This window comes from Cherax quadricarinatus, chromosome 37 (assembly GCF_038502225.1).
Source record: "Cherax quadricarinatus isolate ZL_2023a chromosome 37, ASM3850222v1, whole genome shotgun sequence".
Classification (NCBI taxonomy): domain Eukaryota; kingdom Metazoa; phylum Arthropoda; class Malacostraca; order Decapoda; family Parastacidae; genus Cherax; species Cherax quadricarinatus.
The window spans coordinates 10911558-11055736 of NC_091328.1; the positions used below are offsets into that span (position 1 = coordinate 10911558).

Sequence of the window (144179 nt, forward strand, 5' to 3'; positions counted from 1 at the left end):
CTAAGACTGCTTCATACGCGGGGGAGGAGTAGCAGGATACGCAAGACACATGAACATACACAGTGCGAAGGTTAAGGTTATGTAAGACAGGAACACACACACACATACAGAGCGTAGGTTGAGGTTACGCAAGACACTCCTGCTGCTTGAGGTCAACGGGTTTACTCACCAACACCAGCAGAGCAGCAGCCATAACCTCCATTGGAGGTGATGCGGGTTTCACGTACGATAATGTTGCACCTTCTGTAACGCCTTTTGCATCTTCTCTCACGTGCCTAGGAGTTATACTGTCTTCTACAGACTTTTACCCTAAGCTTCCACAACTTGTTAGGAATTACACTGTTTTCTACAGCGCCTTATCCAAAGTTCCCATAGATTCCTGGGAATTACACCTTTTTTTGTAGCATCTTATCTCAAATTCTCTCACCTACCTAGGAACTATATATCCTTCTGAAGTACCTTTTCTAAGTTCCTTCGCCTGAATAAGGATTATCCTACCTACTACAAATTCCTATCGTAAACTTTCACTCTCACCTGAGAGTTATACCGCTTTCTGCAGCACCTTTCCCTAAGCTTCTTAGCTAGTCGATGGCTTCTTATGTTACCACAATGTATCAACAATGATAATCTCACATGCATTTCTCTCAGAACATAAGTTAGCCAAGAAAGTACACTGAAGGAAAATATAGAATATAATTTTTTTTGTATGTCTGTGTCTAGCTGTTGAGAATTTTGGCCTTACCAGCTAAGATATAATTTATAACTATATATAATGAACACTTAGCTGATAAATGACAGCAAATCGTCTACACAGCCGCCCCTGCAGACGAGGTCTAGAAGCTGTCGAAACCATCACAACATTGGGCTGTCAAGAGATACAATTTGTAAGTATAAATTACCCCTAGGGGGTGTTATGTCAGCATATTTCATTCGATGATGGCTGACGAAATACCTACTTGTTTGGACTCAAAAGTCCACACCTTACTGCCGATTATAGGTTGATTACAAACTCCTTGTGACTCAAGAATTGCGCAATCCCCCGATCTACAAGAAATTCGTAACATACCTTGCTCTTTGTAACGTGAGCTATGGTGTTCTCAACACCTTCGACAGGTATCGGTGACTTGATAGAAGCTGAAGTGTCCTTGGATGTCCACGTCTTCCATTGTCTAGGAAATGCACACTGGTACACTATGTTCCACAAGATTTGTCTTTATTGTTCACAATGTATCACAAGAGAAGCTGATCACACTTCTCTTAAGTATTTGTGTTTGAGACACTTTGTTCACACTAACGCACAGATCAGTATCCTGGCGTCAGTGTCACTCGTAGTAGAGTCAAAGTTAATCTTGCGTCGCCACACCGCCCCAAGCCGTCACTGCCCTAGCACAAAAAAAAAAAAACGCTGACCTAGTACCTTGCATCCTTGTCACCTCCTCGATGAAACAAAGCAGAATGTTTGTTTCTTGCTGTCTTAAGCATAGACAACAATATTTTTACTATGGTAATAAAGTGGGAGCAGGATTTTCCTTAATTGTCCTGCTAAGTAAGAGATGTACTGTCTCTTATAAAAATACACTTTGCAACACCTCTGCAAGGAGCAGAGGTCACTTGACTACGTGGCATAGCATCTGTGATCAATTACTCACTCTAGCAGTAAACAAGACGCTCGCCCCTTCTGAGGGCTTGGCCACTCAGGGCTGAAAGGGGCTGAAGGGGCTGAAAGGGCTGAAGGGGGCTGATACCCCCCTCCTGGAGAAAATTTCTCCACACTGGGGGGCGGCGGCGGAGGTTCGCTGCAGGTGAACTATTCATCACTTAACATTAATTTAATTTTCTCACTCGCCACCACTGCTGCTTGTCTTTTCTGAGCAGCTTTAGTCTGTGTGGTTTCTGGAGAATCACTAATTTTGTTTTCAACACTGTGTAATTCTAACGGCACTAGTTTATTTATTGTCCGCTTATTCACTACACCTTTGCTCAAAACATCAACTGTCCTGATGATTCCATTTGCATCAGGATATATGGTCACAATTTTTCCAAGTGGCCATTGGGACCTCGGACCATCATTGTCGATAATCACTATGTCACCAGGTCTTAAGGACTTATGATTTTCAGGAACACCAGCTCCATAGAAGTGTTCTCTCAATGAGGTGAGATAGTCTTCTCGCCAAATTTTCTCCCAACGTTCAATCACTTTATTAAGGTGTTTGAATTTACGTCTGAGTTGCTCAGGTTCGAAATAAGTAGGATCCTCTATGATTTCTTTATCATTCATGGGAGGAACAGGTTCGAGCCTTCTGCTATGGAGTAAATGAGATGGACTTAACACTTCTAAATTGTCCAGATCATCGGTAACATAAGTTAGAGGTCTGTTGTTGACTCTATTTTCTATTTCAGTCACAACTGTACGGAATTCTTCTAAGTCTATTCTCTGACGATGAAGAGTCTTCCTTAAACAACCCTTTACAATGCCGATCATTCTTTCATAAAATCCGCCGTGCCATGGAGATTTAGGAGGAATGTATCTCCAACGACATCTGCGTTGATTCAGCATCTGTTGTACTTCTGGTTGATCAAAGATCTTGCTTATATAAGCAGCACCAGCAACAAAGTTCGTTGCATTATCTGAAATCATCAGTCTGGGACATGCCCTTCTGGCTGCAAACCTTCTGAATAATTTGATAAAGGTTTCAGCAGACATGTCAGTGGCTACTTCTAGATGTACTGCTCTAGTTGTAGCACAAGTGAACAAACAGATGTACACCTTGATGGGAACTTTGTCAACTGTTTTGGTTAAAATTATTGGTCCAGTGTAATCTACACCTGTCACCTCAAATGGAGTGATATGACGAACTCTTTCAGAGGGATATGGAGGTGGACCTGGATACTGACATACTCGCATATCGTAGTGACGACAAGTAATGCAGTCCTTTATTTGTTTTTTCACACTTTGTCGACCTTGAGGTATCCAGTAGGATTGTCGTATATGACAAAGTGTGTCAGCTACCCCACCATGTAACACGTTACTGTGGGCGTTCTGCACAATCAGTTTTGTCAGCCAATGATTCTTGGGGATCAATATTGGATGTATGGCTTCTTTAGGTAGTGAAGAATTATGAATTCTTCCTCGACATCTCATAATCTTTTCTGAGTCGAGATAAAGTCCTAAAGAATTAATCATAACAGGTTTCTTTGGGGATTTATCTTGTGTTTCTAGAAATTTATATTCTGTAGAGAAAACATCTTTCTGTATTAGTTTCACCCAGTATTTAATGGGTTCAAGACATTCATAATCAGGTTTAATTCCTTTATTGAATTTAAAGACAAGAGCTGTAACTCTTAAGAGTTTACCCAAAGATGAGTAATTAGATCCATCAATGACTATTTCTGTTGTGTCTGCAGTATTTACACAACTTATTTCTGCTGTGTTCAAGCAGACTGTTTCTTCTGGCATAATGTGAGCTTTTTGCTGAGGCCAGTTATTTTCATCAGAGAGCCAGTTCGGTCCGTGGAGCCATAATTTATTATCCACAAATTTCTTGAGTGGGACACCACGTGACAACATGTCAGCTGGATTCTCTTGGGTAGAGACGTGAAGAAAGAGATAATCTCTCTGCATCTCTTTTATTTCTGCTACTCTGTTCTGTACATAGACCAACTTACTCTTATTATTTCTTAACCACTGGAGAACTGCCTCATTATCACTCCAGATCACGGTTTTCTCAATAGTGAGATGATCAAGTACTTTGTTGAGATAGACAGCTAATTTTGTACCTACATAGAGTGCTGTCAGTTCCAATTGTGGTACTGTTCTGACCTTCAAGGGTGCTACCCTGGCCTTTGAAGTAATTAGTGTACTTCCTTCAGCATTACTCATGTAAGCTACAGCGCCATAACCTCTGGTTGACGCATCACAGAACACATGTAATGTGTAATTGTTTCCCTCTTGACCTATTTGTCTGGGAAATTTAATTTGATGAAGTTGTTTAAACTCCCTGGATATTTCATCCCATGCTTGACTCATTTCTAGAGGCAAGTTCTCATCCCACCCAATTTTGAGTTTCCATGCATCTTGCATAAGCATTTTACCTTTTATGGTAATTGGTGAGACGAGTCCTAGAGGATCAAAACATTGTGATACCTCTGACAGTAAACTACGTTTAGTGAGTGGACTGCATGATTTATTGTTTATCTTTTTGAGACTCAGAGTATCTTCCTGTGTGTTCCAATTAAGTCCCAGCATATTGTTGCAATCAGGAATTTCAGTTTCAGGGAAATCTTCTTTGATAAGTTCCCTTAATTGCTTTGAATTTGTATTCCACATCCTTAGAGGCATATTTGCTTCTTTCATCTCCTAGTTAGCTTCTCTGTATAAGGATTTCAAATCCTCCTCTTTATTCACAGTACCTTGAAGATTGTCCACATAGAAACTTTTCTTTAAGATTTCTTTGAAGGGACTTTCAGATTTCTTCAAATGTGTATTTAGAGTAGCTTCTAGTAAGAATGGAGAGGATGTTGCACCAAACAATACTGATTTGAAACGATAAGTTTTCACAGGACTTTGAGGATCATGTGGATTTTCAGGCCACAAGAATCGAGTATAATCTCTATCTATTTCTTGTAGTCCTACTCTTAAGAAAGCTTTGAAAATATCAGCCGTGTAGGCATATGGGTTTGTGCGAAATTTCATAAGCACGTCTCCAAGCTTCTCAGTTAGTGAAGGTCCGGTCATCAGACAGTCATTAAGACTTGCTACATCTTTATTTGCACGTGCGCTGCAATTATATACAACACGTAGTGGAATGGTTTCAGAATCTTTTCTGACTCCATGGTGCGGGAGATAATGAGCGTTTGTCTTCAACTTATCTTCGACTATTTCCTCAATGAATTTATTGTCCAACTGTTCTTGTATGATATTATCATAGACAGTCAGTAACTCTGGATTCTTCCTGAGCTCATGTATTTGTGCTTTCATCTGTCCGAAAGCCATGCGATAATTGCTAGGTAGATGTGGTGGATTTAATTTCCATGGTAACCTAACCCAATACTGTCCATCTTTATATTTGACAGTGTCCAAATATTGGTTATAAGTCTGAGACTCTTGTGGGCTTGGTTTATTTACATCGATACCTATCGCATCTAAAACCCACAACTTATCAACTGGTTCATTCATTTCTTCCAGTAATGATAATTTTTGCTGTGGTACATGATCAGCGGTTATTCTCGTAACTAGTACATTTTCCACTGAATCAATATCAGCTTCTTTCCCACTTTGAGAGGGAATGGGACCACATATCATGTGGCCTCCTGCTGTTTTCAGCAAGTGAACATCATGTTTACTTACTATATTTTGCACAAAACAGTGATAATAATCACTTCCAATGATTAAATCAATTGGACTAATTGTGTCCGTCTGTATGTCAGGACAGGCTAACTTGACCTTAGCTGCTTTCAGTGCTGCAACTGTTTCTTTTAATCCCTGGATCTGCACAGACTTAGGCAAATCATCTACTACCACAGCTTCTACTGTCCTTTTCCTGTTTCCTAGACCAACAGTGATTTTGGCTAGGTCATATGTCTGTTTACCAGAATTATGGAAAAAAACAGCTATATCTAACTGTATTTTGGCATAGGGTTGTTTATTCAGTTTCTGCAACACTGTTCTTCTTATGAAGGACCTTTGTGAGCCTTGATCAAATAGTGTTAGCACATTGGTTTTGTGTAATTTATTAGATAACTCAACTCGAGCTATCGGGAGAGCAGTTGCTTTAAACTTATCTCTCACATTTAATGCTGTTGCTTGTTGACTTCCTGATTCTGTGGAAGTCTGCTGCTGTTCAGCAAAAGTATTTGGGCATAATGCTGTATGATGCATACCCTTGCATTTAAAACACTTCTTCAGTGAGCATTTTCCTCCCTTGTGTTCACCTAAACACTTGATGCATCTTTTCAGCTGATGAACACGTTGTTTACGTGCCTCCATTGATGTGTATTGAATACAATCCTGTGTCCAATGTGTTCCATCACAAAGTACACATTTTGGAGTACGTTTATGTATGACAGTCTTTTTACTGTCTGTTGTATTCACAGCTTGATAAATGCCTATATGGGATTTCCCATTATGTGGTTTAGTGGGAGTAGGTATACTCTTTTTATACTGAGTTGAAGGTTTATTATCCACTGGATTTGTGGATTTTTCATCTTGTCTCGTTGCTTGCATGCATGAAACTATTGTTTGTAAACCATTGCTAATTTCTTCACAAGTGAAATAGCGTTTATTGAACATAATATTTAATCTTTCAATAGTTTGTGGTGACAGCTTATCCTGTACAATACCACTGATAAACCAATCACATTGTCTTAGGTCATATTTAGCACCTAGAGATCTGAGACTATTGTCTAATGTGATTCTAAATGCCTGTAAGTCTGAATAACAATGTTTGGGTGGCTTCAAGCTTGATATTAAGACTGCATGTCTAACTCTAGCCTTGTCAGCATCGAAGTAATTGTCTGCTAAGACACGTAAGGCTATTTGATAATTACCTTTAACCACCGGAAATGACTTAATCAGTTCATAGGGTTCTCCCTTCACAAGACATTTAAGATAATTGAACTTAGCAATCTCATCTATGTCAGTTCGTGAATTTACTATGGATTGAAAACCACTAATGAATTCTTCATAATTATGACCTTGGAAAATAGGTAATGACAATGTAGATAAGCTTGGTAATGGGACACTTGTTGTTACAGGTGTAACAGGTGTTTGACCACTAGTTACAGTAGGTCTCTGTGACAGAGTTTTACGGCAGATAGCCTGTACTCCTGTCCACCTTAACTGTTGATCACTAAAAGTATCCAAAACATTTTTAATTTCATCCTCAGATGGATCTGATTCAAGAAATTTATTTTCATAATGTGTATAGTCTGAATTAATTATTTCCATACGTTGTGTAAATAATTCAAACTTGACCTCAAGATCATCAAAATCTATGTTTGTATCTTGAGTTAATCCTATACAGACTGAAATTAGATTTTCTAATTGTGTAATCTTAGTCTGTAAAGACTGAAACTGAGTTTTCAAACAAGCCATTTTAATGGTATACTGAAAATTTCAGCACCACACTTAGAGTGTTTAAAAAACACTGTACTGCTATAAACAGCTGAGTTTTTGTTATGCTTAAGTCAGCAATAATCGAGTCAGACACTACTGACCCACTAAGCTTAACCTCAGGGTCAATGACCATGAAGGGTACAGGGTACATGTGTCTGGTGTTTATGGCTTGTTTGCTGTGTCAGCCTGACCATGATGATTAATCGTAAATAACGATGTTATACACTTCATTCACTATACACTATAAATGTCACTGTATAACTGTAAATCACACATGAATATTACTTTCACATATATAAATTTCACTGTTAATATATATTTGAAAGCTTACACTTTATATATAAGTTCCTTTAATATAACAGGTAGATCTATAAGAAACAAACTTTAACACAATCTTGTCTCTTAATTTCTGTCTATAAACATTATAAACACTGTGTATATATATACACTCAGACAAACAACATCACTTGGGTTGTTGTTGTCTTAATCAGCATTTTCTCGAGATTGGAGCAGTGGGTGCAGGATGTGGGTGAGTCACCCAGCTCCCGTTTTCTTTGGGTGTCCGCTGGGTGAGCGCCCGTTTTCTTTTGGGTGAACGCTGGGTGAGCGCCCGTTTTCTTTTGGCTGCCCATTCTCTGTGATTGAGTCTGGAGGGACTCATTTATACTGATTTATATTGTAAAACACTAGTTTTACAGCTTTTTTCGAAGGACCTTGGCTCATAGGTTATTTGTACACTGTAGTATAACATATTTGGACCACAGTGTGGTCTTTATCCGGTTCGAGCACGACCAAACTCTGTTGAGAATTTTGGCCTTACCAGCTAAGATATAATTTATAACTATATATAATGAACACTTAGCTGATAAATGACAGCAAATTGTCTACACAGCCACCCCTGCAGACGAGGTCTAGAAGCTGTCGAAACCATCACAACATTGGGCTGTCAAGAGATACAATTTGTAAGTATAAATTACCCCTAGGGGGTGTTATGTCAGCATATTTCATTCGATGATGGCTGACGAAATACCTACTTGTTTGGACTCAAAAGTCCACACCTTACTGCCGATTATAGGTTGATTACAAACTCCTTGTGACTCAAGAATTGCGCAATCCTCCGATCTACAAGAAATTCGTAACATACCTTGCTCTTTGTAACGTGAGCTATGGTGTTCTCAACACCTTCGACAGGTATCGGTGACTTGATAGAAGCTGAAGTGTCCTTGGATGTCCACGTCTTCCATTGTCTAGGAAACGCACACTGGTACACTATGTTCCACAAGATTTGTCTTTATTGTTCACAATGTATCACAAGAGAAGCTGATCACACTTCTCTTAAGTATTTGTGTTTGAGACACTTTGTTCACACTAACGCACAGATCAGTATCCTGGCGTCAGTGTCACTCGTAGTAGAGTCAAAGTTAATCTTGCGTCGCCACACCGCCCCAAGCCGTCACTGCCCTAGCACAAAAAAAAAAACGCTGACCTAGTACCTTGCATCCTTGTCACCTCCTCGATGAAACAAAGCAGAATGTTTGTTTCTTGCTGTCTTAAGCATAGACAACAATATTTTTACTATGGTAATAAAGTGGGAGCAGGATTTTCCTTAATTGTCCTGCTAAGTAAGAGATGTACTGTCTCTTATAAAAATACACTTTGCAACACCTCTGCAAGGAGCAGAGGTCACTTGACTACGTGGCATAGCATCTGTGATCAATTACTCACTCTAGCAGTAAACAAGACGCTCGCCCCTTCTGAGGGCTTGGCCACTCAGGGCTGAAAAGGGCTGAAGGGGCTGAAAGGGCTGAAGGGGGCTGATACCCCCCTCCTGGAGAAAATTTCTCCACACTAGCTTTAGGAATAATAATATCAGAAGAGAGGCAAAAAAATGAAACTGAATGTTACAGGAATGCAGTTAGAAGCCTGAGTAGATCAATCACTCATTATGATAAAATGAGCATACTAACTTATATTGTACTAGCCAACCTCAGGCTTGGTTGCAAGTACTTCTGGCAGTTTGGCAGACACACAGCACTATGGTCACTATTTTGAACTCTGTGTGCTAAATTGTCCACTTATTGCGGAATATAGGGATAGACAGAAGATGATCTTATGTGATATGTCAAATTATGTTATTAATGAGAACTAAATTTCAGACATGCTAAGGAAATTGCTTGCAAAAAAGATGAGTCAGTTGTAGATGTCAATGCTGATATACTCCTGGTAACACTTTTGAAGCCATAGTTTCTAGGCCTTATGTGTATCCATACGCTCTTGTGCTCCCTCCACAGGATGGACATGGGGTGAACAATAAACTAGCTACTACCCTCCACAGGATGGACATGGGGTGAACAATAAACTAGCCACTACCCTCCACAGGATGGACATGGGGTGAACAATAAACTAGCCACTACCCTCCACAGGATGGACATGGGGTGAACAATAAACTAGCCACTACCCTCCACAGGATGGACATGGGGTGAACAATAAACTAGCCACTACCCTCCACAGGATGGACATGGGGTGAACAAGTGTAGTAGTAGCAGCAGCAACACGCATAGCAAGAGGTATTCTTGAGCTTCCCCAGCGCTCTGGCTTAATGCCTAAAGCTGGGGTGTGCCTCCAAAAGGACCCTGTAGTGCTTGCTGCCTTTGCACCTCATGACATCTTTTGCTGCTATGCAGCTACCACATCCTTCAAGCCCAGTGTGGGTGGGGCTTGTGGTAGCCCACGGTGCCTAGCTTCTTCCTCCGAGCCCAGCTGGGGCGGGGAATGGGGCTATGCCTGGGGACAGCTGGTCCCAGAAGACGAGGAGGTACTTGTACCTCCTCCCATGGCAGACATTGGTTGAGACACTCCCTCGACAGGAAGCCAAGACCGGGCCGCCTCTTGGAAAAAGGCCCGCCGCCGGCCGGTTATACTGGCGAATCTACAACAGAATAGATATTGTTTTATATGTTATTCATGGAGAAAATCGCTAAACCCGTAAGGCCCATACGGTACCTGGGAAAATAGGAAGGAAGGAGTGGGGTAGAACATAACTCTAGCTCCTCGTATCAAGAGCCTGCACCAACGGCATCGGGACAATACTACCTTGAGGGGTACAAGCCAAGAAAAAATCAGATGGAAGTAAACAAAGTACAATTAGCATATTCATGATAGGCGTTCTTTAATTATTATCTTTTATCATTATTATTATTATGGTATATTATTATTAGGTATTATTGTATTTTGTTATTATTAGTTATTATTGTATTATATTATCAATGATTATTATTATTGTATATTATTATCAATGATTATTATCGTTATTACTATTATTATTGTATTATTATTTGATCTAATGGAGTAGAGAAAGAAGCCCAATTCCTTGCATTAAGAGCATCCCTCTGGCCAGGATTAAGGAACCTCCCTTTATGGGGTGAGGAAGGGTGTTTGGAGATGGGTGGTAACACAGCACTAGCGTGTCCTTGACGCCACTCCCACTGGTTCGGTCCATGGATACAACACCCTGTGTCTCACACAAGATACCAGTGTGTATCTCTCATCTGAGTAATTCTGCATAGGTACACTTGCAATGCGTTGTTACACTTTTTTTTTTTAGATGAACGATAGATTAAGGAATTATGTTGTTTTATTCATGCACATTAGATTATAATATAGAGTTAATGTAACATGTGTGAGGTGCAAGTCACCTAGCGAGACAATGGAAGCTCTGTGGAGGTGGCTGGCTTTCATATCCTACCTTTATTTGAACATATATCTAAAATTTACGTATGTGTATATATATATATATATATATATATATATATATATATATATATATATATATATATATATATATATATATATATATATATATATATATATATATATGCAAAACAACCACTCTGGAAGAATAGAGAAATTCCAAGCACTTTCGTAACTACTCACATTATCAAGGAACTATGAAAGTAAAGCATCCAAGGAAGCTATATAAGGGGTCTGGCCAGCACCTCACTATCAGATCCCACAACGGTTAAACACCTGACGCGCGCCGACCCAACTTGGATAGGTCCTTTGCACAACTCACCCACAAACTATTCTACCCAAGAAAATTTAAAAAATATTATTTGTCCAGTGTACTATTAAATTCTTCCCAAATTCTATTAATTATAAATGGATCTAATTTATATAAACCAAAGGAAATATCCATATTATTGTCAAAACTGCTTTTTATGAAACAAGATTCAATTATATTCCTGTCGACCATGGACATGCTTGATACTACTTTCTCAACTTTTTGAAAATCAATTGGATGGTTAAAATCTCTTACATGAATAAATAGAGCATTGGAATCTTGTCCGGTTTTAATGCTATATTTATGTTGTTTTAATCTTAGTTCGAGATTTTTACCAGTTTGACCGTAATAAACTTTATCGCAAATTTTACAAGGAATCTTATAGACACATCCATCAGCATTTTGGGGGAATTCTTTATCAAAAGTTTTTTTACTGTATCAAGATTTTTGAATACAACTTAGTAAAGAATCATTCAAGACACTGTACACCGTGTACGTCAGGCCAATACTGGAATATGCAGCACCTGTTTGGAACCCGCACTTGATCAATCACGTCAAGAAATTAGAGAAAGTGCAAAGGTTTGCGACAAGGTTAGTTCCAGAGCTAAGGGGAATGTCCTACGAAGAAAGGTTAAGGGAAATCGGCCTGACGACACTGGAGGACAGGAGGGTTAGGGGAGACATGATAGCGACATACAAAATACTGCGCGGAATAGACAAGGTGGACAGAAACAGGATGTTCTAGAGAGGGGACACAGAAACAAGGGGTCACAATTGGAAGTTGAAGACCCAAATGAGTCAAAGCGATGTTAGGAAGTATTTCTTCAGTCATAGAGTAGTCAGGAAGTGGAATAGCCTAGCAAGATGAGGTACGATAAAGCTCATGGAGCAGGGAGAGAGAGGACCTAGTAGCACTCAGTGAAGAGGCGGGGCCAGGAGCTGAGTCTCGACTTTGCAACCACGATTAGGTGAGTACACACACGCACAAACAAACAAATATGTAGGTCCCTCCATGTAACTATTTCAGGCTTGTGTTTCACAACAGATTATCTCACTGTCAATCTAGGTCTCATCACTGACATGTAGCTGCCGTAGGCCGTAGTCTCTCCAGAAGGAGTCTTTCCGGAATAGACCTACATTCAGGATATAGGCTGCCTCTCCCTCACCTTTCCTTGCTTCCTGCTCACATAGGTAAAGGCTCGCCTTACAGCCACCACAGGTCCTGTATCCTTGTGAATAAAGACAATACATCCAAAAGTCTATCTGGGTCTACCTTTCCCTGCACAGTATATGTTGTGGTATTTTTCAACATTTGGCGGCAGCGGTGTGTATGCGTTTGAATGCAAGAAAAGGCTATCCTCGGAAGATTAAACTCAAATCTATAGATATAAATAAAATGTATAGTGTAGAAGGCTAATTTTCTTTGAAGTCGAGCCCATATATTTATACCATATATTTATACCATATATATATACCATATATTTATACCATATAAAATCGTGTTAGTATGATATGAAAACAAGTTGTGTCGAGCATAGGATGAGTTGTGCTCATGTTGTCTTAGGTGAAGTTAGAAGGATAAACAGCCTCTTTTGGTTATTAACGTCTCGTTACAGGAAGAGTAATTTAAGTCTTGTCCGAGGTGAAGCACGAACAGCATTTCGGTCAGTCTTATTTCGTTCTTTCCTGCCTTTGGACCATTCCCCTTCTTTCGGGGAAAACTGGATGTTTGAACTTCGCCTTTAGCCAGTAAAGGATGAAGATATGTGAGAATGAAAAACAAAGGTAGAAGAAGAGGAAGGGAAAATATGGCTGATGTTTAGGTGAGTATGGGTGAATATCTACATAATCACCAATAACTACTATTGTGAATGACTGGCAAAGAGAAGAAAAGAGAGTTTGTACTCACCTAGTTGTGGTTCCAGGGGTCGATTCACAGCTCCTGTGACACAAATTAGAAGACGCCAAAGTGTAAGAAAAGAATAAAAGTACCCGTATGAGGGAAATATACAAAAAATTTCATAAAGGTCACAGTTTAAAATAAAACATGGTCGAGGAAGAAGAGCTTCACTGACTCTGACGATAACAACAGCTACGAGTTATAGGCTAGTAATACAGTGCACTTCCTCCCTGTTCAGAATCTTGATATTGACTGTTTAAATATAAGTTTGGAGAAAAGTTGGAAGGTATCCAGTTCAAAACTCAAAGAGGTAAAAGTGTAACCAGTTATGAACATGGCCAAGTTGTATTTTATTGAAGGGCAAATAAAGAACTAATAATAAACTCGGAGACACTAAAGTATGAAAAAAACACATGGATACATAGATATATATGAAAAATGCCATAGCGTGTACATGGAGAAATTTAAAGGATATGTGTTAATTATATTATTTATGGATATATAATACAAGTTATCCTTTAGGGGTTCAACTAGAAGACTTAGGATATCAAAAACTGATAAATACAATGATTACATAATAATACAAGGAATACAGCAGCACAAATATTACAGACAAAAAAGTTACAGCCGCAGAACCTCCTTTTCACTACAGAGAATTGATAATCCCACATACATTTTAAAAGCATAACATTCAAAGGAACATTTGAAAAAAAAAACATTATATATATTTTCCTATGGACTACACAAATTGATTTAAATTCATTTGACACCAAACCCATCTATTTTCCCTCACTAGTTCTCAATAACCAGTATGGAAGTGGTTCTAACAGACCACATCTTGGATCAACAGGTAGTAACCCTGTACTTCATTTAGCATACTGTTCCCACAACATATCCACCATCCTGTTAGAGAGTTATCCTGGTGTGGTGTTTTTTCTGGCGAAGGCAGAGATAAGTGGCTTCTTAATTTCATGTACCTCGCTGTGTATTCCGTATTTTTCTGATCTTTTCAGAATGAAAGTGAAAGAATGACTAAACTCGAACAGTTTTGCCACATCAGTTCTGAGGTCATTGTAAAAATATATATCTACATGTGCAGTCATGAAACTTGTATTATAAAATTAACAGGTGATACTCATATTAAATTTACAGCCCCTGCCAATCCAATCAACACGAAGTAAACATTGAGGCGAAGTCTGCCTACGGGGATTTAATTTTTATTTACCAACTAGTAAACGGAGTATCGAGCCTCTGTCACTTTGTTGCTGAATGCCCCACGTTGGTTTAGTTCTTAATGTAAATATTATAATAATAATAAAGATAAATATTGATTAAAGAAGTATCAGAGATGTAACATAAAAGTGAATTAACGACAAATAAATTTACTTCCATAATTAGGAATTCTCTAAATGGCACTCGCATATTTAAAAAAAATGAATAATTTAATCAACCTTTTCCAAAACTATAAGGGTGTTAATTAATTTGTTTGCAAACACTGGGAAAATATTATTCTTTTTGGCATGTCTTATGAATGAATCGTAATTAAACCATACGATTACACGATCATTTAAAAATATTTTAGTCTGTGAATTTCAAAGAAAAGTCTGCTCACAGATTTATAGTTTACCATGGAGTCATCTGAATCTTTGATACCACTTGCTCTCAAGGAGTAATTTACCTCGGGTATGAAGAATACCAGTGTCATTCTTGCCTGGTGAATGGTCCGAGTCTCGTCAAGGAGATTGAGCCGGGAAACCAGAGGCGAGGAGACTGGGATCGAGAGAACCGGGGTCGTCAGGATCGGATTCGTTAAGGTCGGGTTTTAGAAGATCAGTTTCAATGCACCGCGAAGCACCGGATGTCTCTCTCTTCCAACTGTGTGTTCTAAGAAAGTGTGTGTTGCAGTGGGCGAAGTTCTCTCCCAGAAAAGATAAGAAAGCAATGGTGATGCCCAACAGCCAGATATAGAAAGCGCCTTGGAGGTGATCCATCCCCAAAACAACCAACTCCTCGTTATCCATCTGTGAAAGGATAACGTGTGTGTGTAGTAATATTTAAATGCACAGCGGTACCTAGTTATACATGTGACGTGTATGATGCTACAATACCTACATTGTAACGACATGTGTGTACCGACAAACTGCAACAAATATGATACCTATATGCAGCATGGAAAACTTGATAAATGACAACGTTTAGGTTGGTTGAAACGTTTTCTCAAAAAACTGTGGCTAGAAGCTTGCAAACCAAGCGAAATGTCTCTAAAATGTTTTCCAGCTATATCGTGTCTAATTTATCAAATATCTAACTTGAATCTAATGTTAAAAAGTCATCAAGCGTGTTATACCACAAATATGAGTATCTCTAATAACGTCTCATTTAAATTATACAGCACATTTCTGACCTCCTTATCACTTAATGAATGTAATACACTAAAGACATACAAAGAAATGACATAGAATTTCAGACTGTCTTCAAAGACAGTATGTCTTGCGACAGGATTTAAATGTGTGAATGAATACAATGGATCTAAATACGTTAATGGAAAAATATTTCATCAAACTCATAACGATGGATTACGACTGGCCAAATGTACAGTAGACTTAGAAATGATCCATGAAGACATTGGTCTGACAATACAGTCGTTGATGAATAGAAGAGTCTATAAAGGCTGTTGATGAATAGAACAGTGTAACGACTGTTGATGAACTGTCTATAAAGACTGTTCTATTCATCAGCAGTCATTGAAGCAAATAATGTACGGCGATTTAAATTGAGGTTAGGTCCACGAATAAAAATAATGGAGTTTGTTACTGAATTAATAAAAAAAATATCTTGCGGGAATATAAAAATACTGACATGTAAATATAATGCTAGCTATATCATATTCACTATCCACACATCTTTACTGACGACATTGTACTTTATATCAATTATAATGCATATTTAATATCTTCCAATAGACATAGGGGTGCAAAATAGAGACATTTTTGTCGATTTCTGGATCTGTCCTCTTCAGGTAAAAGAAAGTACACTTTTTCAGAAAGAAACTTTTGCTGTACATGTACTCCTTGTGTCTTACCTTAGTAAACAATGTTGTCTTCATTCCTAGAGCTTCTCTGATGCGTTTGGTCTCTGCTTTAAATAGGTCGTCCAGCCAGTGGTCTATGAGACCAGTCTCTATCATTCTCTGCTTCATTCTGCTGACGAGGCCGATAATCGGGGCTCCCTTTCTGCGAAGCATATTTGGTTGAGGAATTTTAAATAATAATGAAATTAAACTTTTTTTCATTACTAAGTATTTTCAGTCTGTGGGTAATTAAGAGGTAAATATACAAGTTGAGTACAGTACGCAAGGACAAGAACCCCCAACAAACATGTTCACACAAACAAGTTAGATATGGTAAGAATTCATTGTATTTATAAAGCTGGTTTTTCAGCATCACTAAGAGTTCATCAGTTTATTTTTGTAGTACCAGAGCTATAATGGATCACCAACGGACCGAGATGTGGTTCAGGTTTCGTTGTAAATATGAAATTTGCTATATATTTTAACATAACAGAAGAGCGCTATTTTACAATAAGGAATACTTACTGCGACTACTACAAATATGTTTGGATGAAATATTTAGCCTCCATCACTCCATTCATAGAGTGGTACAAACAGGCTTATCGCAAAAATATAAATTATATATTAGCCCTGAGATTACTTGCCTGAAGCCCCAGGTGTTCCAGCTGACGGCTGGGTACTTTGTTGTACTGATGTAGAAAGGTGAATAACCGTGGTTATCAACGTGCAGAGGAAAGATTATGCATCGGATCTCACTCTCGAATGCAATATATGAGAAGCGACCAGCTAAGACTCTCTTCGCCCCTTCCCCGGTGACATTACATTTCTGAAAGATCATTTACAGATGTTAATGAATAGGCACTTTCTACTTTTTTAGCTAACAGATACTTTCTCAAACATGAAAAATACTTCGATCAGATTTGGCGTCTGTTGCAGTTTCTGTACACTATATATATATATATATATATATATATATATATATATATATATATATATATATATATATATATATATATATATATATATATATATATATATATATATATCCTGAGGATGGTAAAATGCCTAGAAACTAATATGTATATATTGTGATGTAGTTCAGCTGGGCTTGTGAGGTCTCTGGGGAGACCTAATTTAACCAATTATATGGTCACACCTTGCCTTGGCAAACGTCTGTCAGCCACGCCTTTTCGGCTTAAGACTGAGGTCTTTTGTTCTGGACGGCGTCAGACCTCGGCGTCAGATCAACACCACGTGTGCACACCTCATTGTGGGGGGTGCTCTCGGGACAATATAAGCCCAAGGAACAGCTGAGTAGGGAGATTCCTGCAGAGCTCTGGCCTGGGTGCAGAGCTCCTGAGCAGAGAGACTTCGAGCGGAGCTGCTGCTGGGGTGCAGGGCTCGGGAGAAGGCTGCTGAAGTCTCTGGAGGAGACTGTTGGAGGCATTGGGCAGAGTACTGGCTTGGCGCAGTACTCGTGCTGTGTAGGTCTTGGGACATGTGGCTTAGTTCCTGTGATAAACTGTCCTCTGAACCATATTGTAAGTTATATTCATTTTCAAGTTGATTGTATTCCCTGTCTCACTGCTTATGTGTACCACCCCATTTGTCTAAACCATAATAATGTTCTCCTGTTCCCAAATATATTATTGTACAAGGACTTAATAATAAACTGTGTTTGAGTAGAATAGTAATATTCACTGTCCCCATTATTTACTCATTTCTCCATTTATTTATGTTTAGTTAAAGTAGTGAGAGGGTGAGTAGTGTGGTGGGTAGAGTATGAGAGGTGAAGGTGTAGTTACCAGTGACCTCACATTACCTACCTCCACTAATCATCTCTCCTACCACCTCGCCTGCCTGTCCCCTGCCTACTGACTCCCTTACTCCCATATTCCCCAATTATCTATTCATTCCATTACCCCCCTACATGACATGTCAAGCCAGTACTCTGCCCAATGCCTCCAACAGTCTCCTTCAGAGACTTCAGCAGCCTTCTCCCGAGCCCTGCACCCAAGCAGCAGTTCCGCTCGAAGTCTCTCTGCTCAGGAGCTCTGCACCCAGACCAGAGCTCTGCAGGAATCTCCCTACTCAGCTGTTCCTTGGGCTTATATTGTCCCGAGAGCACCCCCCACAATGAGGTGTGCACACATGGTGTTGATCTGACGCCGAGGTCTGACGCCGTCCAGAACAAAAAACCTCAGTCTTAAGCCAAAAAGGCATGGCTGACAGACGTTTGCCAAGGCAAGGTGTGACTATATAATTGGTTAAATTAGGTCTCCCCAGAGACCTCACAAGCCCAGCTGAACTACATCACATCCCCCTTTCTCCCCCAATTTAAAATATCTGAGAACTAGGACAATTTGTCCTAAGTTATTAGACTATTTTAATCCTAACCCCTTAAATCTATTACAGTACAAAGACAAAATTATACATAATACAAAATTATTCAATTACATATATTTCCCTCAACCTCCTCATCTACCACAAGGCAGCGTAATCAGTACACCTCTCAGTTGGCCAGAATAACAGTTGCTCTGGTGCAAAGCCTCCTTACCCATCATTTCTCCTTAAAAACTAAATATCAGGCTCCAGTGCCTTCCCTACTTCTACTAGAAATGCACTAGCCAATGCTAGTCACCCTCGCACATTAACCATTGGGCCAAATCTCTCTAGGCTTCTATGGCGTGGAAAACTGCTCCAACGGGTTGCATTCTTTCAAATAACTGCAACTGGACCACTTCACGACCACCAAGGTCGCATTTTCGGCACACTTCACATGCACACTACAACATCTGAAAATCGAGACAGGGCAGACATCGCAGCTAAGACCCTCCATTATCCTATGCCGCTACTAGGATTCACTGGCCTCATAAAACAAGGCGGCCATAATCACTGGACCGTATTCAAGGTCACCTTATTTCACACAGGTAACACTAACACTTCTGGCAAGTCAAAGTAGGCTGGGGACATCTCACACTCTCAATTGTCTCTCATGGCTGGCAGGACATCCCCGCATACCGGTCGTACAGGTCGACCAGCAAGGCAGGATACACCTCCATACCACCCTTGATAGTGGGCTGGTCCCAGCAGCTGGAGTCCATCTCTGCGGCTCGCGTCCTTCCACATCTCCGAGGATGGCAGCTCCATCATAGTAGACTCTCTTATCCTGGCACACCAGCCAGAATCCCTCATACACCACTGCAGCATCACCGCCATCATCTCCTCTTGAGCTAGGCAGCATTGCAGCATGGTCCCAGCATCTCAGCATCACAGCACGGCCGGATCACAGCAGCACACAGCACGGCCACATCATCGCAGCACGACTACAGCATCGGAGCACAGCTACAGCATCTCGGCATCACAGCACGGCCACAGCATCTCAACATCACAGCTCGGCCGCAGCATCTCAACATCACAGCATGGCCACAGCATCTCAGCACGGCCAAAGCATCACCTCACGGCTACAGCATCGCCGACAGCATCACAGCAGCCGACATCAGCAGTAGCAGGCTATGGTCAGTTGCTCGAGGTGAGGTGAGGTCACTTCAGGTCATCAACGGCAGGTGCGGTCACCCATCCCTGGCAACTGCGGGTAACTGGCGGTCTGTGGGTGATGGTCACAGAGTCTGGGTGATGCAGACAGACACCCACTACATTGGATGACAGACCAGGGCAGCAATACATCTACTGGGGCACGTCAACTGGGTGACTGGGCACATCAGGTGGATAATAATCATAGGCAGCTCTTCAGTGGGTGACAGTTGTGGGCTAGTCTTCCAAGGTGGGCTGGGTCTCGTTCCTCTGTAAATATTCAATTTCGGCCAGTAATTGCTTCCCCCAAAAGTCTCACGCAAACCTTCACACCTTCCACCATATATCTCAAACCAACACACAACTCCACCAAATATAATAATACAACCACACAATTACTCAGACCCACCGTCAAAAAAGGTCAGTTAAGGTCACTAGAATTATCTCACACAGATATTTACTTTAGCTTTACACACACAAGAAAAAAAAATGGTAGCAAATAGTAGCATAGCATAAGTATAACCGAGCAGCCAAAAGGACACATGGGACTGATTCCTATTATAAAAATAATAAGAATTACCACTGCTTAGACACCATGTCATGTAGGGGGGTAATGATTAGGGGAATATGGGGGTAAGGGAGTCAGTAAGCAGGGGACAGGCAGGCGAGGTGGTAGGAGAGATGATTAGCGGGGGTAGGTAATGTGAGGTCACTGGTGACTACACCTTCACCTCTCATACTCTACCCACCACACTACTCACCCTCTCACTACTTTAACTAAACATAAATAAATGGAGAAATGAGTAAATAACGGGGACAGTGAATATTACTATTCTACTCAAACACAGTTTATTATTAAGTCCTTGTACAATAATATATTTGGGAACAGGAGAACATTATTGTGGTTTAGACAAATGGGGTGGTACACATAAGCAGTGAGACAGGGAATACAATCAACTTAAAATGAATATAACTTACAATATGGTTCAAAGGACAGTTCATCACAAGAACTAAGCCACAGGTCCCAAGACCTACACAGCACGAGTACTGCGCCAAGCCAGTACTCTTGCCCATTGCCTCCGACAGTCTCCTCCAGAGACTTCAGCAGCCTTCTCCCGAGCCCTGCACCCAAGCAGCAGCTCCACTCGAAGTCTCTCTGCTCAGGAGCTCTGCACCCAGGCCAGAGCCCTGCAGGAATCTCCCTATTCAGCTGTTCCTTGGGCTTATATTGTCCCGAGAGCACCCCCCACAATGAGGTGTGCACACGTGGTGTTGATCTGACGCTGAGGTCTGACGCCGTCCAGAACAAAAGACCTCAGTCTTAAGTCATACCTCAGCAACAGAAGCCAATATGTATACGCAAATGGGGCAAGCTCTTCCGCTCAACCAATTACAGTTGGTGTCCCACAGGGAAGTGTCCTTGGCCCTCTTCTCTTTCTCCTATACATAAATGACCTACCAAATGCTTCGCAATTACTCAAACCCACACTTTTTGCAGGTGACACTACATACGTCTTCTCTCACCCGAGCCCAGTCACGCTAGCCAATACTGTAAACACCAAATTACAGAAAATATCTACCTGGATGAGGACTAACAAACTTACACTAAACATTGACAAAACCTACTTCATTCAGTTTGGTAACAGAGCTACAGATCTACCTCTTAACATAACGATAAACAGATCACCTATCACAAAGCTAACAGAGGGAAAATTCTTAGGAATCCACCTTGATAATAGACTCAAATTTCATACACATATACAACAAATTTCTAAGAAAATTTCCAAGACTGTAGGCATACTATCGAAGATACGGTACTATGTTCCACAGTCAGCCCTCCTTGCCCTTTATCACTCTCTTATTTACCCCTATCTCACATATGGAATTTGTGCATGGGGCTCAACAACAATTAACCATCTCAGACCACTAATTACCCAACAAAAGGCTGCAGTTAGAATGATAACAAATTCTCACTACAAGCAGCACACTCCACCAATATTCAACACTCAACCTACTCACCATACAAAACATTCATACTTATTCCTGCACCTATTACATACACAGAACACTTAACTCTGATATTAACCCTCCCCTCAAACATCTCCTTACCAACCTCAACAGAACACATGACCATAACACAAGGCACAGATCACTCTTTGATGTTCCTCGTGTCCATCTCACGCTATGCAAAAACTCAATGCACATAAAAGGCCCTAAAATCTGGAATTCATTACCTGTAAATATAAAAGAAACACTACCTGTTTATAAATTCAAGTCTCTTCTCAAAGATCACTTACTCACTCAAAACCAAATAAATACTGAATAACTGAACCTTATAAATTGTATATCCTATATGTTACTCACAATTATATCACACAAATGTTAAATCCAGGACCTAATCTAACTTTGTTATTTTTTTTAAATACACTACCTAACAGAATACTCCATTCGACTGAATGTACAGCAATGCATGCAACCATATGACCTGTCTTTGTAATACTCATTTGTGCTTTATAGTTATCTGTTTATAATAATGTTTTATCACTGATTTCATCATTGCTTAGTTAATCTTAAGTTAATTTTAAGCCAGCCCGTAATGCTATGCATATAAGTGGCTTTGGCATGCTGCTCTTACCTGTATTTTTTTGTACCTCTGTATATATGCTAAAATTACTAAATAAATAAATAAATATGTAACGTGGGTAAGGGTGAGAAATGTACCCTTTGAGGCCTCGGAATATGATGTGGCGGTATTCCATAGATATGGCGGAACTGGGAGTGTGGAAGGATGGGCCTTATATGGGGCTGCCAGAGGGATCCTTCACCCTGAAGATGACATTGAGACAGCCTATACCGTCGTACGTTTTGATGGAAGAGTTCAGAACCCAGGTTTATGTATACTATGCAGGACAATGCAAGACATACACAAATAACCCGCACATAAAAGAGAGAAGTTTACGACGACGTTTCGGTCCGACTTGGGCCATTTACAAAGTCACACTAACCAGAAGTGGAGCAAGACGGCTATATATAGGCAGGAAGAGGTGGTGGTGGTAGTAGTAGTAGTAGTACAAGAATGGTATATAATACCGACAAGATGAAATTAAGACACATGCACAACACCCGGGCATCTCCGTCGTAGACGCTTTGCCATCCAGCCAGACAGCAGGACATGTAGGCTGTGCGGTTCTTACGACCATATGGCGGCCCAATGTCATCGACAGCAGGGACAGAGGGAACAGGCACCAACAACGGTGGAACAACAGCTGGGCGCTTTGGTACTTAGGACAGGTGAAGCTGAAAGGTAGGCATCTGGAAGTTGGAGTGAGGAAGTCGACAGAGCAGAGTCGGAGATGGGATCGTGCGCCACGTTACCTGTGGGAACGGTGCCTGAGCAGACATCTATGGAGGCGATTGTTGGCAGGAGTGACTTGCAAAAGGATGGACTGATGGACGAGGTCTTGAAAGACTTCCTGGGTGAGGTGGAAGACAGTCAAGAAGGGGAGAAGGACGGGAGGGCATTGGTGGGGCAGCAGCTGCCCCGGAGTGTGAGGAGACCCTGTGCAACGAGGGTAAGCAGCACACGGTGGTGGTTGAGGTGCACCAGGAGGACATGGATGCTGAGGCACCGTGTGGAGATGGAGGCTCACGTAAACGAGCAGCTGGGACATCGGATATGGATGACGTCTTAACGCCTGGGCAGAGATCTGGAAAGAAATCTTGGAAGAACATGCTAGATCTCCCGGAGAATGGTGGTAATGGTACTGTGGTGCTGAAAGGGTCAAAGGAAAAGGGGGGGATTGGGGGTCTGGATAGACTGGGTGCCAAACGTGGCTATAGTCAGCAGCCAAGTCTTTCGAGTAACCTTCCAAGGCAGCGGGGGAAGCCGCCTTTACTATAATAATTCAAGGTGGTCACTATTAGTGTTAACGGCCTGAGAGCTGAGGTTAAGAGGGTGTGGATGGAATGGTTTTTGAGGAGATTTGATGTGGATATTTGTTTCATACAGGAGCATAATTACAAGGTTAGATGTGAGTTGCGTTTGAAGGGATATAAGTTGTATGTGAGTGGATCAGCGAGGTTAAAAGGGGGGTAGCTGTGGCAGTGAAGGAAACCAGTCCCTTGCGTGTGTTGGGGTGGGAGGGTGGTGTGGGTAGAGGGAGAGTGGGGTGAGACAAGGGTTTGTTTTATAGGAGTATACATGCCGGCGGACGGCAATGCAAAAGTTAAGGAATCTTTCGTGAGGGATGTTTTGCTTTTTTATTTGAGGGGATTGCCTTTAGTCATTGTGATAGGAGGGGATTGGAATTGTGTCATACGACAGGGTGATGTGGAACCGAGGGGGGCAGGGTGTGTGTTGGGCTTTTTACGCAATGTGTTGGGAGATGTGGGAGTTTTAGATGTAGTGGGGAGGGATGGTTGGAGGGTTGAGTATATGTTTCTACGAAGGGGTTATGCTGCACGACTGGATAGGCTCTGCATCTGAAGCATTATGCGTTCTGGGAGTTAGGACTTTTGAAATGGGGTTTTCTGACCATAGGGCGGTTATTGCAGATCTTGACTGGGAGGGTATGGTTAGGATATACACTGGTTATTGGAAATTAAATGCGAGACTCGTGATGGGGGACGGGGTGTGTGGTGCTTTTGGGGAATGGTGGCACTGTTTTTGGGGATCAAGGGAAGTGGGGCCGTGTGTCTTGGAATGGTGGGAGAAGAGAGCTAAGCCGGGTATTGCTGGATTCTTTAAAAATAGGGAACGGGAAGAGGCCAGGTGGAGGTATGGGTTACAGAATTATTTGGAATGTCAGCTGAACGAGTGTTATGAGGAGGGAGGGGGGCGCAGCATGGGACCGTGGAGCAACTTAGAGGTAGATTGGTGAAAAAACATAATGACAGATTTGATTCCCTGCGTGTGAGGGCGGGATTGGAAGCTCTATTGTGGGGGGATAAACCTTCAGGAAGTGTTTTGAGACGTTTTAGGGTCAGGCAGAAGGAGTCAACTATTTTGCAATTGGAGGTGAGTGAGGATGTGGGTGGATATCATAAGGGTCAGGTGCTTACTACTACAGAAGGCATGAGTAATTATGCTGATTTCTGGTTTCGAGAGAAATGGAGACAGGGTGAAGTGGGCGATGCTTTTGAGGAAATGTTGAGGGTGGGGAGTGGGTTAGGGCAGAAAGGGGAGGAGGGGATGGAGATGGAAGGAGAGATTACCGTGGGGAAAGTTGAGGAGGCAGTGTTCAACATGAGTACTGGCAAAGCGCTGGGCATAGATGGTGTTTCAAATGATTTTTATAGAGTCCACTGGGAGCATATTAATACTTGTCTGGTGGGGGTTATGAACTGCATGCTACAGGAGGGCAAGCTAGGTCAGACACAAAGTATGGGAGTGGTTGTATTGGTTCGCAAAAAGCAAGCGGGGAGAGACTTAAGTGCGTATACAGCTATTTCACTAATGTGTTCTGACTACAAGATTTTTGCAAAGATATTAGGTAATAGGATGAAGAAGGTGATAGGTGAGGTTATACATAGGGGTCAGATGGGTATACCAGGAAGAAGTATGAGAGTTGGGCATGGGCCCATAAGGGACTTTTTGGAGGGTTGCGAGGGGGAGGACTTTTGGGTATTGATTGGGAGAATGCGTATGACTGTGTGGATAGAAAATTTTTCAGGGCTTGTTTGTTGCGTCTGGGGTTTGGAATGGGGGTGGCGCGGTGGGTCGATACGCTATACTCCTCGGCTATGGTAAGGGCTCATGTTAGTGGCAGATTGGGAAGGCAGGTTAAAATGGAGAGGGGATTGAGGCAGGGGTGCCCTCTTTCTCAAATTCTGTTTGTGTGCATGCAGCATCCATTCTATGGGCTCGTTGAGGGGGTGGGGACGATAAATGGGGAGAGGGATGGGTGCTTAGGTATTGTGGGGTATGTGGATGACACCAGTATCCTGATAGAAGGGGTGGAGGGATTACGTACGGTGGGGAGGGTGTTGGAACTATTTGGGGAGGCGTCTTGCATGAGAGTAAATAGGGCGAAATCGTGGTTTACTGGAGGTAGGTTCTTGGGTGGGGGGGGCTTGGGGTTGGAGTTTGGATGGGCAGTGGTGGATAGGCTAAAGATTTGTGGAGTTTTATACAAGGTAGATGCACAGGAGTCTAGACAGGTAAACTCAGAGTGGGTGGTGGAGAAAGCAGTGAGTAAGTTACAAGGTTTAAGGCAGGAGATGTCACATTACAGCAGAGGGCGGTAATATTTAATTCATTGGTTTATAGTAAGGTTTGGGGTATAACGGAAGTGTATCCTTTGAGGGCACAGGACGTACAGGAAATACAGAGACGGGCTTTACGTTATGTTTGGGGTTTTGGGAGGGTATGGCTGAGCAAGGTGGTGGTGATGTCGAATGTGTGCAGAGGGGGAGTGGGCCTTTTAGCTTTGGGGGCCGAGGGTGAAAGCCCTATATGTAAAACAGAGATTCGTCAGGGCTGGAGGAGAAAGAGGAGTTAGAGTGGGGATGGCGATGGGGGATGTGCGGAGATGGTGGGGAGGTAAAGAGTTAATCGAACGAGAAGATATGCTGAGGGTTTTGTTATTGGTTAAAGAGGTGGTGCGACTTTAAGTGGGGCATTTGGTATTGTTGAGTAGGACGGAAATCCTGCAGGGAGTATCGGTCTATCCATTGTATGATTGGGGGACGATATGAGAAGACTTCCAAAGGCTTAGGTTAATGCCTAGTGTAAGAGAGTTAGTATACAGATTCATGATGGGGATCCTAGCTTCGAAATCAGTTTTGAGTTTAATGGGTTTGGTGCAGTAACCGTCCTGCAGCCAGTGTGGTGAGCTGGAAACAGCATTTCATGCGGTTTATTTTTGTGAAGCATTGAGGGAGGTACGGTTGTGGTTGGCGAGGGTTTTTTGTCTGCTGGGTGGGGGTAATGTAGCGACCCTGAGAGCTTTAACATTAGAGGTGAAAGGGGTATCAAGGGAGGTAAAAAGTGCAATCATGTATGTGGTAGCTGATTTTCTGTATATTTCCTGGGGAATGAGAGAGGCTGAGGGTAGGATTCGAATTAAGGCAATTGCGGTGCGAATATATAGGACTGCTGGTAGGAACAAACTTATTTATCGGGGTCAGTGGGGAGTTTGTTTTCCTGAGAACTACCGTGAGCTTACGGTCAGTCGTCTCCTGCAATTTGCGCAGTGATAACCACGTAGGGGACTGGTTTCCTTTGGTAGTCAGTTTTTCAAGGGTTTTAGGTGGTGTTGGTGTGTATGGGGACGTTTTTAGCATATGAGAGGGTAGGTGGTATGGAGTGTATGGGATTATGGTAGGGTGATAACTTGCCTGATTCCAGTGTAAAAGGTTTTTTTTTTTGTTTAAGAATGTATAATTCAAGGCATTGTTAAAAATTTAGGAGGTTTATCATGCTAAGTTACATACGGTATACAAGTCTAGAGATTGGTTGATACCAATGTTATAGTGTGTATGTTAACATCAGCGAGACTGCGTTATTGGTGGTCCTTTGGTGGCCATTGTTTAGGCCTACTGTATAATGTTTTTTTGTATAATTACGACTAAAAAGTGTTGTGTTGTTTCTGTGTTCAAGGTTTATAGATAATATTTAAATTTGTATTTACATAGCTTGTTTTTTAACACTTTGTGTAATAGTACAACTTTTAGTTGTTGTTGCAGGAATGGCACAAGAACACGTGTGTTCAAGTGTGAAAGGCTTTGGTTATGGAGGTGCATGTGTGTAAATGGTAGTGTGTGGTGTGAAAGTAATATTCTCAAAGATAAGAAAGCTCCCTGTGTTTGGCATTATTATGAGGAAATCAAGATAAGATGTAAAGTAAAATGGTGCCTAGGGTTAAATTATCTTTATGGCTTAGTTCATAATATACCAGATGAACAATTTAGTGGTGATTCTATTCTATTCTATTCTATTTGATTCGCCGGTATGGTATCCCAGCGCGGGTCTCTTCCATTGGCTCCCCGGGTAGGGAAGTGTCGTTTATCTTTTCTTGCACATACGTGGCAGTTCTTCAGCGGGAAGGGGTGGGTACCTCACCGGCTCTATGGCCAGATGACGTACCAAACGTTAGTGTGCACTAACGGCAGCTGGTGTGCAGTGCAATGGAGGCCCAAAGCAGGCCCTCACAGCGACTTCAGCAGGGGGGGGATGACGTGCAATGACTGGAAGTAAAGTATCCAAGTCCCTGATGGCTAAGTACACAAGATGTGCTGCCTCATCCTCTTGGGCCTGCCCCACTGGGGTCATTGGGAAGTGTCTACGGCGAAGGGGCATCGTAGCCGGGTAGTCTAACAGGTAGTGCACCAAGGGCTTCGGAACCATTTGGTCACAATGGGCACAGAGCTCCTCTCGTGCCCATTCAACAATCCGCGAAGTGGTGGGATACCCTAAGCATAGGCGGTAGATATGCACCCTCAGTTCTCTGGACTGTGTCCGAATACTTGGAGGGGGCGCCCTGTGGGTCGCCCTGACATACCAGTGGAGGCTCCGTGAGTCCCCTGGGTCAGGGAGTGGGCGCCTGGCCGCACCGGCAGCCCACAGCGCAATCTGGCTGAGGCTGATGGAGATTGCAGCACGTGGCTGTGCCTCGAGGGTTTCAGTCCTAGCAACCTCATCTGCAGCATCATTACCAGGGATACCCACATGGCTCGGGATCCAGTTGATGGTGGCCCTGCGACCCTGGGCCATGAGAGTCTGCAGGTCACCCCGGATGGATGTGATTAAGTGTATGTTGTCCTTTGGCTCTCTGTGCATAATTGCTTGGATCGCTGCCTTGGAATCAATGTGGATGACGGGGGGCTGCTGATGGACTGCAGGAGCATGCTGCAGAGCTTGTTGGATGGCAAAGAGTTCAGCCTGGAGGATGGTGCAATGGTCTGGGAGGCGCCAACCTGCTGTCAGATTGCTGTGGAATATCCCAGCAGCTGTGTGGCCTGCCACTGGGTCTCTGGAGCCATCAGTGTAATATGGCATACACCCTGGGCCTTCCGCACCCACAATGCTAGCCGAGGCAAATCGTTGCAGAATGTCCTGGGTGCAATGCCTCTTGCTGTCTGGTAGGGTCGTCCAGTGCACTGCCAACAGCTCTGGTGCCCAAGGGGGTGGCACCATGTAGTTCGCTGCCAGTCTGTCGCAGCCTCCCACCTGGAGCAATGTCATGGGCAGGAGCTTCCGTGTGGCAACTGCTACCGACCAAATTCATCAGCGGCCGGGATGCACTGGAATGACCTGTCCCTGGCGGACCCGTAAATCCCTCATCAGTTTGTCAGCCCCTGGGAGTCGGAGATACTTTGCGATCCTCTTGGCAGCTACCAGTTGGATCCTGTCTTCAAGGGGGTGCAGCTGTGCCTCAAGGTTCAGAGCCACTGCATTGGCCCACCTAGGAGCCCCCAGCATGGCCCGTACAGCTGTGTTCTGGATCACACAGAGGGATTTGATGTTTGTGGGTCTGGCGTGAACTAGAGCAAGTGCCCCATAGTCAATGAGGGAGCGTATTGCCTGGATGTAGAACAACCTCATGACCTCGAGGCTGGCCCCAACCCTAGGGATGGCCATGGCACTCAATGCCCTGACCCTCTGCAGAGCCCTCTCTTTAATGTGGTGTACATGTTTCTGGAAGGTGAGGCGCCTGTCAATGTAGATGCCAAGGTACCTATAACTGTGAACCCACTCCAGGTCGATGCCCAGGACCCACAGCCTCTGACTGGGTACCCTGGTGTGAAGGATCATGGCTTTGGATTTTGCCGCAGATATCTTGAACCCCAAGTGACAGCAAGTGGAAGCCAGCAGATCGAGGTCCTTCTGGGCATGCTGCAAAAGCCGGCGCTTCCTAGGTACGACAAGTGGCAGGTCATTGGCATAGCTAAGGAGGAAGGTGCCTCTGGAGAAAGGCAGGTGCACCAGCTGGTGCATCAGTACATTGAACAGGGTGGGACTCAGCACCCCGCCTTGTGGAGTGCTGTTGTCCAGGGTCTTGAGAGAAGAGGCATGCCCCTGGAAGCATACCTAGGCCCGCCTGTCCTGGAGATAGGAACGAAGCCATGAAAGCAGCCTGCCTTTAATCCCCCTGCGGGCCAAGAGTGAGAGGATGGCAGGTGTACTGGCTAGTTCAAAAGCTTTCTCGAGGTCAAGAAAGGCAACAATGTGGGCTTGGGCGTCTGACCCAATGCCAGCCAGTAGAGTGGTAAGGCTTTCGAAAGTGCCCACTCCTCTGGTGAAGCCATAGAGGTGTTTATGAGGAGGGCCAAGCTTCCACCTCAGGTGCTCCAAAACCGTCCTTTCAGACACCTTCGAGATGCAACTGGTGAGGGAGATAGGTCGCACACTGCCAGGATCCCCAAGCTTAGGAATCGGTATGATGTCAGCCTCCTTCCATACGACAGGGAGTTTGCCAGCTCGCCAAGTCCGGTTGACGACCCCTAGGACAGCTGCATGTCCAGAATGGCCAGACTGAGTGATCATGCCATAGGTGATACCATTATGCCCCGGTGCAGTGTCCCAATGAGATGTGAAGGCTGCCTGGAGCTCCTGGTCGGTGAAGTCTTCATCCGTGACGTCCTTAGCCTGGCATGCCGCTTGGATCACCATCATCCTTCTAGGAAGGAGGGTGGCTTGGAGGTCCCGGAGATCTGGAGGCAGTTGAGCCATGGCCGCTCTGGAGGTGAAAAGGTCCACCAGACGCTCTGCCTCCGTTGCAGGGTCTGGGTGCAACCGAGCCACACTGCGACACTGCCCAGTGGCCAATCGTAACTTGGTCCAAATCTCAGATAAAGCAGAGGAGTAGCTGAGGGAGGCACACCACTCGAACCATTTAGCCTGCCGGACCCTGTGTGAGACATGGCGTGCATGCCGCACCAGTGGTGATTAAAAAACTCTCATGTATAGTAAAATTTCTGTTTTCTTTTTTTTAGGGAAATGTAATGGAACGTAAATACTTTTTGGGGTGGTAAAATACTTCATTTTCAAAACAGTAATGTAACATCTGATGAACGTTAGTAAAAGTTTGTATATATGCCAATCTGTTGGTGATACTAGCTGGACTCCAAGGCATTGGTCCAGTGTGGGTAGATTGGTAAAGCACTGCATACCTTGTTCCAAGGTGCGTAGGTTCGAGTCTCCTTCAGCCAGAGATCAGTGTTTGTGTATATTTCGCCTGCTCTTGCGAATTCCTTTTATTATTAATATCTCTAGTAAGGCTGATGCATGCAGGGGATGAGATGAAAAACTGTAAGCCTTCTCCCTGAAAGCTGGCTGCCTTGGATCAAAGTCTAGCGCAAGCTGGACTCCAAGGTATTGGTCCAGTGTAGGTAGATTGGTAAAGCACTGCATACCTTGTTCCAACGTTCGAGTCTCCTTCAGCCAGAGATCAGTGTTTATATATATACATTTATGTATAGGAGAAAGAGAAGAGGGCCAAGGACACTTCCCTGTGGGACACCAACTGTAATTGGTTGAACGGAAGAGCTTGCCCCATTTGCGTATACATATTGGCTTCTGTTGCTGAGGTATGACTTGAGGTAGTTGAGGGAGTGCCCTCTAATACCATAGTGTGACAATTTTACGTGGAGCAAGTCATGGTCAACTGTATCAAAAGCTTTACGTAAGTCAATGAAGATCCCCAGTGGGACTTCTTTTTCTCTATTGCAGTGTATATATGTTCTAGCATGTGTATAATAGCATCATTAGTATTTTTATTAGGCCTGAATCCAAATTGGCAGGGGTTGAGAATGTTTTGGGAGACGAGGTAGGAGTAGATTCGTTTATGAATTAATTTTTCGAAGATTTTTGAGAGAGGGTGTAAATTGGATATTGGCCTATAGTTATTCAACTCTGTTTGGTCTCCTCCTTTATGGATCGGGGTGACCCTTGCTATTTTGAGAGCTGTAGGGAAGGTGGAGGATTCAATGGATTTGTTAAAGAGTGTTGCAGTGATTGGTGATAGTACTTGTGACACTTTTTTGTATATAAAGGGTGGTAAGGTATTTAAATCTCCTGCCTTGTTTTTTAGTGCGTTGATAATAAGGGAGACTTCGTATGGGTTAGTCGGAGCTAGGAACAGTGTGTTCGGGTAGTTGCCAGTGAGGTAGTCATTTGGTGGGGTATCTGAGCTTGGGATTTTATTGGCAAGGTTTTGTCCTATAGTGGAGAAGAAATCATTGAGTCTGTTTGCTGTTTCTGTTGGTGGGAGTTGGGGTTCATCTGCTAATTTTATTTCGCTATTTCGTGATATCTTTTTTGTTCCCAGAATTTCTGATAGGGTCTTCCAGGTCTTTTTTATATCACCTCGTAAGTTGGATAATCTGTTCTCATAATACAGTTTTTTTGCCCTTCTTATCAGGCTGGTTAGGATTGACGAGTAACGTTTTGTTTGGTCTCTGGTTATGTGACCCATTCTGTACTGTTTTTCATATCGGTGTTTTGTATTTATGGATTTGAGAATGCTGGGTGTTAGCCAGGGACTGTTCAGTCTCTTAGCTGTCATCTGTTTAGTTTTTTTAGGGCAGTGCTTGTTATAGAGGTATTGGGTCTTTTTTAGAAAATTATTAAAACATTCGTCAATATCTGTATAGATTTCTAGCTCAGTGTGCCAGTCAATGTTTGTTACTGCTGTTGTGAAGTTATTAATGGCTGCCTCATTGTGAAGTCTGAAGGTGACTTCAGTAGTGTCTTGGGGTATTTTACCAAGAGTTGTTATGAGGAAAGTAGGGTAGTGGTCTGTGGTATTATCTGTAATTATGCCTGATTTTAAAGGGGATATGGTGTTGGTCCAGATGTGGTCAAGTAGGGAAACACTAGTCTCTGTAACTCTTGTAGGTTTTGTTACTGTTGGTAGCAACATACAGTTACTCATTGTGTTTGTGAATTCAGTAACGTGTGGGTCCTGGTCTTGCAGGAGATTTATATTGAAGTCACCTGAGAGTAGTAAGTGATCTTTGTTCATGCGTGCATCAGTTATCATACTTCCTAGGTTTTGACTAAATTGGCTAATGTTTGATTGTGGAACTCTGTAGATGTTTATCACTGTGAGAGGTTTTTGTAGGTATTTGGATTTGAATTTAGCTGTTATATATTCCCCATGTTCATCCCTTGTGCAAGTATTAGTGATACATTCTAGTTGGTCTGAGTAGTATATAGCTGTGCCACCCCCTTGTTGGTTTGGCCTACAGTTGTGTATGGCTGTGTAAACAGGAATGGCATAGACATCTGTAGTATCAGGCTTTGGCCAGGTTTCAGTTAGTGTAATGATGGACATATTGGCATGCAAGGAATTTAGTAATGCTAGGAGGTCATCGTAATGCTTGCTTAAAGATCTGATATTGTAGTTAAAGATAGTTATGTTGTTGTTGGCTCTGAGAAGTGCCTTTGATTGTTCTGCTGTGTAGTAATTACAGTAACTGTTTGAATCATTTAAGTCATTAAATAAGAGGTTGGTATCAGGATCAATGCTTGTAATCATAAGATTTGTAGTGAATCTATAGTTAGAATTAAGTATAAAACAAAGTAAATATTCTAAAGCTAAAAAAATAGCACCTGAATTATTTAACAAATGTAAAAATAATGAGCTAAGGTAGTTTTTTAAAGCTAAAATAAAGGAGACAATATAAAAGGGACTAAAATAATTTGTGGTGAACAAATAAAGTGATGATCAAATAATGGAGCTTGGGAATATGATAGTAGGTAGTACTTTAAAGGTAATTCTTTAAAGTTAGAATTATAATATAAAATTATAATATAAAAGGGACTAATATAAGTTGTGGTGAACAATAAAGTGGTAATCAAATAATTGCACTAAGGTCTAATATAATGACTTTTGTGGAGTCTATGTTTAGAGCTAGAATGAGCTATAGTACAACTAGATTTAATCTAATAATATAACAATACAAATTAAAAATAGCACCAGTCTCTCACTAGTAATTGCAATATGGCCTAATATAATGAATTTGGTATTGACTATAGTACAACTGAGTTTAATCTAATAATATAAAAAAGGCACAAGACTCTCAATTGTAATTGCACTAAGGTCTTATATAAGTTGTTTACAAGAATTAGAGTATAACTAGATTTAAATTGACACGATAAAATATACAAGTTAAGGTAGCAAAAGAATAAAAAAAGTAGAAAAAAAATATATGAGGCAGTTGGTACTAGTTAGCAAAAGATAGTTAAGGGCCTTAAACAATAATATAATTGAAATATACACTAATTGCACACACAATATAGTCACTAAGATATGAAAACAATCTTAGAGTAGGAATTATAATATAAACTTATAATATAAAAATACAAATTGAAATGGTACTTGCAATTGCACTAGAGTCTGGTATAGGTTGTTGACAAGATCAAGAGTATAACTAGATTTAAATTGACAAAATATAATTCACAATTAAAGTACCAAAAGAATAATAGTAAAAAATAACAAGGGTTATAATATGATAGTAAGATGGTAGACAGGTAGACAGGTACACAGGTACACAGGTACAAAGGATAATATAAAGGTTGGAGTTGAATATACAAACTTGAAAATTTGGCAACAAAATGTTATGGAAAGTATAAAATAATGTTTAATGTACAAAAGTAAAATTGACTGGTAGTAAATATGGTGTTTAATAAAATTTTAGTAAGTAATAATGATTACAAAAAAGTGAAAAAGTAATGTTTATTTCATTCAATATTGCACTGGTAGTTATACTAGAGGTTATATGGCAGTACAAGGTAATTAAGAGCTCTCTAAGATAGTAAATGTGGTATTAAAACAGGTAAAGGTAATTAGACAAGCAATGGTTATTAAATGTCAAAAATGTTAAGAGTAAATTGAAATTATAGTAAAAAATGATAATTATTAATTTTAGTAAGTAATATCAATTGATAGTATTTAAAAAAAATATGAGGTAGTAATATGGACAGAGAAAGTATCAATTCAGCTAATGTTTAAGCAAACAATAGTAAATAAGAAAATTACATAAGGTGACTTATGCTTACTAGTAAAATCACAAAATGAGGTAGTTGATTATTTAATTACTAAGAGATTGTACAATGAAATTTGAACAATAATGGAGCAAAACATACACTACACTACGTAGGCTTTTAGGTTGGACATTGTTTAGTTATTCTCTGTAAGATTAGTATCCCTGAGAAATCGTGATAGATCATTCTCGTTCGTTATTGTGTACAGTTGATCTACATTTGTTTTCCTAACAAGAATTTTCCCATCTCGTGTGAAGCATTGGTGTATTGTGTCATTATTCTCCCGCTTAAGTTTTCTGACTATACAGGAGGTTCTGACGTTTTTTGGTAAGACACTCGTTTATGTATACCTCTTTCTTTACTTTAATAGATGCAATAATTAAGTCTTTTTTCCTGTCATGTGAGTGGAATCTAAGCACAACACTTTTTCTACCATGGGTCCTAGTAACCTGGCTTCTTTTATTTTTGACTCTGGTACAATAACACTTGTTTGGTCCTTTATGATCAGCAGAGTAATTTCTTTACTGTTTGTTTGGTTCATATCACTGGGAAAAAGTGGACTGTTAACTATTACTGCGTCCGATAGTTTATCTTGCTCTGTTTTATCTTCTTGGAGAGCAAAGTAGTCACTGAACTGGTTATCTAAGTTGTTCTTCCATTCTTTTACTGCTTCTTCAACCTTTGTATTAAGAGATATTATTTATTGGGTATGGCTATCTATGACTATTTGGATGGTCTTGTCACAGTTAGTCATTCCTGGTGTTGATAACTTTTGTTCAAGACTGAGGATTTTGTTCTCGAGTTGTGTCATCCTGGTGTCTTGTTTTGTTAGCGTCTCTCGAAGATTCATATTTTCAATAACTAAGTTGGAGATGCATGTTTTTAGGGTATCTGGATCGTTGGTCATACCTGAGAGACTACTTGGTAGGTTGAATCCGGGGAAGAGAGGGGAGGATGGGCTGGTGGCAGCCATGTTTGTTGTTATTGTTGTGGTGTCGCCTTGAGCGGTGGTGAGTGGGGTGGTTGCTGGGCCGGCGCCCTCCTGGCTACACTTGTTGAATAGTTGATTTTTCGGTGTTTTCTTGCTGGCCTTGGTGCTTTTTCCTCTTAGATTGCGCCTCATAATACTACAGGAATTGTTGTAGTTAAGAAGAAGTTGTAGTTATACAAAGCTTAGGGTTACGTTGTTCGGCAGTCTTCCTTTGATCTCTATTATTTTCGATTTGTAGGTTTCACTGTTGGTAATCTTTGGTCATTCTGGGTGCTACGTTGGGTAGTGCAGTTTTGCTTGAAACTAGGTCATCATTAGGAGCATTGGTAGCTCTGATAGTTGGAGAAAAGTACGGAGCTTGGAAGTCGCTGCTGCCGCTGCCGCTGAAAGTTAAGACACCTTGACATAGCTTGATACCTCATGTAGGCAGACCTCCGCTGCAGAATTAACGGTCATTCGGTCATTCTCTTCTCTTGAAACGCGTCGACTATGCTGGAGTAAAACCCAGCACTCGTGAACTTGATGAATATCCTCGTCACTCCTTTCACTGCAACACCATACAGCTCCTCATTTGGTATGCCATACACATCGCGGATGATACTAGGCAGAAGCACCTGCATTGTAGAACTGCTAAGTGTTCTGCGGACCAGCTCCACACGACCGTGTTTACACGGCGTCCATGTCTGTCCGCCATAATGGGCACTAAGGTACACCAACCGCCACCAGGGGACAACAGTGGCAAGCTCAGAATGCGTCCTCTCTCCCCAGAGGTCGAGAGACGAATGGATTAATATTAATGAAAAAATATATCTTTAAACGTATAAGAGAAAATTTCAGAATGAGTTCTTGCTAATTGACCAGTTTTACATATTCGGCACGACATATATATATATATATATATATATATATATATATATATATATATATATATATATATATATATATATATATATATATATATATATATATATATATATATATGCAGTAAGATCACAGTAAACAGGTGATTTTAGAATATGCAAAACAACCACTGTGAAAGAATAGAGAAATTCCAAGCGCTTTCGTGACTACTCACATTATCAAGGAACAATGAAAGTAAAGCATCAAAGGAGAGTATATAAAGGGGTAGCCCACACCTCACTATCAGATCCCACAACACCTGATGCAAGACAGCAGGCCCACCGGCTGAACTAGACAGGTCCTTCACACAACCCACCAACAAACTATTCTACCCAAGAAATAAGAATTTTAAAAAAATATTATTTGTCTAATGTATTATTAAATTCTTTCCAAATTCTATTAATTATAAATGAAACTAATTTATATAAACCAAAGGAAATATTCATATTATTGTCAAAACTGCTTTTTATGAAACAAGATTCAATTATATTCCTGTCGACCATGGACTTGCTTGATACTACTTTCTCAACTTTTTGAAAATCAATTGGATGGTTAGAATCTCTTACATGAATAAATAGAGCATTGGAATCTTGTCCAGTTCTAATGCTATATTTATGTTGTTTTAATCTTAGTTCGAGATTTTTACCAGTTTACCGTAATAAACTTTATTGCAAATTTTACAAGGAATCTTATAGACACATCCATCAGCATTTTGGGGGGAATTCTTTACCAAAAGTTTTTTTTACTGTATCAAGATTTTTAATTACAACTTTAATATTAAAAGTCTTAAGAAGAGAAGGCATATCAACCAAGTTTTCATGGTAAGGGAGAACCAACATATTTTTAGTTGAATAAGGCTGGTTGTTCCTTTTTGGATTGTAAAAAGTATTTCTAGCAACTTGAAAAGATTTATCAATTACATTTCTTGGGTATTTCAAATCATTACCTATTTCATAAATTTTGGATATTTCCTCATCTATGAACTCTGGACTACAAATACGTAAAGCTCTCAAAAACATTGATGAGAAAACAGACAGTTTAAATCTATCTTGATGGGAAGAATAATAGTGGACATAGGAACAGTTATTTGTAGGTTTTCTGTAAATTTTAAATTTGAATTCATTATTACCCTTAATATATATATATATATATATATATATATATATATATATATATATATATATATATATATATATATATATATATATATATATATATATATATATATATATATATATATATATATATATATATATATATATATATATATATATATATAATGTGTGTGTGCGGCTACTCGAAGAAAATGCATCGACAGCAATATTTATTTCAAACTACACATTAGAGAGACATGTTTAGATATCAGGTGATGGAAATATGTACTTATGAACTATACTTCTTCTTTCTTGACAAATATCCAGTTTTAGAGTTAGATATCGTCAGTGTTTGTCCGTTTCTTTGAATTCTGTCTCGTATTAAATGATTTGAAATTAAGTGGAGGCAGTGAATTTTCTTACCTTCTAGTATCCACTCTATTTTAAACTAGACATAGTTAAACGCCCTCCTTTTTATAAGAACATAAGAAAGAAGGAACACTGCAGCAGGCCTACTGGCCCATTCGAGGCAGGTTCAATTCTCCTACCGGCTTAATCCAATGCCTAATTGGAAAAAATTACTCCAGCAAAATCTATCAAAATAAATCGCGTTTATTTTGATACATTTTGCTTAATAACCCATTAACAAAATGTAAGACAGTCCCAAAAGTTCAGACAAGGATGAACTAAACTGCTCACCTTACTATCTTTAAATATTTTTAAATAGACAGGATCGGTATTTTGTTCGAAAAATTGGCGTGATGCTCCTTGTACACGTTTAAAGCCCCACGACCAGTTATTTCGCTTCAGAATGTCTTCAAATGAGTTGATGAGTTCTGTCTTGCCCTGGACGGAAAGATGCGCTATGAGGGAAGATCTGTATGCTGTGCCCAAGACCAGGCATGATAACAGCCACCAACCCACCAACATCTGTACGTAATTAGAGAAAAAAAATTTAGTTTGTCGTCTTAATTATTTACTCAGATACACCGCACTACTGTAATCTGTTTTCTATATTTTCATCCGATGACAAACTGTTATTCACAGATTCATCAGCACTGTTGAAACTTCCTTTTCCTCATCTGCTCTTTGATTTATTTCATCCTTCAAGGATCCAACTGGCGATATATCTGCCCCAGGTATCTCTATAACCCACTTCCTTCATACTTCTCCCTTCCAGGTTCATCTTTAACCGTTTGTTCCCTTACACATTTTCCTCACCACTTTGCTCTTGTTTTTTATACAACACCAATTTTTTAACCTGTTTTTCTTTTCTGTTTAGAGTCATCCACCAACTGAGACTCAGTGAAAGTTTTTACACAGCTCTCATCTCATTCCAGTGAGATTAAGAGATTATAGTTCTTGTCACCCTAATGCGTATTTACCTGGGAGCTAATGTTGGTAGGAGGACAGGAGGGAGTATTTTCCAGGAGTAAGCCCCAGACACTAAACAAGGCGGAGTAGAAATCGTAAGTCCGTGTTGACGACACCCACGACCAAACCTTCTGCAGCGCCCACAGGCTGACACCAGTCAGCAGGGTAAACACCACTATCAGAGTCCAGATTTTTCCTGCAGATAAGTGAAGAATAAGATGATACACCGTAGAGACGCACATAATAAGTATATAAAATGTTATTCAAGGAAACAAGTTCTTACTAGTTTATATCAAGGTGGATATACCTTGATATAACCTCCAATTTTAGGAATTAACTTCTGACTGTTGATGTGCATGTTACATGCAGTAATTACCCGCATGTATTTGATAAGCTTTATACCCAATTAACCATGTACATTCACGACTAAAAGTATTAAATCGATTTATGAATCATAAAAAAGTGAAATTACTATTATAGTGGTAGATAATAGCCTAGCATTTTCTCTTACGAAACACTGATGAAATTGACACTCACTTGTTATTAGTATACCAAATATTTTAAATTAAAAATATGCAAAAACTATAAAAAATTTAATTAGCCCTTCTGAACTAGTAAAAATGTAATGATGTGGATAAAAATGATACATTAAATAAATTCAAATATAACGAATACATATGCTATACTCTTAAACCTAGTTTTCCAAAACACAAGCAGTTTGTCCACCTATCTTCCTCGTTGAAGGAAATTACGACTTACTAGTCTTTGGAGAGTTAGGCACTCGAGCCAAAGAAGCTGGCACCATATTCTATTGTACCTGTGAAGGGTCTTATGAGAGCCAGATGCCGAGGCAGAAGTTTTGGCTGGAGTGACACAATGCGATACGGATCGTAAAAATAGATTATGGAGTACGCCATAGCCTCCTCTCTAGAAGGTGAGAGTGTAATGTCTAGGGAGAAGTCTGCCCTTTCGTGCTGGAGGGTTCCAACGATTCCTGACCAGTTGTTTCCGGTAGTGAGTGAACCCCATTCCCCGTCCAGTGGTTCCCGCAACTCATAACTATAAATTACAGGAAATCATCAGCTGAAAATCAGTATTTCATGCGGTATATGGTTTGCCGGGAGAAATGTGATAAGCACCTTAGTTTTCAGCCACCACTTGCATACCACTTCTAAGGATCAAACTCATTAAAAAAATCCGTCGCTCAAATTGTCCTATTCCACAACTGAGTATATAGTTATAAATGCTTGTTTTTTGATTCTTGCATGTGAATATTAGGAAATCTCTTCAAAAAGTATATAATTTATATAAATTACGTTTATAATAATGTCATGATGAAAATAAAAGTGGAAATTAGACACAAGTTATGGAAAGAATTAAAGACACACGTGAAATTGAAGCGAGCTGCAATGGCGTCCAGGATACGAATATCGAGGGAGTCCAAGGGTACCACAGGAATACCAGGATCCTCCGACACCTTCCTGTACTCTAGCACTGGGCAAAAACTTCGTGATACCACCTTAAATCTGTGTCCCATCATATTTTGCAGAGTCTCTGAAAATATTGGGAAAGATATAAAGCAATGTGTGTTGAAAAACAGGGTGAAAATATCATAGACGGGCTGGAGTTTTGAGACTCTATGACCGCGGGTTCAATCCCGGCCGGGGGTATGGTTTATTTGCAATCGTGTCATTACGATTTCTTAAGTCAGTTACAATGTTCATTTTTCTTACACATTCACATTCCCAAGTTTCCGAATGACTTCAAGGAATGTACCTTGATGCTGGTGAAGGGTTCTTGATGCAAGGATATGGCGGTATCCTCCCCTTCCTCAAATCACACCTGATTACCTCTGTGCGTGTTGAATGAGCCCCAGTGGGTTAAGCGCTTCCCCGCGATAACTTTAATAACAAACCTGGAAAGAGATTTCCTTTACTCAGGAGCTGGATGCCAGCCTCCCCGTTGTCGCAGTAGAGGCACCGTCTATAGTTCCTCATAACGTTGGCTCCTGCTGCTGCGTAGTTCTTCACTACTTTGGCTCCTTCTGTTGGATAGTTCCTAACTACGTTGGTTCCTCCTGCTGGGTAGTTCCTTTCTACGCTGATTTCTCCTGCTGGGAAGTTCCTCTCTACGTTGGTTCCTCCTGCTGGGTAAATATACGTAAAAAAGGCATGGGACGTCACTGATTTATCAATTCTTAAGTGTTTCGTGTCAACAACCACACATCTTCAGAAGCATAGGTCACTTGTTTCTGTAGAAGTGTGGTTGGCCACACGAAAATGCATACTTTGTATCCACCTTTGCATCTTTCTAGGTGGGCCTCTGCATCCTCATAGGGACCATACGTGAGTACAGCTAGGAAACTGTCCTTGTCGCAATTAAATAACGGAGGTTCAAGCCGTCACCCCAAACCGGTTTAGCGCTTAACACAAATATATAATAATGCATCCTTCCTCCCATGGAAAATGTACTTAGGTAAAATGAGAGTATCTGCCCACATAAGATTATGTATACTGAGAGGGGTGCACAAAATCCCTTGGATTTCAACCCAATTGGCCGAATAATGTTTATTGTAGTGAGTTATAGATCTACCAAGGGTTCTAACCCCATTTCCTATTCTAATTCTTTATCCAAGTCTTTCCCCCGAATATTTAAAATACACATATTCTACTTCGTCTTTGAAAAAAAATAGGAAGAAGCTAATGTGAGATGAAATCAATGTGAAGAAAACATTAATACCTTCCTCTGTTATTTTTAATCTATATCTAAATCTGCCTTTTTAATGCCATATTTTGCCTATCCAATATTCCCCACCTTTTCCGAACTTTTCCTAACAATTAATATTAAATTGCTGAAATTAAAGGTATTACGAGGCTCTAATTATTACTGAGATACTTTCAAAAGTTGTATTTTTCTTACTGGATAAGACACATCTATGGAGGGGAAAAATTTCACTGTTTTTAGACTATAAAAGAAAAGCAAACAGGGAGTGAAAACTGCTTTTATTGTTTCATAAAAACAGTAAAATATGAAAATGAAGTTCAAGAAAGCCTTGATGTATCTGGATACCAGAATATCATCTTTAATCATTAGTTTGGTGGAGAGCGCTAAATTTTTTATTTTAAAAATGGGATTGTTAGATTGTTAGTCCCTTGGATTGTTAGTCCCTTGGATTGTTAGTCCCTATCTCAGTTTCTTCACCAAAATGTTCCATCAGTAAATGAGACTGGAAAGAGCAAGGATATATACTTTTGTTGTATTGATTTAGCGAGTTTGAGAGGCATGACGCATCATAGAGATACCGTAAATAATCTTGTCTTAAAATTTGAACCTGCTATAAAGGCGTTAGTTAATGAAGCGCTGGTTAATTATGGCAAAGTATTTTTGAAAAAAAATATGAAGTTTCTATCTTCAGATTCGTTATTAATGATATATCTGTGAAGGCAAGTGGTTACAATGAGTATTTCTTGGTGTCTTAGAAAAGTTCTAATGTTGTCTTATAGATTGTGTCTCCATTATGAAAGTTTTAAAAAGGACAATCACCAGCTGTGTTATCTTTATTAACAGCTTCTCTCTTTAACCAAATGTTAACTGATGTCCTCGAATGGTTACTCCAGTCGACGGCCATGTAGAGTGTGTGGATGGAGTTCCGTAGACTAGGGTGATGGAGGAGAGCCTCCATCCTATCTTGCTCTCCCACCAACACCACCACTGTCTGTGGATGAAGCCACAACCTGGACTCTTCAAGAAACCTGTTGAATAGTGTCATGTAAGTTCTTATATCACTGCAGTTATTACAATTTGTAAAATTATAGCTGACGAAAAATAAAGAATTCATTACTAAAAATAATACCTGAATGCGATATTGGTGTTTGCGTCATTCAGGTAGAGAATGAGAGTTTGACAGGTGAAGGTAGAGCTTCTCCAAAGCCCCTGCAAGAGATACTCTTGTGCAAGATGATTCTCAGAGAAGAGCGCCTCGGCTACCACCACCACGATTCCTTCATCAGCAAGTCGCCTGGAAGCACAAGTAGGTACCAATCTGTCTCTCACTATGCGGACGAGGAACAGAAGTCAATTGAACTAGTGTGATCTATCAACGCATTCTCATGTGTAAAACAAGGTACCTCGATCATGAATTTCCTGTGAATTAATCTATGTAATTTTTGCCCCTTTGGCAAGCCTGTTTGAGGCGGGTTGAGGTTAAAGCTGTTGAATTGTTGAGTTTGTATTTTGCTTGTGATGGTTCGTAATTACAAACTCCCAGTTATTCTATATAATATTTAATTGTTTTGTTAAAATAAATAACAAATATGTGTTTCTAAGCTTTGTGTAAATAGGTATTACTTACCAATAGTCTGGCAGCTTAATTAGAACTTAAAAAAAAATGTTTATGTGTGCCTGTTAAAAAATAATTTTTCAGATTATTTATTTCCCTTAATTCAATACATTATTTACCTTGCATTTATTAATTTTAATTTCCATGTTTCTGTTATGAAGATAATCATGGAAAATAAGAATAATGATTAAGATTAATGATATTAAAAATAATAAAGGTAATATTTATGTATATTAAAAGTAGAAGTCTTAGTTATCTTACCTGAGGATCCAGAAGAAGGACGGATTGAGTTGTGTGATGGTGGCCAAGACCAAGTGACACCCAGAAAAGTGCTGCTCCACCACCTCCTGCACCTTCACCATCATCTGTTCTAACCAGCCACTCACTTCCTCAAGCTGCAAGCTACCCACTTGTTTAAAGGGGCTCAATTTATCCGAGATGCCAGTATGCTCCTTCAGGTCTTCTACGCGAGTCTCACAGTCTTCAGTCTGTTTCAAGTCACCCACATGTTTTTTTAGGCAGTCTATTTTGTTCTTCAAGCCGTCGGATTCCTTTTTCAAGCCACCTGTCTTCTCAAAGCCTCCCACTATTTCAAGAAAATTACTCGTCCCTGCCCTCTCAAAGCGCTCACTGCCCATTGCATACTGCAAAGCCCTGGTGCTCAACGACAACCAAAAGACTAACGACAGAGCTGAGCAAACCATCATTCCCTTTGCGATATGAGGTAGACCCTCAGCACCATGTACTTTACTCTTCACAACATACCTAGTAACTATACATCATTAACCTTAATAAATTGTTGGGGTTCTCCTCATCTTTCTCAACAGATCTTGGAACTATAACTCAACCCTCCTAAATGATGCTTACGGTGTGGACTGTGTTAAAGCATAAACATATTTACACTGGAGTGAGATTCAGTGTTAAGCTACAAGTTCTAGAATCTAGACATAGTAGTATATTGAGTATATTGCATAGTTCTTACTTTATTACTGCATAAATATTTTCATTGCTGGAAAGGAGTGAGTTCAGGTTCCTAGCCCTCTTAAGTGGGCTGATGACAATACCTATTCCTTCTGAGGGTGTCGAGTTATAAATGCTCAAGTTTTCATGTGTTGAGCTAAAGCTCCTGGAAAGCGTTGAGCCATATTTCCGAGGTCACTTGAGGGAGCTAAACTTCAGCTCCTCTGCCCCATGATTGGTTTGGAAATTTAATTACAATGATTCTTGCGCACACTGAGGTACAGAGGGCTATGGTTTGTATAGGAAAATACCTCGGATCGTTCAACTACTGAAACACACCTAGTTGTGGTGGGCGACAGCGGAAGCAGCGTCTTCACTGCCAGGAAGCTAATCCGTAACTGTCCAGACTCTCTCCCATCCTTCCTCCCAGCTATTGCATTGATCACCGGAAGCCATGACAAATTTTTCTCTAATATGTTATTGTTTATATATATATATATATATATATATATATATATATATATATATATATATATATATATATCTAGATATATAATATGATGGGGTCCACCTCTGGTGTAAATTGTAGGACCCACAGCCTCGGAAAAGTGGATAAAAAGGCTTCAAGGATGAATATTTGGATTTCTTCCTGAAGCCGTTTGAATATTCCACTTTCCCTACCACCCCATCTTTTCATATATTTTTTTTTACCAGTAGGAATATTTTATTACATAATATGGTACAAAAGATTTAAGAGATACATTGTTGATAAAAAGGTGGCATATACGGTACATGTTGTTACGTGTGTATCACCGATTATAGGGCCAAAATCTCATCCAGCTCCTCATAGCTGAGGCGTGTGCCCAAAATACAGCAGGCATTACCCCTTTGAACAGCCGCACTGAGCCGCTGGAACAGAAAACTAGCTGCTCTGGGATCCCTAGTTACCCTGATGAGTCTTTTTCCCAGCTCCTTAAGGAATTTAGATGCATTCATTCCCCATGAGCCAAGGGTCTCTGAGCCTATGGGAACAAACATATAATGATGGGCAAGTTCTCCATATTTTCTAGGCTTTTGGGACTCCCTGAAGCTGGCAGCTGCCCCTCCTTCCTCCCTGGTGTATTGGAGATAGGTATCAGCCAAGGTAAATGCACATGTATAGTCCCACACCACCTGCTTCCCATCTGTCTAGGCTTGAAGGGTGATACCATCTGGACGCTTCTGGCTGCCATCAAATCTGCATAGCTGGGGTGGCTCCCTTACTGCTGGGCATCCAGTTGTTGTGAGGCTCCTCTTGATAATGTTATTAACCTCCTCATGTCTTGCAGTCTTTCCCTCGGATTTACGGCACACATGACCATGGTACCCGAATCGGTCTGCTGCTTCACTGCCGCAAATACACCTGTGTTCGGCGAGAATAGGGGCGGCAAGTCGAAGGGCAACACCAATGCGGATGGTCTGTGGGTCGAGGCGTGTGCCAAGGCTGGAGTTAGGAACAGCCAACAGAAAATCCCCTGCATGATGTGCTCTCACTGCCAGGAGGCGGGCTCTATCCTTCCCTGACACACTCTGAAGCATTGTTGAGGCCATATTTTCCACTAATGGACCATCCCAGTGCGATTGTTTGTAGTTGTTGGGGGGAGCAGGTCTGGTTTCAGAGCCCGTTAGATTATCCCAGATCATGGCTCTGTCAATGAACTTTTGGTCCTGGACTCCAATCTTGTCCCTAAGATGTTCAGGGAGAATCGCTGCTACAAGCCCTCTGGATGCAATACATGAGGACAGAAAAGCAGGTAGCGCAATATGTGATGACTTGCAGACACCAATATAAAATGCCTCCTAGTGTGACTGGAAGTGTAGCTTGGTTCCACTTCCCGTCTTCGTAAAAATCTGCCTCAGGATACTGTCATATTCGTGCAGTATAGGGTTATCATATGAAGGTGCACATCTTAGGAAATATGTCAACCTGGGCAGACTCAAGCACTTTGTGAGAAGGTACAAGGCATCGTGGGTGTCCAGATTGCCTATTCGTTGTTCCATTATCCTTAACTCTTCCAATTTCTTCCTGAGAATTGTGTCAATGGCATTGCTTCCCAGAGGTGCTCCTAGCAAGACACTGTTTGTGGGGGCAATGACTGATGCTCCTGGTAGTTTTGATCTCACTGCATTTATCACTTGTTGACTGACCGAGATGATTTCACATTTGAATGGATTCAGGATGAGACCCATTTCCTGTCCCCGTGTCATTACCTGTGTAAGATCGTGTAGGAGAGACTCCTTTGTACCTGTTAGTGTGCCATCATCTAGGAACCAGATGTTTAGCTCGCTGGTCAGTCTGACTGTGATTTCCCTAACTGCTATACAGAAGAAAAATGGTGCAAGAGGATCTCCTTGTTGGACACCCTCCGATGATGTGATTTCATGCTCTCCAAAGAGAAGCATTGATTCCTTGCTATACCCAGCTGCAACAATAGGGAAGAGACCAGGGAAATGTTCTTGTACTGCTGCTAATACCACGTCTCTTTTCAGGAGATTGAATGCATTCTTGAAATCTAATTTTACCACTGCATTGTCCTCAGGCAGGTTGTTGATATACGCCCTTGTTGCATGAACCGCTGCTTCACTTCCTTGAGAGACCCCAAAGCCAAGCTGGTTTGGTTGAAGCATCATGGCTGCCTGTGCACGAATACTTCGGACAGCAGCTTTGGATACGAGGCGGCGTAACGTGTTGCCTACTGCAATTGGCCAAATTCCTTCACATTATATATATATATGTATATATCTATATATATATATATATATATATATTTATATATATATATATATATATATATATATATATATATATGTATATATATATATATGTATATATATGTATATATATATATATATATAATGTATATATATATATAATGTATATATATATATATATATATATATATATATATATATATATATATATGTATATATATAAATCAGAGAAAACAGGTGATATCACAATATGCAAAACAACAACTGAAAAAAATAGAAGAATTCCAAGCGCATTCGTGATTTCTCACATTGTCAAGGAAGCATAAAAAATAAAAGATTAACAGGAAGGTATACAAGGACGAAACTACATCTCGCGGCCACCTCGCAACACCTGACTTTTTATGATGACATAAGTAGGTAGGTTCCTATGTACACTGTTATTCTTCTCATCAAGATACAGTTAAACTGCTTGTATTTTCATCAATGTTTTTGAGAGCTTTGCGTATTTGTAACCCAGAGTTCATAGATGAAGAACTCTCGAAAATTTATTAAATAGTTAATGATCTAAAATACCCAAGAAACTTAATTGATAAATCTTTTAAAAGGGACAAAGAACTTTATTCAACTAAAAACATGTTGGTTCTCCCTAACCATGAAAACTTGGCTGATATGCCTTCTTTACTTAAGAATTTTAATATCAAAGTTGCATTTAAAAATCTTGTTACAGTATAAATTCCCCCAGAAATCTTGACGGCTGTCTACAAGATTCCCTGTAAAACATATGATAAAGTCTATTACGGTCAGACTGGTAAAAGTCTTGAACTAAGAGGACAAGCTTCTAATACTCTGTTTATTCATGTGAGAGATTTTAACCACCCAGTTGATTTTCAAAAGCCTGAGAAGGTTGTATGTAGCAAGACCATGGTCGTCAGGAATAAAATAGAATCGAGACTCATAAAAAATAATTTTGAAAATATGAATATTGCTTTTTGGGTTATACAAACTGGATTCATTTATAATTAATAAAATTTGGGACATTAAATTTTTGGGTAGAATACAAGCTGTTTCATGGATCACTGACTTCCTACAATAATCATCAAAAGTCAGGTGTTGAGGTGCCTCCAGGTATAGTGTCGTCCTTATAGTGTCTTGATAATATATGTGTGTGTATGTGAATTCTTTTTCTTAAGGTGAATTAATTAAAAGTTCGTCGTTTCGGGGATCATTAACCATCATAATTTCATTGCTATACCAAAAAAAAAAAAACTTAAAGTATAATAATAAAATTAGTTACAACAACTTAAAATAAACAAAAAAAAAATACTGAAGATATGACTGGCCAGTTGTGTTTCTACAGCCTTATGACTTACTGGAATATGATCACACAGGAAAGAATTCTGTCAACAGTTTTATGTTAAGAATAAAAGAGCAAAAGATACCTGTTTATAGGAATCAATAAAGCAACAGGCGTCTAGCCAGTTCCCCGAAAATTCTGAGCGGCTGGGCAGTAATTTGTCAAGGAGTTGCTCAGCTGACCTGCGAACAAACGTTACATCATCGATAAATCAACATTAACGATTCCACTGTGTTGAAAGTTGCTAGCAACACACAACGTTCTACTCATATTGTTGTGCTAAGATTATCCGTGCAACATAAATTATAGTGATAAATATTTTGTAATGCATCTCTTCGACTTATACCTTGTTGCAACAGTTAATATATAATTTAGAGGACAGTAAAAGAGAATAATATATGATCATAATTTTACAAGGATAATATTTCAAAGGTTCCACATCAGAAGGCTATATGAGCCTGTACAAAAATTATAAGCAGAGGCACATGCGTACACGTACACTCGCGCACAGACAGATTAGAAACACACATATATATTTAGAACCCTCCTTTTAGGCATTTCCAACTGTCAGCAAAAGCTAATATCACTAAAGCTAGGTCTCTACAATGTAATTTGGTGGCCGCATTCAGACCAGCTGGAGCGTGTGTGCTATAAGCCGCCCTAATTTGCCTCAACTATCACCAGGTACTCCATGGACAACATAAGAGAAGTCGGGATATAAATACATGAAGAAAATACAAAAGAAAATATAAATATTTTTAAGTTTCAAGGTTAGATATGGAAAGAAGACCCTGTTATACTGTCTCTGAGGATTGTAACAGCCTCACTAAGGAAAACTGTCTAGGAACAGTGTGGCTCCTCCCTGTTGGGATTCTAGACGTTAAAAGTATGATTTAAGAAAACGAGGATATGGGTAAAACACAAACGTCAAGAATTTAATGTATTCTCAAATATTGCCATGGACAAATACAAAATTATCTGGTGATAAGTTGCAAGTAATTTTTAACTAACAGTCACACACAATATATATATATATATATATATATATATATATATATATATATATATATATATATATATATATATATATATATATATATATATATATTATATATTATTGTAACCAGGAACAAGTGGTATTTAATCAACAGCACTGCGACTAGCCGGGGGATCGAACCCGTGTTGTTTTAGCCCGCCTCATATTGAGCGAAAATTCCACGACTAACCCACGGGACAATACAATCCTACAAGAATCACGCACCCAGCAGAGCTAAGTGTTGTACCGTGATCCGAGGACATACGATGGTGTGGGTGCCTCAGAGCTAATTTCATTCTAGTCCCTGTTTGGTGTACTAGCCTCCACAAGCGGCTAGTCGAAGAGTAGTTATTGATTAAATACCACTCGTTCGTGGTTACAATAATATGTGTGTGTGTGTGTGTGTGTGTGTGTGTGTGTGTGTGTGTGTGTGTGTGTGTGTGTGTGTGTGTGTGTGTGTGTGTGTGCGTGTGTGTGTGTGTAAATGACAAATGAATATACTTTATAATAAGATAAATTTAAAGACGTATTAAATTACATTACACTGGTGTGTTGAATATCTTTGTGAATAAATACTATAAAATTAAAAGTATTAAGATAATATAATGACCACATAATACGATCAATACATCAGTAACGAAAGTACCAAAATAAAATTATTCTAACTCTGCACGAGTGTCTGTTTTAAGCTCTCGTCAGTGTTATACAACTTGCGCGATACAGAAAAATACAGATAAATGGTCGTAGGAATAGTGCTTCTTGTAGACTACACAGGTGTAATGTAAACTGGCCAGTTTATGATAAATCCTCATAAATTAGAGTATTTTTAAAAACATTCATATGGACATACAGAAAAAATGTTATGTGAACTAAACAGATCAATTTTAATTCCCTTAAGATAACACAGCAGGAGGACAACCATGCTCTTCTTTTTCATTATTCACCTTACGACCAATCCCTTCCGCTTTTCTTCCACTAGTTTATATATGAAATAATCATAAAAAGGTTAAACATCGATTACAGAAGTATCAGTGATGCCACATACAGCGACACAGGAGTTAGAATGTTTACTCCCATATTTATATATTTTTTCAACCGAAGACGACTAATATACACAACTACTTAGCAAAACTATGAGGGTCAGTTAATCACTACAGTTTCTCATTAATACATGAATGTTATACTTGCTGAATTCCATTAGAAAATTTCCTCAAACACTCTGAGTCTTTGGTATCACTTATTCCCAAAGGAAAAATTATTCTCAGAGTGCGTCATTGGCAGACGAGATGTGATGAAGGATGTCTGTGTCATGTAGCAATTCTGAACCTCGCCTGGAAGTGGCTATAATACATTCTGTTATAGGCCTCCCGTAAAGCTGTCGAAGATACCAAGGTCTTGCTTGATGAATGGTCCCCATCTCTTCAAGGAAACTGTGTAGAGAGAAAATCGGGATTCAGAAGGCCGGGTTCGAGAGGGCCGGGGTCGTTAAGATCAAATTCGATAAGGTCGTGTTTGAGAAGACCAGTTTCGAGGCAACGCGAAGCACCGGATATGTCTTTATCCGAATTGTGTGTTCTAAGAAAACGTGTGTGGCAGTGGGCAAAGTTCTCTCCCAGAAAAGAAAAGAAAGCAATGGTGATGCCCAACAGCCAGATATAGAAGGCGCCCTGAAGGTGATCCATCCCCAACACAACGACCTCCTTATTCTCCACCTGTGATAAGATAATGTGCATGTAATGATAACAAGTTATTTAATTAACTCTTGTGAATCTGTAACAGTACTTAATACTACCTATGAAGTGCGTGCTGGGATACTAGTCTTATATATGATATGAATGTTAGGGTATTAGTCACACATATGACGTGAATGTTAGGGTATCCGTTATATATATGGCGTGAATACTAGGGTATTAGTAACTCTAATAACTGAATTCTAGGTAAGCAGTTAGTCTCATAACTGACGTGTATGCAACGGTACCCAGACTAGAATGATATGGAAGTACGGACAAACTGAAACAAATAGTAAACTTTTATGGTGTATGGAATACTTTATAAATGACAGTGCTACGCTGGCTTACAAGTTTTTTAAAATCAGTGATTTGAAAACTTGTAAACCACGTGAAACGTTGCCATTTACAAAATTTTCGATATTGCAATAAATTTCTTATTTTCCACGCATGACTAGACTTGTATATAATGGGCAAAAAATCATCTTTCGTGTTAATCAGTCCCTCAGCCTAGAAGCAGGTGATGAGCACAGTAGTCTTCAAGAATCTGAAGCAAACATGTATCTAATTTATCATCTTGTTGGTGATGTATACCCTTCATATTTAACTTGTCAGACAGCAATATTATGCAGTCTTGAGCATGACTCACTTGTACTAGGAAATCCCGCCTACCAGTGATAATGCCTTCGTCTGCCACATCTTATCTGACACCAGAATATAAGCGCCGCTCTTACTGCCTGTGCTTCAGATTCTTCATACTACGGTGCTCATCACCTGCTCTTAGGCAGAGGGACTGATTACCTCACCTTTCACTGTCTTCTGCATTTATAAGGTTATTCCACAACTCTGCCTTTCCCTTACATAACCTCTTAGATTATGCCCTTCAGTTCCGATCTCCATACTAAAGAATGGATGCAACTTCACTGAATACATACAAAGACAAACTCTTTTCTTGTGATATGACTGAAATGTACAAATGGATGAAGGGTTAAAATAAAAGAGATGTAAATAAGCTGCTGAAAATATTTAATCATATTCGCTACGGTGGATGCGAACTGGACAAATATAAACTACGGAGCGGGTGGAGTTTGAACCCAGCCGTAAAACCAGTGTATATTGATCAAATTACATGCATATATATTGATCATATATTACATGTATATGTACAAGAATGGTATACAATACCGACAAGATGAAATTGAGACACATGTGCAACATCTGGGTATCTTTTATTGTAGACGTTTCGCCATCCAGTGGCTTTATTTATACAAATTCCAGTATCTCCACGACTATGGTGCTCTTCGCACCTACTGCTAGGTTGAGGGACTGATTACCTCATCTTCTGTACATAGTTCTTCTGTCTTCAAGTTATGTCCTGGAATTTGTATTGATAAAGCCACTGGATGGCGAAACGTCTACAATAAAAGATACCCAGATGTTGCACATGTGTCTCAATTTCATCATTACATGTATATGCTGATTAAAACGTATGTAAAACGTCTTCCCATTAACAAACTTGTGTTTCAGTATCTAGACAATATTTTATCAGTCTGAAAAGAGTAATGTCTGCAATTACGCAAAAGTTAATATAATTATTTTTAAGAGAAACTGTCGTACATAGCACCTCGTGTCTTACATTAGTAAACAATGTCGTTTTCAGGCCTTGTGCTTCTCTGATACGTTTGGCCTCTACTTTAAATAATTCGTCCAGCCAGTGATCTATGTGACCCGTTTCTATCATTCTCTGCTTCATTCTGCTGACGAGGCCAACAATCGGGGCTCCCTTTCTGTGAAGCATGTTTGGTTGTGGAATCTTTAATAATTTGAAATTTACAAAAAAAATATTTTAGTTTATAGATTAAATAAATTTTAATTACGATATATTGTCAAACTGACTGCAAGTTACCTACGGTACACGTAAACTAAAACGCACTAAACATGTTCACACAAACTGGTTAAACATGGTAAGAATTCATTATATTCATTGAACTGCTTTCGCAGCTTCACTAATAGTTCATAGATTTATTTTTACAGTACAACATCGCTATAATAGATGAGCAAGGACAGATGTGGTTCAGTTTTCATTCTAAATATTGGGGACAGCTGTGAACATGAAATTAATTATATCTTTTAGTATAACAGAATAAAGTTGCTGTTTTACAATGAGGAAATCTTCCCGAGACTACTTTAAATCTGTTTGGATGAAGGACTGAGCCTCTGTCACTCCTGCCACTGAATGATACAAACACACTAACTTCACATAAATGTAAAATATATAGAAGCCCTGAGATGACTTGCCTGAATCCCCAGGCGTTCCAGCTGATGATTGTGTACTCTGTGGTGCTGAAGTGGAGAGGTGAATTACCGTGTTTATCAATGTACAGAGGAGCGATCATGCATTGAATCTCACTTCTGAATGCAATATAGGAGAAGCGACCAGCTAAAACTCGCTCTATCCCCTCCCTGGTGATACTACTGTTCTGAAAGATTATGTATACATGTTAATATGTATAAATATCTATTTTTAAAGAGAAAAGATACTTTTTGGCACACGAAAAATTATTCATTTAGAGTTTGCCTCTGAAGAGGCTAGTTGGTGTATTCCACAAACTTGCTGTGGACCGTAGGATAAAATTATATCGATAAACAAAATGTTTGGGAACCAGATCGCAAAATGGTACACAAAAATACATATATATTACACAATTTATAATTCCTTTGTCAATTTGAGGATATATGATATGTTTAAAATATCTGGTATCTTATTTTACTGATAAGACATTTAGTATTTAACAAAAATACATCGACAACAATAATGTGTTATTTATTTTAAACTGCAGCCTAAAGAGACGTTCAGATATCCACTGATGGAAATATGAACAAATAAATTTAAGTTCCGGAGAAGCATCCAGTTTTTAAGTTCAGTCTCGTCTATGTTAGTCTATTTCTTTAATTCCTGTTTTATAACTATGTAACTGACTGTATTTAAGTTCCGGCACTGGATATTTTCTTACAGTCTACTATCCACTCCATCTACAACGCTATGATAAAATTAGACATACGACTGTTGTTGCACTGTTAGTATTAAACATAAGTGAACCTTCTCCCGCAAATGTCTAATTTTGGAGTTTCATTGAAATCGGTTGAATTTATTTTCACATTTTACAACAGGCACAGAAATAGAAAAATAAGTGAAAATCTAAATCTAATAGAAAGTTCAGACTAGGCTCGTCTGAAATGCTCACCTTATTACCCTTGAATATTTTTATGTACATGGGATCAGTATTCCGTTTGAAATACTCATATGCTGATCCTTGCGTATATAGAGAGCCCCACGACCAGTCATTCCGGTTCAGAATGTCTTCAAATGAGTTGATGGGTTCTGTCTTGCTCTGGACGGAGAGATGCGCTATGAGGGAGGATTTGTATCCTGTGCCCAAGACCAGGCATGATAACAGCCACCAGCCCACCAACATCTGTATGTAATTAGAAAAGAAATCTAGTTTGTCCTCTTAGTTATCACTTAGATTCTCTGCACCACCGTAATCTAATATATACTCTAGTTTTATCCGATGACAAACTCTTGTTAACAGATTTATCAGCACTCTTGAAACTTTCCTTCCCGGTTACTGAGAAGACCTGGGCCAAGACCCTTCCTGGCAAACCTACCGGAAACTGAACTTAAAATAGAGATTAAAGTAAACTCAGTATATATACGCTGAGAAATGCACCTCTTGGTGTGTATATCGAGTGTGATCCCTCTCTTTTCTGAAAAGAAAAGAAAATTTGTGTACAGAAATCAGCGAAAATTAGTCTGAACATAGAAAAAAATATATATATCACTGAAATTAATAAATATACAATAAAACTGAAATGATCTACAATATGTTTAATTGGAGTAGGCTAAAATCAAGTGCATTCTTTATAACAAAGTTTCTTGAGGTCTCCATATTTTGATGGAAAGCATTAAATATCCACACCATTTTCCATTTTTTTATATTAATCCGTAACAGAAAATTTGGAAAAGATCTCTACTTTTAGAAGAGTACGCCTCAACTAACACGCTGCCATGCCAGCTGGTCTTCCGCTGCACGGCGAGGATCCCTCGAAATATGATCCACTCTTTGCCACAAACTGCGAACCTTGATACGTTAGTTCAGCCATTATCTGTAACTCTGTGAGAGGCTTCACACAACTCATCGCACTCCCAAGACACTGACAGTATAACTTCTGATCCCTTGATATTTGGGGTTATTTACCTTAGCACTAATGCTAGCAGGAAATCCAAAGGGATTACTTTCCAGCAGTAAGCTGCAGACATAAAATAAGGCATAGAAGAGGTCAGGAGACTGCTTTGACGACACCCACGACCAAGCCTTCAACACCGCCCATAGACTGACACCAGTGACCAAAGTGAACACTGTAATCAGTCCCCAGATTTTTCCTGAAGATAAATGAAGAAATTATACACATATAAATAATTTTCTTGTATATCATTGACCGATTAAAGGTAGCAGTAAAAATAAAGGTCATATGAGTGGCAGAAATCGTAAGATTTCACTGTTCATACAGAAGCTGTTTGCTGAGAAAAACCAGTTATATTCTATCTGCTTCTGATTTTGTTTAGATAGTGAAGCTGTGGATAACATAACATCACTTTAATGTTCTTTAAAATTACTGTTTCATGAACGTCTCTAAAATAATAAGAAATTGTTGTGAATCTGATAAATTATTGTATAAGAATTTTAAGTTTTACATATAGCTGGAACACTAAATCACTGCAAGTATAATAAATATTCACACGTAAACAAGTTCTAACAAGTTTATATACATTGAGAGGTGCATCTACCATTGCACGTATAATGACAGGTTAGGTTAGGAAAATTGGTCTGGAAACAAGGTAAGTGCTTCCTGACGTGGGTCTGCAGTCACAGGATGACCCGCCACTGGAGCTTTTGGTCATCTGACAGATGTCTTCTGCTGGCTTATGGGTTCATGACATTAAAAATTCATATTTTATTTTCAGTATGCTTATGCTGAGAATTTAGGAAAATCTATATTTCAACTGCTGGTGAAAAGTTAACTCGCAGCCTTAATGACTCGTGTAGTCGATAGGCTTTAAATTCAATTAAACGTTTAATTTTTAGTTTCATATCTAGAAGACTTGACAAAAAAACTAAAATATGAAGTTAAACTAAGTGATCACACTGACTAACCCGGTGTACAGATTCTTCCTAGAGCTGTAACATGACAGATGCCAAACAAAGAACATACGTCTCTTAGACATACCACTTGTTCGGCTTAACCTGTTTAGGAGCTGCTTAAAAATTAATAACTTCAAAATATAGAACTTCTTACCTGAGGATAATTAAAAAGTTCCATACTTGCCAATTGTTTTAAAACTCTCGTTAAAAATACATATACTTCTTCAACCTCGTGTAATTTATGTCTTCACTGATTGTAAATAATTCAGGTCTATTTTGCCTATTATAATCTCTTACCTATTGTAATGTGATACTGCCAACACCTATTTTACCCACTGTAATGTTCTATAATAATAGCAATAATAATATTTAGCATAAGTGTCTTTATTCAAACATTTTAAATAGAAATTCATTAAAATGTAATGAATATATAATACTGATATCATAAACTAATTCATATATTATAACTCCATATGCCTAAATTAACAAATATATCTAGACCCTATTATCCTCCTTGCAAGAAATTACAAGACTTTGTAGCTCTTGGTGGTCTAGGTACTTTGAGGATAGTTGTATACACAATATTCTATGCTACCTGTAAATGGCCTCATAAGAGCCAGATGCCGAGGAAGAGGTTTGGGCTGAAGCGACACGATGAGAAAGGGGTTGTAATAATAGATCCTGGAGTAGTCTATAACCTCAGTTCTAGATGCTGTGACAGTCAGGTCCAGGGACATGTCTGCCTTGTCATGTTGGAGGGTTCCCACGATTCCCGACCAGTTGTTTCCAGTAATGAGGGTACCAAAATGACCGTCCAGCGGTTCCCGCATCTCGTAACTGTAAATTAAATGTTTTAGTATTTGGGTTGTCGGGAGAAATGGCAAGCAGCCGCTGCCATACAAGTGATAGGGATCCAGCTTAGAAAAAAAAATTAACGGATCACATTGTCCTATTTCTACACATCTAGCTTCAATGAATGCAAATCAAATAAGCTATTTGGCCATTAATTAAAAATAGCGTTAAAAAATTTAGGCAAATGCAGAATTAATTTTTTTAAAAAGATATATATGCTTTTTATAAAAAAAATATATTAAACATTCACGGTAAAAATATATGTGGAAAATAGACAAACTAGGAAAATGCTGGAAGACTTAAGACACACGTGAAGTTGAAGTGAGCAGCGATGGTGTCCAGGATACGCACATCGACAGAGTCCTGCGGTACCACAAGAGCACCAGGTTCCTGCGTCATCTTCCTGAATGATACCACTGGGCATTCAGATTTTGTTACTACCTTAAATTTGTGCCCCATCATGTTTCTTAGAGTCTCTGGAAATTTTGAGGGAGAATATTGAACAATATAGATTAATAAAGAGCACTCACTGTTTTATAATAAGAAATCAAGAGCAAACCTATAATGATTTTTTAGGAATTTTATTTTCTTTTTCCTCTTTCTCTGCAAGGTTTTTCATCCATGACTTGAGAATGCCTTTTAGAATCTCTTTCAAACTTTCATAGCTAGTAAGTATATTGTACTAGAAGATTTGGATTGTTGTTGAACTATATATGGGAAAATTTGTTAGATTTTTTTAAGTTACACGGTATTTTTCCATATATAAACATGAGGCTACCTCTCCAGAACATTTTTCTAATTTTAAAACATGATGCATTAACCAAAAGTTAGATGTAAAATAATTTCAGGCTGAACAGTCTAATTTTCCGATTTACTGACAAACAATTGGAAAATTATTGGTTTCCGTGCAAAAACTGGAGAATGTTTCTTCTGATCAGCTTCAAACCTTAAACGTTGGTGTGCCTTACTTACGGAAAGGTTTATATTGACTTTGATCTGCTCATGTGACATTTTTTAGATTTTTTGGAAAAATTGGTAAAATTTTAATAGTCATACCCCCGCCTGTGACGTGAACCGTTTTGTTTATGTAAACCGGACATAATGCCTTAAAAATGTTTTAAAATGACGACAAACATCATAAAAATGGCATAAATAACTCGCGAAAGAATATAACTATTGCTAAACCTTAATGAACACTAAAATCACATTTTAATCATGTTTTTTAAGGAATAATGAACACAAAAATATGACGGTGGTGACGCTGATGAGTGAAATAAAGTCAGACGTAATGACGTTCGTTGAATTGAAATTTAATCATAGAAAAGTGACGTAATGACTAATATGACGTAGGTCGAAATGACGTAAAGCGGGGTATGACTGTACTAATTTTTATACGAAAATTTGTTAAGGCCTGATCGGCTTAAAACCTTGAAATCTGATGTATCTTAGTTTGAGGAAGCCTTCGATCGGTTTTGGACTGATACTCCAAAATTTTTTCTGCAGTCCCTCCTGGTAGCTTACAGAAGGTATACATATTACAGTAAAATACAAAAAAAATTGTCTAAGGATTGTAATGATTTTGAAACAATATAACTGAAAAAAACCCTGAAAATTCGCTGGTTGATGAAGCCTTTCATGAATTTAGCGAGGGCTTAAATGATATATTTTTTCGTGGAATTATTGAAAAGCAGGATACACACTCACGATGGAAATAGAACATAGCAATATTTGTACCTCTCTCGGTGTTTATACACCGAGAGTTTAATCCTTATTTTAGGGATTGAAGTGTTCTTGACTGGCGGTGAACACGTTACATGCGGCTTAGTCAGCCTTGTGTAACAGAGAGACTTAAAATTCATTTAACCAACTAATACTCAAAGATGCATGTCTCTCAGAGTATGTATATGTATATATACTGGGTTACAGTATTACTGACTAGTGATTATGTTACAAGCCTTACTGAGCCTCATGTTGTCAACAGACTTTCAATTCAATTAAGCAGCCTATACTCAGTTTTCTTGCACTTAGGTTTCCGTTCATAATTTGAGAAGAGCTCGTTCGATAGACTTCAATTTCTTAACGCTAATGAACTATAACTAGTGGGAGGCCCATGGCACTGTTGGATTGGCAAGTGCTCTTTTCTCAATTTGTCTCAGTTTAGGTTTCCATACGATAACATAAAGAAACATTTTCTGATCAGCTTCAGACTTTTAACACTGTTACTGATCTTCAGCTCTGAACCTCTTGGAAAAGTGGAGATTATACTTTGACTATGGCAAGTGGTCACTGATTCAAGGCACTGGACTTGACCTTCCCTTCCTTGACTCGAGCTTGATTGAGCCCCAGAAACTGTAGTTCCTATGCGTATACCTCTTCCCCCCCTCATGAATATAGTTAAAAAAAAGAAAGTAATGAAGCAAGTGAAAGGCTTTTGATGCAAGGAAGTGGAGCTATCCTCCCCTTTCATGAATCAAAGCTGATGACATCCCATTAACTCTGAGCTACGGATTTAGCGCTTCCCCATGAAAATTGCAATAAACCGTGAACCTGGAAAGAGCTTGTCTGTACGCAGGAGCTGGATGCCCGCCTTCCTTTGGTCGCAGTAAAGACATCGTCTATAGGTTCTCACTCCTGCGGTTTCTCCTGCTGCGTAGGTCCTCATTCCGTTGGTGTCACCTGCTGGGTAAACATACAGTACCAGAGTCATGGAACACCAGAGTGAATTAAAGAGGATTAACATTTTCAGGTGTTCAAACTCGTCTTCAGAAGCATGTGCAACTTACTTCTGAAGAGGTGGGGCTCGTTACATGCAGTTTACATTTCAATCTATATTCATTTATTCGTATCATTCAAATGCATTGCGATTTATATCCCAGTTTCTCCTAGGAGACTGCTACTTCTTCCTAGGGGACCCCTGCATCCTCCTAGGAGACGCCTGCGTTTCCTAGGGGAGCAATGAATCTTATTAAGGAAACTCTGCATTCTCCAAAGGAACTGCTACATCCTTCTAGGGAACTCGTGTCCTCCTAGGATTCCCCTGCATTCTCCTAGGTTACTCTGGTATTGTTATGATGTGTAATGGGAAGCGCATCATCCACCACACCTTAATGTTTAATGATCTACACGGGATTTACCATTTCACACAAACAAGTCATCCACCCTCTCATGGAAAGAATTGCTATAACGATAAGAACCTGTGAAAAGAAGATCGCTGTGATCCCAATGTGCCAGTCTATAACGTACGCTTAGGGAGACTTCTTAAAATAAAAAGCGCATGAGGCGTGCATACGCTCAGAGTTTACTTTAATCCCTATTTTATACAATAAAGTAGAACACGCAGCCTTAATGAATCTGTAGTCGTTAAGCTTCAAATCCAATTAGGTAATCAATACTTGTTCTGCATGTCTGTGATATTCTAATTATTTTTAAATCTTTCCTTTTAATATTTAAAGTGTTATACATATTCAGACTTTTTCTTTAAAAGAAAGGATTAGCCAGTGTGAGATGGAATAAAAAAAATGAAGAAAAAATAATTCTCTTACATGTATATTTGTAAATCTATATCGTATCTTTCCTCTAACGCCAACTTTCGCCCATTCAAGAACCAGGACATCCCCTTCCATCCGATGCCCTTTTCCTATACGTATCATACAATATTAAACTGGATATTGGCTGGTATTACAAGGCCCTAAATTTGTTGAGTTGCAGGTTTCAATCGTAGTAGGTTAAACCGCAGCAAGAAAAAGTTTCACTGAATTTATTCTATAAATTTAAAACGAAGAAAGAGTGAAAGTTAGTCTCATCTACGAAGTTTGTCAGTCTTCAGTTATTCTTATTAAAGCGGCATAACTGTAGAAGGGCGAGGTAGGAAGATAATGAACAAGTTATGACAGATCTGGAAACCAATATGGAAGCTTTGATCAATGGTGAAGACTGTTATTTCCTATTCCAGTAGCTGCTGCACAATAGGCTATCAGAACATTAGCAGGAAACCTGGGAAGAAAGGAAATTTTCAGGTTTGAAAAATAAATTTCACCAGAGAAACTACAAAATAGCTCGTCTTAAAACTTGACTCTGGGACTAAATTTCAAGAATAAATAATTACGTTTATGATAGGAAAGAAATTATGAAAGGAAACACCTTTCTAGAGATCTATAACTAGTTGTGTATCGGCGATGGTAAACAGTTAAGGTAAGCAGTAGTTCTTGGTGTTTTAACACAAGCGTTATCATTGTCTTGTAGACAATATGGCCATATAAAAGTTTTAAAAAGAATAATCGGCAGCTGTTACCTTTATTGACAGCTCCTTTCTTGAGCCATTTGTTAACTGGTAGCCTGGTGCTGTTACTCCAGTCGATGGCGATGTAGAGTGTGTGAATGGAGTTGCGAAGACTAGAGTGGTGGAGGAGAGCTTCCATCTTATCTTCCCCTCCCACAAACACCACAACTGTCTGTGGACGATGCCACAACCTGGACTCTTCAAGGAACCTGTTGAGGTGTGTCGTATAATTTTTTTTATCATTTAAACTATTGCAACTTGTGATATCTGAGTAAATAGAAAACTCTTATAACTCAAAATAATACCTGATAATGATATCGATGTTTGCTTCGTCTACGTAAAAAATGAGAGCTTGGCAGGTGAGCGTAGAGCCTCCCCAGAGCCCCTGGAAGACATGCTCTTGTGCAAGTTTCTCCCCCGAGAAGAGATTTTCGGCTGCCACAACTACGCTACCTCGTGCTCCTCCCTCAGCAAGTCGCCTAGGAGCAAATAACCTTTTTATATTGACATGCGAGTACAGTTAGGTTGCGTGTGTCTATAGTTTAATGCATAAATTCAGTCAAGCTCTAAATTACTGAGAATGTTTGAATTCCCTCGATCTGTGCTCCTTGGAATACAGGCGAGAAACAAATCATAATTTACACCTGGAAGATTCAAGCGGACTGGTCCTGAATCTGCACACAGAAATCCTTCCCTACTAAAGGAAAAAGTTTGGCAAGCAGGGCCAAATACACATATTGAGAAGCAGGGGGTACCGTTAGTACAATAAGATAGTATAGTAAGTGTAAGGGGATAAAGACTTTAAAAACCTCCCATCATACATAAGAGGGATTAACAACAGTCCCTTGGCTGTCATCAAGAGGGAATTTAATAAGTTTCTCAATTAGGTTCCTGATCAGCGGGGTTAAAGTTCGTAAGTCAGACTTCCTGTGGTCAGCAGTTCCAGCTTAGTTGATCCAGCAGAACGTCTGGACCGTCACGCGTCAACGACTTCTTGTTGAGAGTGATCCACAAAAATTTGTATGTCACCAGTTTTTCTCAGCGAAAACTTAAAATTTTATTTATCATGAAAATAACAGAAGGAAAATAATATTGTGGGACTGAGCTCAGTCCTTAAAGTATTAATTAGCACACGAGTTGGTACTGGGAAGTATAACTTATCCTTGGTATTATTAATTGCGCTAAAATTATCATGTTTCCATATTTCTGCTTATAATTAAGAGTATTATCAATATCATAAAAAAGTTAACACTGAGAAGAAAGCTGTTAACCTCACCTGAGAATAGAGGTGAAGGTTGGACCGAGTTGGGTGGTGGTGGTGGCGGCGGCCAAGACCAGGTGACACCCAGAAAGGTGCTGCTCTACCACTTCCTGCACCTTCACAGCGACCTCTTTCCTCATTTCCTTGAGTTTCAGACGGCCCACATGCTTAAAGCGGCTCATATAATCCCAGCTGTCAAAATGTTTCTTCAGGTCTCCTTCCTCACTCTTCCAGTCTTCACTTTGTTCTAAATCACCCACATGCTCGTGTGGATTGTCCTTGTTCTTCAAACTATGGAATTCCTTCTTTAAACCGGTCACTACTTCAAGAAGGCTACTCGTCTTTGTTCTCTCCCATCTCTCGCTGCAGTTGGCATACTGCAGAGCCATAGTGCTCAATGAAATTATGAAGAAGAATACCAGAGCCGAGCAAACCATTACTGTCCCTGAGATTAAAACACCAAGACTGACATGAATTAGGCTTGTTTCAGTTGCTGCTTGGTCTGACAGTATTATTCTTTAAATTATAAAACCTTAGCCTCCTGTGCCCCAATCCACGCAAGAGACAATGTACCTCTGCTTCAAAACTCTGAATAGTAGAGCTTCAGCTCAACTCTTTCAACAGTGCCATGGGCTATAACAGCTCGAAGACGCTGATCAGAAGAGGCATTCTGTAGTTATCGCACAAAGTAATATTCTAATTATTTAAATAAACTGGGGATTACACAGCACAATAACATTGGATTTTTTTCTTAAAGAATATGAAACACTATGAACATTGTCCTATTTTTTTTTAACTTTGTCTTTGGGAAAGTGTCACTTTTTAACTGTTCACACGATTGTTTCTTTTATCACTAATTATGAAGTTCAGTTATATGCTTGACATTTCACGTGTTTGAAAATCTGCTGATTTATCAAACTAATGCACAATGTTTACTTTTTTTACTGCATGAATATTTTCAGTGCTGGACTAATTTCCATCTCCTGGTCTACTTAAGATTTTATCTCCAGCTTTAATGAATTTTGCGGGTGTTAAATTACAGAAGCAAGATTTCTTTAATTTGTTGAACTAATTTTTCCTTGCCTCTTCAAGTATTAGAGTTCCTAAATCTGCTGGAATTTTTAGATATGGGAGGAGGGCAAATACCTTCTTCGGATCATGGAGTGACTGAAACAGAGTTAATTTTAGTGGGACAGCGGAGGTTAGGTCTTCACTGTCTGGACACAGACACGTAACTAACTATTCTTCTACTCTTGCTCCCAGTGTTGCATTGATCATGGGAAACCAAGACATGAAGTCTGATTTATATATGTATATATATCAACCTTTCTTATAAATCGTTAAACATTTGTGTGATACGGTCAACAACAAGTTGCATTTACTAGTACTTTTCTTGAAGTCTTCTTTAAATATTAGTTGTCAATGATAATTCCATCTTCATTTATCTTTGTACGTTGTCGTCTTCTTCATCCATCTTTGTACACTGAGGAGTCACTTTAAACAGAAATGGTTTGTTTAAATAAAAAAAAACTAGTTTGCCTAAAGTCTCAAAAACAGTGAAAACCTCTAGACCCGTATGATTTCTAAACTTTTACTGATGCAACTCTTAATTATATATATATATATATATATATATATATATATATATATATATATATATATATATATATATATATATATATATATATATATATATATAAATATATATATATAAATATATATATATATATATATATATATATATATATATATATATATATATATATATATATATATATATATATATATATATATATATATATATATATATATATATATATATATATATATATATATATATATATATATATATATATATATATATATATATATATATATATATATATATATATATATATATATATATATATATATATATATATATATATATATATATATATATATATATATATATATATATATATATATATATATATATATATATATATATATATATATATATATATATATATATATATATATATATATTATTGTCAATAGCTCCAGACAGTATGCTCCGAATCGGTTATTAAAGACACTTGGGTGTAGTTGGTTCTGGGTATTCCTCTGGTGTAGAAACCAAGAATATTTTTAATTTTATTTAAAAACATTGTGTGCAACATACATAGCATCACATACATATTGTCCATCAACATTAAACAATACAAAGAAACGTGCACATTCTACCCATACAGTATGACGCCATCTGTCCAATACTACCATGTTATGACAGAGGTCTTAACATAAATTATCATATATTGAAAATGACAATAAACATGGTCAAACTTTACAACGTCAATATCAACATAACTATCACATGTGCACAAAGTGTGAAATATGGAAGTCAAATACAAATACAAACAATATTAGGGTATATCCTATAAACAACCACCTAAGATGGACCATTGCTCAACCTATACATTCGTGAACGACTGCAGTAATATAACATGCTCCCAACATCAGCCACAAAACACAAAAATCATGTCCTAGGAGAGCACATAGCAAACATCAAAATGCCATCTCTAATCGGCGATCCACACTGACGTGCATACACCCCACCTACGTCAGACAAGACTTAGTCACAGTGTAAGGCACAAGTACCAATTATGAATGCTATGGGGCAATCCATGCCCTACCCCTACAAGAAACATCCACACAAAACACATTAAACCCCCATACCCCCTTGTTGTACCTGGCCAGGATACCAGCAGGTCACAGCAGATGCCTCACACACAAATCAAAATCATGAACAAAACTCCAAGCAAAAGGGTGCCCACCCCCCAGCAATGGGCCCCAGTACACATCGGAACATACGTTAATTTGTCGTACCCGATGCAACATAATACAGCATACGCCAGCGCTCCGAGGAGCAGCCACGTACCGGAAACAACGTCATCCCCGAGAATACCACAGAAGACCAGCATCTACCACACATAATAAGTGCTCACCTGTACCTCATCAACCATCCTCCCACCTGGCATACGAGATCTATACACACACACACCAACCCCCGCCCCCCCTCCTGGAGAGAATAGCTCACCACATCCCCTGAACCCCCCTTCCCTGTGTGACTTTGTAAATGGTCCAAGTCGGACCAAAACGTCGTCGTAAACTCCTCTCTTCTATGTGCGGGTAATTTGTGTATAATGCCCAATAAAACCCCCACTGTTAAACTACGATAGCCTACAGGGAAATCCCACTCCCACCATATGACAAAGAGCCAGATTTCAAGACAGCATAAGATTAAAGGTCGGCGCCAACATCTTTCTGTGCACCCCCTCTCAGCCTTACCCCTCATCGCCCACGACACAAACACAAAATCCACGATGAGGCAAGCCACAGCTCGCTGCACAGGGCCACCCACATCTCCCACATCCAGACTCAATGCCTGCAAAACCGAAATCCCACCCCTCACCTGTCTCACCACCCTCCCCATCCAGTCCCTTACTTCGCCCAACCGTTCGCAAAAATACACTGCATGAAAAGCAGTGTCCTCCCCCAAACCCCACACACACCCTCTTCCTGTATCCTCTGGTCTCTGAAAACCACCCCTGACTGTAGGATACTGTAGAGGAATCTGAACCTAACCTCCCTCTCCCGCAGCCGTATGCATAGCCTACACAACCTATCTCAAATATCCCCTCCATGCGCATACATAGGATACACTCCTTCCACTATCACCACCTCCCACTCACCCACCGCTTTGTCGATAACCCCCACCCACATATGTGCAGCATCCCTTGCATGCAAAGGCACCCGCAACCTGTCCTCACACCCACGCAGGTCCTTCCCCCCACCATCTCCTGATGTCCTCATGCAAAAGGTGCAGCCCACCTCCCTTACACCCCCCACTCGGAGGAACCCCCTCTTCACATATACACTCATAATCCTATCCTTCAAATTAATTAACCCCAGCCCGCCTCTGTGCACCAGGAGAGTAACAACCCCCCTCCACAACCAATCACACCCCGACCTCGAAATAAACCTAAAGACTCTCCTCAACAATGTGCCGATATCAGACTGCAACAATGGGTACATTGCAGCCACGTGCCAAATTTTACTATACAGTTAAATGTTGACTACAATAACCTGCTGATGAAGTGTTAAATGACCTAGCCTCAACCTGTCCAACCTGCCAAGCACTCGTGCCACTACACTCCCTGAATTAACCATCCTGGCTTGCCGCACATCCCTCATATATTCAACCCCACAAATCTTAACATGATCCACGACACAACACCGCTCACCTCCTCCCACCCTCCCTGCCAAACCCCCAACCCCATTCACCTGCATGCCTGTAGCCTCTCCAAACAGATCTACAATCCCCCACCTCATCTAAGCCTTTCCCCTCACGCACGAGAATCGTCGTGTCATCTACATTACCAATAATCTCCAGCACACCTCACCCCACCCACATCTCCATCCCCCTCACACACGACTCACTGCCCTATAAAACGGATCCTGCAAACACACAAAAAGTAATTGGGACAAAGGACATCCCTGCTGTAGACCTCTACCCATCAGGATCTGCTACCCCACCCTCCCATTCACCTGCACCCAGACACCCACCCCACAATATCATCCCCAAACCCATGCCTCCCCATGATCTGCCATAACATCTCCCTCTCAACACTATCATATGCCGCCCTCAAGTCCAAGGCCAACACAACTCCCCCCCACACACCCATAACTAACTCCCAAATCACCCCATGCCCCTCATACATCGTCCTCCCCGGTCCCTCACAACTACCCTATCTATCACACATTTCAACCAGTTCCCTAATATTTTAGCAAATAACTTACAATCAGTGCATAGCAAAGAAATAACCTTATAGTCTCTCACCGTGCATGGACTGGCCACCTTTGGGACCAAGACCACCACTGTGGTCGCCTGCAATACCCCTAACTCACCCTTCTCCTTAATTCTATTCAACAGCTTCACTAAGAGCTCATTGAGTATTCCCCAATTCTGTAAATAGAACTCACATGGCAAACCGTCGACACCCGGCACCTTGCCCCTACTCGTGCCCGATAACGCTAGCCACACCTCCCCCTCTTCGATGTCCCCTCCCAGTACCAGACGATCCCCCCTACCCAGAACACTGGCCACCTGCTCCAACTGCTCTAATGCCCCCTCAGTCACACCTATACTCCTCAAATAAGACCCAAATCATTCATCTGTGTAACGACCCATCCCTTCTGTCATATGGAGCACCTGTGCCACATGATACCCTCCTACCTCCACATGCACTAACAAACTTTCCATCTCCATGGCCGCCTGGCATTGCTGCTGCCCCCGCAGGACACACGCCGATGGTCTGTCACCCCACAACACCTCCTCCAATCCACCCTTCACCTGCATCGCATCAAACCTCACATTCTGCAATTTCTTGATGCTTTGCTTCAGCCCCTCTATTTTCTCCACAGGATAGCCTCCACCCCCTACCACCCCTCTAAATACTGTATAAACCCAAAAGACATCTGAGCCTCTCCCTTGCCCTGATGAACATAATAATCCCAAATCCTTCCCTTCGCCACTTCATCCCATCTCAACCCTTGTCCCTGACCATAACCTTTTCCACATTCCTGCAAACCCCTCCAATTCTTCAAGGAGCCTAACACTCAGTTTCCAATAACTCGATGCCTCCTCGGCAACCTGTCCCACCCCAATTCCACTAATACTGCCCAATGATGTGAATATGCCACGTCCACCACTCACACCCTCTCTACCCGTGCAGTCCGTGTTACGTACAGTAGGCCTAATCAAGCAGCATACCCTCCCAGCACAAATGCGTGCTCCACCTCCCACGCTTCACCCCTAGCCACACCCCTACACCCCACCCCCAGCAAAAGGTCCCCTAGTACTACTGAGCAAAACCCAGCCCCTCGCGGCTCCACATCTTTCTTGTGCAGCATACAATTCCAGTTACCCCCATGACTGCCACAGGTGAAGTGACCGGAGGTGATACACCAACACATAATTCACAAAAGCATTCTTGACATCCCCATCCCCCTCCACTGACCCATAGACGCACACTAGCGCCCCTCTCCCCTATTCACAACTCGTCTACTCGCACAACACGCCCCTCCCCCCTCACCTCACTGTGGTATACAACAAACGGGCTGGTCTCTCGCAGCAGGATGGCGACTTCCCCCTTTCAAGCATGTTGGTGCGCCACAAACACCTGGAAACCATTCATTACCAACTCTCACCCGGCTTTGCAATTGTGCTCTTGCACAAAAGCTACATCCACCCCATACCTACGTAGAAAATCTGAACCACATACACTTCACTCGATCTCACAACCCATTTACATTCACTGACATACACTTCAAGCCGGCTGTACCTTGTTCCTCTTCAGCACTGACACGCCACTAGATGCCTGCTGGTGTATGCCACCATGCTCACTACCCAACACATGAAGACCTCCTTTAGCCGCCACAGGGCCCCTGGGCCCACGAGGGCTGCCCCGTGCCACCCCCGCCCACACCTTCTTGCCAGGCCTCTGCGCCGGGGTGAGGACATCATCAGAGTCTGACAGCATCACTGCCCTTTGGCGTGACCCACCCTCCACTTCTATAGCCACCTCCAGAGGGCCTTCACTATGAACCACTGCCTCCACGATGAATACAGCCACCCTGGCATCCTGCCCCTCAACCAGCTCCACCACATCCTGTGACCTTCTCATTTGCCAAACCAGGCATGTCCAACAAACTCTGCAGCAGTCACTAACGTGTCCTCCACCACTCTCTCCTCCTCGGGCGTCCTGCCCTCCACACCCTCCATAACCGGGCATGCTGAGGAAGACTCCCCAGATAGTCACACATGTCCCCTCAAGCAGCTCGTCCCGCTCCACCTCTGCAATGTGGTCGTAGTCCCCACAAAGGTGACAAGTGCGGCGCTGCCCCACAAACCATCACTTGCGTACGAAAATCATCCAAAACCACGTACAATGGTATAAGGTGCTTCAATGTCATCTTCAGCATGAAAGTACCTTCAGGGAGGTCAGCATATGCACCCTCCATCCACTTCCCAGCAGTCGCCACATGAACAGTTCCATATCTGTCAAAGACGTCTCGTAAATCAGTCTCATCGGCCTCAAAAGGCACATTACGTACCTTAACCCAAATGAAGTAACGAGACACAACAATCAGCCGTACTGTGAAAGCCGGGTTAACAACCACACAACCATCTTGATATTTGTCCACTAGCAACTCGTAGCCACCTGGCGATCGGAGCTTAACAAAAACCCGATGTACCCCATTAAGTGCTACTCCATAGAGTTCCTCATCAGCCACTCCATAAGTATCCCTGATGATGGCTGGCAGTAGAACAGAAGCTGTTTGGGCCGTCACAGCCCCCCTCCCCGCACCAGCTCTATACAGACGATGTTAATCCTCCTCCTTCCCTGCTGCACCATGTTGAGAAAATCACAGCTTGCTCCAACGGCCAGCAGAGGGCAGTCAAACGCACCTCCGTTCTCCAGAGAGGTCGAGTGACGAATATAGACCAAGAATTTTGTTATTTTTTCTCACACTTCTCGCTCCCCTTCCTAATGAATCATGGGCGTCTAGTGCGGTGTAACACAAGGAAAGAAGACCCTTCTTCACTGACTGAGAAAAGTAACAGCCTAGGCTAGGAACAATGTGATTTCTTCCTTGCTGGAATTTTAGAAAAATCTCTGGTTAAAAATATGATTAAAAAAAAAAAACGAGGGTTGGCATAAAAAACACAAGCTTCAAGATTTTAATGTATTGTCAAATATTAACATGGGCAAATACAGCCAACAAAAATCAATTTGTTTTTATCTGGTGATGAGTTACAAGGAATATTTTTATGCATAGACAACATGCCCAGCTCTTCTAGGGCAGGGTAGGTGCCTGAACCAGAGCTTGCCGCTCACGAGACTGCCATTCCCATTAGCCCCCTTGGGGCGGGGACGGCAGACCAGAGAGGCCTAGCTTCACCCTACGAGCCCCGTGAGGGAGGGGAATGTGGCTTGGCCTGGGGACAGTTGGTCCCAACGATGAGGAGGTACTTGTACCTCCTCCCATGGCAGACATTAGTCTGAGATACTCCCGAGAAAGGGAGCCAAGGCCGGGCCACCACTTGAAGAGGCACAGGCCGGGAGAGTACCGGCGAATCAAGAACATATTTTTATGAATAAATTCTCAAAAACTTGAGTATGGAGGAAAACAAATTTACATATATATATATATATATATATATATATATATATATATATATATATATATATATATATATATATATATATATATATATATATATATGTCGTGCCGAATATGTAAAACTGGTCAATTAGCAAGAACTCATTTAAAATTAAGTCTTTTCTAAAATTTTCTCTTATAAGTTTAAAGATATACTTTTTTGATTAATGTTAATGTAAAAATTTTTAATTTTGCACCAAAAGGAACTTAGAAAACTTACCTAACCTTATTATAACAAGAACAATTTATTTTAGCCTAACCAAACTAAATATATTTTAGATTTGTTTACAATAATTTAATACTAAACAAAAACAGTGAAATATATTTTTTTTCGTTAGGTTCAGAATGATTTTGGCGAAATTATTGCATACACAAATTTTCACTTGTCCTATATGGCAAGATGAGAGTTGCTATTTAAGCCAAGATCGCAAGTTCTGCCTATTCGGCACGACATATATATATATATAAATATACATATATATATATATATATATATATATATATATATATATATATATATATATATATATATATATATATATATATATATATATATATATATATATATATATATATATACTTTATAATAAGATCAATTAAAATAATTGTAAGAAATTACATGGGGATTACACTGGTGTATTGAGTATCTTTGAGAACAAATACTATGAAATTTAAAGTATTAAAATCAGTTAATACAATTATCACATAATACAATGAATACATCAACAACAAAAGCATCCTAATAAAAGTATTCTAACCTTGCACGAGTGTCTGCTTGAAGCTTTCGTCAGTGTTATACATCTTTGTGATACACAAACATTACAGATAAATGGTTCCAGGAATAGCACTTCCTGTAGACATAATAGAAATTGGCCAATTTATGATAATTTCTCATAAATTACAGCATTTTTAAAATATATTCATGTGGACAAATGGAAATCATATTATGTTGACTACATAGATTAATCTTAAATCCTTCAATATGATATTTCATAAGGAAAACATGCTCCCGTTTTTCACTAGTCACCTTAACAATCCTTTCCACTTGTTGTCTTTAACGTGTAAGAAAGACTTCTTAAACCCAGACTTTTTATCCACATATTTAAAGACAGTAAACTTTTAGTTCGTGAAGTATACTTTACCAGTTACGTACCAACACCATAACTACCAGTATTCGAATTAAATTTATAGCTCCTGGTTAGATGAACTCAGGAAAAGTAAACAATGGCATCCTGCCTGTTACGGAAGATTAGTTTTTATCTAACTCTTATAGACTGAGGCTCAAGGTTCCACATCTTGCAATGCATGACCCAACATGGATTTACCAAGTCATTTAAATGTAATATTCCTAACAAAAGTAAGCATTGATTACAGAAGTATAGTTATTCAACATATAGTGACTTAAAAAGCTAACAAACTTACTCTTATATTGAGGAGTAAATTTATTTAGGAATTCACTAAATGGCACTCGCATCTTTTTCAGCTGAAGTCGACTAATATAAACTCTTTGGGAAAATTATGAGTTTTAATAATTTTGTTAAGCACTACATAAATATTTGTTTTCCCGTATCACGTGAATTAATCACTGTAATCTCTTTAATACACGAATAGTCATATTTGCTGAATTTCAGTAAAAAATTCTTCAGTCATAATTTACCACGGTGTCACCCGAGTCTTTGGTATTAATTGCTCCCATAGGAAAATTTAATCTAGGAATGCGTCAAGGTCAGATAATATGGGATGAAGGATACCTGTGCCATGTAACATTTCTGAGCCTCGTGTGGAAGTGGCTGAGATACTTTCTATTTGAGGAGTCCAGTTAAGTAGTCGAGGACTTCAATTTTATTTTAATAGTGCGAAGAGTCCAAGGTCTTACTGGGTGAATGGTTAGCATCTCTTGAAGGAAATTCGGCCTAGAGAAAATCGGGATCGATAAGGCTTGGTTCGAGAGGGCCGGGATCGTTAAGTTCTAATTCAGTAAGGTCGGATTTGAGAAGACAAGTTTCAAGGCAACGAGAAGCACCCGATATCTTTTTCTTCCATTTATGTGTTCTAAGAAACCGTGTGTGGCAGTGGGCAAAGTTCTCCCCCAAAAAAGAAACTAAAGCAACGGCGATGCCCAACAGCCAGATATAGAAGGCGCCCTGAAGGTGATCCATCCCCAACACAACGACCTCCTTGTTCTCCACCTGTCATAAGATAACGTGTATGTAATGATAATACGTTATTTAACTCTTATGAATCTGTAACAGTACTTAATACAACATATGAAATGCATGCTAGGGTATTAGTCATACATACGACACAAATGCTTGGGTATTAGTCACACAACTGACTAGTAAGCCAGGGAACCAGTCAGTCTCGTATCTGACGCGTATGCTACGGTATCTAGACTGGAATTTTACGTAAATACCTCCAAACTGGAACAAATATTACACATTAATTGTGTATGGAATACTTTATAAATAACAATGCTAAGCTTGGCTTTCAAGTTATATTTTTAAATCAGTGACTTTCAAAAGCTTATAAATCAAGTGAAACTTTACTCTTTACAAAGCTTTCGATATAGAAATAAATGCTTAATTTGTCATACATATGACTTGTATGTAATGATCAAAATTAATCTGTCGTAATGAGCACCGTAGTCTTCAAGAATCTGAAGAATATGCAAGAAAAATGGCGCTTATGTTTTTTTCTAGTCTTTAGATTATGTCCATGAATTGTACTGATAAATCCACTAGACGGAGAAACGTCTACAAAATGAAGATAAACAGATGTTGCACATGTTTCTAATTCATCATCTTGTTGATGTCAGAGTAACATAGAATCTTGGTAGAGAGGACATCTCCACAACCTACTTGCCCACTCCTGGCTAACTTCTACTTCCACTGGGAAATCTCCCCTACCAGTGGCAATGTCATCGTCTGCTGCATCTCATCTGACTACAGAATTTAGGCAGAAAATCTTCCTGCTTGTGCCTCCCCTATCCATTTTAAAGAATGAATGCAAATGCACAGAATACTAAGAAACAACATAGTATACAAATAAAAAATATTATATATGCATGGCAGGCTACGGGGGATGGATATCTTTATGTCAAGTTCTTTCCTACTTCTCAGTGCGTCATCAGGAGCCGTGCAATGTTGCAAAAGTAGCAATGGGAGAAATGAGAAGATTTCTCAGAGTATGGTTGCGTGAGTGACATCTGCTACAGATTCTCTCAGACTATGAGAGGCATTCCTCCTGTTGCTACTTTTGCGACATTGCACGGATCTTTATGACGCACTGAGAAGTGTGAAAGTAATTGAGCTAAACATTTCCAAACCACGTTGCTTGTCATGCATTGTTAAGATCGCCTGTCTATGATTGTTTATATATATGTCGTGCCGAATGTGTAAAACTGGTGAATTAGGAAGAACTCATTTGAAATTAAATCCTTTTTAAAGTTTTCTCTTATGTTAATGTAAAAATTTATAATTTTGTACCAAAAGAACCTTAGAAAACTTACCTAACCTTATTATAACAAGCGCAAATTAATTTAGCCTAATCCAACTAAATATATTTTAGATAAGTTTACAATATAATAATAAACAAACACAATGAAATATATTTTTTTCGTTAGATTCGGAATGATTTTTGGAAAATTATGGCATACACAAATTTTCGTTTGCCTTATTTGCAAGAAGAGCGTTGCTATTTAAGCCAAAATCTCTAGTTTGGAGGGATATGTTGTGTATCTTTATACGTATATGCTTCTAAACTGTTTTATTCTGAGCACCTCTGCAAAAACAGTGATTATATGTGAGTGAGGTGAAAGTGTTGAATGATGATGAAAGTATTTTCTTTTTGGGGATTTTCTTTCTTTTTGGGTCACCCTGCCTCGGTGGGAGACGGCCGAAATATATATATATATATATATATATATATATATATATATATATATATATATATATATATATATATATATATATATATATATATATATATATATATATATTCTTGTTATACTAAAAGATGGGGTGGTAGGGGAAGTGGAATATTCAAACGGCTTCAGGAAGAAATCCAAATATTCTTCCTTGAAGTCTTTTTATGCACTTCTCCGAGGCAATGGGTCCCACAATACACCAGAGGTGGATATATATATATATATATATATATATATATATATATATATATATATATATATATATATATATATATATATATATATATATATATATATATATATATATATATATATATATATATAACTCTGTCGTTTACATAATAATCACTATCCACACATTTGTACCTTCGTCAAATTACATGTAAAGCGCCTCCCCATAAAAATAAGCCTTTGTTTCAATATTTAGATACGTTATCTTCAGCCAGGAATTAGTTAACTAGTTAATATAATTTTTCAAGGAGAAAAATTTGTCGTATTTTACCTTAGTAAACATTATCGTCTTCAGTCCTTGCGCTTCTCTGGTGCTTTGGGCCTCTGCTTTAAATAGGTCGTCCAGCCAGTGGTCTATGAGACCAGTCTCGATCATTCTCTGCTTCATTCCGCTGACGAGGCCGACAATCGGGGCTCCCTTTCTGTGAAGCATATTTGGTTGTGTGTTTTTTTTTATTAGTTTGAGTTTACAAAAAATATTTTAGCCAGCTTATAGATTAAATAAATTATACTTTTAATTACGATATATTGTCAAATTGAATGTGGGTAATTTAAGAGATATATGTGTAAGTTACGTACAATACAAGTAGACTAAAACACACCAACAAACTTAAACACAAATTGGTTAAACACGGTAAGAATTCATTATATTCATTGAGTTGGTTTTGTGGCTTCACTAATAGCTCACCAATCACTTTTTACAGAACAACTTCGCTATAATAGGATTTAGTTCAATTTTCTTTCTAAATATTGAGGACAGTTGTGAATATGAAATTGTATTTTTTAATAAAACAGAAGAGCTCTGTTTTACAATGAGGAACTTTTCCTGAGATTGCTTTAAACATGTTTGGAAGAAGGATTGAGCCTCTGTCATTCCTGCCACTGAATGATCCGGACTTTAAATTCATATAACTGGAAAAATATATAGAAGCCCTTAGATGACTTGCCTGAAGCCCCAGGCGTTCCAGTTGACGCTTGTGTACTTTGTGGTGCTGAAGTACAGAGGTGAATTACCGTGTTTATCAATGTACAGAGGAGCGACTGTGCATTGAATCTCACTCGTGTATGCAATATATGAGAAGCGACCAGCTAAAACTCGCTCTGTCCCCTCCAAGGTGTTATTAATGTTCTGAAAGATTATTTATACATGTTAATATGAATAGGAAATGTCTATTAATTTTAAGAGAAAGGACACTTTTTCACAAATGAAAAATACACAGAAATATACAAACTAGCCTCTTCAGAGGCTAGTCTGTGTATTCTATATTCTTGCATTAGATCATATAGATATACAAAATGTTTAAGTACTGCGAGAAATGGTATACAAAAATACATCCAGTGGGGTATAGGGGTGCGCAAAGCAACGCATGTAGCTTTACCTGCTTTTCTGTCTTCGTGTTTGGCTTCCAGTGCATTAGTCAAGAAGATAGTTCCCGAACGCTTGAGAGACATGGTAGGAGCTCAAGACCCCAGGTTTACTAAAGCAGCGATTTGGTGGGACACCCTTGCAGACTCCTCCAGTAGACCAGCTCCTCCCAAAGAGCACAAACAGTCCCACTGGGACAAACCGATTATGGAAAAAATCGCCAACACAATGCTCACCAACGTTTCACGAAAGGACAAAGCTCGTCTCCTGGCGGTGAAGACATAACACTCAGGAGATTTCCTTCTAGCTGTTTCCAATTCCTCCCTGGGCACTCGACTCGACCATCAGGCCATTCGGATTGGTGTTGCTCTTTGCCTAGCCGCCCCCCATCCTCACTGAACATAGGTGTATTTGCGGCAGGGCGACAGCTGATCAATTCGGACTTCATGGTCTCGTGTGTCACACAACAGAAGGAGGTCAGTGACATCATAAAAAAGAAGCCTTGCCACAGCCCGTTGCCCAGCTCAACGGGAACCCCAAGTGCAGAGGTCTGACGGAAGTCAAAAGCGTCCTGATGGAGCCACTATGCTACCCTGGAAGGATGGAAAGCAAATTGCCTGGGACTACACCTGTGCCGCCACATTGGCAGACACCTACTTGCCATACTTCGTAGTTGAAGGGTGGTGGAGCTGCCACAGGGAGACCCAGAAGATCCGCAAATATGAAGACCTTTCCCCTTGTTATAACTTCATCCCAATAGAGTCGGAGACCCTTGGAGCATGCGGCAAGTGCGCTATAAAGTTCCTCAAAGAGCTGGGCGAAAAGCTCATCACAGAAACCAAGGACCACAGGGTGACTAACTTCCTCTTTCAGAGACTTAGTGTCGAGATCCAGAGAGGAAATGCCTGCAGCATTCTGGGCACGCGGTCCACCGCCGGGGAGCTGGACGAAGTATTCGAGATGTAGCTTTGAGTTGTTATCTAGGTTGTTTTACTTTCTTTTGTATTTTTGTGAATGTTTTCTCAATGTATTTTGTCTTTAAATAAAATATATATAAAATATAGGGGGTGGTAGGAGAAAATTCTCAGACAGCTTCAGTGAGAACCTTGAGTTTTCCCTGAAGCAAGTTTATTCTATTCTGTTTTTTTTTTTAACAAGTCGGCCGTCTTCCACCGAGGCAGGGTGACCCAAAAAAGAAAGAAAATCCCCAAAAAGAAAATACTTTCATCATTCAACATTCACCTCACACATAATCACTGTTTTTGCAGAGGTGCTCAGAACACAACAGCTTAGAAGCATATACGTATAAAGATACACAACATATCCCTCCAAACTGCTAATATCCCAAACCCCTCCTTTAGAGTGCAGGCATTGTACTTCCCATTTCCAGGACTCAAGTCCGACTATATGAAAATAACCGGTTTCCCTGAATCCCTTCACTAAATATTACCCTGCTCACACTCCAACAGATCGTCAGGTCCCAAATAGTCCCAAATACCACTCGTCTCCATTCACTCCTATTTAACACGCTCACGCACGCTTGCTGGAAGTCCAAGCCCCTCGCCCACAAAACCTCCTTTACCTCCTCCTTCCAACTTTTTCGAGGACGACCCCTACCCCGCCTTCCTTCCCCTACAGAATTATACACTCTCCATGTCATTCTACTTTGATCCATTCTCTCTAAATGACCAAACCACCTCAACAATCCTTCTTCAGCCCTCTGACTAATACTTTTATTAACTCCACTCCTTCTCTTAATTTCCACACTCCGAATTTTCTGCATAATATTTACACCACACATTGCCCTTAGACAGGACATCTCCACTGCCTCCAACCGCCTCCTCGCTGCTGCATTCACAACCCAAGCTTCACATCCACATAAGAGTGTTGGTACTACTATACTTTCATACATTCCCTTCTTGGCCTCCATAGATAACGTTTTTTTGTCTCCATATATACCTCAACGCACCATTCACCTTTTTTCCCTCATCAGTTCTATGATTAACCTCATCCTTCATACATATATATATATATATATATATATATATATATATATATATATATATATATATATATATATATATATATATATATATATATATATATATATATATACACAATTTATATTTCCTTTGTATGTCATTATGAGGTTATATGCTTAAAATATCTGGTATCTTAATTTACTGACAAGATATTTAGTATTTAAGAAAAATACATCGACAGCAAAAATGTTGTATTTATTTTAAACTGCAGCCTAGAGTGATGTTCAGATATCCACTGATGGAAATACGAACAAATAAATTTAAGTTCCCAAGAAGCATCCAGTTTTTAAGTTCAATCTCGTCTATGTTAGTCCATTTCTGTTTTACAACTGACTGACTGTATTCAAGTTCCGTCACTGGATATTTTCTTACAACCTAGCATCCACTCCATCTATAACTTTTTGGTAAAATTAAACAAAGCTGTTGTTGCACTGTTGTTAGTACTAAATATAAGTGAATCTTCTCCAGCAAATTCCTAATTTTAGCAGTTTCATTTAAATGGTTGAATTTATTTTCACACATTTTACAACAGTGACACAGAAATAGAAAAGTAAGAAAAACTAAATCAAATAGAAAGTTCAGGCAAGGTTCATGCAGAATGCTCACCTTATTACCCTTGAATATTTTAATGTAGATGGGATCAGTATTCTGTTTGAAATACTCATATGTTGATCCTTCTATACTGCGAAAGCCCCACGACCAGTCATTCTGGTTCAGAATGTCTTCAAATGAGTTGATGAGTTCTGTCTTGCCCTGGACGGAGAGATGCGCTATGAGGGAGGATCTGTATCCTGTGCCCAAGACCAGGCATGATAACAGCCACCAGCCCACCAACATCTGTAAGTAAATAGAGAAGAAATAGAGTTTGTAGTCTTAATTATTACTTAGATTCTCGGCACCACCGTTATCTAATATACTAAACTCTTATTTTTATCCGATGGCAAACTTATCAACAGATTTGTGAGCACTGTTTAAACTTTCTTTCCCAGGTCTTGAGAAGACCTGGGCCAAGACCCGTCCTGGCAAACCTACCTGAACCCGAACCAAAAATACAGATTAAAGAAAACTCTCAGCATATATACGCTGAGAGAAATACACTTCTTGGTGTGTCTATAGTGCGTGGACGGTCTTTTTGCCGAAAACAAGTGTGAAAATTTGTTTACGGAATAAATAAACGAAAATAAGGCTGAACATAGCTAAAAAAAAAATACATATCATTAAAATAAATAATAACATAAAACTGAAGTGACTTAAAATGTGTAATCAGATTATGCTAAAATCAACTGCGTTCTTTATAACAAGGTTCCTTGAGATCTCCATATTTTGGTGCAAAACGGCAAATTTTTCAAATTTTTTTCAAGGAAAAATTTATGTTAATCTTTACTCATAGAACAGTACTGCTCAACTTGCTGAATCTGCCAGCTGGTCTTCCACTGCACGATGAGGATCCCTAAAAATAAGATCCCCTCCTTGCCACAAACTGCAAACTTTGATACGTTAGTTCAGCCACTATCTGTAACTGTGCGAGGCTTCACACAACTCATCTCACTCCCAAGACACTGACAAAGTATAAATTTTGTTCCCCAGATATTTGTGGATATTTACCTTAGCACTAATGTTGGCAGGAAATCCGAAGGGATTACTTTCCAGCAGTAAGCTCCAGACATAAAATAAGGCATAGAAGAGGTCAGGAGACTGCTTTGACGACACCCACGACCAAGCCTTCAACACTGCCCATAGACTGACACCAGTCATCAAACTGAACAATGTAATCAGTCCCCAAATTTTTCCTGAAGATAAATGAAGAAATAATACACACTCAAACATCTCATAATTTGTTGTACATTATTGGTCGTTCAAAGTTAAGAGTAAAAATAAAGTTCATAGGAGAGGCACAGAACACGAGACCTCAGGGTCAGTATAGAGGCTGTTTGCTGAAAGTGGCAAGCTACATTCTATCTACTTCTAATTTTGTCTAAAGAGATAAGATATTATAACTTCATGCTAATAGCTTTGAAATTATTTCATGAAGTTGTTTAAAATAACTAATTACTGTGAATCTGTTTGATAAATTATTGTATAAAAGTTACAAGGTTTCAACACTTCTCTGAAGAAATTGCAAGACTTTGTAGCTCTTGGTGGTCTAGGTACCTTGAGCAAAGTTGTATACACGATATTCTATGATACCTGTAAACGGCCTTGTAAGAGCCAGATGCCGAGGAAGAGGTTTGGGCTGAAGCGACATAATGAGAAAGGGGTCGTAATAATAGATCTTTGAGTAGTCTATAACCTCCGACCTAGATGCTGAGACAGTCAGGTCCAGGGACATGTCTGCCTTGTCATGTTGGAGGGTTCCCACGATTCCCGACCAGTTGCTTCCAGTAATGACGGTACCAAAGTGACCGTCCAGCGGTTCCCGCATCTCGTAACTGTAAAATGTAAATATTTGTTTTACTATTTGGGTTGTAGGGAGAAATGACACATAATGTGAGTCTTATCCAGTGGCAAACAGCCGCTGCCATGCTAGTGCTAGGGATCGAACTCTGAAAAAAACAATCAATAGATCACATTGTCCTTTTTTTGGTTCTAGCATCAGTGAATGCAAATCTAATCAGCTATTTGTTCATTTATTCAAATATAACTTAAGAAAAATTGTTACGCAAACACAGAATTAATTTCTTTATAAAGATATATATGCTTGTTATGAAAATAAATTTTTATTAAACATTCACGATGAAAACTATACGTGGAAATTAGACAAAAAATAGGGAAATGCTGAAAGAGACACACGTGAAGTTGAAGCGAGCAGCGATGGTGTCCAGGATACGAACATTGACAGAGTCCTGCGGTACCACAGGAGCTCCAGGGTCCTGCGTCATCTTCCTGTATGATACCACTGGGCAGTAAAACATTGCCACTACCTTAAATTTGTGCCCCATCATGTTCCTTAGAGTCTCTGGAAAATTTGAGAGAGAATATCGAGCAATATAAATTGATAAAGACCATTGTTTTATGATATGGTAATACTGTTTATCTGTATTCTCCACAAGAGCAGACAGTGGTTTTTTAGTTTTATTTTTCACTTTTTCTCTGCAACTTTTTCATCCATTACTTGAAAATGCCTTTTAGGATTTTATTTAAAATTTCATAGCTTGTATATTACACCTAGAGGAAGATTTGTACTGTGTTGAGGAATGTAGGAGCCAATTTGTTAGTAAGTTGTTAAGCTGCACGGTATTTTTTCCCATGCATAAGCATGAGGATGCTTCTCCAGAACATTTTTCTAATTTTAAAAGCTGATGCATTAAACCAAAAGGGAGATGTAATAAAATTTCTAATTTTCCGATTTACTGGCATAATTAAAAAAATGAAAAATTATTGGTTTCTATGCAAAAACTGGACCACATTTCTTCTGATCAGCTTCAAACCTTAAATGTTGATGTGTCTTACTTACGGAAAGGTTTGTATCGATTTTGGTCTACTTATGAAAATACTAGATTTCAGAAGAAAATTTGTTAAAGCCTGATCGGCTTCACACCTTTATGTCTGATCAGGCTTTGAGGAAGCCTTGGATCGGTTTTGGAATGCAAGTGCGAATTCTTTTCTTCAGTCCCTCCTGGTAGCTTTCAAGAGGTATACAAATTACAGTTTCATACAAACATTTTTCTAAGAGGATTTCAATGAATTTGAAATAGAATATAACTGACAAAAACTGAAAACTCGCTGATTTATGAAGTTTCGTTTCATGAATTTAGCGAGGGCTTAAATCATATATTTTTTCATGGCATTATTGAAAAGCAGGACAAACTATGGAACTAGAATACAGCGAGATCTGTACATCACTCGGTGTATATACACAGATTTTAATCCTTTCAGGAATTGAAGTGTTCTTGATATGCGACTTAGTGAGCCTCGTGTAATCGATAGACTTAAAATTCATTGAACCAACTAATACTCAGAGGTGCGTATCTCTCAGAGTATGTATATGTATATATATTGGCTGGTGATCATGCTGTCAGTAGACTTTCAATTCAGTTAAGACTGTTAAGCAGTCAATACTGAGTTTTCTTGAACTTAGGTTTCTGTTTATAACTTGAGAACATCTCGTTCGATCGATTTCAATTTTTAACGTTAATAGAGCATAACTAGTGGAAGGTCCATGACACTATTGGATGGGCAAGTGCACCTTTTCTCAATTTTTTATTTCCGAGTGATAACGTGAAGGAACATTTTCTTATCAGCTTCAGACTTTTAACACTGTTAATGATTTTCAGCTCAGAATCTCTTGGAAAAGTGGAGATTATACCTTGACTCTGGCAAGTGATCACTGATTCAAGACACTGGACCTGACGTTCCTTTCCTTCACTCGAGCTTGACTGAACCCCAGACAAAATATAGTTGCTATGCATTTAACTCTCAACCCCCTTCCCCTCATGAATGTAAATAAGAAAAGGAAAGTAATGATGTTGGTAAATGGTTCATGATGCAAGGAAATAGAGCTATCCTCCCTTTTCATGAATCAAACCTGATGGCAACACACTGCCTCAAAGCCGCATAACTCCCTACGGATTTAGGGCTTCCCTGTGAAAGTTGCAATAGAGAGTGAACCTGGAAAGAGCTTGTCTGTACGCAGGAGCTGGATGCCCGCCTCCCCTTGGTCGCAGTAAAGACACCGTCTATAGGTTCTCACTCCTACGGTGTCCCCTGCTGAGTAGGTCCTCACTCCTTCGGTTTTTCCTGCTGCGTAGGTCCTCATTCCGTTGGTTTCTCCTGCTGGGTAAACATACAATACCAGAGACATGAAACATCAGAGTGAACTAAAATGTTTGTTTCAGGTGTTCAAACAAGTCTTCAGAAGCATGTGCATCTTGCCTCTGAAGAGATGGAGCTCATTACAGGAAAACGCTGAAATATGCAATTTACTTTTCAGTCTGTATTCACTTGATCTTGTCATTTAAATGCAGTGTGATTCATGTCCCAGTTTATCCTAGGAGACTCAGGATCCTCCTAGGGGACTATTGCTTCATCTTAGGAGCCCCTGTATCCTCTCAGGAGACTCGTTCATTTCTTATGATACAAGTGAATCTAAGAAACCTCTGCATTCTCCTAGGGGCTTGCTACATCCTTCTAGGGAACTTGTGTCCTCCTAGGTGTCCCCTGCGTGCTGCTATCGTACTCTGGCAACGTCATGGTGTATAACGGGAAGCGCATCATCCACTACTCTTTATGCTTAATGATCTACACAATGTTAAGCACTTTATACAAATAAGTCATCCACCTTCTAAGGCAAAGAATAAAGTTGCTATAATGATAAGAACGTGTGAAAAGAAGATCGGTTGTAATCCCAATTATCCAATATATAGCGTATACTACTGGACACTTATTAACAAAAAATAGCGAAGGAGGCGTGTATACACGGAGAGTTTACTTAAATCCCTATATTATTCCATAATGTAGCCTTGACTGGCGATGCACAGGTTACATGTAGACTTAATGAATCTTTGTGTAGCCGATCGGCTTCAGATTCAATTAGCTAATCAATATTTGTTGTGCATGACTGTGATTTTCTAAATGTATTTTTAAATCTTTCCTTTACATATTTAAAGAGCTAAACATTCAGATTGTGGATATGTTCTACTCCTTTAAAAGAAGGGATAATCCGACAATATGGAATGGAAAGAAAAGAAAAATATCTCTTATACATGTATATTTGTGAATATATATCATATCTTCCCTCTAACACCATCCTTCGCCTTTTAAACAACCAGGACCCCTCAATGCCGTTTTTTTGTGCACGTTACTGCATTTTTGTAAAATAAAACATATACAAGTGTAGTAAAAAGTCTATATATAGTGTCAGTGGATGGGGTTTGTTCTGAAATGGGACATTTATTACAGGAAGTGTGTTGGAGTGTGAGGCGACTGAATCTGTCAGGTCGAGGGAGGTCTCACAGTGGCGAGAGGTCTGTGTGGAACGAAATGTCAGGTAGTTATGCAAGTTGCTGGGTTTAAGTATTTAGACTGTATAATTATGATTATTTGTGGGGCTGAGTTAAAATTTGGAGAATGCAGAAATTATATACATACATACTGCTGGCTAAAGGCCGGCAGAAGGGGAAAGGGTCATGGAGACCTACCGTTTTTTTTAATTTTCTAACTTTAAATAACTAGTAGGAGTGTACTAATGATTTTTTTTTTGCGAAATGTGGTAAGACAGGTTTAATGTTGTGTATATATGTATGCTGTTACTGACATACATATTTTTATTAAGGTTAGTTTACCTATCCTTCGTTGTAAGAATACTGACCGCCAGCTGTATCACTCTTGGCGAATTTACCTTTCTGGTCCTAGGGTGGTATATTTTGTTTTATATATTAAATGACCCTTAACAAGGCTTTAACTCTTAGGCACCAGCATATTTGCGTAACAATTTAGTAGCGCTACACCCTTACCTATAACTTCAAAATACCTCGTCTAACTCCTTCAGCTATTAAAACTTTGCAGCCCAGTCACTGGACACATTATATTCCTCTGTAATCTTTTCTCTATCCCCCACGGGATGTGTATAGAGTGCATAATAAAAATGTTAAACTTAAAACTTGATTCTGGAATTAAATTTCAGGAACAAATTACTACGTTTAAGCTAGGAAAGAAATTATGAAAGGAAACAAATTGTTTCTGGAGGTCTATAACTAGTGATGTAAACAGTTTAAGTAGTAGTTCTTGGTTCTTAAATCAAGCTTTATCATTGTCTTGTAGACTGTATCGTCATGTAAAAGTTTTAAAGGAAATGATCTCCAGCTGTTACCTTTATTAACAGCTCCTCTCTTGAGCCATTTGTTAACAGGTATCCTGGTGCTGTTACTCCAGTCGATGGCGATGTAGAGTGTGTGAATGGAGTTGCGAAGACTATAATGATGGAGGAGAGCCTCCATCCTATCTTTCCCTCCCACAAATACCACAACTGTCTGTGGACGATGCCACAACCTGGACTCTTCAAGGAACCTGTTGAGGTGTGTCGTATAAATTTTTTTACCACTGCAACCTGGAGAGTAATAGCTGAGTAGATAGAAAAATCTACTAACTCAAAGTAATACCTGATCACGATATCGGTGTTTGCGTCGCCTAGGTAGAACATGAGAGCTTGGCAGGTGAGCGTAGAGCCTTCCCAGAGCCCCTGAAGGAGATGCTCTTGTGCAAGTTTCTCCTCCGAGAAGAGATCATCGGCTGCCACAACTACGCTACCTCGTGCTTCTCCCTCAGCAAGTCGCCTAGGAGCCAAGAACGTTTTGAAAGTCATGATGACATAAATGCAGTTAGGTTGCGCGTCTTTATCGTTTACTGCATAAATTCACTCAAGTTCTAAATTAATGAGACTGAAGTCCCTCGACCTATACTCCTTGAAACACAGGCGAGAAAAGTGAGCCATAATTTACACCGGAAAAATCCTGAAGGGACTGATCCTGAATCCACACACACAAATCCCTCCCTACTGAAGTAAGAGGTTTGGCAAACAGTGCAAAATACACTCATTGAAAAGCAAGGGATACCATTAGCACACTGAGATAACGCAATAAGTGTAAAGGGCTAAAGATTAACAACCTCCCATTTTTTCCATAAGAGGGATAAACATAATCCTTTAGCTGCTATCAAGAGGTATTTTGACAATTTTCTCAAGTAGGTTTCTGATCAGCGGGGTTTTGACTTTTTGTGGCCAGCAGCTCCAGCCTGGTTGATCAGGACTTAATCCATCAGAAGGCCCGGACCATCACGCATCCACCACTTCTTGTGGAGAGTGACTCACAAAAATGTCACCAGTTTCCTGTCATTGAAAACTTTAAATTTATTTATTGAGAAAAATTACAACAGAAAAATAATATTGTGGTATTTTACCTCCGTCCTTAAAGTATTAAGTAGAACCTGAGGTGGTACTGGGAAGTATTAGTTTCCTGAGCATTATTAATTACGTTAAAATTAATATTGTCTCAACATTTCTGCTTAAAATAATAATATAAAAATATTAATTTTTTTTATAATTATTAATAGTAATAGTAACAAAATAATAAAGAAAAATGAACAACACAGAGAAGAAAGCTGTTATCTCACCTGATAATCGAGGTGAAGGTTGGACTGAGTTGGGTGGTGGTGGCCAAGACCAGGTGACACCCAGAAAGGTGCTGCTCTACCACTTCCTGCACCTTCACAGCGACCTCTTTCCTCATTTCCTCGAGTTTTAGACGGCCCATATGCTTAAAGTGGCTCATATGATCCCAGCTGTCAAAATGTTTATTAAAGTCTCCTTCCTGACTCTTCCAGTTTTCACTTTGTTCTAAATCACCCACATGCTCGTGTGGACTGTCCACCTTGTTCTTCAAACCACGGAATTCCTTCTTTAAGCCGGTCACTACTTCAAGACGGCTACTTGCCTTTGTCCCCTCCCATCTCTCACTGCAGTTGGCATACTGCAGAGCCATAGTACTCAACGCAATCCAGGAGAAGAATGCCAGAGCCGAGCAAACCATCGCTCTCCCTGTGATTAAAACACCAAGACTGACATGAACTAGAATTGTTTCAATTGCTGCTTGATCTGACTGTTATTCTCTATATCACAAAACCCTAGCCCCATGTGCCCCAACCCACGCAAGAGGCCATATACCTCTGCTTTAAAACTCTCAATAATAGCAGTTTGACTAATGCTCACGGGTCTCTTCAAGTATTCATCTCGAGCTCCTGACCCTGTTTGTATTTTTAGATATGGGAAGGGGGTAAATACCTTTCTCAGAGGGCGTGACTGAAACAGATCTTACTGAGGTGGGACAGCGGGATGTTAGGTCTTAACTGTCTGGACACAGACACGTAACTAATGACTCTCTTCCACCCTTACTCCCAGCTGGTCCATTGATCATGGGAACAAAGACATGAATAATCTGATTATACATACATATATATATATATATATATATATATATATATATATATATATATATATATATATATATATATATATATATATATATATATATATATACATATATATATGCAATAAGATCACAGTGAACAGGTGATTTCAAAATATGCAAAACAACCACTCTGAAAGAATAGAGAAATTCCAAGCGCTTTCGTGACTACTCACATTATCAAGGAACTATGATAATGTGAGTAGTCACGAAAGCGCTTGGAATTTCTCTATTCTTTCAGAGTGGTTGTTTTGCATTTAAGCAATAAGATCACAGTGAACAGGTGATTTCGAAATATGCAAAACAACCACTCTGAAAGAATAGAGAAATTCCAAGCGCTTTCGTGACTACTCACATTATCAAGGAACTATGAAAGTGAAGCATCCAAGGAAGCTATATAAGGGGTCCGGCCAGCACCTCACTATCAGATCCCACAACGGTTAAACACGTGACGCGCGGCGAGCCAACTTGGATAGGTATAATAGCTTGGGGGTGAGTTGTGCAAAGGACCTATCCAAGTTGGCTCGCCGCGCGTCACGTGTTTAACCGTTGTGGGATCTGATAGTGAGGTGCTGGCCGGACCCCTTATATAGCTTCCTTGGATGCTTCACTTTCATAGTTCCTTGATAATGTGAGTAGTCACGAAAGCGCTTGGAATTTCTCTATTCTTTCAGAGTGGTTGTTTTGCATATATATATATATCTACATATATATATATATATCTATATATATATATATATATATATATATATATATATATATATATATATATATATATATATATATATATATATATATATATAAACCTTGCCTATACATAATGAAACAAATAAGCGAGACGGTCAATAACTAGTTATATTACCTGGAGAGAGTTCCGGGGGTCAACGCCCCCGCGGCCCGGTCTGTGACCAGGCCTCCTGGTGGATCAGAGCCTGATCAACCAGGCTGTTGCTGTTGGCGGCACGCAAACCAACGTACGAGCCACAGCCCGGCTGGTCAGGAACCGACTTTAGGTGCTTGTCCAGTGTCAGCTTGAAGACTGCCAGGGGTCTCTTGTTAATCCTCCTTATGTATGCTGGGAGGCAGTTGAACAGTCTCGGGCCCCTGACACTTATTGTATGGTCTCTTAACGTGCTAGTGACACCCCTGCTTTTCATTGGGGGGATGTTGCATCGTCTGCCAAGTCTTTTGCTTTCGTAGTGAGTGATTTTCGTGTGCAAGTTCGGTACTAGTCCCTCTAGGATTTTCCAGGTGTACATAATCATGTATCTCTCCCGCCTGCGTTCCAGGGAATACAGGTTTAGGAACCTCAAGCGCTCCCAGTAATTGAGGTGTTTTATCTCCGTTATGCGCGCCGTGAAGGTTCTCTGTACATTTTCTAGGTCAGCAATTTCACCTGCATTGAAAGGTGCTGCTAGTGTGCAGCAATATTCCAGCCTAGATAGAACAAGTGACCTGAAGAGTGTCATCATGGGCTTGGCCTCCCTAGTTTTGAAGGTTCTCATTATCCATCCTGTCATTTTTCTAGCAGATGCGATTGATACAATGTTATGGTCCTTGAAGGTGAGATCCTCCTACATGATCACTCCCAGGTCTTTGACGTTGGTGTTTCGCTCTATTTTGTGGCCAGAATTTGTTTTGTACTCTGATGAAGATTTAATTTCCTCATGTTTACCATATCTGAGTAATTGAAATTTCTCATCGTTGAACTTCATATTGTTTTCTGCAGCCCACGGAAAGATTTGGTTGATGTCCGCCTGGAGCCTTGCAGTGTCTGCAATGGAAGACACTGTCATGCAGATTCGGGTGTCATCTGCAAAGGAAGACACGGTGCTGTGGCTGACATCCTTGTCTATGTCGGATATGAGGATGAGGAACAAGATGGGAGCGAGTACTGTGCCTTGTGGAACAGAGCTTTTCACCGTAGCTGCCTCGGACTTTACTCTGTTGACGACTACTCTCTGTGTTCTGTTAGTGAGGAAATTATAGATCCATCGACCGACTTTTCCTGTTATTCCTTTAGCACGCATTTTGTGCGCTATTACGCCATGGTCACACTTGTCGAAGGCTTTTGCAAAGTCTGTATATATTACATCTGCATTCTTTTTGTCTTCTAGTGCATTTAGGACCTTGTCGTAGTGATCCAATAGTTGAGACAGACAGGAGCGACCTGTTCTAAACCCATGTTGCCCTGGGTTGTGTAACTGATGGGTTTCTAGATGGGTGGTGATCTTGCTTCTTAGGACCCTTTCAAAGATTTTTATGATATGGGATGTTAGTGCTATCGGTCTGTAGTTCTTTTCTTGAAGTCTTCATCCATGTTTTTTTTATTTTTATACATTGAAGAGTCACTTTTCAACAGACATTTTTGGTTCAAATAAATACAGAAAAAGTCGTTTGCCTCAAGTCTTGTTTGGACTCTCAAAAGGACTGTAAAGAACTCTAGACCCGTTTGATTTCTAAATTTAAATTTTAATGATGCAATTCTTGGAAAAAAGTTAAAGTAGACGGCGTTGCTTATTGGTAGAGTGCATACATACAACGTAAAATCTGCAATGTCTTTCAGAACGAGATCTGTAAAAATTTTAAGCGATTGTGGAAAAAAGAGTTCAGTACATATATCAGAGGAAGCGTTTCGCCGCCAGTGCCTTTCTTCTTCAGTCTTAACACATAACTGAGAAAGAGTATACAGTGATTGTTTTGTTTAAGATGGTGGTCCACTCGTTAGTATCATTGCTTAAAAATTTTATCCCAATCAATATTAAGACAGATTCTCAATTTTAGTTATTTTAAACAGACTCTTAATACATAAAAACTAAACTATGTACTTCCTAAATCGAGTCTCATGTTTAGCACGAAATGCTGAGCATCGTCAAATCTTTCATGTTATTGTACTTAAATGTTCAATAACAAGAAAAGCCTGGGTGTAGATATCTTTGAGTTCCGTCCTTTATGAAAGCTAAAGGGCAGAAAAATTATATAAATTAAACTAATAATAATCGAATACAAATACTACTTTGTAAAGATACAGAGTGCTTTGTTCCGTAGACAGCTACTGATCCATAAAACTATAATGACTCAACACAAGTTGCACGGCCTAAAAAAAAAGTGAACACTTAGAGATACGTGATTAAATAGTTTAAACTTAAGTCATTACATGTAATATAAAATAAAACTAGAAATGACACAAGTCTACCTACCGGGAGAAGAATCAGGAGTAGCGACACTATTGGTTTACTCTGATCGACAGGTAAGCACCAGTAGTTCTCTCTGGGGAAAGTACGTAGTTTGATAGTCAAAACAGCGCCGAGTAGTTCGGTAGGAAGACTACTCGCTTACCACTATCAAATTAACATACAATATATACTCACAGTGATGTTAGCAGACGCCCCTGACTGAACACAAAGGTATTGTAATCTCAAGCGCCTGTTTCCCAGAAGGTTGTAAACTTAATGGAGTCTTCTTGACTTGTTTCAGAAGCATGGCGGCGTTAATACATACATTATTAGGCAAACATTAGTAATGGATCCCGTTCATCCATTACTGCAGCTACATTATTGTCAACAGCTCTGAATCGGTTATTAAAGACACTTGGGTGTGGTTGGCTCTGAGTATTCTTCTGATGTAGAAACAAAGAATTTTGTTATTTTCCTCACACTTCTCGCTCCCCTTCCTCATGAATCATGTGCGTGCCTAGTGTAGCAGTATATAAGGAAAGAAGACCCTTCCTTACTGTCTCTGAGGAAACAGTGTGATTTCCTCTCGGTTGGGATTCTAGAAAATTCTCTGGTTTAAAAACCGAGGATAGACACAAAACACAAACTTTATGATTTTAATGTATAGTCAAATATTAACATGAGCAAATAGTGCAAATAAAATAATAAAAAAATTCATTTGGTGATGAGTTACAAGGAATTTTTTTTATGAATAAGTTCTCAGAAACTTAAGTATGAAGAAAAGCTTGGATATATATATATATATATATATATATATATATATATATATATATATATATATATATATATATATATATATATATATATATATATATATATATATATGTCGTGCCGAATATGTAAAACTGGTCAATTAGCAAGAACTCATTTAAAATTAAGTCCTTTCTAAAATTTTCTCTTATACGTTTAAAGTTATATTTTTTTCATTAATGTTGATGTAAAAATTTATAATTTTGCACCAAAAGAATCTTAGAAAACTTACCTAACCTTGTTATAACAAGAACAATTTATTTTAGCCTAACTCAACTAAATATATTTTAGATTTGTTTACAATAATTTAATACTAAACAAACACAGTGAAATATATTTTTTTCGTTAGGTTCAGAATGATTTTGGCGAAATTATTGCATACACAAATTTCATTTGTCCTATATGGCAAGATGAGCGTTGCTATTTAAGCCAAGATGGCAAGTTCTGCCTATTCGGCACGATATATATATATATATATATATATATATATATATATATATATATATATATATATATATATATATATGTCGTGCCGAATATGTAAAACTGGTCAATTAGCAAGAACTCATTTAAAATTAAGTCCTTTCTAAAATTTTCTCTTTTTCATTAATGTTGATGTAAAAATTTATAATTTTGCAACAAAAGGAACTTAGAAAACTTACCTAACCTTATTATAACAAGAACAATTTATTTTAGCCTAACCCAACTAAATATATTTTATATACGTTTACAATAATTTAGTACTAAACAGACACAATCAAATATATTTTTTTCGTTAGGTTCAGAATGATTTTGGCGAAATTATTGCATACACAAATTTTCACTTGTCCTATATGGCAAGATGAGCATTGCTATTTAAGCCAAGATCGCAAGTTCTGCCTATTCGGCACGACATATATATGTGCACATGTATACACTTTATAATAAGATCAGTTAAAAGAATTTTAGGAAATTACATGGGGATTACACTGGTGTATTGAGAATCTTTGAGAACAAATACTATAAAATTAAAAGTATTAAAATGAGTTAATACAATGATCACATGATAATACAGTGAATACATCAACAACAAAAGTATCTTAATAAAAGTATTCTAACTTTGCACGAGTGTCTGTTTGAAGCTTTCGTCAGTGTTATACAACTTTGTGATACACAAACATTACAGATAAATGGTCCCAGGAATAGCACTTCCTGTAGATTTCACAGATATAATGGAAATTGACCAATTTATGATAAATCCTCATAAATTAGAGCATTTTAAAAAATATATTCATATGGACAAATAGAAATAATATTATGTGGATTACACAGATTAATTTTAAATCCTTTAAGATATTTCGTAAGGAAAAAATGCTCTCCTTTTTCACTGGTCTCCTTGAGAACAATCCCTTCCAATTTTCTACCATTGGATCTCTTTAGCATGTAAGAAAATTTTCTTAAACCCAGACTTTTGATCCACATATTTAAAGATAATAACATTTTAGTTCATGAAGTATACTTTACCAGTTATATATCAACACCATGACTACCAGCAATTTATAATTAACAAGTGATATTCGAATTAAATTTATAGCTCCTGGTTAGCTGAACTCAGGAGAAAGTAAACAATGACATTCTGCCTGTTACAGAAGATTAGTTTCTGTCTGACTATTATAGACTGAGACTCAAGGTTCAACATCTTGCAATGCATGACTCAACATGGATCTAGCATGTCATATAAAACAAGTAAACATTGATTACAGAAGTATAGTGATGCAATATATAGTGACTTAAGATCTAGTAAATTTACTCTTATATTTAGGAGTAAATTTATTTAAGAATCCGCTAAATGGCATTCGTATGTTTTTCAGCTGAAGACGACTGATATAAAGTCTTTAGGAAAATTATGAGGAGATTCAATGATTTTGTTATGCACTACGTAAATATTTTTTTTCCCCGTGTTTCGTGAATTAATCACTACAATCTCTCTTTATTACATGAAAAATGTTAGTATTTGTTGAATTCCAGTAGAAAAATTCTTCAATTAGTTATAATTTACCAGAGGAAAATTTAAACTCTGAGTGCGTCGAAAGCAGATAAGATGATGTTTGATACCTGTGTCACGTAACAATTCTGAGCCTCGCATGCAATTGGCTGAGTTACTTTCTATTTGAGGCCTACGGGTAATTCGAGGGCTTTTTAAATTTTTTAATAGCGTGAGGAGTCCAAGGTCTTGCTTGGCAAATGGTCGGTATCTCTTGAAGGAAATTCGGCCTAGAGAAAATCAGGATCGAGAAGGCCGAGTTCGAGAGGGCCGGAGTCGTTAAGATTTGATTCGATAAGATTGGTTTTGAGAAGACCAGTTTCAGAACAATGAGAAGCACCGGATATCTCTCTCTTCTATTTATGTGTTCTAAGAAACCGTGTGTGGCAGTGGGCAAAGTTCTCCCCCAAAAAAGAAACGAAAGCAACGGCGATGCCCAGCAGCCAGATATAGAAGGCGCCCTGAAGGTGATCCATCCCCAACACAATGACCTCCTTGTTCTCCACCTGTCATAAGATAATGTGTATGTAATGATAATACGTTATTTAACTTTTATGAATCTGTAACAGTACTTAATACAACATATGAAATGCATGCTAGGGTATTAGTCGCCAACTGTCTTGTAAGCCAGGGAACCAGTCAGTCTCGTAACTGACGAATATGCTATTGTACCCATACTGAAATTATATGTGAATACTGACAAACTGAAACAAATATTACACATTAATTGTGCATGGAATACTCTATAAATAACAGTGCTACGCTTGGCTTACAAGTTATATTTTTAAATCAGTGACATTGAAAGCTTATAAAAGCTTATCGCTTATAAAGTTTTCGATATAGCAATAAATGCTTTATTTGTCATACTTAAGACTTGTATGTAATGGTCAAAATTCGTGTGTCGTAATGAGCACAAAGTATTCAAGAATCTGAAGCACAGACAGGAAGAGTGCTGCTTATATTTTTTTCTAGTCTTTAGATTATGTCCATGAATTATACTGATAAAGCCACTAGACGGCGAAACGTCGACAAAGTAAAGACATCTCCACAACCTACTTGCCCACTCCTGGCTAACTTCTACTTCCACTGGGAAATCTCGCCTACCAGTGGCAATGTCTTCGTCTGCTGCATCTCATCTGACTACAGAATTTAGGCAGAAAATCTTTCTGCTTGTGCCTCCCCTCTCCATATTACAGAATGAATGCAAATGCACAGAATACTAAGAAACAACATAAAATAAAAATAAAAATATGTATATACGTCGTGCGGAATAAGTAAAACTTGCGATTTTGGCTTAAGCAGTAATGCACTTCTTGCCGAATAGAGCAAGTGAAAATTTGTGTATGCAATAATGTCGCAAAAATCATTCTCAACCTAACGAGAAAAAATATATTTAATTGTATTTGTTTATTATTAAATTATTGTAAACCTATCTAAAATATATTTAGTTGGATTGGGCTAAATTAAATTGCGCTTGTTATAATAAAGTTAGGTAAATTTTCTAAAGTTCTTTTGGTACAAAATTATTAGTTTTTATAATAACATCAATGATAAAAGTCTTTACATGCATACGAAATTTTTTTAGAAAGGATTTAATTTTAGATGAATTCTTGCTAATTGACCATAGGAATGCATCAATGGAAGGTATATGCCTTCCTTTGATGTATTTTTTTAATAGTTCCTTGACAATGTGAGAAGCCACGAAAGCGCTTGGAATTCCACTATTCTTTCACACTGGTTGTTTTGCATATATATATATATATATATATATATATATATATATATATATATATATATATATATATATATATATATATATATATATATATATATATATTTATATAATATATATATATATATATATATATATATATATATATATATATATATATATATATATATATATATATATATATATATATATATAATATATATATATATATATATATATATATATATATATATATATATATATATATATATATATTATATAACAATCGCTATCCACACATCTGTACCTTCGTCAAATTACAAGTAAAATGCCTTCCCATAAACACAAGCCTTTGTTTCAATATTTAGATGTTATCTTCAGCCAGGAATGAGTAATAGTAATGTCCTTAATTAGGCAAAAGTTAATATAATATTTCAGAGAGATACTTTCTCGTATCTTACCTTAGGAAACGATGTCGTCTTCAGTCCTTGCGCTTCTCTGGTGCGTTGGGCCTGTGCTTTAAATAGATCGTCCAGCCAGTGGTCTATGTGCCCCGTTTCGATCATTCTCTGCTTCATTTTGCTGACGAGGCCGACAATCGGGGCTCCCTTTCTGTGAAGCATGTTTTTGTTGTGATTTTTTAATTAGTTTTTCAATTTACAAAAAATATTTTAGTCAGCTTATAGATTAAATAAATTACACTTCTTATAATTACGATATATTTTCAAATAGAATGTGGGAAATTAAAAGATAAATACTTAGGTTACGTACAATACACGTAGACTAAAACACACCAACAAACTTAAACACAAATTGGTTAAACACGGTAAGAATTCATTATATTCATTAAGCTGGTTTTGTGACTTCGCTAATAGCTCATCAATCACTTTTTACAGAACAACTTCGCTATAATAGATCAACACGGACAAGGATGTAGTTCAATTTTCATTCTAAATATTGAGGACAGTTGTGAATATGAAATTAATTATATCTTTTAATATAACAGAAGAGCTCTATTTTACAATGATGAAATCTTCCCGAGACTACTTTAAACATGTTTGGATGAAGGATTGAGCCTTTGTCACTCCTGCCACTGAATGATACAAACAGATTTTAACTTTATATAACTGGAAAAATATATAGGAGCCCTGAGACGACTTGCCTGAAGCCCCAGGCGTTCCAGCTGACTGTTGTGTACTTTCTGGTGCTGAAGTACAGAGGTGAATTACCGTGTTGGTCAATGTACAGAGGTGCGATTATGCAGTGAATCTCACTCGTGTATGCAATATATGAGAAGCGACCAGCTAAAACTTGCTTTATCCCCTCCAAGGTGGTATTACTGTTCTGAAACATATGAATAGGAAACTCCTATTTTTTTTTTTTGAAGAGAAAAGACACTTTCTGACACGTGAAAAATTTTCCGTTTAGAGTTTGCCTCTGAAGAGGCTAGTTATTGTATCCTATTTACTTGCTGTGGACCGTGGCATTAAATCATAGGGATACACAAAATGTTTAAGAACTAGGCCGCAAAATAGTATATAAAAATACATCCTGGATATATATATATATATATATATATATATATATATATATATATATATATATATATATATAGTATATATATATATATATATATATATATATATATATATATATATATATATATATATATATATATATATATGCAAAACAACCACAGGGGAGTGGAAGGATAGCTCTAGGCCTTTCGTGTTGCAATCAACACATCATCAGGAGCTGCAATTGTGCAAGCCCCTGATGTGTTGATTGCAATACGAAAGGCCTAGAGCTGTCATTCTACTCCCCCCGTGGTTGTTTTGCATCTTGTATCGCTTGGTTTGTGATATTTGCTTTATATATATATATATATATATATATATATATATATATATATATATATATATATATATATATATATATATATATATATATATATATATATATATATATGAACACTGATCTCTGGCTGAAGGAGACTCGAACCTACGAACCTTGGAACAAGGTACGCAGTGCTATACCAAACTCACCACACTGGACAACACCTTGGCGTGCAGCTTGCGCTACACGTTGATCTAAGGCAGCCAGCTTTCAGGGAGAAGGCTTACAGTTCCGGCACTGGATATTTTATTACAGTCTAGTATACTCTCCATCTATATTATGATAAAATTTGTCATAAGGCTGTTGTTGGACTGTTATTAGTACTAAATATAAGTGAATCTTCTCGAGCAAATGCTGATTTAGGAGTTTCATTTAAATCGGTTCAATTTATTTTCACACATGTTACAACAATGACACAGAAAAGTATGTCAGAATCTAAATCAAATAAAAAGTTCAGACAAGGCTCATGCAAAATGCTCACCTTATTACCCTTGAATATTTTAATGTAGATGGGATCAGTATTATGTTCGAAATACTGATATGTTGATCCTTGCATACTGCGAAAGCCCCACGACCAGTCATTCTGCTTCAGAACGTCTTCAAATGAGTTGATGGGTTCTGTCTTGCCCTGGACGGAGAGATGCGCTATGAGGGAGGATCTGTATGCTGTGCCCAAGACCAGGCATGATAACAGCCACCAACCCACCAACATCTGTACGTAATTAGAAAAGAAATCAAATTTGTTGTCTTAATTATTACTTAGATTCTCAGCACCACCGATATCTAATATATACTCTTTATTTTCATCCGATGGCAAGATCTTGGCCCAGATCTTGAGAAAACCCGGTCTAATACCCGTCTTGGCAAACCGATCTGAACCTGAGCCAAAAATACGGATTAAAGTAAACTCTCACCATATATACGTTGAGAGAAATGCACTTCTTGGTGTGTATATAGTGTCTGAACGTTTTTTTTGGCGAAAAAGAGTGAAAATTTGTTTACGCAATAAATAAGCAAAAATCAGTCTGTACAAAGGAAAAAAATACATATCACTGAAATGAATAAATATAAAATTAAACTGAACTGATCTAAAATATGTTTAATCCAATTATGCTAAAATTAAATGTGTTCTTTATTACAAGGTTTCTTGAGGCCTCCATATTTTGGTGCAAAATGTTAAATTTTCACCACATTTTTTAAAGAAAAATTTATATTAACCTTTACTTATAGAACAGTACTGCTCAACTTGCTGAATCTGCCAGCTGGTCTTCCACTGCACGATGAGGATCCCTAAAAATAAGATCCCCATCTTGCCACAAACTGCAAACTTTGATACGTTAGTTCAGCCACTATCTGTAACTCAGTATGAGGCTTCACACAACTCATCTTACTCCCATGACACTGACAGTATAAATTTTGATCCCTTGATATTTGTGGATATTTACCTTAGCACTAATGTTGGCAGGAAATCCGAAGGGATTATTTTCCAGCAGTAAGCTCCAGACATAAAATAAGGCATAGAAGAGGTCAGGAGACTGCTTTGACAACACCCACGACCAAGCCTTCAACACTGCCCATAGAGTGACACCAGTCATCAAACTGAACAATGTAATCAGTCCCCAAATTTTTCCTGCAGATAAATGGTAAATAATACACGTACAAATATCTCATAATAATTTATTGGTCGTTCAAAGGTAGAAGTAAAAATAAAGGTCAAAGAAGAGGTACAGAACATGAAACCTCAGGGTCCATATAGAGACTTTTTGCTGAGAGTGGCAAGCTACATTCTACCTACTTTTAATTTTGCCTAGATAGATAAAATAGTATAACTTCATGCTAATGTGCTTTAAAATTATGAACTTGTCTGTGAATCTGTTTGATAAGATAAATTATTATATAAAAGTTACAAGGTTTCAATACTTCTTTAAAGAAATTAAAAGACTTTGTAACTCTTGGTGGTCTAGGTACTTTGAGCAAAGTTGTATACACGATATTCTATGATACCTGTAAACGGCCTTATAAGAGCCAGATGCCGATGAAGAGGTTTGGGCTGAAGCGACACGACGAGAAAGGGGTCGTAAAAATAGATCTTTGAGTAGTCTATAACCTCCGACCTAGATGCTGAGACAGTCAGATCCAGAGACATGTCTGCTTTGTCTTGTTGGAGGGTCCCCACGATTCCCGACCAGTTATTTCCAGTTTTGAGGGTACCAAAGTCATCGTCCAGCGGTTCCCGCATCTCGTAACTATAAATTAAATACAAATATTTGTTGTTTTAGTATATGGGTTGTCGGGAGAAATGGCTTTTAATGATGAGTGTTATGTTCAGTGGCAAGCAGCCGCTGCCGTACTAGTGCTAGGGATTCAACTCAAAAAAAAAAAATCAACTGATGACATTGTCCTATTTGTACACACCTATTTGTCCATTAATTCAAATACAGCTTTAAAAATTGTGTTACACTAATACAGAATTAATTTCTTTAAAAAAATATATATGCATTTTATAAAAAAAACATGTATTAAGTATTCACGATGAAAATATAAGTGAGAATTAGACACAAAATAGGGAACTGCTGCAGAGACATACGTGAAATTGAAGCGAGTGGCGATGATGTCCAGGATACGAACATCGAGAGAGTCCTGGGGTACCACAGGAGCACCAGGATCCTGCGTTACTTTCCTGTATGATACCAATGAGCAGTACAATTTTGCCACTACCTTAAATCTGTGCCCCATCATGTTCCTTAGAGTCTCTGGAAATTTTAAGAGAGAATAGAGACCAATGTAGATTGATAAATAGCATTTTTTTTATGATTAATATGTATCCTCTACAAGCACCGCCATATAGTGATTTTTTTTTAGAAATTCGTTTTTTTTTTCTTTTTCTCTTTGTCTGCAAAGGTTTTCATCCATGAACTGAGAATTCCTTTCAGGATCTACTTCAAAGAGATTTGGATTGTTCTTGAAATATGTAAAGGAGCCAATTTGTTAATTAGTTTTTTTTTTAAGTTGCATGGTATTTTTCCATGCAAAAAAAATGAGCTTGCCTCTTCAGAAGGTTTTTTAAAATTTTAAAAACTGATGTATTAAATCAAAAGGATTTAAGATCATTTCAGGCTCAGCAGAGTCTAATTTTCAGAATTACTGATATAATTGAAAAGCTGGAAAATTATTAATTTCCATTCAAAAACGGGAGAATGTTTCTTCTGATCGGCTTCAAACCGTAAATGTTGGCGTATCTTGCTTACGGACAGGTTTGTACTGATTTTGGGCTGATTACATGACATTTTTTAATTTTTTGAAGAAATTAAGAAAATTGCAATACTAGTTTTCATATGAAAATTTGTTAATGCCTCATCTGATCGACTTCAAACCTTGAAATCTGATGAATCTTACTTTGAGGAAGCCTTGGATTGTTATTGGACTGTTATAGCAAAAGTTTTCCTTTAGTAACTCTTGCTACCTTACAGGAGGTATACAAATTAAAATTTCATATTAACAAACATATTTTTTTCTAAGAGGATTGTAATGACTTTGAAATAGAATATAACTGACAAATACTGAAAGCTCGCTGTTTTATGAAGTTTTTCTTTCATGAATTTTATGAGGGCTTAAATGATATATGGAACTAGAATATAGTTAGCGAGATCTGTACATCTCTCGGTGTATATACACCGAGAGATGTACAAATCTCTTGATATATAAACACCGGATTAAACTATTCTTGACTTGAGGTGAACAGGTTTTGTGAGCCTCGTATAGATAGACTTAAAATTCATTTAAGCAACTAATGCACGTCTCTCAGAGTATATATATATATACTGGGTAAAAGTATTATTGATCCTCATGCTCTCAATAGACTTTCAGTTCAACTAAGCAGCCTATACTCAAACACAGATTTCCTCCTTATAGGTTTGCGTTTATAACGTGATAAGACCTCGTTCGATGGATTTCAATTTCTTAACGTTAATGAACTATAACTAGTGGAAGGTCCATATCACTACTGGATGGGCAAGTGCAATTTTCTAATTTTTTCTCAGTTTTAGTTCCCATGCGATAATATGAAGGATTTTCTGATCAGCATCAGACTTTTAATACTGTTATTAATCTTCGGTTCGGAACCTCTTGGAAAAGGGGAGCTTATACCTTGATGCTGGCAAGTGATCACTGATTCAAGAAACTGGACCTGACCTTCCCTTCATTGGATCGAACTTAACTGAACCCCAGAAACTGTGTAGTTCCTGTGCGTTTAGCTCTCCTCTCCCCTCCTCATATCATGAATGTAGTTAAGAAAAAGAAAGTACTGATGCTGGTGCTGATGACATCCCATTACCTCAGAGCCGCACACCTCCCTACGGATTTAGCGCTTCCCCGTGAAAATTGCAATAGAGAGTGAACCTGGAAAGAGATTGTCTGTACGCAGAAGCTGGATGCCCGCCTCCCCTTGGTCGCAGTAAAGACATCGTCTATAGGTTCTCACTCCTATGGTTTCTCCTGCTGCGTAGGTTCTCTCTTCTTCGGTTTCTCCTGCTTGGTAGGTCCTCATTCCGTTGGTGTCTCCTGGTGGGTAAACATACAGTACCAGTGACATGGAACACCAGAGTGAATCGAAAATGTTTGAGCATTTCTTGTGTTCAAACACACGTCTTCAGAAGCATGTGCAATTTACTTCCGAAGAGGTGGGGCTCATTACACGAAAACGCTCAAACATGCAGTTCACATTTCACTATGTAATCATTTATTCTTGTTATTTAAATGCACTGTGATTTATATCGTAGTTTCTCCTGGGAGACTCAGCATTTTCCTAGGAAACAGCTGCCTCATCCTAGGGGATGCTGTATCCTCCTAGGAGACGCCTGCATTTCTTAGGGGGACCAATGAATCTTTCTAAGGAACCTCTGTATTGTCCTAGGAACTGCTTCCTCCTATGGAGCTTGTGTCCTCCTAGGAGTTCCGTGCATTCTCCTAGCATCGTTATGATGAGAAGCGCATCATCCACCACACCTATTGTTTAATGCTTTAGCAAATCACACAAATAAGTCATCCGCTCCCCCAGGAAAAAAAAAAGTCGCTATAAGGATAAGAACGCGTGAAAAAAGCTCGGTTGTAGTCCCAATTAACCAATCTATAGCGTACGCTCTGGGAAACAAAAAAAAAAAAATAGCGACAGAGGCGTGTATACATACAATCTTAAACTGGGAATATTAGCTGGTATTACAAGCCCCTAAATTTGTAGAGTTGCCCGTTTCGATCATAGAAGATATCACCGCAGCAAGAAAAACTGAATATAATGTGAAGAAACAGTGGAAGTTGGTCGCATCTTCGAGGTCTCTGTCACTCTTTGATTATTCTTTTAAGAGCGGCACAACTGTAGAAGGTTGTGGGATGGAAGATAATATACGGCAAGTCATGACGGGTCTGGAAGCCAAAACAGAAGCTTTTATCAATAGTGAGGATTGTTATCCCCTGTCACAGTATTTGCTGCAAAAGATGTCATCAGTACATTAGCAGGAAACCAGCGAAGTAAAGCAATTTTCTTGTAGCGGATTTATGAAGCTTGAAAAATATGTCACACCAAAAAAGAAACTGCAAAATAGGTCGTCTTAAACTTGACTCTGAGTCTAAGTTTCAGAAATAGATGATTATTACGTTTATGATAAGAAAAAAATTACGAACGGAAACAGCTTTCTGGAGCTCTATAACTAGTGATGTATCAGCGATTGTAAACAGTTAAAGTAATTGTCGTAAAGCAAGCTTTATCATTGTCATGTAGACTGTATCGTCATGTAAAAGTTTTAAAAGGAAATAATCGCCAGCTGTTACCTTTATTAACAGCTCCTCTCTTGAGCCATTTGTTAACTGGTATCCTGGTGCTGTTACTCCAGTCGATGGCGATGTAGAGTGTGTGAATGGAGTTACGAAGACTAGAGTGGAGGAGAGCTTCCATCCTATCTTCTCCTCCCACCAACACCACAACTGTCTGCGAACGATGCCACAACCTGGACTCTTCAAGGAACCTGTTGAGGTGTGTCGTATATTTTTTTTTCCATTTCGGCTATCGCAACTTGCAGAGTGATAGCCAAGTAAATAGAAAAACCTTAAATCAGAGTAATACCTGATTATGATATCGGTGTTTGCGTCGTCTAGGTAGAAAATGAGAGCTTGACAGGTGAGCGTAGAGCCTCTCCAGAGCCCCTGAAGGAGACGCTCTTGTGCAAGTTTTTCCTCAGAGAAGAGCTCTTCGGCTGCCACAACTACGCTTCCTCGTGCTCCTCCCTCAGTAAGACGCCTAGGAGCCAAGAACCTCTTTTATGTCGACAGTTATATTGTGTGTCTCTTTATTGGTTTAATGTATAAATTCAGTCAAGCTCTCAATTACTCAGAATGTTTGGAGTCCCTCAACCTGTGCTCCTTGGAATACAGGCGATAAAGATAAATCATAAATAAAACCAGGAAAATTCTAAAGGGATTGGTCCTGAATCTGCACACGGAAATCAATCCTTACCAAAGAAAGAGGCTTGACAAACCCATTGACAAACCCATTAGTACATTGAGATAATACGATTAGTGTAATGGATAAAAGACTTTAAAAAACTCTCATCAGACGTAAGAGTGGTTACCAACAATCGTTTAGCTGTCATTAAGAGGGAATTTGATAAGTTTCTCAAGTAATTTCCTGACCAGCAGGGTTAAAGTTAGTATGTCAGGCTGCATGTGGCCAGCAGTTCCAGCCTGGTTGATCAGGACTTAATACAGCAGAAGACCTGGACACTCACACATTCACACACTTCATGTGGAGAGTGACCCACAAAAATTTGTATATCACCAGTTTCCTGTCAGTGAAAACTTAAATTTTATTTTTCATGAAAATAACAGTAGGAAAAGAATAATGTGGGATTGAGCCTCCGTCCTTAAAGTATTACTTAGCGCCCGAGTTGGTACTGGAAAGTATTACTGCTATCCTTAGTGTTATTAATTTCGTTTAAAATTATCATGTTTCTACATTTCTGGCTATCATAATAATAATAATAATAAATAATAATAATAATAATAATAATAATAATAATAATAATAATAATTAATGTTATTTTTATAATTATTAATAGTAATAGTAACAAAATAATAAAGAAGGAAAATGAACAACACAGAGAAGAAAGCTGTTATTTCACCTGATAATCGAGGTGAAGGTTGAACTGAGTTGGGTGGTGGTGGCCAAGACCAGGTGACACCCAGAAAGGTGCTGCTCTACCACTTCCTGCACCTTCACAGCGACCTCTTTCCTCATTTCCTCGAGTTTTAGACGTCCCACATGCTTAAAGCGGCTCATATAATCCCAGCTGTCAAAATGTTTCTTCAGGTCTCCTTCCTCACTCTTATAGTCTCCACTTTGTTCTAAATCACCCACATGCTCGTGTGGACTGTTCACCCTGTTCTTCAAACTATGGAATTCCTTCTTTAAGCCGGTCACTACTTCAAGAGAGCTACTCGCCTTTGTCCCCTCCCATCTGTCACTGCAGTTGGCATACTGCAGAGCCATAGTACTCAACGCAATCCAGGAGAATACCAGAGCCGAGCAAATCATCGCTCTCCCTGTGATAAAAACACCAAGACTTAAATGAACTAGACTTGTTTCAGTTGCTGTTTGGTCCGACAGTATTATTCTCTATATCACAAAACCCTAGTCCCTGTGCCCCAACCCACGCAAGAAGCCATGTACCTCTGCTTTAAAACTCTCAATAATAGTAGTGCTCAATAATAGGGGCTATAACTCAACTCTCCTAAGCTGATCACAAGAGGCATTCTGTAGTTATCTCACAAACTAATATTCTAATTTATTTAAATAAATTAGAATATTGGGGCTTACACAGAGCAGTAACATTGGAAAAAAAATTAAGTATCTAAAACACTGTGAACATTGTTCTAATCTTTTTTAATTGGGACTTTGTGAAAATCGGTCACCAGTTTACTGTTTACACGATTTTCTCTGTTTTATCACTATAATTATAAAGTTTAAATGTTTATTTGACATTTGATGTGTTTGAGGATCTGTTGATTTATCAAACAGATAAATGCACAAAGCTTACTTTTTTACTGCATGAATATTTTCAGTGCTTGACTGATTTCCGTCTCCTGTCCTACTCAAGAGACGATCTCGAGCTCTTGGGAATTTTGAGAGTGTTAGGTTACAGAAGCTAGATTTCTTGAACCTGTTTAACTAAAACTCATGGGTTTCTTCAAGTATTCATCTCGAGCTCCTGAACCTGTTTGCATTTTTAGGTATGGGAAGGGGGTAAATACCTTTCTCAGATGATGGAGTGACTGAAACAGATCTTCCTGGGGTGGGACAGCGGGAGGTTAGTCTTTACCGTCTGGACACAGACACGTAACTAACGACTCTTTTCCACCTTTACTCCCAGCTGTTGCATTGATCATGGGAAGCCAAGACATGAATAATCTGATTAATATATATATATATATATATATATATATATATATATATATATATATATATATATATATATATATATATATATATATATATATATATATATATACATACATATATACACAGAATCTTTATGGAAAAAAGACATGCTGTGTCTTTTTCCAAAATGATGCTGTGCATCAAGGTTTTCTTGTTATTTTACTAGAATGTATAATAACAAGAAAAACCTTAATATTGTTTGTACTAGAATGCACAATAATAAGAAAATCCTAGGTGTGGATATCTTGGAGTTTCTTTATGAAAACTAAAGAACTGAAAAATTATATAAATCAAATTAATAATAATCAATAAAGATGAATATTTAAGATATAAAGGAAAGTTTTTCAGTACAGAAAAATATAACGTCTAATTAAATCTAATTGAAACAAAATAGAAAAAGAAAATATCATATGGAGACTAAAGTTAACAAGGGACAAGTTTCTGGGATATAGGTGGAAGCTGGGCTCTTGAAAGCTCCGCCGATCTGTGTAAAGATACACAGAATATGGAAAAGCCTTGATGTTCAGACGTTGGTAGAACACTTGACAATTTTCTCAGAACAGCAATCAAGCGATGCTGAGGCTAGTTGGAGAGTAGACAAGGACAGACGTATAGTAGATTAAGCCTACGAGCAACGAGGAGCTGGTGTCAAGATACAGAGTGCTTTCTTCCGTAGATATCTCCTCCTGACCAATAAAGCAATATTGACCCAACATCAGTTGTAAGGGCTGAGAAAAAGTGAGGTTACCAGAGGACAGAGATACGTGATTAGTCAGGTTAAACCTAAGGCAATACAGATAATATAAAATATAACTAGAAATCACAGAGGGCTACTTATGAGGAGGAAAGTCAGTAGTACAGTGACACTGTTGGTTTATCCTGATCGGAAGGTAAGCACCAGTAGTTCTCTCTGGGGAAAGTACACGGTGCTGATAGTCAAAACAACACCGAGTAGTTCGGTTGGGAGACTACTCGTTTACCCTTTCCAAATTAACATACAAAATATATTATACACACTTATTCCTCGCAGTTATGTTAGCAGACGCCCCTGAATGAGCACAAAGAAAGGTAGTGTGCTTGCAAGCGCCAGTTACCCAGAAGGCTCCAATCTTAATGGAGTCTTCTTGACTTTTGTTTCAGAAGCATGACGGCGTTAATGCATATATTATTAGGCAAACATTAGTAATGGATCACGTTCATCCATTACCGCAGCTACATTATTGTCAACAGCTCCGAGTCGGTTATTAAAGACACTTGGGTGTGGTTGGCTCTGAGTATTCCTCTGGTGTAGAAACAAAGAATTTTATTCTCTGTCGCTTCTCGCTCCCCTTCCTCATGAATCATGTGCGTGTCTAGTGTAGCGGTACATAAGGAAAGAAGACCCTTCTTCACTGTCTCTAAGGAAAGTACCAGCCATAATAAGAGCAACTGGCTAGGAACAGTGTGATTTCCTTCCTGCTGGGGTTTTAGAAAAATATCTGGTTAAAAAACAAGGGTAGTCATAGAACAAACTCCAAGATTTTACTCATATATTAACATGGGCAAATACAGACAAAAATCTTTTTTTTTTTTTATCTGATGATGAGTTACAAGGATTTTTTTTATTAAATTCTCATAAACTAAAGTATGGAGAAAAACATATATTCACACACACACACACACACACAATATATATATATATATATATATATATATATATATATATATATATATATATATATATATATATATATATATATATATATACATGTATATGTATATATATATATATATATATATATATATATATATATATATATATATATATATATATATATATATATATATATGTATATATTGGTCAAACATTTACAAAAATACAACAGAAAGTAAAACAACATAGGTAACTCAGAGCTACATCTCGAATACTTCGTCCAGCTCCCCTGCGGTGAGCTGCGTGCCCAGAATGCTGCAGGCATTTCCTCTCTGGATCGCAACACTGACTCTCCGAAAGAGGAAGCTGGTCGTCCTGTGGTCCTTGGTTTCTATAATGAGCTTTTCACCCAGTTTTTTGAGGAACTTTAGAGCACACTTGCCCCATGCTCCAAGGGTCTCCGACCCTATCGGAATGAAGTTATAGCAAAGGGGAAAGGTCTTCATATTTGCGGATCTTCTGGGTCTCCCTGTGGCTGGCAGCTCCACCCCCTTCCACTACGGAGTATGGCAAGTAGGTGTCTGCCAATGTGGCGGCACTGGTGTAGTCCCAGGCAATCTGCTTTCCATCCTTCCAGGGTAGCATAGTGGCTCCATCAGGACGCTTTTGACTTCCATCAGACCTCTGTACTTGGGGTTCCCGTTGAGCTGGGCAACGGGCTGTGGCGAGGCTTCTCTTTATGATGTCATTGACCTCCTCATGTCTGGCATACTTCCCTTCTGCTGTGTGACACACGAGACCATGAAGTCCGAATTGTTCAGCTGTCGCCCTGCCGCAAATACACCTATGTTCGATGAGGATGGGGGGCGGCTAGGCGAAGAGCAACACCAATCCGAATGGCCTGTGGGTCGAGTCGAGTGCCCAGGGAGGAATTGGGAACAGCTAACAGGAAATCTCCTGAGTATGGTGCCTTCACTGCCAGGAGACGAGCTTTGTCATTTCCTGAAGCATTGGAGAGCATTGTGTTGGCGATTTTTTCCATGATCGGTTTGTCCCAGTGGGACTGTTTGTGCTCTTTTGGAGGAGCTGGTCTACTGGAGGAGTCTGTAAGGGTGTCCCACCGAATCGCTGCTTCAGTAAACCTGGGGTCTTGAGCTACTACCATGTCTCTCAAGCGTTCGGGAACTATCTTCTTGACTAATGCACTGGAAGCCAAACACGAAGACAGAAAAGCAGGTAAAGCAACATGCGTTGCTTTGCGCACCCCTATACCTCCCAGTCGCACCGGGAGGGTTGCCTGATCCCATTGCTGATCCTCTAGTGAGAGGTTCAGTGCCTTCTTAAAAGTTGATCTCATGTGTGCGTCATATTTATCGGATGTTGGGTTGTCAAAAGAGGGTGCACACCTCAGGAAGTAAGTGAGTCTTGGCATATATATATATATATATATATATATATATATATATATATATATATATATATATATATATATATATATATATATATATATATATATATATATGTACATATGTACACTTTATAATAAGATCAATTAAAAGAATTGTAGGAAATTACATGGGGATTACACTGGTGTACTGAGAATCTTTGAGAACAATTACTATAAAATTAAAAGTATTAAAATGAGTTAATACAATGATCACATGATAATACAGTGAATACATCAACAACAAAAGTATCCTAATAAAAGTATTCTAACTTTGCACGAGTGTCTGTTTGAAGCTTTCGTCAGTGTTATACAACTTTGTGATACACAAACATTACAGATAAATGGTCCCAGGAATAGCACTTCCTGTAGATTTCACAGATATAATGGAAATTGACCAATTTATGATAAATCCTCATAAATTAGAGCATTTTAAAAATATATTCATATGGACAAATAGAAATATTATTATGTGGATTACACAGATTAATTTTAAATCCTTTAAGATATTTCGTAAGGAAAAAATGCTCTCCTTTTTCACTAGTCTCCTTGAGAACAATCCCTTCCAATTTTCTACCATTAGATCTCTTTAGCATGAAAGAAAATTTTCTTAAACCCAGACTTTTGATCCACATATTTAAAGATAATAACCTTTTAGTTCATGAAGTATACTTTACCAGTTATATATCAACACCATGACTACCAGCAATTTATAATTAACAAGTGATATTCGAATTAAATTTATAGCTCCTGGTTAGCTGAACTCAGGAGAAAGTAAACAATGACATTCTGCCTGTTACAGAAGATTAGTTTCTAACTATTATAGACTGAGGTTCAAGGTTCCACATCTAGCAATGCATGACCCAGCATGGATCTAGCATGTCATATAAACGTAATATTCCTAACAATATTAAACATTGATAACAGAAGTATCAGTAATGCAACATACAGTGACTTACAAACTCATAATTTTACTCCTATATTTAGGAATCCGGTAAATGGCACTTTTATACTTGTTGAATTCCAGTAGGAAATTTCCTCAGTTAGTCATAATTTACCACGGTGTCGTCGAAGTCTTTGGTACCACTTACTTCCAAAGGAAAATTTTAATCTCGGAGTGCGTCACGGGCAGAAGAGATGGGATGAAGGATACCTGCGTCATGTAGCAATTCTGAACCTCGCCTTGAAGTGGCTGAGATACTTTCTATTTGAGGCCTCCGCTAAAGCAGTGGAGGTTTTTTGGAGATATTTTTAATAGTGTAAAGATACTAAGCTCTTGGCTGGTGAATGGTCAGTATCTCTTCAATGAAATTCGGCCGAGAGAAAATCGGGATCGAGGAGGCCAGGTTCGAGAGGGCCGGAGTTGTTAAAATCTGATTCTGTAAGGTCGGGTTTATCAAGACCAGTTTCAAGGCAACGAGAAGCACCGGATATCTCTCTCTTCCATTTATGTGTTCTAAGAAACCGTGTGTGGCAGCGGGCAAAGTTCTCTCTCAAAAAAGAAACTAAAGCAACGGCGATGCCCAACAGCCAGATATAGAAGGCGCCCTGAAGGTGATCCATCCCCAACACAACGACCTCCTTGTTCTCCACCTGTGATAAGATAATGTGCATATAATAAGATAATTAACTCTTGTGAGTCTGTAACAGTACTTAATACCACACATGAAGTGCGTGCAAGGGTATTACTTATATGACGGGAATGCTAGGGTATTATTCACGCAACTGACTTGTAAGCCAGGGAACCAGTCAGTCTCATAACTGACGTGTATGCTACGATACCCAGACTGGAATGATATGTGAATACCGACAAACTGGAATAAATATGACACTTTAATGGTGTAGGAAATGCTTTAAAAATGGCAATGTTGCTCTTGGCTTACAAGTTTTTTTCTTAAATCAGTGATTTGTTAAGTTTGCATATCAGGTGAAAAGTTGTCACTTGAAAAGTCTTCGATTTAGCAGTAAATGCTTCATTTGTTATATATATATATATATATATATATATATATATATATATATATATATATATATATATATATATATATATATATATATATATATATATATATATATATATATATATATATATATATATATATATATATATATATATATATATATATATATATATATATATATATATATATATATATATATATATATGCAATAAGATCACAGTAAACAGGTGATGATTTTAAAATATGCAAGACAACCACTGTGAAAGAGTAGTGAAATTCCAAGCAGCTTTCGTGACTACTCACATTGTCAAGGAACAACTTAGATTTAGTTGATAAATTTAGCCCCTTGACTGACTTAAATGATTTTAACATGGTTAGTTTTGATGTTACTTCCTTGTCTACGAAAGTTCCTGTTGATGATTTATTAAGTTTCTTATCTGAAGAACTCGTTAATTATGATTTACCATTGCCAGTTCCTACCATCATTAAACTTATTAAACTTTGCATTGTTGATGCAAAATTTGTATTTAATGATAAGTTTTACACACAGAAATTTGGTATGGCAATGGGAAATCCTCTTTCACCTGTTCTTAGTAATCTATACATGGAATTTTTTGAAACAAGGTTGCTTAACACAATCCTCCCTAATAGAGTAAAATGTTTCAGATATGTCGATGATATTTTATGTCTTATGCCCAAGAATGTAGATATACACCATTTCCTTGGCAAATTAAATAGCTTAGCCCATTCTATAAACTTTACTGTTGAGTTTGAGGAAAATAACTCATTGTCTTTTCTAGATGTTTTAATTATTAAGGGTAATAATGAATTCAAATTTAAAATTTAAAGAAAACCTACAAATAACTGTTCCTATGTCCACTATTATTTCTCGCATCAAGATAGAGTCAAACTGTCTGTTTTCTCATCAATGTTTCTGAGAGCTTTACGTATTTATAGTCCAGAGTTCATAGATGAAGAAATATCCAAAATTTATGAAATAGCCATTGATCTGAAATACCCGAGAAATGTAATTGATAATCATTTAAAAATGCTAGAAATACTTTTTACAACCCAAAAAGGGACAACCAACCTTATTCAACTAAAAATATGTTGGTTCTCCCTTACCATGAAAACTTGGTTGATATGCCTTCTCTTTTTAAGACTTTTAATATTAAAGTTGTATTTAAAAATCTTGATACAGTAAAAAAAAACTTTTGATAAAGAATTCCCCCCAAATGCTGACGGATGTGTCTATAAGATTCCTTGTAAAAGTATGTTCCACCTCCCACAGACCTCCCCCAAAAACATCACGTAAGCAGGTCCCCTAAGGCTGAGGAAAAATATCCCGCTCCTCTGGGGTCCACATCTGCCCTCTTAACTACACAATTCCAATCTCCCCCCACAATCGCCACAGACGGTAACGTGCGTAGGAAGTACACAAGTTCCTCCCGCACAAAATCCGTCTTCACTTTCACTTCACTTTCTTCTGGGGCATACACACATACAAACGCCACTTTCTCTCAAATACACCATCATTCCACACGTAATACTCTCCCCCCTCCTCCCCCCTCTTTCCTGTGCAATACAAACGGGCGCGCCTCCCTGATCAACACACCCACTCCTACTTTTAAACGCTCAGACAGCAACACATAAGCCTGGTACCCAGGCACCACTAATTCACGACCAAGTTTAAAATTATGTTCCTGTACAAAAGCTACGTCAACCTTGTATCTATTCAAAAACATCCGGAAGCACTCACGTTTTACACCATCACACAGACCATTAATATTTATAGTAACACACCTGAAGCCGGTTTAAGGTTTCCCTCCCAGCCTCATTTCAAGACTCTTCCCTTTCTGACCATTCCCCTGTGCATTGCCTTTGCCACGTACTCCACCCTCCTTCCTAACCATCCCCCCCCCTTTCTGTTGTGGCCCTCTCTTAGAGTCACTCTGGGTACCATAACCCCATGCCTTTTTCCCCGGCCTTTGCGCCGGCGTCAGAACATCGTCCGAATCTGACGCCGCCGCCCTTTTCCTCGTTGCTCCCTCCATCTCCATATCTGTGTCCTGGGAGTCCTCACAATGGACTTCCACCTCTACCACCCTGAAGTCGCCTCCATGTCCTTCCATGGCACTCGCACTGTTCATCACAGGTGCCACCTGGTCCTCCCTCCTCCCGCACACACCTCCTTCCGCCAGGATCCCAGGTTCCTGCTCGCTGCGACTCTCCACCTCCGTAGACTGTAACATAACCTGTAACACTGTCTCCGACTCCTCCTCGATAGTTTTCACTTCTGCACCCACTTGCACCTCCTCACTCGACATCTGTACTGTCAATGGGCTGGGTGATTCTTGAATCACCACGTCCCCTTCCGATTCCACAGGAGGAGCCACCACCTCTTCACTCCTCATGCGACTATACCCTCCTCCTTGCCTCCGTTCTTCCTCAGGCATAGTTTTCTCATGCATAGGTGCTCCGCCTCTTGCCGGTCCAGGAGCCATATTCCGCTTGCCACAATCTGCCGCCATATGGTCATATTCGCCACACAGTCGGCACATACGCCTCTGCCCAGCATACACCACCATTACCTGGATTTTAAACTCCTCGAGATGTACATACGAGGGTATAGGATGTCTCAGCGTCATCTTAAGATTGAAAGTACCCTCAGGAAATACAGCGTACGCTCCTTTTACCCATTTTCCAGGTTGGGCTAGATGTAAAGTCCCATATCTTTCGAAAACACCTCTGATATCTGCTTCATCAGCCTCAAAAGGCACGTTGCGGAGCTTGACCCACGAATAATGTCTTGATACATCCGTCAACCTGACTCTCACTGCCGGTGTTACGTTAATGCTGACATCTTGATAACGATCCACCAATGCCTCGTACACTTGAGCTGTTAGCACTTTCACGAACATTCTATAAACACCATTTAGTGCAACTCCATATAAATCCTCGTCTCTGATGCCGTATGTTTCTCTTATAATTTTGGGCAATAGTACCTCGACTGACGTAGGTGTTAAAGCCCCACTAATGAGTTCAATGTCCACAGTATTCACTCTCCGGCGCACACCTAGCGCCATATTGTTTTCTGAATAGCTCGTCTGGGTAAACAGAGGGGTGCAAAGCACCACCGCACTCTACCTCATCCAGGCAGCGAATTATTGATGAAATCACTGGTTGGGAAACTATGTTCAGTATAAAGATATGCAGGTGTTGCACATGTATATAATTCATCAACTTCAAGCCTATCAACTATACGAGCATCATTAATGCTGCAATTAACTTGATCACCGTCAGTCAAGAATACTTTAATTACTAAAACAGGGATCAAAGTAAAATCTCAGCATATATACACTGAGAGGTGTGCATCTATATGTGTATACATTCTTTCATTGGCTTCAGTTCTGCGTGCTAACTGTGACAGAGCCACACTGAGGTCGTCTTCCACAAAGTCTAGCGGGAGATCTGTTTTTTTATGATTCACGAGAGAGAATCCATGCTCACATAGGTACGTTGTGGGAAATGTTAAACGGTAAAACTCTCCGTCTGTCTTCAAACTGCCGTATATAAAGAAATAAGCTGAAAAAATCAATGTCGGCAATAACAACACAACAAATAAAGACAGTCGCTTGTACACCCACTGAAAATCCCATCGCGTTCCCATGGGGTGCGCAGACCCCGGTTTGGGAACCCTAATCTAGTGCCTTATATTACAACTCTACCTAACCCTGATAAGGCTTTATTTACATTATGAGTTACAGAATAGATATGAAGACACTATAATCTTACAAAGGATACTAAACTCTCTTCAGAGGAATAGTATTAAGAATAATTGAAATGTACGAACGGATAAACGACATAATTAAGTGGTATTTACTTAAATAAGTTACAGGAAAAATAATAATTCAATACAAAATTCACAATGGATTTCATCTGGACAAATTGAAATAAGATATAAAAAAATATTAGTCTGGCAATAAAGTAGTTGATGCATTGAACCATCCGTCAAGACGCGCTGCTGAAGCAAATATACTGTGAAAAGATTTAAGGGGTTAGACCACGAACAAAAATAAATGATATTTGTTATTGAATTTGTTAACAAAGATACCGCATATAATAGTACCTGCCTAGTAAGTAAGTAAGTAAGTAAGTAAGTAAGTTTATTCAGGTATACACAAATACAGTTACATAGAATTATCATACATAGCAGCATATGTGTAGAGAACCTGGGATAACCCAAAAAAGTCAGACAGAGTGACTTATTTCCATTGGGGTCCTTTTACCTTATTATTATAATATGAAGGTTATAATATTTTCTTATTATTCTACAATGAAGATAACATCTTATTATCATACTAAAAAGACTATCTACTACACGAGGGTCATTAAGACTATCTACAATACGAGGGTCATTACTAGGAATAAGGTAAAATTTACACGTATGTTAGCTAAAAAATAGAAAATCATTCCCCTCCCTTTCTGTAGCTACATTCATCAGACACCTTTTGGCACTCTTCTTGAACTGGTTCATGCAGCATATATTTAATGCTAGTTATACATGTATGTGACTAGTATGTTAACGTATGGATTCATGTACCTGGCAGTATTGTAATTATAGTTGTTAACATATCTGGTTTTCACTAAATAAACACAATCCACACATCTGGAGGGACGACAGAGCACTTGATGTTAATAATATTAAATATAAATGCCTTACACTGAGCATATAGCACTGGAACAATTTTCTAAAACAAAAAACATAGACATGTCTTCCTCTACCTGATATGCAAAAGCAATCAAGTCATCCTCAACTGTGTAAAAAAAATAAATACATATTTTCAGGGGAAAATTATGTATTGCTGTATATGTACTCATGTCTTACATTCTTAAACAATGTTGTCGTTGTTCGTTGCTCTTCTCTGGCGCGTTTAACTTGTATATCATACAGGTCGTCCAGCCAGTGGTTAATAAGACCCGACTCAATCATTCTCTGCTTCATCCTGCTGACGAGACCGATAATCGGGGCTCCCTTTCTGTGAAGCAGAAGTGAGAAATGTTGTCGTGTTCATATTTGAGTGTAAATAGCTCTTGTGGAAACTACAAGTATAACTTAGGATAACCTAAATAAATTTGAAACCTTGAAAGCTGAGCGAGAGAGACATCCATTAGAAACATCTAAGTTAAATACATTTCACACAGAGCAGAGCATTTTAATGAACATGCTTGCAGAAATATATATATATATATATATATATATATATATATATATATATATATATATATATATATATATATATATATATATATATATATATGCAATAAGATCACAGTAAACAGGTGATTTCAAAATATGCAAAACAACCACTCTGAAAGAATAGAGAAATTCCAAGCGCTTTCGTGACTACTCACATTATCAAGGAACTATGAAAGTAAAGCATCCAAGGAAGCTATATAAGGGGTCTGGCCAGCAACTCACTATCAGATCCCACAACGGTTAAACACCTGACGCGCGCCGACCCAACTTGAATAGGTCCTTTGCACAACTCACCCACAAACTATTCTACCCAAGAAAATTTAAAAATTATTATTTGTCCAGTGTATTATTAAATTCTTCCCAAATTCTATTAATTATAAATGGATCTAATTTATATAAACCAAAGGAAATATTCATATTATTGTCAAAACTGCTTTTTATGAAACAAGATTCAATTATATTCCTGTCGACCATGGACTTGCTTGATACTACTTTCTCAACTTTTTGAAAATCAATTGGATGGTTAAAATCTCTTACATGAATAAATAGAGCATTGGAATCTTGTCCAGTTCTAATGCTATATTTATGTTGTTTTAATCTTAGTTCGAGATTTTTACCAGTTTGACCGTAATAAACTTTATCGCAAATTTTACAAGGAATCTTATAGACACATCCATCAGCATTTTGGGGGGAATTCTTTATCAAAAGTTTTTTTTACTGTATCAAGATTTTTGAAAACAACTTTAATATTAAAAGTCTAAAGAAGACTTTTAATATTAAAGACTTTTATATTAAAGTTGTATTCAAAAATCTTGATACAGTAAAAAAACTTTTGATAAAGAATTCCCCCCAAAATGCTGATGGATGTGTCTGTAAGATTCCTTGTAAAATTTGCGATAAAGTTTAATACGTTTAAAGATATATTTTTTTCATTAATGTTAATGTAAAAATTTATAATTTTGCACCAAAAGAATCTTAGAAAACTTACCTAACCTTATTATAACAAGAACAATTTATTTTAGCCTAACCCAACTAAATATATTTTAGATTTGTTTACAGTAATTTAATACTAAACAAACACAGTGAAATATATTTTTTTCGTTAGGTTCAGAATGATTTTGGCGAAATTATTGCATACACAAATTTTCGCTTGTCCTATATGGCAAGATGAGCGTTGCTATTTAAGCCAAGATCGCAAGTTCTGCCTATTCGGCACGACATACATATATATATATATATATATATATATATATATATATATATATATATATATATATATATATATATATATATATATATATATATATATATATTGGCAGTTTGGAGGGATATGTTGTGTATCTTTATACGTATATGCTTCTAAACTGTTGTATTCTGAGCACCTCTGCAAAAGCAGTGATAATGTGTGAGTGTGGTGAAAGTGTTGAATGATGATGAAAGTATTTTCTTTTTGGGGATTTTCTTTCTTTTTTGGGTCACCCTGCCTCGGTGGGAGACGACCGACTCGTTGAAAATATATATATATATATATATATATATATATATATATATATATATATATATATATATATATATATATATATATATATATATATATATATATATATATATATACATATGTCGTGCCGAATTTGCAGAACTTGCGATCTTGGCTTAAATAGCAACGCTCATCTTGCCATATAGGACAAGTGAAAATTTGTGTATGCAATAATTTCGCCAAAATCATTCTGAACCTAACGAAAAAAAATTATTTCACTGTGTTTGTTTAGTATTAAATTACTGTAAACAAATCTAAAATACATTTAGTTGGGTTAGGCTAAAATAAATTGTTCTTTTTGAAAAGTTGAGAAAGTAGTATCAAGCAAGTCCATGGTCGACAGGAATATAATTGAATCTTGTTTCATAAAAAGCAGTTTTGACAATAATATGAATATTTCCTTTGGTTTATATAAATTAGATCCATTTATAATTAATAGAATTTGGGAAGAATTTAATAATACACTGGACAAATAAATAGCTTGGGGGTGAGTTTTGCAAAGGACCTATCCAAGTTGGCTCGCCGCGCGTCACGTGTTTAACCGTTGTGGGATCTGATAGTGAGGTGCTGGCCGACCCCTTATATAGCTTCCTTGGATGCTTCACTTTCATAGTTCCTTGATAATATGAGTAGTCACGAAAGCGCTTGGAATTTCTCTATTCTTTCAGAGTGGTTGTTTTGCATATTTTGAAATCACCTGTTTACTGTGATCTTATTGCATATATATATATATATATATATATATATATATATATATATATATATATATATATATATATATATATATATATATATATATATATATATATATATATATATATATATATATATATATATATATATATTATATATATATATATATATATATATATATATATATATATATATATATATATATATATATGTCGTGCCGAATAGGCAGAACTTGTGATCTTTGCTTAAATAGCAACGCTCATCTTGCCATATAGGACAAGCAAAAATTCGTGTATGCAATAATTTCGCCAAAATCATTCTGAACCTAACGAAAAAAATATATTTCATTGTGTTTGTTTAGTATTAAATTATTGTAAACAAATCTAAAATATATTTAGATGGGTTAGGCTAAAATAAATTATTCTTGTTATATTAAGGTTAGGTAAGTTTTCTAAGATTCTTTTGGAGCAAAATTAAAAATTTTTACATTAACATTAATGAAAAAAATATATCATTATACGTATAAGAGAAATTTTTAGAAAGGACTTAATTTTAAATGAGTTCTTGCTAATTGACCAGTTTTACATATTCGGCACGATATATATATATATATATATATATATATATATATATATATATATATATATATATATATATATATATACGTATATATATATATATATATATATATATATATATATATATATATATATATATATATATATATATATATATATATATATATATATATATATATATATATATATATATATATATATATATATATATATATATATATATATATATATATATATATATATATATATATATATATATATATATACCAGTGCCATCACTGAATAGGAGACACTTGCTGCTCCAGCACCAAACCCTAGTGCAGCACTGGCTCACAGTCAAGCTGGGATGGCCTGATCGCTGAAAATGTGCTTGCCAACATGCTCAGGCTTGTAACATCAGACAGAGTGCCCGTCTCACGGCTGTGAGCGCACATCACTCTGGGAACTTACTCTAAACAGTTCCCATATCGGCAATGGGAACGCACCTCGACCCTAAGACTCTCCGCATTGCAGTGGCTCTGAGCCTTGCTGCCCCAATTCACACAGAATATATGTGTATTGCGGCGAAGTGCAAGCAGACCAATACAGTCTACATGGTCTTAACTGTTCCAAAACCAAGGGCTGGCATACAAAACACAATGAGGTCAACGACATCATAAAGAGAACCCTTCCTACAGCTGGATGCCCAGCCGAGAGGGAGCCCCGATCACTAGCAGGAAACAATACCCACAACCCAGCAAACCGCCCCGACGGGACCACCATCTATCCTTGGAAGAATGACAAGCTCTTAGCATGGGTCTATACCTGTGTGTCCACACTGGCTGACACCTACATCCATCACAGTGTTGGGCGACAGGGAAGAGCTGCTGACCACAGGGAGGAGTACAAGATCAGCAAGTACAGGGACATAAGCCAACAGTATCAATTTGTCCCAGTGGGATCAGAGACCTTGGGATCATGGGGAAAAAATGCCACACGTTTCCTTAAAGAATTGGGTTCCAGACTCATTGACACCACCAGGGACCCAAGGGCAGCCACTTTCATGTTCCAGCGCTTCAGCATGGCAATCCAGAAGGGAAATGCTTGCTGCATACTTGGCTCGCGTCCGGCTTCGGAGGAGGTGGAGGAAATCCATAATCTTTAACATATTGTACCATTGTATACATGTTTGTATTTCCTGTAAATGTATTCTGTCTATTAATAAATTTTCCCATAGAATACAAAATATAAGGGGTGGTAGGAGAAGAAAATATTCAAATAGCTCCGGGGAGAACCTTGAGTTTTCCATGAGGTACGTTTATTGTCTCCTCTTTCCTACATACTCTAACTTGAGCCTCACTATCCTCGTAAAAACTCTTCACTACTTTCAGTAACCTACCTCCTACACCATACACTTGCAACATCTGCCACATTGCCCCCCTATCCACCCTGTCATACGCCTTTTCCAAATCCATAAATGCCACAAAGACCTCTTTAACCTTATCTAAATACTGTTCACTTATATGTTTCACTGTAAACACCTGGTCCACACACCCCCTACCTTTCCTAAAGCCTCCTTGTTCATCTGCTATCCTATTCTCCGTCTTACTCTTAATTCTTTCAATAATAACTCTACCATACACTTTACCAGGTATACTCAGCAGACTTATCCCCCTATAATTTTTGCACTCTCTTTTATCCCCTTTGCCTTTATACAAAGGAACTATGCATGCTCTCTGCCAATCCCTAGGTACCTTACCCTCTTCCATACATTTATTAAATAATTGCACCAACCACTCCAAAACTATATCCCCACCTGCTTTTAACATTTCTATCTTTATCCCATCAATCCCGGCTGCCTTACCCCCTTTCATTTTACCTACTGCCTCACGAACTTCCCCCACACTCACAACTGGCTCTTCCTCACTCCTACAAGATGTTATTCCTCCTTGTCCTATACACGAAATCACAGCTTCCCTATCTTCATCAACATTTAACAATTCCTCAAAATATTCCCTCCATCTTCCCAATACCTCTAACTCTCCATTTAATAACTCTCCTCTCCTATTTTTAACTGACAAATCCATTTGTTCTCTAGGCTTTCTTAACTTGTTAATCTCACTCCAAAACTTTTTCTTATTTTCAACAAAATTTGTTGATAACATCTCACCCACTCTCTCATTTGCTCTCTTTTTACATTGCTTCACCACTCTCTTAACCTCTCTCTTTTTCTCCATATACTCTTCCCTCCTTGCATCACTTCTACTTTGTAAAAACTTCTCATATGCTAACTTTTTCTCCCTTACTACTCTCTTCACATCATCATTCCACCAATCGCTCCTCTTCCCTCCCGCACCCACTTTCCTGTAACCACAAACTTCTGCTGAACACTCTAACACTACATTTTTAAACCTACCCCATACCTCTTCGACCCCATTGCTTATGCTCTCATTAGCCCATCTATCCTCCAATAGCTGTTTATATCTTACCCTAACTGCCTCCTCTTTTAGTTTATAAACCTTCACCTCTCTCTTTCCTGATGCTTCTATTCTCCTTGTATCCCATCTACCTTTTACTCTCAGTGTAGCTACAACTAGAAAGTGATCTGATATATCTGTGGCCCCTCTATAAACATGTACATCCTGAAGTCTACTCAACAGTCTTTTATCTACCAATACATAATCCAACAAACTACTGTCATTTCGCCCTACATCATATCGTGTATACTTATTTATCCTCTTTTTCTTAAAATATGTATTACCTATAACTAAACCCCTTTCTATACAAAGTTCAATCAAAGGGCTCCCATTATCATTTACACCTGGCACCCCACACTTACCTACCACACCCTCTCTAAAAGTTTCTCCTACTTTAGCATTCAGGTCCCCTACCACAATTACTCTCTCACTTGGTTCAAAGGCTCCTATACATTCACTTAACATCTCCCAAAATCTCTCTCTCTCTCCTCTGCATTCCTCTCTTCTCCAGGTGCATACACGCTTATTATGACCCACTTCTCGCATCCAACCTTTACTTTAATCCACATAATTCTTGAATTTACATATTCATATTCTCTTTTCTCCTTCCATAACTGATCATTTAACATTACTGCTACCCCTTCCTTTGCTCTAACTCTCTCAGATACTCCAGATTTAATCCCATTTATTTCCCCCCACTGAAACTCTCCTACCCTCTTCAGCTTTGTTTCGCTTAGGGCCAGGACATCCAACTTCTTTTCATTCATAACATCAGCAATCATCTGTTTCTTGTCATCCGCACTACATCCACGCACATTTAAGCATCCCAGTTTTATAAAGTTTTTCTTCTTCTCTTTTTTAGTAAGTGTCTACAGGAGAAGGGGTTACTAGCCCATTGCTCCCGGCATTTTAGTCGCCTCATACGACACGCATGGCTTACGGAGGAAAGATTCTTTTCCACTTCCCCATGGACAATAGAAGAAATAAAGAAGAACAAGAGCTATTTAGAAAAAGGAGAAAAACCTAGATGTATATATATATATATATATATATATATATATATATATATATATATATATATATATATATATATATATATATATATATATATATATATATATATATGCATGTGCGTGTCTGTGAAGTGTGACCAAAGTGTAAGTAGGAGTAGCAAGATATCCCTGTTATCTAGCGTGTTTATGAGACAGAAAAAGAAACCAGCAATCCTACCATCATGCAAAACAGTTACAGGTTTCTGCTCCACAGTCACCTGGCAGGACGGTAGTACTTCCCTGGGTGGTTGCTGTCTACCAACCTAGTACTTATATATATATATATATATATATATATATATATATATATATATATATATATATATATATATATATATATATATATATATATATATATATATATATATATATATATATATATATATATATATATATATATATATATATATATATATATATATATATATATGTCGTGCCGAATAGGCAGAACTTGCGATCTTTGCTTAAATAGCAACGCTCATCTTGCCATATAGGACAAGCAAAAATTTGTGTATGCAATAATTTCGCCAAAATCCTTCTGAACCTAACGAAAAAAATATATTTCACTGTGTTTGTTTAGTATTAAATTACTGTAAACAAATATAAAATATGTTTAGTTGGGTTAGGCTAAAATAAATTGCTCTTATTATAATAAGGTTAGGTAAGTTTTCTAAGATTCTTTTGGTGCAAAATTAAAAATTTTTACATTAACATTAATGAAAAAATATATCTTTAAACGTATAAGAGAAAATTTTAGAAAGGACTTAGTTTTAAATGAGTTCTTGCTAATTGATCAGTTTTACATATTCGGCACGACATATATATATATATATATATATATATATATATATATATATATATATATATATATATATATGCATATATATATATATATATATATATATATATATATATATATATATATATATATATATATATATATATATATATATATATATATATATATATATATATATATATATATATATATATATATATATATATATATATATATATATATATATATATAGTGCCGAATAGGCAGAACTTGCGATCTTGGCTTAAATAGCAACGCTCATCTTCCCATATAGGACAAGTGAAAATTTGTGTATGCAATAATTTCGCCAAAATCATTCTGAACCTAACGAAAAAAATATATTTCACTGGGTTTGTTTAGTTTTAAATTATTGTAAACAAATCTAAAATATATTTAGTTGGGTTAGGCTAAAATAAATTGCTCTTGTTATAATAAGGTTAGGTAAGTTTTCTAAGATTCTTTTGGTGCAAAATTAAAAATATTTACTTTAATATTAATGAAAAAATATATCTTTAAGCGTATAAGAGAAAATTTCAGAAAGGACTTCATTTTAAGTAAGTTCTTGCTAATTGACCAGTTTTACATATTCGGCACGACATATATATATATATATATATATATATATATATATATATATATATATATATATATATATATATATATATATATATATATATATATATATATATATATATATATATATATATATTATATATTTATATATACTTAGATGACTTGCCTGAAGCCCCAGGAGGTCCAGCCGACAACGGGGTACTCTGTGGTGCCGAAATAGAGAGGTGAGTTACCGTGCTTGTCAATGTAATAAGGTGCGATGCCATATCTGAACTCCAACTTATGTGGTATGTGCGAGAAACCACCAGCTAAAACACGTTTCACCCCTTCTTCGGTGGATTTACAGTCCTGAAAAACAATTGAAAACATTAGAACAGAATACGTTCGTTGGTTCCACCTCAACTGACGTGCACTTTCTAACAAAAACTCTCCTCGCGAGTATACAACTTTCATGCTGGATTTCGTGAAGTATAATGAGCTTCTTCCATTTGTCTTTTTCATCTGAATGTCTTTGAATTTATATCACCACACTGGATTTTCTTACTTTCCACTACCTACGCTATTTATAACGCCTCATTAAAACCAGATATAAAGGTGCGGTTTATACTAAAAATCAAAATTTATTCTCCAGATTGTCGAAACAGATTTAGAAGTTTTAAAAAACCGGTTGAATTTATTCTGATACGTTGATGATTCAAACACATCTGCGACACCTGCTTATATTTATTAACCATGTGTTTTGCCTGCGCGGCAGGTTTAATCAATGCAGCAGTTGATAACATCGTCACATATGGGAGGGACCCACTAATTAAAGCAGGTCATGCTATGAATTGGACCAGAATTCAGCAATAGAGTTGCAGACGACGTGGAGAGATGCAGCGATTGAATACGTGGTTACATGTGGGCATGGCCTATTTCCACCAGTGGTTACCGCCCATATGTGATTATGTCAATGAAACCACGAAACAAGTGGGTTTGAATCATTTACCAAATTGCGGCAGGCCAGGGTTGTGCAAGAAAGGTATAAAATACCGACATGTGCAACATCTGGATATATTTATTGTAGACGTTTCGCCATCCAGTGGCTTTATCAATACAGATTCAAGGACATACTTAGAAGACAGTAGAACTATATACAGAAGATGACGTAATCAGTCCCTCAGCCTAGGAGTTAGTGTTCACAACATCGTGGTGGTGGAGAATCTGGAGCAAAGGCAAGGAGACTGGCGATTATATAGGCGTCAGTGGATAAGGACGTGTAGCAGACGAGGGCCAGGGTTCGACCCCACGACACATTGTCCCGCCTCAAGAGACAACACAGTGTTCATATCACCTTATCCACCCAGCCATCGATCCTACAAAGATATATGGGCTGCTTGTGGAAGGGGGTATTCAAACAGGAGGAGGATGAAATTAATCCTCGAGCATACCACTGCCACGAGTGTCCTCGGATCACGAACAACACCTAGCTCTGTTGGGTGCGTGATCTTTGTACGAGCGATAGCTGAGTGGATAAGGTGACGTGCACATTGTATTGTCTCTTGAGGCGGGACAGTATGTCGTGTGGTCGAACCCTGATCTGCCGTAGTTTGGTAAATGTGATTAAGTATTCAACTGCTGCACCTCCCCTTTACCTTCAATATTCAAATCTTCATTTTCGTGCCTCTATTTTCGACTGATAAAGCCTACTGTGGAGGCAAAACAACTCGACAACATTGAGACATAGGTGTTGCACCTGTGTGTCAGTCATCAACTTGTCGGCATTGTTTACTTTTGGAGTAATACTTTTGACGCATTTTGCACAATGCTACACGAACACAAAACGTAAAATAGAATCTAATTCAAATAGAAATTTCAGACGGGAATCAACTGAAATGCTCACCTTATTACCCTTGAATATTTGTAAATAGACGGGATCTGTAGCCCGGCTAAAATATTGATAAGGAGCGCCTTGCAGATTGAGAAAGCCCCATGACCATTTTTTCTGCTTCAGAACGTCTTCAAATGTGTTGATGGGAGCTGCCTTGCCCTGAACGGAGAGATGCGCTATGAGGGAGGATCTGTATGCTGTGCCCAAGATCAGGCATGATAACAGCCACCAACCCACCAACATCTGTACGGAAATATTGAGAGAAGAAATATGGTTTATCATCTTAACTAATACTCAAGTATCTGCATATATATATATATATATATATATATATATATATATATATATATATATATATATATATATATATATATATATATATATATATATATATATATATATATATATATATATATATATATATATATATATATATATATATATATATATATATATATATATATATATATATATATATATATATATATATATATATATATATATATACACACCTGGGCTGTGATGTTGGCAGGAGGGCGGAAGGGTTCATTCTCCAGCAAGACACCCCAGACATAAAACATGGCAGAGACGAAACCACGAGAACTCTTCGACAAGACCCACGACCAAGCCTTCTGGACCATCCACAGACTGACACCAGCAACCAGTGTGCATACCAAAATTAGTGCCCAAAGTTCTCCTGCAAATGAGTAAAGAATAAATATTACACTCGTTTATCTAGTAAAGCATTAGTTCACATAATTATTATATCGCACGAGTAAAAATAATATAACCATTGCGTGTTGTTTTTATTTACTATTTTTAACACTTTAAAAAAAATGATAGTTTGTAAATCCGTATTGGAATATAAATTTCTATATAATAATGGAGTCGTTGGCTAATCGAGCTTAAAGCTCATCGTCTGCTCGAGGGTCATCAAGGTCTGCATGTAACCTGAAAGCCACCAGTCAACAATGTTTTTATCCCTTAAATATGGATTAAAGTAAACTCTCGGTACATATCATCATACTCGATGTCTTTTTTTTAACTTTTGTTATTTTGACAATATCGTCGAATATTACTTAGCATTTAAAATACATGTAAAAGTATATATAATTTTTAATTAATCCTGCTGAACGTGTTGAACCTGTAATAAAAAAAGTTCAGTGAATTCCGATATTATAAATACCCAATGCACAAACAATTTGTCTTCCCTTAACATTGTCGCTTAAAGAAACTGCAAGATTTTCTATCCCTTGGTGGGCTAAGCACTCTAGCCAAAGTTGCGTGCATGATATGCTAAGCTACCTGTAAACGGCCTTATCAGAGCCAGGTGACGAGGCAGAGGTTTGGGCTGGAGCGACACAATGATAAACGGATCGCGGACATAGATTTTGGTGAAGGTTATAACCTCCGACCTGGGTGCCGAGAGTGCAAGTTCCATGGAGAAGTCAGCCATTTGGTGCTGGAGAGTTCCTATAGTGCCCGTCCAGTTGCCGTCAGGCATGATGGTGCCCCACTGACCGTCCAGTGGTTCCCGCATCTCGTAACTGTCAATTAAAGGAAATCATCAGTTGAAAACCTATATATACCTCTTGACACGGATCTTATATGATGACACGTTCACTGGTAAACGCCATCGGTATATCAGTGACAGGCTCCAGTAATAAAATACATTAACAACTCTCAGGAAGACTTTTAAAATTTATGATGTTGATTTCAGTACGAAAAACATCGGTAAATCTATTTGTCTCATAATTTTTATATTAGATCCTTCAGGACTGTGTAGAATTTCAAGACTTATTTTTTTTTCCAAAACAACATTATTTGTTACAAGAAATGAATATTAAATAAACAGTCTCGGGGAAAATAAATGAGAAAATCAGACGAGAAAAGGAGAAAAAACTGCAAAATTGTAATTAACACACGTGAAGTTGAAGCGAGCGGCGAGGATGTTGAGGATACGAACATCGACACAGTCTTGGGGTTCCACAGGGACCCTGGGGTCCTGTGCTACTTTCTTGTAGCTTATTAAGGGAAAGTAGGACATAGTCACTACCTTAAATCTGTGTCCCATCATGTTCCTTGGTGTCTCTAGAAATATTGAGGCTGATAAAGAAGGTGTATACATATATCAGAGGTTAAAAATAATGTTTCATTCCTGATAGTGATAACTTATGAGACTCAGAGGGAGTCATTACATCAGCCCCGCGGGTACAATCCAGATTATCACTACCATGGCTACAGCCAGGGTCATTAGCACCGTGCTTATTAGTGAGACACCTAACTCTGATACAGAACTAATCACTTGTCTGGAAGTGATTGCTAATCAGTCACAGGTGTGGTAGTTATTATTAATCACTTAAAAGAGTAGTATCTAAATCCAATAATGCATAGATACCGCCCAAAATATGGCGAACCTTCAACGGTAGGGGGAATGCCGTGATCTGCTAAAGGGCTCTTTATTCAAGGAATCGAAGGTACCCTCCCCGTCCTTGCATTCAGTTTGATTACGTTCCATTACTTCTGATTACTTCTCCAAGAATAAAAGAAAATAACTAGGACTAACCTGGGGAGAGTTTTGTTATGTTATAAAGAAGACGGACACCAGGTTCACCGTGGCCACAGTAGAGACACCGGTGGTAAGTTCTCACTGCTTCTGTTCTTTCCCCTGGGTACGTCATCACTCCGTGGGTTCCTCCTGCTGGGTAATCTTAGGTAGCAGTCACCACAGTGAATTGTGAACTGAATACTTCAGTGTTTGTTGTGGATTCTAGTCGGTATAATGCGACCGTAAATTTGTTGATATTACTTGGCTAACGAGAAGTGGCTGAGAATATTTGTATTAAGATCTAATGACTATTGCGTCTGATTTAGAGGTAAAAGAAATATTAAAAGTTCAGTGTTTCTATGACGCATGATGGCCGAGAAATGTTTAAGGCATTTAAAAGGGTTTCTCTTGAGATCTCTCATTCGAGACGTCTCTGAGAGGGTAAATACTTGAAAGATTTCCTGATGTCTTACTACAAGTTATAATAGTATCTTGCAAAGTGTGCCTCAGTTTTATAATATAAACAATAACTAAAAAGTTATAACTGACCATAATTTTTAAAGGGGTGGACCGGTAAGCCAGCGGAAGGCCTCGGTCTGATGACCAAAAGCTCCAACGGCGGGTCACCGTCTGACTAAGACCCGCGTCAGGAAACACTTGTCCTGTTTCCAGACGAACCTTACCTAACCTAACTTTTAGAATACAAAAATCATTAACTACTACTACCATTCTTAACAGATCCTCTCTTGATCCCAATGTTACCTGGTGACCTCATTTGGTTACTGTTGTCAGCAGCGATGTAGAGTGTGTGGATGGAGTTACGTAGACTAGGGTGATGGAGGAGAACCTCCATCCTATCTCTACCTCCCACCAACACCACCACTGTCTGTGAACGGTGCCACAGTTTTGACTCTTCAAGGAACCTGTTGAGTGGGACATCATTTTGAAACACAGTTAAATTTTATATACTAAGAACCGTAATCCACTCTTAGCTCATTTCAAAGATCAATTCTGTGCAAAAGTATGCCACACTCCCTCACCCGCCCACAGGACATGACCAACAGCATTCGACAGTCATCAAAATACTGATAGGTGAAGAGGGATAAGAGGTGTAAATTAACTACATAATTGGTCCAAGGACTCGGCCCCAACATTTCGAAAAACTGATCAAATTACAGTAGTAATGAACTAGTTAACATTTTATAAATTGTTTACAAAAATAATGAGTTATCAACTTAGTCAAGTAATCGAGTTATTGTTATATTTAGGCAATAAAGGTTATGATTTATTAACATTAAAGATAATCACGCTATTTTTTCCAGAATTACTGCTATTATACCAATAGATAAAATACACTTTTGATATTAACAATCATTTGGGAGTGAGTTGTCAAGCACCTAATGACGTAGGGTGTGAAAAAAGCTTTGTTAACAAAGTTAATATTTAGTAAGGTCTGCACGAGCTATTGCTGCGAACTCCCAGAGGTTCCTGCAGCCCGGAGACCAGCAATATTAATTTTTTTTCATAGGATTGCTGATCTTGGTTGTGGGCAACCGTTACGAGTCTCTTGCTGCAGGACACAATGATGGTAGATGGACTTGCTGGTGTCAGTTTTCATCTGACTGAAGTCACTGATGATTCGTTGAAGTGGATTACAACTTTGGACTGTCGTTAAGCAGTTTGAGAACAATAATACTGAGCCACGAGCATTTAAATGCTAGAGTTATTCCTGCATAAAGAGATAAATGAGTTGAAAATAAAAATACCTGAGTGCGGTATCGGTGTTTGCATCTCCCAGGTACAGAATCAGAGCTTGGCATGGAAGCCTAGAGCCTCTCCAGAGCCCCTGCAGGAGACTCTCTTGTGTAAGGTTGTCCTCAGAGAAGAGCTCCTCGGCTGTCACTACCACACAACATGTCCCTCCGTCAGCAAGTCGCCTACAGGAGCCAAGACCCTCTTAATATTTAGTGTTCCATGAGTGCAATGAAATTACGGGTCCAGGTTGCGGTCGGAGGATCGAGCCTCCACCACTCATACTGAGTGATCACCATGGTTTTAGCGTTTTATGTAATACACTACAGTGAGTGTATGGGACTGTGATAAGTCATGTTGTTCCTCCAGGTCACAGTTATTAATGAACCTAGAAGTTTCACAAAATGTTTTTATATGTCGTTATTTTCTTGTCACTAAAACTTAAAAATTTTCCTAACACTCACACTAACAAGGATTTATAGTATAATAATAATAATAATAATAATAATAATAATAATAATAATAATAATAATAATAATAATAACAAATGGTCAGCTGTTACTTCACCTGAGAATCCAGGTGAAGGAAGGATGGTGTTGTGTGGTGGTAGCCAACACCAGGTGACATCCAGCCAGGTGTTGCACCACCATTTCCTGCACCTTCAACACCACCTGTTCCTCCAAGTCACCCACTTCCTCGGGTTTCAGACGGCCCACCTGCTTAAAATGGCTCATCTGATCCCAGCTGCCGGTAAGTTCCTCCCAATCTTCACTATGTCCTGAGTCACCCATATATTTCTCGAGGTTTTCTACCTTGCTCTTCAAGCAGTCAAAATCCTTTTCTAAGACGTTCACGACATCAAGGAAGTTGCCCAATTGTGGTCTCTCTTGGCACTCACTGCCCCAGGCATACTGCAGTGCCACAGTACTAAGGGAAACCCAGAAGATACATTCCAGAGCTGAACAAACCATAGTTCTCCCTGTAAATACAACGTCAGCACTAATGTAAATTATTTGTGCATCAATAAAAGTCTTGTAGAAGATATCATCATGTTATCAAGGGGTTATTGTACGTCAGAGCATTCGATACATACAAAAAAAAAAAATACACACTAAAAGGAGTGCTTCCGTGCATTTATTTTTTTTAGCAACCCAAGATAAAATTGGAGAGGGTCTTATTTGGTCTGGTTCCATTATTAAATCAAGAGTGACGTGCCCCGGACCGGGTGAAACATCGTCCAGTTTTCACTTTAAATTTTAGGGCTCGTTGTGACTCGATTCGTGTGATGGTGACACATATGCCTACCACACTGATGATGACACATATCTCCCACCTTGATGACACATTCCTCTCACATTATTGATGACATATATATCACCCACACTAAATCCAACACAAATTTCACGTTACATAAGCATTGCACTGTACGCAAGTCACATGGCTGTATCATCAAGTTTAAAAGGCGTAAGGTTAGGCAGCTGTCATAGGATAAAATATTCAGAGAATGGAAAAGCATTTCGTTTGTCCTCTTTGTCTGCCTTTTATATGCGATACATAAAGGCAACTGGTGACGATACTGAGCCTGAACTATTAGAAAGTAATTGTCCAGATGTTGACTCTCCGCTAAACTGCTTGTAAACAGAACAAAATCAATAAATAAGCAATAGCAACTACTGTGTGAATGACTGATATTATTACATTGTTTGTACCATCGAACTTTTGTCCTATGAATCACAGTATGTACAAACTTTAGCAATAAATTCATTTTGTAACACACCGGAAATGTACTGCCATTACGATAGATGTCTCTCTCTTAATGCTGGCCATTGCAAATAAGGAGTAATTCATATGATTACTGCAGACTCCCCTTTAATCAACAGCAAATATGCAACTCTTAGAGGTTTAACATTCACAAGTAAACTCTCTGAACATCACAACAGAACTAAATGACATGTATGAAAAATTTGTGTTGTTACCTCCAGGATAGTTAAGTGTACAAGAAAGTTGGATGGCATGGGGAGATATGTATGCTATCTAGTTCCAATCCTGGTAAGTGTACAGGAAAGTTGGATAGCATGTATGGATATATATGCTATCTAGTTCCAACCCTGGTAAGGGTTCAGGAAGGCTGCATAGTATGTGTTGCATAGTTTCTACGTTGGTAAGTGTAGAGAAAGTTCACTTACAATTGTCAAGCATCCCTTGGGCAATACAAGAACAGTTCCGTACCCTACGTAACAGTGTTGCTATGAGCAATTTAACAGTGTATTATGAAAATAATTATCTCTCCATACTGTTACAATATATATAGTTACAATGCTAACTATTGTTCTTAATTTAATCATTCTCTGCAAATAGTGAAATATTTAAATAAAAGATACATCTTAGAATAAACCATACCACGGATGGGGTTCGAACCCGCGATCAGAGAGTCTCAAAACTCCAGACCGATCACGGGTTCAAACCCCACCCGTGGTATGGTTTATTTGCAATCGTGTCATTACGATTTCGTGAGACATCTTAGAATGTTCGAACTGGAAACAATACATATAGTGTACAGAAGAGAAGACAATCTTGAATCTCTTGTAAATTTATATATAAAATAGGATAACCTGCAAGGTGGTTTCTGGTATTCAGCAGAGTATACAAGTTCCCCTACTCGAAATTTCAGATAGTTACTATTAAAGTATAATATGTCCGTTGAAAAACCTTCCCTCTATATTCTCTTCTAGATTTAAAAACTCTTATTATTATATTCCTAACATTGCTTAGCTAACAGGGACTTAGAGTGGATCCAGTTAGATAACTTATAAGAGGGAATAACATTCTCATCATTATCATAGAGAGGAACACCTCGGTCAGATGACCAAAATCTCCAGTTGTGGGTCATCATACGACTTAGACCCGCGTCAGGAAATACTTGTTCTGTTTTTGACAAACCTGCCTCATCATTATTAAAAACATATGACTTTAATACAACCCCTACATGTGTGTATGTAATTATATTTAAACATGTTAAGATGTGATTTAACTGTCATATTAAAATATGTTAGGTGATAATAAGCCTTGTGAGGAACGCCAGGACTCAAAGTATGAGTGTGTCAGAATAAATGGACGAGTGAGAAATGAATTATATTGACGCAGCTACAACTGAATATTGGCAAACCTTCCAACACAGTCACTTGCTTGAATGAGAAATAAAACTGCATGGAATTGGTACCGTGCTTACAGTGATTATACCTAATAAATATCAGATCAACAGTAATGCACAGATTAATCACTGCTAAATGAGGTGAACATCGATTTGCTTTACTAAATAATTACGAGCCATTATAATGAAAGCTAACCTAAATAAACAGTAAGTGCAAATTTAGCATTAAGCACGCATGCGTGTTAATGAACTTGTAAAGCGAGAATCTAAGCCTCGCTGACAGGTGTATGCTAGGATCCAGTAGCAATTTGGTTCGGCAGCTCAGAGATCACGCGACCAGCCACTTAACATCGCTAGTAGTCACGGGGAGAAGGCTGCCCGTGTAGTGAAGATCATCATCCTCGCTCAACAGTCCTGAGACCTTTCTAAGGTATTTATGCCAAAATCTTTAGAAATATATCTTTATAAATGTGTGTCTTGTATGTGAGTTCTCCTTGGGTAACTACGAGCTCCTAAAATACTCACCACCTAAACCGATAACGCAGTATACGTTAATTAGTCATCCCTTTAGACTTAGAGGTATCATTAAATGATTACCAGTTAGGTTAGGTTAGGTAAGGTTCGTCAGGAAACAGGACAAATATTTCCTGACGCGGGTCTTAGTCAGATGATGACCCGCCTTTGGAGCTTTTGGTCATCTGACCGAGGCCTTCCGCTGGCTTACCAGTCCACCCCTTTAAAAATTATGGTCATTTATAACCTTATGATTACCAGTATTTCTTTTGTCCTCCAAACTTTCGGGGAAACTTGAGAACGCCTCATTCGCTCGGCTTCAAATTTTCAATGCCGGTTTACTGTAATGGGGTAACGGTTCATGCAACTCCTGGCATGTATTGTGTCCTCTGAATCACTCTTATAAAGCACATTCTTGAAATTCCCCTTCAAGCATTACACACCGGTGTCTCTTAATCAGAGGAAGGTTGAAACTGTTAAGAGTTTTGTGTAAAATAACGTGTAAATTTTTTCCCGTGAAATTACGGTGAAAATAATTGAGTTTACCTCTTCTGAACGACTTTAATATTTACTGGCTGATGTATCTTAAAAACAGGATACCTCTAAATATATTTATTTTATGTAAATGCATGTTTATTAGTATGCTAAAATAGTTAATAAAAAATATTGGAATCGATGCAATCTGCGTTAAAAGAAGAATTACTTTTTTTTTTAATAGGCTTCAAACACTTATCATTTTTTTTATAAATAAGTTGTGATATCGATATCCGTTCAATAACTAAACAATGCTTCTTCAGTTCGGCTTTAAACTTTCGAAGATGGTGTTCTCAGTGGAAGGTTTGAATTAGTTCTGCTCTGTGTATGTCCTAATTTGCCAATGTTATTGAAGAAATTGGAATATCAGGTTTCATTCGAAGACTTATGAATGCCTCTCCGATTCCCATCGGATCTTCAGTGCTAATATTGATCCACATTAGAACCTTATGCCGCACTCTGCACTATTCCTATCGCGTCATTCTTTAACTTGTTCGATTAGTATAAAACTCACAGATTGGTTAATTATTAACAAAAATCGTAGACATGTTGATAAGCTAGTTAAAATCTGATTGCCCGTTTAGGTTAGGTTAGGTTAGGCTAGGCTAGGTTAGGTTGGGTTAGGTTAGGTTAGGGTAGGTTAGGTTAGGCTAGGTTAGGTTAGGCTAGGCTAGGTTAGGTTGGGTTAGGTTAGGTTAGGGTAGGTTAGGTTAGGCTAGGTTAGGTTAGGCTAGGCTAGGTTAGGTTGGGTTAAGTTAGGTTAGGTTAGGTTAGGTTAGGTTAGGTTAGGTTAGGTTAGGTTAGGTTAGGTTAGGTTAGGTTACTCAGAAAAGAGGACATGTTTCCTGACACGGGTCTTAGTCATATACACAAATAATCCGTTGATAGGAGATAGAGAAGCCTACGACAACGTTTCGGTCCGATTTGTACCATATTTGTGTATTGTTCCAGTCACGGTATTGTACCTTTTTCTTCTTAGGCATTTTACCCGCTGCTGTAGCTTTCGGTCATCTGACCGAGGCCTTCCGCTGGCTTACCGGTCTACCCTTTTAAAAATTATGGTTATGTTTATAACCATTAAGCACTATAATTGTCCGTTTGGAGCTGGTGAAGGGCTGTTGGTCCATGGAACTGAAGCTACTCTCTCTCTTTCCTTGGATCAAACCTGATCATTTCCCATTGCCCAGGAACTATATTACCCCTGTGGTTTTAGCGCTTGTCCATGAATATAATGATACTGATCAATATGGGTCAACTAGAAACCTTAATAACAACTGCAAACTAGAGTCAACTAAGTTTAATTGTTCCACTGTGTGAGGTGGAACAATAATTATGATAGCATTATGTGCCCGACACCCATCCCGTGGGCGGTAGTTACCACACACCCTCCAAAGGAGCTTTGCAGAGCGAAACGTTGCCACAATGAAACGTCCCATTAGTTACACGTGTTTCCGTTTACCTAACATATTGTCGATAATTCTATCTGAATTACGCATAGTCTCTTATTCTTGCAATAAGATCACAGTAAACAAGTGGCATCACAATATGCAGAACAACCACTGTGAAAAAAAAAAATAGTGAAATTCCAAGTGCTTTCCAGACTTCTCACATTATCTGTTTCCTTTAAATATCTTTCCAGGTTCATTTCTTTTCGTTAGTCAAAGAATAAGACTGCACAATCATTCCCTAACACTGGAAACATTTTCTGTCTCTACCATGTCTAATGTCTTAAAGGTGAGGATTACGTCTAGTCTTTCCGGCTCATCCATTCTCTCTCTCACTTCTCAGATCATCCCCGACGTGTTGTGATAAACTGTTCTCCAGCGCTACATCTGACAGTTTGACCCTCCGTGGATTAGGTTTCCCATGGGATTCGCACTTCTCTGTTACTGCGTCTTAGTACGAATTTATAGTCAATCTCTATCTGTACAGTCATTCACGAAATGATAGACGAGGAAAAACCACTTGGAGAAGTCTCAGTCACGAATAAATGGCTTCTGTATATTAACCCTTAAACTGTCCAAGCAGATCTATGTTCACATGCGTAGTGCTCCAAAAGTAGATCTACGTTTTTTTTTACATATGTTCAAATATAACAAAAAAACGTAGATCAAAGTTTTTTTACACGTTTTCAAATGTAAAAAAAAAGAAAAGAATATCTACTTTTTTTACATAATTTCAAATGTTGAAAAAACGTAGATCTACGTTTGGACAGTTTAAGGGTTAAGAGGGTTGCGTGTACCAATAATCTTTCCTCATAAAAACGCCTAGTTTTCTCTAGTAACGGTGGTCGTTAGCAGGTTATCAACAAAAACGAGGACCTGAGGAACGGCTATAGCACTAACAGAAAGTTCCCAGAATACGCCAGTTATACCTCAAGAGACACAAACTGCAATCACTCAGGTCCTGGTACCTGGGATATTCCAAATGTGAGCAAGGTCGTAGGACCGACACGTTTGTAAGACGTCTGTCTTAAGTGACAGACGTCTTGGAAACGTGTCTTTAACCACTCCTGTTCGGTACTGTTTACCTTTGTATCCAACATTATATTTCAACACCCTTCAAAGTGGGTCTTCAGGTATAAGGTATACAATATAATCGATAAGGAGCACCATTGCCCTTTTACCTTAGTGTCTTCTAAACCAAATTATTTTCATACGTTATAAATTATGCGTCATAACAAATAATTTTCATGCGTCAAATTATTTTCGTGCCTCATATTAGTTATGTACTGTTTATTTAAGAGTTAATTTATCCACACTTCCTAAAAAGAAATTTCGTATCCATAAAATACGCTTCAAGGGGAGGCGTCGTGATGCTGATAAAGGGCTCTTGATCCGAGGAATTGAAGCTGCCATCCCCTTTCTATTATTATACCTAATTACCTAACATACCCAGGCGTTGTATGACCACTATGGGTTTAGCGTTTCTTTATGAATAATAATAATAATAATAATAATAATAATAATAATAATAATAATAATAATAATAATAATAATAATAACTACGTAAATTTCCTGGCAGATGTGCACCGACTCAGCCTAAACCGGAAGGTTATTATTAAATGATCCTTTATATAAAATTTATCCCCATTGAAAGGTTAAAGCCGGAATAAATAAAGAGATAGAAACACCGTGCTGAAGGACAGGACGCGCAGCAATGAGTCAAGTGGGACAAATTTAGATTTAGAAAGGATGTAGGGAAGTACTGGTTTGACAGTGTAGTTGTAGATGAGTGGAACATACTCCCAGATAGCGTCATTGGGATGGCGAGTACATGAATGTGGGTTGCTGGGTGGGCAGTGGACCTGCCCAGCATGGGCCACTAGGCTTATTGCAGTGTTTCTTCATTCTTATGTTCTTGTGTTTTTATATTTATGGATGTTATCGAAAGTCTGAAGAGTTATGTTTCAAGATATTTCCTCTTTTTTTTCACTTATGTTATTTGTACGGGTCAAGTTCCTGGTAATTCTTTAATGCAAAACTTATTTATTTGTTTTTCTCTCATCCTTATTCTTTATCATAATGGAATCTGCATTGGCCTCAGTGTGTACTTCATCCATTCATCAGTATGTCTGCCATCAATCTTAGCCCGTAATTCTGCGCTTCGAGGAAGAGGATCCTACTTCCCAGGGAGGAGACAACCAACAGCAGAATCTGAATGACGTGAGACGTTCAGGAAAAACCTATCTTTCGCAAGTCGCCCTTAACAGCTCCATCCAAAACGTTGTCACCAGCTTCACCACTAATAACCAAACAATGTCAAATATCGAGTTAATCACCCACCACCTCTCAAAGCCTTCTAGGAACTGCAATAATTTTGTCCTTGACAGTCGTAGGAACAACGCCTGCGCGGGTTCGACACCAGTCTCATATAATGTCATGGGCTCTAGTCAATACTGTCAATAATGGTATTTCCCTGAGATATTTCAATTCCCCATTCTGCAGTTCCGCTAGACTTTATTAATCTTGATAAATGCATCCATACATTTTTTTTATTGCTGAGTAGTAAAAATACTCCCTTTCTCCATTGATGATATAATGGTTATTAATAGTGTAGTAAAAGCATTAAAAGCGTCCTTGTATCCTTAGCATAACAGAGTCGAGGTATTTAGCACCATTGACTCACTTGAGTTATATAATTTCACTACTCAAAACATTAAAGAGGATTGGATCCTAGCTTTGATTAGTTATAGCATGTACAGTACCAATTTCTCAAAAAAGCTCTTTAATTCCTGGTGATCGAGCTCTAATGGCATTTTCAGACAAAAATAATACTCGTAGACAAAAAATAACTTAAAGAGCGAGCGCTTTGTTCGGTGTTCTGTCATTAAATCAGTCTTCCCAAATTTTACAGATCTACTCAGCTGTATTGCACCTGTATAATAACGAATAAAGTCATAATAATGTCATCGAACAAGTCACATAAAAAAAATTGGCCTGGGCCACTGTCCGAGACACAGGAACGTCGCCATGATTTTTAATTCCTAGATGAGAGTTATTTGTGATCGTGTAATATCCATCCACAACCTTCAGAGTGTTAGCAGTATATTACTGTCAGTAAAGTGTCTATTTTGTCCAACAAGTTAGTACCGGGTGGGCAGAATAATCACAGAGTTAATTCTGTTAATAACTGATATATCTGTTAGCTCTTAATATTAGATGACCGTCTTCGCGATACTAGTAGAGCGGACATCAAACACTCGAAATAATCCACGTCTTGAGCCAACCCTTAGTGACACTTCTGCTCCTAATATGTCTGAACAGCCTCAGTAAATTTACAAAATGAGAGAGAGTTTACCCTTGTCTGGAGCAACAGTGGAGTTTATCACAGCTTCTTTGCCGACAGTAGTGCAAGGATAGGTTATTCGCACTAGATCCAGTGGATTCCCATGTCGCATGATTCCTGCTGGAACAACACTAGCACCTCGACACTGTGGAATGTGGAACACTAAACTACCTTAGGATCCAGCAGAGTTGTGTTGTATGATCACGACCATCACTTCAATATGCTCTTTACCTGCTTCCCCCAAGCACTCAGTCATGAATATGACACGTGGAGAGTATTATGTTGTAACTCATCACGCATCTTATTATAGATTACGGGTAATCTATAAAGATTTAACGGAAATAAACTGGAAAAAAGCGATTTTTATGACTTATATCTTCTGAGTTTTATCGCAATAAAATATTTTAAGAAAAGCAAAAATATTTTAAAACACATCAGAACTTAAAACAAATCAAAATTAGTGCAATATTTACAAGTCTTTTTACATTGCACTATTTGGATAATCATTTGAATCCCATTTATCTCACATTTTTCATTCGATTTGTCTGAAAAAAAAATATAAAGTCACCCTCAGTGGGCACCAAACCAGTGAATCATCATGGATACCAAGACTGCGTGAGGACAATTGCTCTGCAAGGACTGTTGAGCAAAAATTTATGTGCATTCCTTTATAAAAGCCATTATCTCCTCGTCAATATGTTACACAGTATAAAAGGTCATAACATTTTGCAAGTGAAATGTGGCTGTTTTATTAATGAATGTGAACACATGGCTGACAAGGTGGAAAAAGTCTACCTGTAGATCACGGAGGCGCGTGATCCTGTCAGGCTACCTTCCCAAGACTTTCTCCGACACTGGGTCATCCTTAACGTGGTGGCGAGTGTTGTCCACTAAACGATTCCGGCCTAACGAGATTCATTCAACTCGGTATATTTCTATACGCTATAGGAAGGTTAGAATGGGCCACCACTGTGACCATCATGCAAGTTTTTACAGACGAATCTCGCTCTAACATGGTTGTGGCGTGCTCTAGCTTAAGTCCCATCAAAGCCGTTATGACTGACTCGATAGATAGTAATTATAAAACTGTAGATAAATAACCTCACGCAAGGCTCGAATATATGAAAAACCAGTCCTGAAAATAGCTTTACTTTTCTTATTAAAACTAATTTTAACTCTCCTTTTACAACTAGTTTTAGGTTAGGTTTTAAAAGTAGCTTTAGGACTGGCTTGCCAAGAGTTCGAGTCCTCGTGTGGAGTTGTTCAGTGTCTTACTACTTATCGAGTCATGGCGGCTAACGTAAGTGTGCGACACTTGCGTTAGCCGCCATAATATTTTTTGATTACTGTATTGTTCTTAGGGCTTATGTCTACATTTACATCAATTTTCATTTTTTTATCTTTCTCTTTTTTTTTTTTTTATTCAAAGGCCTAAAGTTCCTGGGCTATAAACCTTCTTCCGTTAATTCTGGACGAATTATCCTGGGGCTGTGCTCCGGGTCAGGGGAGATACCACCCGAAATTTAAGAACATAAGAAAGAAGGAACACTGCAGCAGGCGTATTGACCCATGCTAGACGGATCCATCTCAAGCCCAAACCCACTACTGCTGCTTGTCACGTCGGTAGTGTTTAAGCCCATTAAATATTTAAAAAGGTTAAGTGGGGAATCAAAATTTATTGTGTCAGTTAAAGGTCTCCATAAGTCTGGAAAACAATTTCAAGTGATTTACTCACAAAACAGCGGTAATGTACACAAAACGCTAAGAAGTCAAGACAATATAATATAGCTACTCTGCTCTCATTTGTCCATTTAAGGAAACTATATGACATTCCGTATTGAGTCTCAAGCTTCATTTGTAGTGATCTGACGCGTACACACTCACATGTGAAGCGTTAGCCCGTATGGCTAAATTTACCGCCATTATTGGAGGCTCGATCCCTGTCCGCTAATCATAGTAACGAGAGGCTGTTTTTTTTTACACTAGCTTATGTCTCCTCTTCATTAATAATCAGTTATCTGGAGGCTGCAAATAGCGAAATTATTAGTCTCAGACGTGATCTCCAGGGACTGAGACGTCATGGTAGGAGAGGCGCTGCTGTTCCCCAGTAGCGACCCAGTTCCTAGTCATCTGTCTATCTGGGGGAATTACCCAAACGCACCACAATACTCGCGAAGTTGGGATAAAAATGCGTACTTATCCGGGTCTTTATTCGAATTGCCACGATATTCCTTGGTGGCCCGAAAGTTTCCTCTCCGAAAGTTGTTCAGCTGAACATTTCTTTGAAAACACCAATTGGTATCGGAGCAGAAATTGCCCAGTATAGTGTGGTCAAGTGTGCGGCTAATACCATACTGGACTGTTGTTGATGGCATGCTGACGATGCAGAGAGCCAGGTCACTTGGGTTCTGCCAGGAAGTGTTGCATCTGTCGAACTGGGTACCGCTCGGGTCCCCGACAAACAACAGTCATCACCTGGCTGGTGTAGAATCTACATTCCAGTCCTGGACGAGGTTCCACTGTTCATGACAACCCATAGAATAGCACAAATCTTATTAATCAGAGCATCATAGATAAAAAAAATAGTAGCAATACTACTACTACTAATACTAATACTACTACTACTACTACTACTACTACTACTACTACTACTACTACTACTACTACTAATAATAATAATAATAATAATAATAATAATAATAATAATAGTAATAATAATAAATTCCTTTAAAAATAACAGTGGATTGTAGATGAAAGATACTCATTGTCTTTCAGGAGAAATCACAAGAATTTTCTGCGATTTTACATCTGATACTGAACCCACTTCAGCATCTTGAAGAGGAGCGAAACGTGTGTCTACGTCAGTATAAACATGTGTCTAGGTCAGTATAAACATGTGTCTAGGTCAGTATAAACATGTGTCTTGGTCAGTATAAACATGTGTCTAGGTCAGTAAAAACATGTGTCTAGGTCAGTATAAACATGTGTCTAGGTCAGTATAAACATGTGTCTAGGTCAGGATAAACATGTGTCTAGGTCAGTATAAACATGTGTCTAGGTCAGTATAAACATGTGTCTAGGTCAGTATAAACATGTGTCTAGGTCAGTATAAACATGTGTCTAGGTCAGTATAAACATGTGTCTAGGTCAGTATAAACATGTGTCTAGGTCAGTATAAACATGTGTCTAGGTCAGTATAAACATGTGTCTAGGTCAGTATAAACATGTGTCTAGGTCAGTATAAACATGTGTCTAGGTCAGTATAAACATGTATCTAGGTCAGTATAAACATGTGTCTAGGTCAGTATAAACATGTGTCTAGGTCAGTATAAACATGTGTCTAGGTCAGTATAAACATGTGTCTAGGTCAGTATAAACATGTATCTAGGTCAGTATAAACATGTGTCTAGGTCAGTATAAACATGTGTCTAGGTTAGTATAAACATGTGTCTAGGTCAGTATAAACATGTGTCTAGGTCAGTATAAACATGTGTCTAGGTCAGTATAAACATGTGTCTAGGTCAGTATAAACATGTGTCTAGGTCAGTATAAACATGTGTCTAGGTCAGTATAAACATGTGTCTAGGTCAGTATAAACATGTGTCTAGGTTAGTATAAACATGTGTCTAGGTCAGTATAAACATGTGTCTAGGTAAGTATAAACATGTGTCTAGGTCAGTATAAACATGTGTCTAGGTCAGTATAAACATGTGTCTAGGTCAGTATAAACATGTGTCTAGGTCAGTATAAACATGTGTCTAGGTCAGTATAAACATGTGTCTAGGTCAGTATAAACATGTGTCTAGGTCAGTATAAACATGTGTCTAGGTCAGTATAAACATGTGTCTAGGTTAGTATAAACATGTGTCTAGGTCAGTATAAACATGTGTCTAGGTCAGTATAAACATGTGTCTAGGTCAGTATAAACATGTGTCTAGGTCAGTATAAACATGTGTCTAGGTCAGTATAAACATGTGTCTAGGTCAGTATAAACATGTGTCTAGGTCAGTATAAACATGTGTCTAGGTCAGTATAAACATGTGTCTAGGTCAGTATAAACATGTATCTAGGTCAGTATAAACATGTGTCTAGGTCAGTATAAACAGTTAAAAGAGAAAACAGCGAATTTGATTTAATTTAAAGAGCGACCAACGAAGGTGTTAGATTTAACATAATACCCGAAAAATTCTTGTTTGCAAGGAAGTGCCAATTTAATGCTTAAATTTGTATTTTAAGATGTTATGTATTTTTCATATAAACATAAACGGGTTTGCCTCAGGGGAAAAAACAGAATAACATCAAGTGATAGTGATAAGTGTCAGAGCATCACTTATCACTATCAATAATATTATCATCATTCCGTATCAGTTATTTTTTATTATTTAATTTTATTTTATTTTTTAGTTAGCTTGATCATTCTCACCACCAGGATCATTGTAATGATGATAATGATAGCGCTTATCAACGCTATCATTATCGACACTATTACCACTATCATTATAATTGGTAATCATTATCTTCTCATAAGTATCAGCATCATCTGCGTTTTCTATATCACCAGCATAGCTGTCATTATCATCATCATTAGCATAAACACCACCAGTCATTATTATCATCGCCATCATTACTTTTAGTCACATCATGATCATTATTTCATCAATTATCACTATCAGTATCATCATCAGTTATCAATATCAGTATCATTATCAGTTATCAGTATCATCATTGGATCACCATATCATCATTACTATCATTATCTACTTTCCCTCCATGACGGGTGGCGAGACATTTACAAGAAAAACGAAAGAGACAAATAAATGCATTATTAACCTAAAGACTGCATGCAAAGAATTGCTTTCCAATTGCAACTCATAAAGTTTCTTGCAATCGGCATTCGCTCTGTATTTTACTCGTCCATTACAAGGCAATTAACCCGCGGTTCCTAATAGCATGGTAGTCAGAGCTATCCAGAAGTAGTATACAAGTCTAGCTCGCCTCGATGGCCACTGCCTGCTTGTGCTGTTTTACTCTGATCTCAGAGGAAGGTTTGCTGACGACTCAGTTACCTAGTTTAATGTAACGTGTTATCCAGTCAAACTCTCTCAAGCCAACAGCTGGCTCACATCATACTGGCTACCTAATTCGGTGGCTTACTAGTGTGTACTCACTGTTAAAATTAAGACAGTACTCATTTCATAACTTTACTTTCTGTTCACGTATTTATTGGCCTGTGTTGATTTCTTGTACGTGTTGTATGTACATGTATGTACAGTTAACTTACCAGTTTATATTGCATCTATTTCTTCGTATTCTTGATTGACTGTTGCAAAGCTGTGGATT

General features: G+C 38.4%; 1 protein-coding gene across 1 annotated transcript; it reads right to left on the bottom strand.

Moving 5' to 3' along the window:
* Positions 1-13385: 13385 nt before the first annotated feature.
* LOC138853665 (uncharacterized) lies at positions 13386-44003 on the bottom strand. Its single transcript, XM_070091714.1, has 11 exons — positions 43627-44003; positions 42880-43044; positions 42570-42778; positions 40942-41169; positions 40415-40580; positions 39844-40085; positions 39038-39222; positions 38352-38582; positions 16789-16970; positions 16157-16307; positions 13386-15095 (listed from the first exon to the last, which is right to left on the bottom strand). The coding sequence occupies exons 1-11, from the start codon at positions 44001-44003 to the stop codon at positions 14808-14810; spliced, it is 2424 nt and encodes an 807-aa protein (XP_069947815.1). The 3' UTR covers positions 13386-14807.
* Between the last annotated feature and the right edge of the window lie 100176 nt (positions 44004-144179).

Excerpts from the sequence above, each read along its gene's own strand:
- LOC138853665 (XM_070091714.1), bottom strand. The coding sequence starts at position 44,003 with ATGGGCAGTGAGCGCTTTGAGAGGGCAGGGACGAGTAATTTTCTTGAA. Across the intron at positions 42,779-42,879 it reads AACACCAATATCGCATTCAG|GTTTCTTGAAGAGTCCAGGT; the intron begins GTATTATTTTTA and ends ACTATTCAACAG. Across the intron at positions 15,096-16,156 it reads AGACAACATTGTTTACTAAG|ATGGATAACGAGGAGTTGGT; the intron begins GTAAGACACAAG and ends ATCCTTTCACAG.